Source organism: Sinohyriopsis cumingii, chromosome 9 (assembly GCF_028554795.1).
Source record: "Sinohyriopsis cumingii isolate HCF-2022 chromosome 9, ASM2855479v2, whole genome shotgun sequence".
Lineage (NCBI taxonomy): Eukaryota > Metazoa > Mollusca > Bivalvia > Unionida > Unionidae > Sinohyriopsis > Sinohyriopsis cumingii.
The window spans coordinates 44,632,453-44,755,582 of NC_142969.1; the positions used below are offsets into that span (position 1 = coordinate 44,632,453).

At 35.9% G+C, this 123,130-nt stretch overlaps 30 non-coding genes across 30 annotated transcripts; all 30 read left to right on the forward strand.

The window, feature by feature from the left end:
* The first annotated feature begins 3,038 nt into the window (after positions 1–3,038).
* On the forward strand, positions 3,039–3,110 carry Trnag-ucc (transfer RNA glycine (anticodon UCC)). The gene has a single exon. It is a non-coding gene; the product is annotated as a tRNA-Gly (tRNA).
* A 7,940-nt stretch (positions 3,111–11,050) lies between these two features.
* Positions 11,051–11,122, forward strand: Trnag-ucc (transfer RNA glycine (anticodon UCC)). The gene has a single exon. It is a non-coding gene; the product is annotated as a tRNA-Gly (tRNA).
* Positions 11,123–21,279: 10,157 nt separating this feature from the next.
* Trnag-ucc (transfer RNA glycine (anticodon UCC)) lies at positions 21,280–21,351 on the forward strand. Its single transcript has one exon. It is a non-coding gene; the product is annotated as a tRNA-Gly (tRNA).
* Positions 21,352–22,499: 1,148 nt separating this feature from the next.
* Positions 22,500–22,571, forward strand: Trnag-ucc (transfer RNA glycine (anticodon UCC)). The gene has a single exon. It is a non-coding gene; the product is annotated as a tRNA-Gly (tRNA).
* Positions 22,572–25,849: 3,278 nt separating this feature from the next.
* On the forward strand, positions 25,850–25,921 carry Trnag-ucc (transfer RNA glycine (anticodon UCC)). The gene has a single exon. It is a non-coding gene; the product is annotated as a tRNA-Gly (tRNA).
* A 1,159-nt stretch (positions 25,922–27,080) lies between these two features.
* Positions 27,081–27,152, forward strand: Trnag-ucc (transfer RNA glycine (anticodon UCC)). Its single transcript has one exon. It is a non-coding gene; the product is annotated as a tRNA-Gly (tRNA).
* Positions 27,153–30,430: 3,278 nt separating this feature from the next.
* Trnag-ucc (transfer RNA glycine (anticodon UCC)) lies at positions 30,431–30,502 on the forward strand. The gene has a single exon. It is a non-coding gene; the product is annotated as a tRNA-Gly (tRNA).
* Positions 30,503–47,442: 16,940 nt separating this feature from the next.
* On the forward strand, positions 47,443–47,514 carry Trnag-ucc (transfer RNA glycine (anticodon UCC)). The gene has a single exon. It is a non-coding gene; the product is annotated as a tRNA-Gly (tRNA).
* A 10,146-nt stretch (positions 47,515–57,660) lies between these two features.
* Trnag-ucc (transfer RNA glycine (anticodon UCC)) lies at positions 57,661–57,732 on the forward strand. Its single transcript has one exon. It is a non-coding gene; the product is annotated as a tRNA-Gly (tRNA).
* A 1,155-nt stretch (positions 57,733–58,887) lies between these two features.
* Positions 58,888–58,959, forward strand: Trnag-ucc (transfer RNA glycine (anticodon UCC)). The gene has a single exon. It is a non-coding gene; the product is annotated as a tRNA-Gly (tRNA).
* Positions 58,960–62,240: 3,281 nt separating this feature from the next.
* Positions 62,241–62,312, forward strand: Trnag-ucc (transfer RNA glycine (anticodon UCC)). The gene has a single exon. It is a non-coding gene; the product is annotated as a tRNA-Gly (tRNA).
* Positions 62,313–63,467: 1,155 nt separating this feature from the next.
* On the forward strand, positions 63,468–63,539 carry Trnag-ucc (transfer RNA glycine (anticodon UCC)). Its single transcript has one exon. It is a non-coding gene; the product is annotated as a tRNA-Gly (tRNA).
* A 3,280-nt stretch (positions 63,540–66,819) lies between these two features.
* Positions 66,820–66,891, forward strand: Trnag-ucc (transfer RNA glycine (anticodon UCC)). The gene has a single exon. It is a non-coding gene; the product is annotated as a tRNA-Gly (tRNA).
* A 1,155-nt stretch (positions 66,892–68,046) lies between these two features.
* Positions 68,047–68,118, forward strand: Trnag-ucc (transfer RNA glycine (anticodon UCC)). Its single transcript has one exon. It is a non-coding gene; the product is annotated as a tRNA-Gly (tRNA).
* Positions 68,119–71,398: 3,280 nt separating this feature from the next.
* Trnag-ucc (transfer RNA glycine (anticodon UCC)) lies at positions 71,399–71,470 on the forward strand. Its single transcript has one exon. It is a non-coding gene; the product is annotated as a tRNA-Gly (tRNA).
* A 1,155-nt stretch (positions 71,471–72,625) lies between these two features.
* Trnag-ucc (transfer RNA glycine (anticodon UCC)) lies at positions 72,626–72,697 on the forward strand. Its single transcript has one exon. It is a non-coding gene; the product is annotated as a tRNA-Gly (tRNA).
* Positions 72,698–75,977: 3,280 nt separating this feature from the next.
* On the forward strand, positions 75,978–76,049 carry Trnag-ucc (transfer RNA glycine (anticodon UCC)). The gene has a single exon. It is a non-coding gene; the product is annotated as a tRNA-Gly (tRNA).
* A 1,155-nt stretch (positions 76,050–77,204) lies between these two features.
* Positions 77,205–77,276, forward strand: Trnag-ucc (transfer RNA glycine (anticodon UCC)). Its single transcript has one exon. It is a non-coding gene; the product is annotated as a tRNA-Gly (tRNA).
* Positions 77,277–80,556: 3,280 nt separating this feature from the next.
* Positions 80,557–80,628, forward strand: Trnag-ucc (transfer RNA glycine (anticodon UCC)). Its single transcript has one exon. It is a non-coding gene; the product is annotated as a tRNA-Gly (tRNA).
* Positions 80,629–81,783: 1,155 nt separating this feature from the next.
* Trnag-ucc (transfer RNA glycine (anticodon UCC)) lies at positions 81,784–81,855 on the forward strand. The gene has a single exon. It is a non-coding gene; the product is annotated as a tRNA-Gly (tRNA).
* A 3,281-nt stretch (positions 81,856–85,136) lies between these two features.
* Trnag-ucc (transfer RNA glycine (anticodon UCC)) lies at positions 85,137–85,208 on the forward strand. Its single transcript has one exon. It is a non-coding gene; the product is annotated as a tRNA-Gly (tRNA).
* Positions 85,209–86,363: 1,155 nt separating this feature from the next.
* Positions 86,364–86,435, forward strand: Trnag-ucc (transfer RNA glycine (anticodon UCC)). Its single transcript has one exon. It is a non-coding gene; the product is annotated as a tRNA-Gly (tRNA).
* A 3,281-nt stretch (positions 86,436–89,716) lies between these two features.
* Trnag-ucc (transfer RNA glycine (anticodon UCC)) lies at positions 89,717–89,788 on the forward strand. Its single transcript has one exon. It is a non-coding gene; the product is annotated as a tRNA-Gly (tRNA).
* A 1,155-nt stretch (positions 89,789–90,943) lies between these two features.
* Trnag-ucc (transfer RNA glycine (anticodon UCC)) lies at positions 90,944–91,015 on the forward strand. The gene has a single exon. It is a non-coding gene; the product is annotated as a tRNA-Gly (tRNA).
* Positions 91,016–94,295: 3,280 nt separating this feature from the next.
* Trnag-ucc (transfer RNA glycine (anticodon UCC)) lies at positions 94,296–94,367 on the forward strand. Its single transcript has one exon. It is a non-coding gene; the product is annotated as a tRNA-Gly (tRNA).
* Positions 94,368–95,509: 1,142 nt separating this feature from the next.
* On the forward strand, positions 95,510–95,581 carry Trnag-ucc (transfer RNA glycine (anticodon UCC)). Its single transcript has one exon. It is a non-coding gene; the product is annotated as a tRNA-Gly (tRNA).
* A 3,280-nt stretch (positions 95,582–98,861) lies between these two features.
* Trnag-ucc (transfer RNA glycine (anticodon UCC)) lies at positions 98,862–98,933 on the forward strand. The gene has a single exon. It is a non-coding gene; the product is annotated as a tRNA-Gly (tRNA).
* A 1,155-nt stretch (positions 98,934–100,088) lies between these two features.
* Positions 100,089–100,160, forward strand: Trnag-ucc (transfer RNA glycine (anticodon UCC)). The gene has a single exon. It is a non-coding gene; the product is annotated as a tRNA-Gly (tRNA).
* A 3,280-nt stretch (positions 100,161–103,440) lies between these two features.
* Positions 103,441–103,512, forward strand: Trnag-ucc (transfer RNA glycine (anticodon UCC)). Its single transcript has one exon. It is a non-coding gene; the product is annotated as a tRNA-Gly (tRNA).
* A 1,155-nt stretch (positions 103,513–104,667) lies between these two features.
* On the forward strand, positions 104,668–104,739 carry Trnag-ucc (transfer RNA glycine (anticodon UCC)). Its single transcript has one exon. It is a non-coding gene; the product is annotated as a tRNA-Gly (tRNA).
* Positions 104,740–123,130: the final 18,391 nt, after the last annotated feature.

Below are 123,130 nucleotides of genomic sequence, written 5' to 3' on the forward strand. Positions count from 1 at the left end.
GCCACCTTCGGGACGGCGGTCATGTAACCAACAACTGTCAGATGATGATCATATATTTTAACACTTGTTGCTTTATCTGCCTCAATTGCTTTCACTTTCACATCTCTTTTCGAAACACGTCTTTATATATTCTTTCTTTCTTCTGATTTCTATGTTCCTTCTTCATAATGTGTCTTAGTCCTTTACAGTAATTACCATATATTCGAGAATAATTTTCACATATTTTGACACATATGTGAAAAGCTTTCCTCATATTTCATGCACATACGCTTTGGTTTACTTTCTTTTCCTAAAGTAAATGCATCGATTCGTTCTCCTATTAATTAATGTTGTATTTTTTGTATTTCGTCTTTACATAACATTCACGAAACTGTCCGTAGTGAAGGGCCAAACACCACACCCTCCGAACTTCCCAGTGGTCTAAAGCGCTCACCGTTACGGATCACTGCCATCTCACCTCTGTCGGCATGGTTTCGAGTCTCGGGTTCGGCCAATGTTGGGATGAGAGGAAGCTTGCCGGTAGGTTCTCGTGGGTCGGTGGTTCTTTCCAGGGCTTTCCTGGATTCTTCCTCCACCATTTATACTGGCCGCCATGTATAGCCTATCTTGTGCTGAAAATGGCGTCAAAATTTGCAACAACAACGTCAGTAGTGAATACAACGAGACAGTCTATCTAACATGGATGTCTCTTACACATCACAGACAAGCATTATGCATGACATGTCCCCTAAGTGAAGGCAATTCCAAGCAGTCGATCCGGGTTCGATTCCTGGCTGAAACATCGCTTTTTGTCACTGCCCTACTTAAGGCGACCATATCTCCTGTTGGAGATTTTTGAGCAACCCTCGGTCACAAGATTCAATACTTTTCTTCGCTGTGCATCATTATTTTTTGCATATGTATGACGTTCATAAATCTTCCGCTAATTCCAAAGATGGCCGCGATGCTTAGTTGGAAGAGCTTCTGATTCGGTATCAAAAAGGGTACCGGGTTGGATGTTTACTCAGGCAAGCTCCGAACGGCGGCCTCTCTGGGAACTAATTACCTCGTGGTAAATCCAAACAACTTTCACTTTCCTCGCCATAGTAAAGACAATAATATTTTGAAAATGACATTACAGAAAATATTTCCTAACATAGATCAATGGGAACAAACCCAAGGAAAAACAGATACATGTGTTTCCGTCCGGCTGACCGTCCATGTTTTTCTTTGCCGATCAATGAACTTTTTCCCCTGGGTAAAATAAGAAAACTAATTTCGGAAACTGATTGACGCATCTATTTCAGCCGGTTTTGCCCAGTCCTTGAAGCGTTTATATACATAAATAGATAGTTCATTATAATATATGTCATATCAAAAGAAAACAATCTACCGACTCTACTTTTAAAATCAGTTGAATAGGAAATCTATACATTTTTATAGCTATATATTAAAAACTCAAGTTAATAACTAAACAAAATGTTTGCTTATATTTTTATTTGAATGTTGTCTTTGCTCTCATTTTGTATGAGAAACAAAACATTTCAAATCAAAATTATGCTTCGTCAAATTAGTCCAAAAGAAAGAACAATTGCAAACCGGCTAAATCACAATGAATTTCAACTTTTCAGTCTCGCACGTAAATCACACTGTCTAAATCCTGACAGCTCGCCGCAGGACTTACAAAATAACCACATCTCTTCATTGATAGGCATGCCTTTTTGAAAATAAAAAGCCTAATCCGATACATTGATCAGGAGTCTGCTAATCATAAAGCCATGTAATATCAAATCCAACAAATAATTTTTGCATCAACCAACCTATCCAACTTTAAATTAACTCAGTTAGTCAACTGTCAGTGCCATTTTTTTTAGAGAATCAATCACTTGACTAACCAGAGAACTTTTTTCATAAAGAGTCCACATATTTATTGGAACAAGCAAGAGAATCGATGCCGTTCTGCCACCTGTTGTCCTTTTTCAGCAACCATATATATGGTTTGTTGATGCTACGTTTGCAGATAGAAAAAAGAAAATAATACCCATATTCATGTCATTGAAGTATTTTACTCTGAATCCAGTACAGATATGCACAAGACGACTAAAATGTATTTTACATATCAATAGACCTATAGCGATGACTACACGATGTTTTTAAGACTGCTTGTAATGAGATGGAGTTATTTAATACAAATGGAGACGAAAAGAAATGGATGTATCTCATGTCTTCATTTCATTTCTCCGTATTAAAAGAGTCATTAATTTATTACTATGTTTAGACACGCATTATGAGAATAGCGACCATCATTTTAAGAGATATCTTGTTGGTCCAGGTAGATGGGCTACGCAACAAGCATTATCAAATGACACAACAACAAAAAAATTTGTTATCATGCGATGGAGATCAAGTATAATTTTTTGTCATAAGAATGTCAGTGTTAAATGGAATATTGACACAAACACCTACTTAAATATTCTCAGAAGCAGCCATATAATCCCACATGTATTCATCTATTTTCAAATAATTATCAAAAAGAATTATCAAAAGATTATACGAAATTGAAGATTTTGTCTCTTGAGCTGTCGATTTGATAATGAATTCTGGATGAATGGACCATAATCTTTCATTGAATTTACTAAACATTTAATACACACTGCACTGTCCAACTGCCATGAACCAACAACCGTATAGGATCCTAATTATACATGTTTACGTATCTTGCCTGAGGTCCCTCTGTTAATGGTAATGTCCTCGCTTTTCCATCTCTTTTCAAAGCGATGGTTTGTATCTTTCTTTTTTTCTATATTTTTTCTGTTTCAGTTCTCCCGATTGGTATTGTATACAATTTCTTCTAGCAAAACAAACAACACTATGAATAAAGGAATAAAATAATCCAGATGTGTCACACACTGAAGACATTCTAACATCTATAAATTCAAACTGAAACAAATAACACCAGATAATTTGCGAATATTGTTACTTCACTGATCTCTCACACAGGAATGATTAACGTTATGCATGACCTATTACCTAAGTGACGAGAATAGAGTATCATCAGCGCGTCGGTGGTGTAAAGGTTAGCATGGTTGCCTTCCAAGCAGCCGATCCGGGTTCGATTCCCGGCTGACGCATGTCATTTTGTCAATACCGAGTTTAAAAGCGAACTTTGTTTTTCTTCTCTTTCGGATATTTAGCAACCCTCAGTCACAAGTTTCAATACTTCTCTTCACTGTGCATGATTTTGTTTTCATATGTAGGACGTTCATAAACCTTCCACTAATTCCGAAGACAGCCACGATAACTTAGTTGATAGAGTTTCTGATTCGGTATCAAAGCGTGTTATTTAATACAAATGGAGATAAAAAGAAATGGATGTATCTCATCTCTTCATTTCCTTTCTCCGTATTAAAAGAATTATTATTTTAGTACTGTGATTAGACACGCATTACGACAATAGCGAGCATCATTTTAAGACATTTCGTGTTGATCCAGGTAGATGGGTCACGCAAAAAACATCATATCACACACAAAACCAAAATTTTGTTATAATGTTATGGAGTCTTGTATAATTTTTTTGGGCATTAGAATGTCAATGTTAAATGAAATATTGACGCAAATATCTACTTAAATATTATCAGGAGCAGCCATATAATCCCACATGTTTTCATCTACTTTCAAATAATTATCAAAATTAATTATCAAAAGATTTTACAAAATTTAAGATTTTGTCTCTTGAGCTGTCAAATTTGATAATGAATTATGGATGCCTGGACCATAACCTTTCAATGAATTTATTAAACATTTAATACAAAATGCACTGTCAACCTGCCATTAACCAATAACCTTATAGGATTCAAACGATACATGTTTATATTTCTTGCTTGAGGTTCTCCTGTTGCTAGTAATGTCCTCACTTTTCCATCTCTTTTCAAAGCGATTGTTTGTATCTTTCTTTTTCTCTATTTCTTCCTAGTTCAGATCTCCCGATTGGTATGGTATACAATTTCTTCTAGCAAACAAAACAGCACTATGAATAAAGAAATAAAATAATCCAGACGGATCACACAATGAAGACACTCTAACATCTATATATTAAAACTGACACAAATAACATCAAATATTTTTGCGAATATTTTTATTTGACTGTTCTCTTTGAGAATATTTTGCAAGGGAAAGATAAATGGATCACTCCAAACTATGCCACGTTGAATTAGTCACGGTAATGATAAACGTTATGCATGACCTATTACCTAAGTGACGAGAATAGAGTATCATCAGCGCGTCGGTGGTGTAAAGGTTAGCATGGTTGCCCAGACTTCCGGTTATGACATCAGAAGGAAAACACGTTTGATGATCGCTCCGTGAATTTTCAAGTTTTTTTCCTTTAATAGACATTTTTGCTGTTTTAATTTGTTACAGGTACGTTGATAAGATTTGTTTGATCGCATTCATATATAAGTGAGATATATTTTGAGTGTGTGGATAACTTTATCCACCACACAAAATATTATTTTCTGTGACAATGAATACAAAGTCTGGTCGTGCTGCACGTGCAGCACAAGGAGCTGACTCACACTCTAATGACACCAGTGGAATAGCTAACAATAAGAATGGCATGTCGAGTAACATCAATAGACAGACAGGAGCTTCTCGTCGTTTTGGGAAAGAATGTACCGTGGTGATTGATGTAAAGGATGTGAAGAAAATAAAGGCAAGTGATATTGTTAGAAGTGTAGAAGAATTAACCGGAGATATGTCGGTCTATGCAGTTGTGCCCAAAGGTGCAAATTTGTATGAGGTCACACTACCGAGTAAGGAAGTAGCATATAATACCTTGTGTGGAATTGATATTGGAAGTGAACACTTTGATTGTACTCTTTTATATTCAGACACTATTATTGTGTCAATTCTTCATTTACCAGCATACATCACAGATGATGATATAAGTATGAAGCTCGGTAAATACGGAGTAGAACTTCTTTCTCCCATTCAACGCAGATATTATCCTGGAACTAGTGTGGCTGATGGGACTCGTTATGTCAAATGTAAATTTCCACAGCAGGTAAGATCCTTGCCTTACAGTCTGAAATTTCAGACTGTCAATGGTCAACAATACTTTAGAGTATTACACAATAATCAAGTTAAGGTATGTTCTAGATGTCTTGATCCGGGACATGTTATAAAAGACTGCCCTGATTTTGTATGCTACAAGTGTGGGGAGCAAGGCCATGTAGCAAAAAATTGCACAAGGCAAAGATGTGAAAGTTGTGGAAGTTTTCCTCTTATGTGTACATGCAGGATATGCGACAAATGCCACAAAGAGGCGCAAACATGTATGTGTTACAGAGAGGCCATTGCAGGCATTCATTCGCAAGTTGATGATGATATGAGGGAAGACATATTGGAGTTACCGAGTGACGAAGATGATAAAGAAGAAATTGAGAATGAAAAAAAAGATAATGAGAGTGGAGAAAGTGGGGAAGAAAAAGAAAGAATTGGAGTTGATATGACCAATGTAGAAATAGAATCTGAGGAGGAAGTAAACAACAATCATACAATTGGAGATGGATCGGGGACAGATTCAGATGATGACAGGAAGATGGCTGCAGACGTTGTTGAAAGATCAAACGAATCACGTACATGTCAAGAAAACGGTACTAATATCGAAAATTTCAAAGTAGTACAAAGGAGAAGGAGAAGGTTTAATCCAGTACCTAATATGAAGATGAATAGCATGCGACGAACACCTATGAAGAAATGATCAAACACTCAACATTTTTTAATACTTTCAATACACTCATCATAATCATGGCTTTAAATATTGTATCTCTAAATGTAAATGGCTTGCGTAATTTGAATAAACTAAAGTCTGTTTTAGAAATATTTAAAGAGAAAAGAGGCCATATTTTATTATTGCAAGAAACCTTTTGGGATGATGAGTTTGTTGAAAGTATTAGAGAAAATGAGATTTGGAATGGTGACATATTTTATAGTAATGCAGACAATAGGAGGGCAGGTGTTGCTGTTTTAGTAGTGAGAGAATTGAGAAATCAGGTGACACAAGAAATGATTGAAAAGGGTAGGATTTTACATCTTAAAATAGCTATTGATGATAAAGTGATTGATTTAATCAATATTTATGCTCCAAATGTTGTGAAGGAAAGGTTTAACTTTTTCATGAAGCTAAATACATATTTACATAACAGTACTAGTGATAGCACTATCCTGGCTGGTGATTTTAATACAACTTTAGCAGGTATTGATCGACATAACAAAGCCTTACATATTGATGATGTAGCAGTGCGTGAACTTTATAAAATTATTCATGATAGGAATATTACCGATTTATGGAGATCACGAAATCCTAGTACTCGTAGTTTCTCCAGAAAACAAGTTGTACTAGGCGAAATGAAGCAGAGTAGAATAGATTATTTTTTGATTTCCTCAAAATTGCACTCCAATATGCAAAATATTTATTATGCAGATACATCCTTTAGTGATCATTCTTTTGTATACCTTAAACTAAATACCTGCAAAGTGGAAACAGGGCCCGGATTATGGATATTAAATAACAATGTTCTTTTTGAGGAAAAATATGTACAAAGAGTGAAATCAATTCTTACCGAGGGAAAAACTGACTAAATGTATTTCAGTGAACCACTCATTTGGTGGGATAATGTAAAATACAAAATTAAAAAATTTTCCCAAGTATACTGTACAAGAAGAAATAAGGAAAGATTACAAGAATACTTTACATTGCAAAATAAATTAAAATCATTTTCAGAAAAAGTCGCAAATAAAGAACCATATGACATTAACAAATATGAAGAACTAAAACATCAGCTAAGTGACTATGAAACTGATTTTTGTCGGGGTGCTATATTGAGATCTAAGGCCAAATGGGCAATTGAAAGCGATAGAAATACTAAATATTTTCTAAATCTTGAGAAATATCGACACAACAAAAATGTAACCAATGAATTGATTGATGATGATGGTGTAATTATTTCAAATACAAGCGGAATCTTAGATGAAATACATCAGTTTTATAGTCATTTATATTCTTCGGTAACTGTTGATGATAATTGTACTGATTCACTTTTAAATTTTGTAAACTGTTCTGTATCTGATGAGGATAAAGATATGTGTGATGCCATAATAACAGTTTATGAAATACATACAGCTATAAAAGGGATGGCTAAAAATAAAAGCCCCGGCCCGGACGGATTGACAGTAGAGTGGTATTGTAAATGTTATGATTGTATATATGATATTCTGTTGCACATCTTTCAGAGTGTTAAGAATGACAATATTATGTCGAGATCAATGAGATTTGGGGTTATATCACTTATTTATAAAAATAAGGGGGATAATAGAAGATTGCAAAATTGGCGTCCTATCAGTTTACTTAATGTAGATTATAAAATTTTGGCAAAGATTTTGTCTACACGTTTAAAAATGGTATTACCCAAAATTATTTCTCAAACTCAGACATGTTGTATAGTTGGGAGAGATATTGCTGATACTATAGTCACTGTAAGAGATATTATAGATATGGTTGAGAGAGACAATCTTGAGGGATATATCTTAAAAATTGATCAAGAAAAAGCGTTTGACAGAGTTTGCCACTCATATTTAATTTCTGTTTTACGAAAGTTCGGTTTTGGTGACAATTTTATTCAGTGGATAAAGATATTTTATAATGAAATTAAAAGTAGTGTTAAATGCAATGGTCATCTAACGAAACCCTTTTTAATTAAAAATTCAGTCAGACAAGGTTGTCCTATATCAGCAATGTTATATGTATTAGCAGCAGAACCCTTAGGACTCGCTATCAAAGCAAATCCCACTATCAAAGGTATTCCACTCCCACTGTCTAGTAATACAAGTAAAGTTTTTCAACATGCAGATGATACAACCTTGACATTAGCGGACACACAATCCATTAATCAATCTTTTAATGTACTTGACTTGTATTGTAAAGGATCTGGTGCAAAGGTGAACAAGGAAAAGACAGAACTTCTGTGTATTGGATCTGGTAAACTTACTGATGATTATTGCAAACAATTACAAATTCAAATGTGTGATCAAGTCATCTTAATTTTGGGAGCTTATGTTGGAAAATGTGCAAAGTTATGTGAGCAACTGAACTGGAATGATAGATTGTCTAAAATTAAAAACTTATTGCAACTGTGGTCACAGAGATATTTGACAATACAAGGAAAAGTAACAGTTGTTAATAACTTATTAGTTTCTAGAGTATTGTACATAGTGTCAGTTCAGCCTCTTCCTGATATGATTGCTGATGAATTGAAGCAATTATTTCTCAGATTTATCTGGTCAGGAAAGTCCCATTTGGTTCACTATTATACAATAATTGGTGATAAGCGAAATGGCGGACTACAGTTAACTGATATAAAGATGAAAATGTATGCATTCAGACTAAAATTTTTAAAAAGATACTTTGATGTGAATTGCCATGCTATGTGGAAAAATACCTTTGATCACTTTTTATCTACTGTCCTGAACATGAGGTTGACCAAAGAGTTGTTTCTCATGTCTTTAAATAAGCAACAATTGAATACCCTACCTATATTTTACAGAGAAATGTTTCATGCATGGGAAAAACTTAGAAATAATATCGATACAAATATTGATGTGAGGAATGTTTTTGAACAACCTCTCTTTTTAAATCCTAATATTACATGTGCTGGTAAAACGTTGTTTTTCGCAGAATTTATAGAAGCAGGAATTGTTCGTGTTCAGGATATTACATATGAATTTGTACCTGGAATACTACCTTATAGAGCTATTCAAGAAATGATATACAAATCAAATTCTGAGATCAAAACAGATAAGATAAAAAAAGACTATAATTGCATAATAGAAAGTATACCATTAGGCTGGAGAAATATTGTTGCAACAGAGTCAAAACCCACTGTAACCAATGGGAGAAATAATATGTTTATCAGAGTTGATACAAAATTATATGACCTCTGTTTATGTACAACACAACTATTTTACAAGCTTTTATGTACGTTGATTTTTCAAGAACCAGCTTCTGTTTCCTTTTGGAGTAAGATATTTAGTTTGGAAAAGCATAAATACTGGAAATTGATACACCTACCTTTCAAGACCCCAGATTGTATAGATTTGGATTACAGAATAATGCACAATCGAATATTTACAAAAGAGAGACTAAAATACTATGGCAAAATTGATAATGACTTATGTCCAGTGTGCCAGTTGGAAACAGAGGATTTATTTCACATGTTTTTGAAATGTCCTGAATTAAGCTCTTTTAAGAATTATATTGTATATATAGTTGAGATTCTTTTTAAAAATTGTAGAGTTGGTGTTCTCAATAGCACTTCTTTTGAACAAATGCTCATGATAGGATATAACAAAGAAACAAAATCAGTAAATAGTAATTTTTTGAACTACATTCTGAGCATTGCTCGATTGTGCATTTACAAAAGAAGAAACATTATGTCTTTATTAGGGAAACAAATAGACATCGAAAGATTGTTCCAATATTTGACTAGAAAATATATATTCTATGCGTATCAACATTACAAAGACAAAAATCAGACTTTGATTACGAAGTATTTTGTAAAAGATAATCCTTTAATGAGAATAGAAGAGGATAAAGTGTTTATTACATTGTAGAATCATTGTTTTGTACTATAGCATTACAAAAAAAATTTTAGAATCATTGTTCTGTAATATAGCTTAACAAAATACTATTGTAGAATCATTGTTTTGTAATATAGCATTACAAACTACTATGTACATACTGACTGTATATTTTTAACTTATATACTGTACAAAGCTTTTTTTAAATAAAGAAAGAAAAAAAAAAAAGCATGGTTGCCTTCGAAGTAGCCGATCCGGGTTCGATTCCCGGCTGACGCATGTCATTTTGTCAATACCGAGTTTAAAAGCGAACATATCAGCGTCTTTGTTTTTCTTCTCTTTCGGATATTTAGCAACCCTCAGTCACAAGTTTCAATACTTCTCTTCACTGTGCATGATTTTGTTTTCGTATGTAGGACGTTCATAAACATTCCACTAATTCCGAAGACAGCCACGATAACTTAGTTGATAGAGTTTCTGATTCGGTATCAAAGCGTGTTATTTAATACAAATGGAGATAAAAAGAAATGGATGTATCTCATCTCTTCATTTCCTTTCTCCGTATTAAAAGAATTATTATTTTAGTACTGTGATTAGACACGCATTACGACAATAGCGAGCATCATTTTAAGATATTTCGTGTTGATCCAGGTAGATGGGCTACGCAACAAACATCATATCACACACAAAACCAAAATTTTGTTATAATGTTATGGAGTCTAGTATAATTTTTTTGGCATTAGAATGTCAACGTTAAATGAAATATTGACGCAAATATCTACTTAAATATTATCAGAAGCAGCCATATAATCCCACATGTATTCATCTACTTTCAAATAATAATCAAAACTAATTATCAAAAGATTTTACAAAATTTAAGATTTTGTCTCTTGAGCTATAAATTTGATAATGAATTATGGATGCCTGGACCATAACCTTTCAATGAATTTATTAAACATTTAATACAAAATGCACTGTCAACCTGCCATTAACCAACAGCCTTATAGGATCCAAACGATACATGTTTATGTTTCTTGCTTGACGTTCTCCTGTTGCTAGTAATGTCCTCACTTTTCCATCTCTTTTCAAAGCGATTGTTTGTATCTTTCTTTTTCTCTATTTCTTCCTAGTTCAGATCTCCCGATTGGTATGGTATACAATTTCTTCTACCAAACAAAACAGCACTATGAATAAAGAAATAAAATACTCCAGACGGATCACACAATGAAGACACTCTAACATCTATATATTAAAACTGACACAAATGACATCAAATATTTTTGCAAATATTTTTATTTGACTGTTCTCTTTGAGAATATTTGCAAGGGAAAGATAAATGGATCAATCCAAACTATGCCACGTTGAATTAGTCACTGTAATGACAAACATTATATATGACCTGTCACCTAAGTGACGAGAATAGAGTATAACCAGCGCGTCGGTGGTGTAAAGGTTAGCATGGTTGCCTTCCAAGCAGCCGATCCGGGTTCGATTCCCGGCTGACGCATGTCATTTTGTCAATACCGAGTTTAAAAGCGAACATATCAGCGTCTTTGTTTTTCTTCTCTTTCGGATATTTAGCAACCCTCAGTCACAAGTTTCAATACTTCTCTTCACTGTGCATGATTTTGTTTTCGTATGTAGGACGTTCATAAACATTCCACTAATTCCGAAGTCAGCCACGATAACTTAGTTGATAGAGTTTCTGATTCGGTATCAAAGCGTGTTATTTAATACAAATGGAGATAAAAAGAAATGGATGTATCTCATCTCTTCATTTCCTTTCTCCGTATTAAAAGAATTATTATTTTAGTACTGTGATTAGACACGCATTACGACAATAGCGAGCATCATTTTAAGACATTTCGTGTTGATCCAGGTAGATGGGCTACGCAAAAAACATCATATCACACACAAAAAGCAAAATTTTGTTATAATGTTATGGAGTCTAGTATAATTTTTTGGGGCATTAGAATGTCAATGTTAAATGAAATATTGACGCAAATATCTACTTTAATATTATCAGAAGCAGCCATATAATCCCACATGTTTTCATCTACTTTCAAATAATTATCAAAAATAATTATCAAAAGATTTTACAAAATTTAAGATTTTGTCTCTTGAGCTGTCAAATTTTATAATGAATTATGGATGCCTGGACCATAACCTTTCAATGAATTTATTAAACATTTAATACAAAATGCACTGTCAACCTGCCATTAACCATTAACCTTATAGGATCCAAACGATACATGTTTATATTTCTTGCTTGAGGTTCTCCTGTTGCTAGTAATGTCCTCACTTTTCCATCTCTTTTCAAAGCGATTGTTTGTATCTTTCTTTTTCTCTATGTCTTCCTAGTTCAGATCTCCCGATTGGTATGGTATACAATTTCTTCTAGCAAACAAAACAGCACTATGAATAAAGAAATAAAATAATCCAGACGGATCACACAATGAAGACACTCTAACATCTATATATTAAAACTGACACAAATAACATCAAATATTTTTGCGAATATTTTTATTTGACTGTTCTCTTTGAGAATATTTTGCAAGGGAAAGATAAATGGATCAATCCAAACTATGCCACGTTGAATTAGTCACGGTAATGACAAACATTATACATGACCTGTCACCTAAGTGACGAGAATAGAGTATAACCAGCGCGTCGGTGGTGTAAAGGTTAGCATGGTTGCCTTCCAAGCAACCGATCCAGACCGAAGTTAAGCAACGTCGGGCCCAGGACTTCCGGTTATGACATCAGATGGAAAACACGTTTGATGATCGTTCCGTGAATTTTCAAGTTTTATTCCTTTAATAGACATTTTTTCTGTTTTAAGTTGTTACAGGTACGTTTATTAGATTCGTGTGATCGCATTCATATAGAAGTTAGATATATTTTGTGTGTGTGGATAACTTTATCCACCACACAAAATACTATTTTCTCTGACAATGAATTCAAAGCCTGGTCGTGCTGCACGTGCAGCACAGGGAGCGGACTCAAATTCTAATGACACCAGTGGAATAGCTAACAATAAGAATGGCATGTCGAGTAACATCGATAGACAGACAGGAGCTTCTCGTCGTTTTGGGAAAGAATGTACCGTGGTGATTGATGTAAAGGATGTGAAGAAAATAAAGGCAAGTGATATTGTTAGAAGTGTAGAAGAATTAACCGGAGATATGTCGGTCTATGCAGTTGTGCCCAAAGGTGCAAATTTGTATGAGGTCACACTACCGAGCAAGGAAGTAGCATATAATACCTTGTGTGGAATTGATATTGGAAGTGAACACTTTGATTGTACTCTCTTATATTCAGACACTATTATTGTGTCAATTCTTCATTTACCAGCATACATCACCGATGATGATATAAGTATGAAGCTCGGTGAATACGGAGTAGAACTTCTTTCTCCCATTCAAAGCAGATATTATCCTGGGACTAGTGTGGCTGATGGGACTCGTTATGTCAAATGTAAATTTCCACAGCAGGTAAAATCCTTGCCTTACAGTCTGAAATTTCAGACTGTCAATGGTCAGCAATACTTTAGAGTATTACACGATAACCAAGTTAAGGTATGTTCTAGATGTCTAGATCCGGGACATGTTATAAAAGACTGCCCTGATTTTGTATGCTACAAGTGTGGGGAGCAAGGTCATGTAGCAAAAAATTGCACAAGGCAAAGATGTGACAGTTGTGGAAGTTTTCCTCTTATGTGTACATGCAGGATATGCGACAAATGCCACAAAGACGCGCAAACATGTATGTGTTACAGAGAGGCCATTGCAGGGATTCATTCGCAAGTTGATGATGATAAGAGGGAAGACATATTGGAGTTACCGAGTGACGAAGATGATAAAGAAGAAATTGAGAATGCAAAACAAGATAACGAGAGTGGAGAAAGTGGGGAAGAAAAAGAAAGAAGTGGAGTTGATATGACCAATGTAGAAATAGAATCTGAGGAGGAAGTAAACAACAATCATACAATTGGAGATGGATCGGGGACAGATTCAGATGATGACAGGAAGATGGCTGCAGATGTTGTTGAAAGATCAAACGAATCACGTACATGTCAAGAAAACGGTACTAATATCGAAAATTTCAAGGTAGTACAAAGGAGAAGGAGAAGGTTTAATCCAGTACCTAACCTGAAAATGAATAGCATGCGACGAACACCTATTAAGAAATGATCAAACACTCAACATTTTTTAATACTTTCAATACACTCATCATAATCATGGCTTTAAATATTGTATCTCTAAATGTAAATGGCTTGCGTAATTTGAATAAACTAAAGTCTGTTTTAGAAATATTTAAAGAGAAAAGAGGACATATTTTATTATTGCAAGAAACCTTTTGGGATGATGAGTTTGCTGAAAGTATTAGAGAAAATGAGATTTGGAATGGTGACATATTTTATAGTAATGCAGACAATAGGAGGGCAGGTGTTGCTGTTTTAGTAGTGAGAGAATTGAGAAATCAGGTGACACAAGAAATGATTGAAAAGGGTAGGATTTTACATCTTAAAATAGCTATTGATGATAAAGTGATTGATTTAATCAATATTTATGCTCCAAATGTTGTGAAGGAAAGGTTTAACTTTTTCATGAAGCTAAATACATATTTACATAACAGTACTAGTGATAGCACTATCCTGGCTGGTGATTTTAATACAACTTTAGCAGGTATTGATCGACATAACAAAGCCTTACATATTGATGATGTAGCAGTGCGTGAACTTTATAAAATTATTCATGATAGGAATATTACCGATTTATGGAGATCACGAAATCCTAGTACTCGTAGTTTCTCCAGAAAACAAGTTGTACTAGGCGAAATGAAGCAGAGTAGAATAGATTATTTTTTGATTTCCTCAAAATTGCATTCCAATGTGCAAAATATTTATTATGCAGATACATCTTTTAGTGATCATTCTTTTGTATACCTTAAACTAAATACCTGCAAAGTGGAAACAGGGCCCGGATTATGGATACTAAATAACAATGTTCTTTTTGAGGAAAAATATGTACAAAGAGTGAAATCAATTCTTACCGAGGGAAAAACTGACGAAATGTATTTTAGTGAACCACTCATTTGGTGGGATAATGTAAAATACAAAATTAAAAAATTTTCCCAAGTCTACTGTACAAGAACAAATAAGGAAAGATTACAAGAATACTTTACATTGCAAAATAAATTAAAATCATTTTCAGAAAAAGTCGCAAATAAAGAATCATATGACATTAACAAATATGAAGAACTAAAACATCAGGTAAGTGACTATGAAACCGATTTTTGTCGGGGTGCTGTATTGAGATCTAAGGCGAAATGGGCAATTGAAAGCGATAGAAATACTAAATACTTTCTAAATCTTGAGAAATATCGACACAACAAAAATGTAATCAATGAATTGATTGATGATGATGGTGTAATTATTTCAAATACAAGCGGAATCTTAGATGAAATACATCAGTTTTATAGTCATTTATATTCTTCGGTAACTGTTGATGATAATTGTACTGATTCACTTTTAAATTTTGTAAATTGTTCTGTATCTGATGAGGATAAAGATATGTGTGATGCCATAATAACAGTTGATGAAATACATACAGCTATAAAAGGGATGGCTAAAAATAAAAGCCCCGGCCCGGACGGATTGACAGTAGAGTGGTATTGTAAATTTTATGATTGTATATATGATATTCTGTTGCACATCTTTCAGAGTGTTAAGAATGACAATATTATGTCGAGATCAATGAGATTTGGGGTTATATCACTTATTTATAAAAATAAGGGGGATAATAGAAGATTGCAAAATTGGCGTCCTATCAGTTTACTTAATGTAGATTATAAAATTTTGGCAAGAATTTTGTCTACACGTTTAAAAATGGTATTACCCAAAATTATTTCTCAAACTCAGACATGTTGTATAGTTGGGAGAGATATTGCTGATACTATAGTCACTGTAAGAGATATTATAGATATGGTTGAGAGAGACAATCTTGAGGGATATATCTTAAAAATTGATCAAGAAAAAGCGTTTGACAGAGGTTGCCACTCATATTTGATTTCTGTTTTACGAAAGTTCGGTTTTGGTGACAATTTTATTCAGTGGATAAAGATATTTTATAATGAAATTAAAAGTAGTGTTAAATGCAATGGTCATCTAACGAAACCCTTTTTAATTAAAAATTCAGTCAGACAAGGTTGTCCTATATCAGCAATGTTATATGTATTAGCAGCAGAACCCTTAGGACTCGCTATCAAAGCAAATCCCACTATCAAAGGTATTCCACTCCCACTGTCTAGTAATACAAGTAAAGTTTTTCAACATGCAGATGATACAACCTTGACATTAGCGGACACACAATCCATTAATCAATCTTTTAATGTACTTGACTTGTATTGTAAAGGATCTGGTGCAAAGGTGAACAAGGAAAAGACAGAACTTCTGTGTATTGGATCTGGTAAACTTACTGATGATTATTGCAAACAATTACAAATTCAAATGTGTGATCAAGTCATCTTAATTTTGGGAGCTTATGTTGGAAAATGTGCAAAGTTATGTGAGCAACTGAACTGGAATGATAGATTGTCTAAAATTAAAAACTTATTGCAACTGTGGTCACAGAGATATTTGACAATACAAGGAAAAGTAACAGTTGTTAATAACTTATTAGTTTCTAGAGTATTGTACATAGTGTCAGTTCAGCCTCTTCCTGATATGATTGCTGATGAATTGAAGCAATTATTTCTCAGATTTATCTGGTCAGGAAAGTCCCATTTGGTTCACTATTATACAATAATTGGTGATAAGCGAAATGGCGGACTACAGTTAACTGATATAAAGATGAAAATGTATGCATTCAGACTAAAATTTTTAAAAAGATACTTTGATGTGAATTGCCATGCTATGTGGAAAAATATCTTTGATCACTTTTTATCTACTGTCCTGAACATGAGGTTGACCAAAGAGTTGTTTCTCATGTCTTTAAATAAGCAACAATTGAATACCCTACCTATATTTTACAGAGAAATGTTTCATGCATGGGAAAAACTTAGAAATAATATCGATACAAATATTGATGTGAGGAATGTTTTTGAACAACCTCTCTTTTTAAATCCTAATATTACATGTGCTGGTAAAACGTTGTTTTTCGCAGAATTTATAGAAGCAGGAATTGTTCGTGTTCAGGATATTACATATGAATTTGTACCTGGAATACTACCTTATAGAGCTATTCAAGAAATGATATACAAATCAAATTCTGAGATCAAAACAGATAAGATAAAAAAAAGATTATAATTGCATAATAGAAAGTATACCATAAGGCTGGAGAAATATTGTTGCAACAGAGTCAAAACCCACTGTAACCAATGGGAGAAATAATATGTTTCTCAGAGTTGATACAAAATTATATGACCTCTGTTTATGTACAACACAACTATTTTACAAGTTTTTATGTACGTTGATTTTTCAAGAACCAGCTTCTGTTTCCTTTTGGAGTAAGATATTTAGTTTGGAAAAGCATAAATACTGGAAATTGATACATCTACCTTTCAAGACCCCAGATTGTATAGATTTGGATTACAGAATAATGCACAATCGAATATTTACAAAGAGAGACTAAAATACTATGGCAAAATTGATAATGACTTATGTCCAGTGTGCCAGTTGGAAACAGAGGATTTATTTCACATGTTTTTGAAATGTCCTGAATTAAGCTCTTTTAAGAATTATATTGTATATATAGTTGAGATTCTTTTTAAAGACTGTAGAGTTGGTGTTCTCAATAGCACTTCTTTTGAACAAATGCTCATGATAGGATATAACAAAGAAACAAAATCAGTAAATAGTTATTTTTTGAACTACATTCTGAGCATTGCTCGATTGTGCATTTACAAAAGAAGAAACATTATGTCGTTATTAGGGAAACAAATAGACATCGAAAGATTGTTCCAATATTTGACTAGAAAATATATATTCTATGCGTATCAACATTACAAAGACAAAAATCAGACTTTGATAACGAAATATTTTGTTAAAGATAATCCTTTAATGAGAATGGAAGAGGATAAACTGTTTATTACATTGTAGAATCATTGTTTTGTACTATAGCATTACAAAATATAATTTTAGAATCATTGTTCTGTAATATAGCTTAACAAAATACTTTTGTAGAATCATTGTTTTGTAATATAGCATTACAAAATACTATTGTAGAACCATTATTTTGTAATATAGAATTACAAACTCCTACGTAAATACTGACTGTATACTTTTAACTTATATACTGTACAAAACGTTTTTAAATAAAGAAAGAAAAAAAAAGCATGGTTGCCTTCCAAGCAGCCGATCCTAGTTCGATTCCCGGCTGACGCATGTCATTTTTTAATAACGAGCATAAAAGAGAACATATCAGCGTCTTTGTTTTATTTCTCTTTCGGATATTTAGCAACCCTCAGTCACAAGTTTCAATACTTCTCTTCACTGTGCATGATTTTGATTTCATATGTAGGACGGCCATAAGCATTGCACTAATTCCGAAGACAGGCACGATAGCTTAGTTGGTAGAGTATCCGATTCGTTATCCAAGGGTGACCGGTTCGATATTCACTCAGGCCACCTTCGGGACGGCGGTCATGTAACCAACAACTGTCAGATGATGATCATATATTTTAACACTTGTTGCTTTATCTGCCTCAATTGCTTTCACTTTTACATCTCTTTTCGAAACACGTCTTTATATATTCTTTCTTTCTTCTGATTTCTATGTTCCTTCTTCATAATGTGTCTTAGTCCTTTACAGTAATTACCATATATTCGAGAATAATTTTCACATATTTTGACACATATGTGAAAAGCTTTCCTCATATTTCATGCACATACGCTTTGGTTTACTTTCTTTTCCTAAAGTAAATGCATCGATTCGTTCTCCTATTAATTAATGTTGTATTTTTTGTATTTCGTCTTTACATAACATTCACGAAACTGTCTTTAGTGAAGGGCCAAACACCACACCCTCCGAACTTCCCAGTGGTCTAAAGCGCTCACCGTTACGGATCACTGCCATCTCACCTCTGTCGGCATGGTTTCGAGTCTCGGGTTCGGCCAATGTTGGGATGAGAGGAAGCTTGCCGGTAGGTTCTCGTGGGTCGGTGGTTCTTTCCAGGGCTTTCCTGGATTCTTCCTCCACCATTTATACTGGCCGCCATGTATAGCCTATCTTGTGCTGAAAATGGCGTCAAACTTTGCAACAACAACGTCAGTAGTGAATACAACGAGATAGTCTATCTAACATGGATGTCTCTTACACATCACAGACAAGCATTATGCATGACATGTCCCCTAAGTGAAGGCAATTCCAAGCAGTCGATCCGGGTTCGATTCCTGGCTGAAACATCGCTTTTTGTCACTGCCCTACTTAAAAGCGAACATATCTCCTGTTGGAGATTTTTGAGCAACCCTCAGTCACAAGATTCAATACTTTTCTTCGCTGTGCATCATTATTTTTTGGATATGTATGACGTTCATAAATCTTCCGCTAATTCCAAAGATAGCCGCGATGCTTAGTTGGAAGAGCTTCTGATTCGGTATCAAAAAGGGTACCGGGTTGGATGTTTACTCAGGCAAGCTCCGAACGGCGGCCTCTCTGGGAACTAATTACCTCGTGGTAAATCCAAACAACTTTCACTTTCCTCGCCATAGTAAAGACAATAATATTTTGAAAATGACATTACGGAAAATATTTCCTAACATAGATCAATGGGAACAAACCCAAGGAAAAACAGATACATGTGTTTCCGTCCGGCTGACCGTCCATGTTTTTCTTTGCCGATCAATGAACTTTTTCCCCTGGGTAAAATAAGAAAACTAATTTCGGAAACTGATTGACGCATCTATTTCAGCCGGTTTTGCCCAGTCCTTGAAGCGTTTATATACATAAATAGATAGTTCATTATAATATATGTCATATCAAAAGAAAACAATCTACCGACTCTACTTTTAAAATCAGTTGAATAGGAAATCTATACATTTTTATAGCTATATATTAAAAACTCAAGTTAATAACTAAACAAAATGTTTGCTTATATTTTTATTTGAATGTTGTCTTTGCTCTCATTTTGTATGAGAAACAAAACATTTCAAATCAAAATTATGCTTCGTCAAATTAGTCCAAAAGAAAGAACAATTGCAAACCGGCTAAATCACAATGAATTTCAACTTTTCAGTCTCGCACGTAAATCACACTGTCTAAATCCTGACAGCTCGCCGCAGGACTTACAAAATAACCACATCTCTTCATTGATAGGCATGCCTTTTTGAAAATAAAAAGCCTAATGCGATACATTGATCAGGAGTCTGCTAATCATAAAGCCATGTAATATCAAATCCAACAAATAATTTTTGCATCAACCAACCTATCCAACTTTAAATTAATTCAGTTAGTCAACTGTCAGTGCCATTTTTTTTAGAGAATCAATCACTTGACTAACCAGAGAACTTTTTTCATAAAGAGTCCACATATTTATTGGAACAAGCAAGAGAATCGATGCCGTTCTGCCACCTGTTGTCCTTTTTCAGCAACAATATATATGGTTTGTTGATGCTACGTTTGCAGATAGAAAAAAGAAAATAATACCCATATTCATGTCATTGAAGTATTTTACTCTGAATCCAGTACAGATATGCACAAGACGACTAAAATGTATTTTACATATCAATAGACCTATAGCGATGACTACACGATGTTTTTAAGACTGCTTGTAATGAGATGGAGTTATTTAATACAAATGGAGACGAAAAGAAATGGATGTATCTCATGTCTTCATTTCGTTTCTCCGTATTAAAAGAGTCATTAATTTATTACTATGTTTAGACACGCATTATGAGAATAGCGACCATCATTTTAAGAGATATCTTGTTGGTCCAGGTAGATGGGCTACGCAACAAGCATTATCAAATGACACAACAACAAAAAAATTTGTTATCATGCGATGGAGATCAAGTATAATTTTTTGTCATAAGAATGTCAGTGTTAAATGGAATATTGACACAAACACCTACTTAAATATTCTCAGAAGCAGCCATATAATCCCACATCTATTCATCTATTTTCAAATAATTATCAAAAAGAATTATCAAAAGATTATACGAAATTGAAGATTTTGTCTCTTGAGCTGTCGATTTGATAATGAATTCTGGATGAATGGACCATAATCTTTCATTGAATTTACTAAACATTTAATACACACTGCACTGTCCAACTGCCATGAACCAACAACCGTATAGGATCCTAATTATACATGTTTACGTATCTTGCCTGAGGTCCCTCTGTTAATGGTAATGTCCTCGCTTTTCCATCTCTTTTCAAAGCGATGGTTTGTATCTTTCTTTTTTTCTATATTTTTTCTGTTTCAGTTCTCCCGATTGGTATTGTATACAATTTCTTCTAGCAAAACAAACAACACTATGAATAAAGGAATAAAATAATCCAGATGTGTCACACACTGAAGACATTCTAACATCTATAAATTCAAACTGAAACAAATAACACCAGATAATTTGCGAATATTGTTACTTCACTGATCTCTCACACAGGAATGATTAACGTTATGCATGACCTATTACCTAAGTGACGAGAATAGAGTATCATCAGCGCGTCGGTGGTGTAAAGGTTAGCATGGTTGCCTTCCAAGCAGCCGATCCGGGTTCGATTCCCGGCTGACGCATGTCATTTTGTCAATACCGAGTTTAAAAGCGAACTTTGTTTTTCTTCTCTTTCGGATATTTAGCAACCCTCAGTCACAAGTTTCAATACTTCTCTTCACTGTGCATGATTTTGTTTTCGTATGTAGGACGTTCATAAACATTCCACTAATTCCGAAGACAGCCACGATAACTTAGTTGATAGAGTTTCTGATTCGGTATCAAAGCGTGTTATTTAATACAAATGGAGATAAAAAGAAATGGATGTATCTCATCTCTTCATTTCCTTTCTCCGTATTAAAAGAATTATTATTTTAGTACTGTGATTAGACACGCATTACGACAATAGCGAGCATCATTTTAAGACATTTCGTGTTGATCCAGGTAGATGGGCTACGCAAAAAACATCATATCACACACAAAACCAAAATTTTGTTATAATGTTATGGAGTCTAGTATAATTTTTTGGGGCATTAGAATGTCAATGTTAAATGAAATATTGACGCAAATATCTACTTAAATATTATCAGAAGCAGCCATATAATCCCACATGTTTTCATCTACTTTCAAATAATTATCAAAAATAATTATCAAAAGATTTTACAAAATTTAAGATTTTGTCTCTTGAGCTGTCAAATTTTATAATGAATTATGGATGCCTGGACCATAACCTTTCAATGAATTTATTAAACATTTAATACAAAATGCACTGTCAACCTGCCATTAACCATTAACCTTATAGGATCCAAACGATACATGTTTATATTTCTTGCTTGAGGTTCTCCTGTTGCTAGTAATGTCCTCACTTTTCCATCTCTTTTCAAAGCGATTGTTTGTATCTTTCTTTTTCTCTATGTCTTCCTAGTTCAGATCTCCCGATTGGTATGGTATACAATTTCTTCTAGCAAACAAAACAGCACTATGAATAAAGAAATAAAATAATCCAGACGGATCACACAATGAAGACACTCTAACATCTATATATTAAAACTGACACAAATAACATCAAATATTTTTGCGAATATTTTTATTTGACTGTTCTCTTTGAGAATATTTTGCAAGGGAAAGATAAATGGATCAATCCAAACTATGCCACGTTGAATTAGTCACGGTAATGACAAACATTATACATGACCTGTCACCTAAGTGACGAGAATAGAGTATAACCAGCGCGTCGGTGGTGTAAAGGTTAGCATGGTTGCCTTCCAAGCAGCCGATCCGGGTTCGATTCCCGGCTGACGCATGTCATTTTGTTAATAACGAGCATAAAAGAGAACATATCAGCGTCTTTGTTTTATTTCTCTTTCGGATATTTAGCAACCCTCGGTCACAAGTTTCAATACTTCTCTTCACTGTGCATGATTTTGATTTCATATGTAGGACGGCCATAAGCATTGCACTAATTCCGAAGACAGGCACGATAGCTTAGTTGGTAGAGTATCCGATTCGTTATCCAAGGGTGACCGGTTCGATATTCACTCAGGCCACCTTCGGGACGGCGGTCATGTAACCAACAACTGTCAGATGATGATCATATATTTTAACACTTGTTGCTTTATCTGCCTCAATTGCTTTCACTTTCACATCTCTTTTCGAAACACGTCTTTATATATTCTTTCTTTCTTCTGATTTCTATGTTCCTTCTTCATAATGTGTCTTAGTCCTTTACAGTAATTACCATATATTCGAGAATAATTTTCACATATTTTGACACATATGTGAAAAGCTTTCCTCATATTTCATGCACATACGCTTTGGTTTACTTTCTTTTCCTAAAGTAAATGCATCGATTCGTTCTCCTATTAATTAATGTTGTATTTTTTGTATTTCGTCTTTACATAACATTCACGAAACTGTCCGTAGTGAAGGGCCAAACACCACACCCTCCGAACTTCCCAGTGGTCTAAAGCGCTCACCGTTACGGATCACTGCCATCTCACCTCTGTCGGCATGGTTTCGAGTCTCGGGTTCGGCCAATGTTGGGATGAGAGGAAGCTTGCCGGTAGGTTCTCGTGGGTCGGTGGTTCTTTCCAGGGCTTTCCTGGATTCTTCCTCCACCATTTATACTGGCCGCCATGTATAGCCTATCTTGTGCTGAAAATGGCGTCAAAATTTGCAACAACAACGTCAGTAGTGAATACAACGAGACAGTCTATCTAACATGGATGTCTCTTACACATCACAGACAAGCATTATGCATGACATGTCCCCTAAGTGAAGGCAATTCCAAGCAGTCGATCCGGGTTCGATTCCTGGCTGAAACATCGCTTTTTGTCACTGCCCTACTTAAGGCGACCATATCTCCTGTTGGAGATTTTTGAGCAACCCTCGGTCACAAGATTCAATACTTTTCTTCGCTGTGCATCATTATTTTTTGCATATGTATGACGTTCATAAATCTTCCGCTAATTCCAAAGATGGCCGCGATGCTTAGTTGGAAGAGCTTCTGATTCGGTATCAAAAAGGGTACCGGGTTGGATGTTTACTCAGGCAAGCTCCGAACGGCGGCCTCTCTGGGAACTAATTACCTCGTGGTAAATCCAAACAACTTTCACTTTCCTCGCCATAGTAAAGACAATAATATTTTGAAAATGACATTACGGAAAATATTTCCTAACATAGGTCAATGGGAACAAACCCAAGGAAAAACAGATACATGTGTTTCCGTCCGGCTGACCGTCCATGTTTTTCTTTGCCGATCAATGAACTTTTTCCCCTGGATAAAATAAGAAAACTAATTTCGGAAACTGATTGACGCATCTATTTCAGCCGGTTTTGCCCAGTCCTTGAAGCGTTTATATACATAAATAGATAGTTCATTATAATATATGTCATATCAAAAGAAAACAATCTACCGACTCTACTTTTAAAATCAGTTGAATAGGAAATCTATACATTTTTATAGCTATATATTAAAAACTCAAGTTAATAACTAAACAAAATGTTTGCTTATATTTTTATTTGAATGTTGTCTTTGCTCTCATTTTGTATGAGAAACAAAACATTTCAAATCAAAATTATGCTTCGTCAAATTAGTCCAAAAGAAAGAACAATTGCAAACCGGCTAAATCACAATGAATTTCAACTTTTCAGTCTCGCACGTAAATCACACTGTCTAAATCCTGACAGCTCGCCGCAGGACTTACAAAATAACCACATCTCTTCATTGATAGGCATGCCTTTTTGAAAATAAAAAGCCTAATCCGATACATTGATCAGGAGTCTGCTAATCATAAAGCCATGTAATATCAAATCCAACAAATAATTTTTGCATCAACCAACCTATCCAACTTTAAATTAACTCAGTTAGTCAACTGTCAGTGCCATTTTTTTTAGAGAATCAATCACTTGACTAACCAGAGAACTTTTTTCATAAAGAGTCCACATATTTATTGGAACAAGCAAGAGAATCGATGCCGTTCTGCCACCTGTTGTCCTTTTTCAGCAACCATATATATGGTTTGTTGATGCTACGTTTGCAGATAGAAAAAAGAAAATAATACCCATATTCATGTCATTGAAGTATTTTACTCTGAATCCAGTACAGATATGCACAAGACGACTAAAATGTATTTTACATATCAATAGACCTATAGCGATGACTACACGATGTTTTTAAGACTGCTTGTAATGAGATGGAGTTATTTAATACAAATGGAGACGAAAAGAAATGGATGTATCTCATGTCTTCATTTCATTTCTCCGTATTAAAAGAGTCATTAATTTATTACTATGTTTAGACACGCATTATGAGAATAGCGACCATCATTTTAAGAGATATCTTGTTGGTCCAGGTAGATGGGCTACGCAACAAGCATTATCAAATGACACAACAACAAAAAAATTTGTTATCATGCGATGGAGATCAAGTATAATTTTTTGTCATAAGAATGTCAGTGTTAAATGGAATATTGACACAAACACCTACTTAAATATTCTCAGAAGCAGCCATATAATCCCACATGTATTCATCTATTTTCAAATAATTATCAAAAAGAATTATCAAAAGATTATACGAAATTGAAGATTTTGTCTCTTGAGCTGTCGATTTGATAATGAATTCTGGATGAATGGACCATAATCTTTCATTGAATTTACTAAACATTTAATACACACTGCACTGTCCAACTGCCATGAACCAACAACCGTATAGGATCCTAATTATACATGTTTACGTATCTTGCCTGAGGTCCCTCTGTTAATGGTAATGTCCTCGCTTTTCCATCTCTTTTCAAAGCGATGGTTTGTATCTTTCTTTTTTTCTATATTTTTTCTGTTTCAGTTCTCCCGATTGGTATTGTATACAATTTCTTCTAGCAAAACAAACAACACTATGAATAAAGGAATAAAATAATCCAGATGTGTCACACACTGAAGACATTCTAACATCTATAAATTCAAACTGAAACAAATAACACCAGATAATTTGCGAATATTGTTACTTCACTGATCTCTCACACAGGAATGATTAACGTTATGCATGACCTATTACCTAAGTGACGAGAATAGAGTATCATCAGCGCGTCGGTGGTGTAAAGGTTAGCATGGTTGCCTTCCAAGCAGCCGATCCGGGTTCGATTCCCGGCTGACGCATGTCATTTTGTCAATACCGAGTTTAAAAGCGAACATATCAGCGTCTTTGTTTTTCTTCTCTTTCGGATATTTAGCAACCCTCAGTCACAAGTTTCAATACTTCTCTTCACTGTGCATGATTTTGTTTTCATATGTAGGACGTTCATAAACATTCCACTAATTCCGAAGACAGCCACGATAACTTAGTTGATAGAGTTTCTGATTCGGTATCAAAGCGTGTTATTTAATACAAATGGAGATAAAAAGAAATGGATGTATCTCATCTCTTCATTTCCTTTCTCCGTATTAAAAGAATTATTATTTTAGTACTGTGATTAGACACGCATTACGACAATAGCGAGCATCATTTTAAGACATTTCGTGTTGATCCAGGTAGATGGGCTACGCAAAAAACATCATATCACACACAAAACCAAAATTTTGTTATAATGTTATGGAGTCTAGTATAATTTTTTGGGGCATTAGAATGTCAATGTTAAATGAAATATTGACGCAAATATCTACTTAAATATTATCAGAAGCAGCCATATAATCCCACATGTTTTCATCTACTTTCAAATAATTATCAAAAATAATTATCAAAAGATTTTACAAAATTTAAGATTTTGTCTCTTGAGCTGTCAAATTTTATAATGAATTATGGATGCCTGGACCATAACCTTTCAATGAATTTATTAAACATTTAATACAAAATGCACTGTCAACCTGCCATTAACCATTAACCTTATAGGATCCAAACGATACATGTTTATATTTCTTGCTTGAGGTTCTCCTGTTGCTAGTAATGTCCTCACTTTTCCATCTCTTTTCAAAGCGATTGTTTGTATCTTTCTTTTTCTCTATGTCTTCCTAGTTCAGATCTCCCGATTGGTATGGTATACAATTTCTTCTAGCAAACAAAACAGCACTATGAATAAAGAAATAAAATAATCCAGACGGATCACACAATGAAGACACTCTAACATCTATATATTAAAACTGACACAAATAACATCAAATATTTTTGCGAATATTTTTATTTGACTGTTCTCTTTGAGAATATTTTGCAAGGGAAAGATAAATGGATCAATCCAAACTATGCCACGTTGAATTAGTCACGGTAATGACAAACATTATACATGACCTGTCACCTAAGTGACGAGAATAGAGTATAACCAGCGCGTCGGTGGTGTAAAGGTTAGCATGGTTGCCTTCCAAGCAGCCGATCCGGGTTCGATTCCCGGCTGACGCATGTCATTTTGTTAATAACGAGCATAAAAGAGAACATATCAGCGTCTTTGTTTTATTTCTCTTTCGGATATTTAGCAACCCTCGGTCACAAGTTTCAATACTTCTCTTCACTGTGCATGATTTTGATTTCATATGTAGGACGGCCATAAGCATTGCACTAATTCCGAAGACAGGCACGATAGCTTAGTTGGTAGAGTATCCGATTCGTTATCCAAGGGTGACCGGTTCGATATTCACTCAGGCCACCTTCGGGACGGCGGTCATGTAACCAACAACTGTCAGATGATGATCATATATTTTAACACTTGTTGCTTTATCTGCCTCAATTGCTTTCACTTTCACATCTCTTTTCGAAACACGTCTTTATATATTCTTTCTTTCTTCTGATTTCTATGTTCCTTCTTCATAATGTGTCTTAGTCCTTTACAGTAATTACCATATATTCGAGAATAATTTTCACATATTTTGACACATATGTGAAAAGCTTTCCTCATATTTCATGCACATACGCTTTGGTTTACTTTCTTTTCCTAAAGTAAATGCATCGATTCGTTCTCCTATTAATTAATGTTGTATTTTTTGTATTTCGTCTTTACATAACATTCACGAAACTGTCCGTAGTGAAGGGCCAAACACCACACCCTCCGAACTTCCCAGTGGTCTAAAGCGCTCACCGTTACGGATCACTGCCATCTCACCTCTGTCGGCATGGTTTCGAGTCTCGGGTTCGGCCAATGTTGGGATGAGAGGAAGCTTGCCGGTAGGTTCTCGTGGGTCGGTGGTTCTTTCCAGGGCTTTCCTGGATTCTTCCTCCACCATTTATACTGGCCGCCATGTATAGCCTATCTTGTGCTGAAAATGGCGTCAAAATTTGCAACAACAACGTCAGTAGTGAATACAACGAGACAGTCTATCTAACATGGATGTCTCTTACACATCACAGACAAGCATTATGCATGACATGTCCCCTAAGTGAAGGCAATTCCAAGCAGTCGATCTGGGTTCGATTCCTGGCTGAAACATCGCTTTTTGTCACTGCCCTACTTAAGGCGACCATATCTCCTGTTGGAGATTTTTGAGCAACCCTCGGTCACAAGATTCAATACTTTTCTTCGCTGTGCATCATTATTTTTTGCATATGTATGACGTTCATAAATCTTCCGCTAATTCCAAAGATGGCCGCGATGCTTAGTTGGAAGAGCTTCTGATTCGGTATCAAAAAGGGTACCGGGTTGGATGTTTACTCAGGCAAGCTCCGAACGGCGGCCTCTCTGGGAACTAATTACCTCGTGGTAAATCCAAACAACTTTCACTTTCCTCGCCATAGTAAAGACAATAATATTTTGAAAATGACATTACGGAAAATATTTCCTAACATAGATCAATGGGAACAAACCCAAGGAAAAACAGATACATGTGTTTCCGTCCGGCTGACCGTCCATGTTTTTCTTTGCCGATCAATGAACTTTTTCCCCTGGGTAAAATAAGAAAACTAATTTCGGAAACTGATTGACGCATCTATTTCAGCCGGTTTTGCCCAGTCCTTGAAGCGTTTATATACATAAATAGATAGTTCATTATAATATATGTCATATCAAAAGAAAACAATCTACCGATTCTACTTTTAAAATCAGTTGAATAGGAAATCTATACATTTTTATAGCTATATATTAAAAACTCAAGTTAATAACTAAACAAAATGTTTGCTTATATTTTTATTTGAATGTTGTCTTTGCTCTCATTTTGTATGAGAAACAAAACATTTCAAATCAAAATTATGCTTCGTCAAATTAGTCCAAAAGAAAGAACAATTGCAAACCGGCTAAATCACAATGAATTTCAACTTTTCAGTCTCGCACGTAAATCACACTGTCTAAATCCTGACAGCTCGCCGCAGGACTTACAAAATAACCACATCTCTTCATTGATAGGCATGCCTTTTTGAAAATAAAAAGCCTAATCCGATACATTGATCAGGAGTCTGCTAATCATAAAGCCATGTAATATCAAATCCAACAAATAATTTTTGCATCAACCAACCTATCCAACTTTAAATTAACTCAGTTAGTCAACTGTCAGTGCCATTTTTTTTAGAGAATCAATCACTTGACTAACCAGAGAACTTTTTTCATAAAGAGTCCACATATTTATTGGAACAAGCAAGAGAATCGATGCCGTTCTGCCACCTGTTGTCTTTTTTCAGCAACCATATATATGGTTTGTTGATGCTACGTTTGCAGATAGAAAAAAGAAAATAATACCCATATTCATGTCATTGAAGTATTTTACTCTGAATCCAGTACAGATATGCACAAGACGACTAAAATGTATTTTACATATCAATAGACCTATAGCGATGACTACACGATGTTTTTAAGACTGCTTGTAATGAGATGGAGTTATTTAATACAAATGGAGACGAAAAGAAATGGATGTATCTCATGTCTTCATTTCATTTCTCCGTATTAAAAGAGTCATTAATTTATTACTATGTTTAGACACGCATTATGAGAATAGCGACCATCATTTTAAGAGATATCTTGTTGGTCCAGGTAGATGGGCTACGCAACAAGCATTATCAAATGACACAACAACAAAAAAATTTGTTATCATGCGATGGAGATCAAGTATAATTTTTTGTCATAAGAATGTCAGTGTTAAATGGAATATTGACACAAACACCTACTTAAATATTCTCAGAAGCAGCCATATAATCCCACATGTATTCATCTATTTTCAAATAATTATCAAAAAGAATTATCAAAAGATTATACGAAATTGAAGATTTTGTCTCTTGAGCTGTCGATTTGATAATGAATTCTGGATGAATGGACCATAATCTTTCATTGAATTTACTAAACATTTAATACACACTGCACTGTCCAACTGCCATGAACCAACAACCGTATAGGATCCTAATTATACATGTTTACGTATCTTGCCTGAGGTCCCTCTGTTAATGGTAATGTCCTCGCTTTTCCATCTCTTTTCAAAGCGATGGTTTGTATCTTTCTTTTTTTCTATATTTTTTCTGTTTCAGTTCTCCCGATTGGTATTGTATACAATTTCTTCTAGCAAAACAAACAACACTATGAATAAAGGAATAAAATAATCCAGATGTGTCACACACTGAAGACATTCTAACATCTATAAATTCAAACTGAAACAAATAACACCAGATAATTTGCGAATATTGTTACTTCACTGATCTCTCACACAGGAATGATTAACGTTATGCATGACCTATTACCTAAGTGACGAGAATAGAGTATCATCAGCGCGTCGGTGGTGTAAAGGTTAGCATGGTTGCCTTCCAAGCAGCCGATCCGGGTTCGATTCCCGGCTGACGCATGTCATTTTGTCAATACCGAGTTTAAAAGCGAACTTTGTTTTTCTTCTCTTTCGGATATTTAGCAACCCTCAGTCACAAGTTTCAATACTTCTCTTCACTGTGCATGATTTTGTTTTCATATGTAGGACGTTCATAAACCTTCCACTAATTCCGAAGACAGCCACGATAACTTAGTTGATAGAGTTTCTGATTCGGTATCAAAGCGTGTTATTTAATACAAATGGAGATAAAAAGAAATGGATGTATCTCATCTCTTCATTTCCTTTCTCCGTATTAAAAGAATTATTATTTTAGTACTGTGATTAGACACGCATTACGACAATAGCGAGCATCATTTTAAGACATTTCGTGTTGATCCAGGTAGATGGGTTACGCAAAAAACATCATATCACACACAAAACCAAAATTTTGTTATAATGTTATGGAGTCTTGTATAATTTTTTTGGGCATTAGAATGTCAATGTTAAATGAAATATTGACGCAAATATCTACTTAAATATTATCAGGAGCAGCCATATAATCCCACATGTTTTCATCTACTTTCAAATAATTATCAAAATTAATTATCAAAAGATTTTACAAAATTTAAGATTTTGTCTCTTGAGCTGTCAAATTTGATAATGAATTATGGATGCCTGGACCATAACCTTTCAATGAATTTATTAAACATTTAATACAAAATGCACTGTCAACCTGCCATTAACCAATAACCTTATAGGATTCAAACGATACATGTTTATATTTCTTGCTTGAGGTTCTCCTGTTGCTAGTAATGTCCTCACTTTTCCATCTCTTTTCAAAGCGATTGTTTGTATCTTTCTTTTTCTCTATTTCTTCCTAGTTCAGATCTCCCGATTGGTATGGTATACAATTTCTTCTAGCAAACAAAACAGCACTATGAATAAAGAAATAAAATAATCCAGACGGATCACACAATGAAGACACTCTAACATCTATATATTAAAACTGACACAAATAACATCAAATATTTTTGCGAATATTTTTATTTGACTGTTCTCTTTGAGAATATTTTGCAAGGGAAAGATAAATGGATCAATCCAAACTATGCCACGTTGAATTAGTCACGGTAATGATAAACGTTATGCATGACCTATTACCTAAGTGACGAGAATAGAGTATCATCAGCGCGTCGGTGGTGTAAAGGTTAGCATGGTTGCCCAGACTTCCGGTTATGACATCAGAAGGAAAACACGTTTGATGATCGCTCCGTGAATTTTCAAGTTTTTTTCCTTTAATAGACATTTTTGCTGTTTTAATTTGTTACAGGTACGTTGATAAGATTTGTTTGATCGCATTCATATATAAGTGAGATATATTTTGAGTGTGTGGATAACTTTATCCACCACACAAAATATTATTTTCTGTGACAATGAATACAAAGTCTGGTCGTGCTGCACGTGCAGCACAAGGAGCTGACTCACACTCTAATGACACCAGTGGAATAGCTAACAATAAGAATGGCATGTCGAGTAACATCAATAGACAGACAGGAGCTTCTCGTCGTTTTGGGAAAGAATGTACCGTGGTGATTGATGTAAAGGATGTGAAGAAAATAAAGGCAAGTGATATTGTTAGAAGTGTAGAAGAATTAACCGGAGATATGTCGGTCTATGCAGTTGTGCCCAAAGGTGCAAATTTGTATGAGGTCACACTACCGAGTAAGGAAGTAGCATATAATACCTTGTGTGGAATTGATATTGGAAGTGAACACTTTGATTGTACTCTTTTATATTCAGACACTATTATTGTGTCAATTCTTCATTTACCAGCATACATCACAGATGATGATATAAGTATGAAGCTCGGTAAATACGGAGTAGAACTTCTTTCTCCCATTCAACGCAGATATTATCCTGGAACTAGTGTGGCTGATGGGACTCGTTATGTCAAATGTAAATTTCCACAGCAGGTAAGATCCTTGCCTTACAGTCTGAAATTTCAGACTGTCAATGGTCAACAATACTTTAGAGTATTACACAATAATCAAGTTAAGGTATGTTCTAGATGTCTTGATCCGGGACATGTTATAAAAGACTGCCCTGATTTTGTATGCTACAAGTGTGGGGAGCAAGGCCATGTAGCAAAAAATTGCACAAGGCAAAGATGTGAAAGTTGTGGAAGTTTTCCTCTTATGTGTACATGCAGGATATGCGACAAATGCCACAAAGAGGCGCAAACATGTATGTGTTACAGAGAGGCCATTGCAGGCATTCATTCGCAAGTTGATGATGATATGAGGGAAGACATATTGGAGTTACCGAGTGACGAAGATGATAAAGAAGAAATTGAGAATGAAAAAAAAGATAATGAGAGTGGAGAAAGTGGGGAAGAAAAAGAAAGAATTGGAGTTGATATGACCAATGTAGAAATAGAATCTGAGGAGGAAGTAAACAACAATCATACAATTGGAGATGGATCGGGGACAGATTCAGATGATGACAGGAAGATGGCTGCAGACGTTGTTGAAAGATCAAACGAATCACGTACATGTCAAGAAAACGGTACTAATATCGAAAATTTCAAAGTAGTACAAAGGAGAAGGAGAAGGTTTAATCCAGTACCTAATATGAAAATGAATAGCATGCGACGAACACCTATGAAGAAATGATCAAACACTCAACATTTTTTAATACTTTCAATACACTCATCATAATCATGGCTTTAAATATTGTATCTCTAAATGTAAATGGCTTGCGTAATTTGAATAAACTAAAGTCTGTTTTAGAAATATTTAAAGAGAAAAGAGGCCATATTTTATTATTGCAAGAAACCTTTTGGGATGATGAGTTTGTTGAAAGTATTAGAGAAAATGAGATTTGGAATGGTGACATATTTTATAGTAATGCAGACAATAGGAGGGCAGGTGTTGCTGTTTTAGTAGTGAGAGAATTGAGAAATCAGGTGACACAAGAAATGATTGAAAAGGGTAGGATTTTACATCTTAAAATAGCTATTGATGATAAAGTGATTGATTTAATCAATATTTATGCTCCAAATGTTGTGAAGGAAAGGTTTAACATTTTCATGAAGCTAAATACATATTTACATAACAGTACTAGTGATAGCACTATCCTGGCTGGTGATTTTAATACAACTTTAGCAGGTATTGATCGACATAACAAAGCCTTACATATTGATGATGTAGCAGTGCGTGAACTTTATAAAATTATTCATGATAGGAATATTACCGATTTATGGAGATCACGAAATCCTAGTACTCGTAGTTTCTCCAGAAAACAAGTTGTACTAGGCGAAATGAAGCAGAGTAGAATAGATTATTTTTTGATTTCCTCAAAATTGCACTCCAATATGCAAAATATTTATTATGCAGATACATCCTTTAGTGATCATTCTTTTGTATACCTTAAACTAAATACCTGCAAAGTGGAAACAGGGCCCGGATTATGGATATTAAATAACAATGTTCTTTTTGAGGAAAAATATGTACAAAGAGTGAAATCAATTCTTACCGAGGGAAAAACTGACGAAATGTATTTCAGTGAACCACTCATTTGGTGGGATAATGTAAAATACAAAATTAAAAAATTTTCCCAAGTATACTGTACAAGAAGAAATAAGGAAAGATTACAAGAATACTTTACATTGCAAAATAAATTAAAATCATTTTCAGAAAAAGTCGCAAATAAAGAACCATATGACATTAACAAATATGAAGAACTAAAACATCAGCTAAGTGACTATGAAACTGATTTTTGTCGGGGTGCTATATTGAGATCTAAGGCCAAATGGGCAATTGAAAGCGATAGAAATACTAAATATTTTCTAAATCTTGAGAAATATCGACACAACAAAAATGTAACCAATGAATTGATTGATGATGATGGTGTAATTATTTCAAATACAAGCGGAATCTTAGATGAAATACATCAGTTTTATAGTCATTTATATTCTTCGGTAACTGTTGATGATAATTGTACTGATTCACTTTTAAATTTTGTAAACTGTTCTGTATCTGATGAGGATAAAGATATGTGTGATGCCATAATAACAGTTTATGAAATACATACAGCTATAAAAGGGATGGCTAAAAATAAAAGCCCCGGCCCGGACGGATTGACAGTAGAGTGGTATTGTAAATGTTATGATTGTATATATGATATTCTGTTGTACATCTTTCAGAGTGTTAAGAATGACAATATTATGTCGAGATCAATGAGATTTGGGGTTATATCACTTATTTATAAAAATAAGGGGGATAATAGAAGATTGCAAAATTGGCGTCCTATCAGTTTACTTAATGTAGATTATAAAATTTTGGCAAAGATTTTGTCTACACGTTTAAAAATGGTATTACCCAAAATTATTTCTCAAACTCAGACATGTTGTATAGTTGGGAGAGATATTGCTGATACTATAGTCACTGTAAGAGATATTATAGATATGGTTGAGAGAGACAATCTTGAGGGATATATCTTAAAAATTGATCAAGAAAAAGCGTTTGACAGAGTTTGCCACTCATATTTAATTTCTGTTTTACGAAAGTTCGGTTTTGGTGACAATTTTATTCAGTGGATAAAGATATTTTATAATGAAATTAAAAGTAGTGTTAAATGCAATGGTCATCTAACGAAACCCTTTTTAATTAAAAATTCAGTCAGACAAGGTTGTCCTATATCAGCAATGTTATATGTATTAGCAGCAGAACCCTTAGGACTCGCTATCAAAGCAAATCCCACTATCAAAGGTATTCCACTCCCACTGTCTAGTAATACAAGTAAAGTTTTTCAACATGCAGATGATACAACCTTGACATTAGCGGACACACAATCCATTAATCAATCTTTTAATGTACTTGACTTGTATTGTAAAGGATCTGGTGCAAAGGTGAACAAGGAAAAGACAGAACTTCTGTGTATTGGATCTGGTAAACTTACTGATGATTATTGCAAACAATTACAAATTCAAATGTGTGATCAAGTCATCTTAATTTTGGGAGCTTATGTTGGAAAATGTGCAAAGTTATGTGAGCAACTGAACTGGAATGATAGATTGTCTAAAATTAAAAACTTAATGCAACTGTGGTCACAGAGATATTTGACAATACAAGGAAAAGTAACAGTTGTTAATAACTTATTAGTTTCTAGAGTATTGTACATAGTGTCAGTTCAGCCTCTTCCTGATATGATTGCTGATGAATTGAAGCAATTATTTCTCAGATTTATCTGGTCAGGAAAGTCCCATTTGGTTCACTATTATACAATAATTGGTGATAAGCGAAATGGCGGACTACAGTTAACTGATATAAAGATGAAAATGTATGCATTCAGACTAAAATTTTTAAAAAGATACTTTGATGTGAATTGCCATGCTATGTGGAAAAATACCTTTGATCACTTTTTATCTACTGTCCTGAACATGAGGTTGACCAAAGAGTTGTTTCTCATGTCTTTAAATAAGCAACAATTGAATACCCTACCTATATTTTACAGAGAAATGTTTCATGCATGGGAAAAACTTAGAAATAATATCGATACAAATATTGATGTGAGGAATGTTTTTGAACAACCTCTCTTTTTAAATCCTAATATTACATGTGCTGGTAAAACGTTGTTTTTCGCAGAATTTATAGAAGCAGGAATTGTTCGTGTTCAGGATATTACATATGAATTTGTACCTGGAATACTACCTTATAGAGCTATTCAAGAAATGATATACAAATCAAATTCTGAGATCAAAACAGATAAGATAAAAAAAGACTATAATTGCATAATAGAAAGTATACCATTAGGCTGGAGAAATATTGTTGCAACAGAGTCAAAACCCACTGTAACCAATGGGAGAAATAATATGTTTATCAGAGTTGATACAAAATTATATGACCTCTGTTTATGTACAACACAACTATTTTACAAGCTTTTATGTACGTTGATTTTTCAAGAACCAGCTTCTGTTTCCTTTTGGAGTAAGATATTTAGTTTGGAAAAGCATAAATACTGGAAATTGATACACCTACCTTTCAAGACCCCAGATTGTATAGATTTGGATTACAGAATAATGCACAATCGAATATTTACAAAAGAGAGACTAAAATACTATGGCAAAATTGATAATGACTTATGTCCAGTGTGCCAGTTGGAAACAGAGGATTTATTTCACATGTTTTTGAAATGTCCTGAATTAAGCTCTTTTAAGAATTATATTGTATATATAGTTGAGATTCTTTTTAAAAATTGTAGAGTTGGTGTTCTCAATAGCACTTCTTTTGAACAAATGCTCATGATAGGATATAACAAAGAAACAAAATCAGTAAATAGTAATTTTTTGAACTACATTCTGAGCATTGCTCGATTGTGCATTTACAAAAGAAGAAACATTATGTCTTTATTAGGGAAACAAATAGACATCGAAAGATTGTTCCAATATTTGACTAGAAAATATATATTCTATGCGTATCAACATTACAAAGACAAAAATCAGACTTTGATTACGAAGTATTTTGTAAAAGATAATCCTTTAATGAGAATAGAAGAGGATAAAGTGTTTATTACATTGTAGAATCATTGTTTTGTACTATAGCATTACAAAAAAAATTTTAGAATCATTGTTCTGTAATATAGCTTAACAAAATACTATTGTAGAATCATTGTTTTGTAATATAGCATTACAAACTACTATGTACATACTGACTGTATATTTTTAACTTATATACTGTACAAAGCTTTTTTTAAATAAAGAAAGAAAAAAAAAAAAGCATGGTTGCCTTCGAAGTAGCCGATCCGGGTTCGATTCCCGGCTGACGCATGTCATTTTGTCAATACCGAGTTTAAAAGCGAACATATCAGCGTCTTTGTTTTTCTTCTCTTTCGGATATTTAGCAACCCTCAGTCACAAGTTTCAATACTTCTCTTCACTGTGCATGATTTTGTTTTCGTATGTAGGACGTTCATAAACATTCCACTAATTCCGAAGACAGCCACGATAACTTAGTTGATAGAGTTTCTGATTCGGTATCAAAGCGTGTTATTTAATACAAATGGAGATAAAAAGAAATGGATGTATCTCATGTCTTCATTTCCTTTCTCCGTATTAAAAGAATTATTATTTTAGTACTGTGATTAGACACGCATTATGACAATAGCGAGCATCATTTTAAGATATTTCGTGTTGATCCAGGTAGATGGGCTACGCAAAAAACATCATATCACACACAAAACCAAAATTTTGTTATAATGTTATGGAGTCTAGTATAATTTTTTGGGGCATTAGAATGTCAATGTTAAATGAAATATTGACGCAAATATCTACTTTAATATTATCAGAAGCAGCCATATAATCCCACATGTTTTCATCTACTTTCAAATAATTATCAAAAATAATTATCAAAAGATTTTACAAAATTTAAGATTTTGTCTCTTGAGCTGTCAAATTTTATAATGAATTATGGATGCCTGGACCATAACCTTTCAATGAATTTATTAAACATTTAATACAAAATGCACTGTCAACCTGCCATTAACCATTAACCTTATAGGATCCAAACGATACATGTTTATATTTCTTGCTTGAGGTTCTCCTGTTGCTAGTAATGTCCTCACTTTTCCATCTCTTTTCAAAGCGATTGTTTGTATCTTTCTTTTTCTCTATGTCTTCCTAGTTCAGATCTCCCGATTGGTATGGTATACAATTTCTTCTAGCAAACAAAACAGCACTATGAATAAAGAAATAAAATAATCCAGACGGATCACACAATGAAGACACTCTAACATCTATATATTAAAACTGACACAAATAACATCAAATATTTTTGCGAATATTTTTATTTGACTGTTCTCATTGAGAATATTTTGCAAGGGAAAGATAAATGGATCAATCCAAACTATGCCACGTTGAATTAGTCACGGTAATGACAAACATTATACATGACCTGTCACCTAAGTGACGAGAATAGAGTATAACCAGCGCGTCGGTGGTGTAAAGGTTAGCATGGTTGCCTTCCAAGCAACCGATCCAGACCGAAGTTAAGCAACGTCGGGCCCAGGACTTCCGGTTATGACATCAGATGGAAAACACGTTTGATGATCGTTCCGTGAATTTTCAAGTTTTATTCCTTTAATAGACATTTTTTCTGTTTTAAGTTGTTACAGGTACGTTTATTAGATTCGTGTGATCGCATTCATATAGAAGTTAGATATATTTTGTGTGTGTGGATAACTTTATCCACCACACAAAATACTATTTTCTGTGACAATGAATTCAAAGCCTGGTCGTGCTGCACGTGCAGCACAGGGAGCGGACTCAAATTCTAATGACACCAGTGGAATAGCTAACAATAAGAATGGCATGTCGAGTAACATCGATAGACAGACAGGAGCTTCTCGTCGTTTTGGGAAAGAATGTACCGTGGTGATTGATGTAAAGGATGTGAAGAAAATAAAGGCAAGTGATATTGTTAGAAGTGTAGAAGAATTAACCGGAGATATGTTGGTCTATGCAGTTGTGCCCAAAGGTGCAAATTTGTATGAGGTCACACTACCGAGCAAGGAAGTAGCATATAATACCTTGTGTGGAATTGATATTGGAAGTGAACACTTTGATTGTACTCTCTTATATTCAGACACTATTATTGTGTCAATTCTTCATTTACCAGCATACATCACCGATGATGATATAAGTATGAAGCTCGGTGAATACGGAGTAGAACTTCTTTCTCCCATTCAAAGCAGATATTATCCTGGGACTAGTGTGGCTGATGGGACTCGTTATGTCAAATGTAAATTTCCACAGCAGGTAAAATCCTTGCCTTACAGTCTGAAATTTCAGACTGTCAATGGTCAGCAATACTTTAGAGTATTACACGATAACCAAGTTAAGGTATGTTCTAGATGTCTAGATCCGGGACATGTTATAAAAGACTGCCCTGATTTTGTATGCTACAAGTGTGGGGAGCAAGGTCATGTAGCAAAAAATTGCACAAGGCAAAGATGTGACAGTTGTGGAAGTTTTCCTCTTATGTGTACATGCAGGATATGCGACAAATGCCACAAAGACGCGCAAACATGTATGTGTTACAGAGAGGCCATTGCAGGGATTCATTCGCAAGTTGATGATGATACGAGGGAAGACATATTGGAGTTACCGAGTGACGAAGATGATAAAGAAGAAATTGAGAATGCAAAACAAGATAACGAGAGTGGAGAAAGTGGGGAAGAAAAAGAAAGAAGTGGAGTTGATATGACCAATGTAGAAATAGAATCTGAGGAGGAAGTAAACAACAATCATACAATTGGAGATGGATCGGGGACAGATTCAGATGATGACAGGAAGATGGCTGCAGACGTTGTTGAAAGATCAAACGAATCACGTACATGTCAAGAAAACGGTACTAATATCGAAAATTTCAAGGTAGTACAAAGGAGAAGGAGAAGGTTTAATCCAGTACCTAACCTGAAAATGAATAGCATGCGACGAACACCTATTAAGAAATGATCAAACACTCAACATTTTTTAATACTTTCAATACACTCATCATAATCATGGCTTTAAATATTGTATCTCTAAATGTAAATGGCTTGCGTAATTTGAATAAACTAAAGTCTGTTTTAGAAATATTTAAAGAGAAAAGAGGACATATTTTATTATTGCAAGAAACCTTTTGGGATGATGAGTTTGCTGAAAGTATTAGAGAAAATGAGATTTGGAATGGTGACATATTTTATAGTAATGCAGACAATAGGAGGGCAGGTGTTGCTGTTTTAGTAGTGAGAGAATTGAGAAATCAGGTGACACAAGAAATGATTGAAAAGGGTAGGATTTTACATCTTAAAATAGCTATTGATGATAAAGTGATTGATTTAATCAATATTTATGCTCCAAATGTTGTGAAGGAAAGGTTTAACTTTTTCATGAAGCTAAATACATATTTACATAACAGTACTAGTGATAGCACTATCCTGGCTGGTGATTTTAATACAACTTTAGCAGGTATTGATCGACATAACAAAGCCTTACATATTGATGATGTAGCAGTGCGTGAACTTTATAAAATTATTCATGATAGGAATATTACCGATTTATGGAGATCACGAAATCCTAGTACTCGTAGTTTCTCCAGAAAACAAGTTGTACTAGGCGAAATGAAGCAGAGTAGAATAGATTATTTTTTGATTTCCTCAAAATTGCATTCCAATGTGCAAAATATTTATTATGCAGATACATCTTTTAGTGATCATTCTTTTGTATACCTTAAACTAAATACCTGCAAAGTGGAAACAGGGCCCGGATTATGGATACTAAATAACAATGTTCTTTTTGAGGAAAAATATGTACAAAGAGTGAAATCAATTCTTACCGAGGGAAAAACTGACGAAATGTATTTTAGTGAACCACTCATTTGGTGGGATAATGTAAAATACAAAATTAAAAAATTTTCCCAAGTCTACTGTACAAGAACAAATAAGGAAAGATTACAAGAATACTTTACATTGCAAAATAAATTAAAATCATTTTCAGAAAAAGTCGCAAATAAAGAATCATATGACATTAACAAATATGAATAACTAAAACATCAGGTAAGTGACTATGAAACCGATTTTTGTCGGGGTGCTGTATTGAGATCTAAGGCGAAATGGGCAATTGAAAGCGATAGAAATACTAAATACTTTCTAAATCTTGAGAAATATCGACACAACAAAAATGTAATCAATGAATTGATTGATGATGATGGTGTAATTATTTCAAATACAAGCGGAATCTTAGATGAAATACATCAGTTTTATAGTCATTTATATTCTTCGGTAACTGTTGATGATAATTGTACTGATTCACTTTTAAATTTTGTAAATTGTTCTGTATCTGATGAGGATAAAGATATGTGTGATGCCATAATAACAGTTGATGATATACATACAGCTATAAAAGGGATGGCTAAAAATAAAAGCCCCGGCCCGGACGGATTGACAGTAGAGTGGTATTGTAAATTTTATGATTGTATATATGATATTCTGTTGCACATCTTTCAGAGTGTTAAGAATGACAATATTATGTCGAGATCAATGAGATTTGGGGTTATATCACTTATTTATAAAAATAAGGGGGATAATAGAAGATTGCAAAATTGGCGTCCTATCAGTTTACTTAATGTAGATTATAAAATTTTGGCAAGAATTTTGTCTACACGTTTAAAAATGGTATTACCCAAAATTATTTCTCAAACTCAGACATGTTGTATAGTTGGGAGAGATATTGCTGATACTATAGTCACTGTAAGAGATATTATAGATATGGTTGAGAGAGACAATCTTGAGGGATATATCTTAAAAATTGATCAAGAAAAAGCGTTTGACAGAGGTTGCCACTCACATTTGATTTCTGTTTTACGAAAGTTCGGTTTTGGTGACAATTTTATTCAGTGGATAAAGATATTTTATAATGAAATTAAAAGTAGTGTTAAATGCAATGGTCATCTAACGAAACCCTTTTTAATTAAAAATTCAGTCAGACAAGGTTGTCCTATATCAGCAATGTTATATGTATTAGCAGCAGAACCCTTAGGACTCGCTATCAAAGCAAATCCCACTATCAAAGGTATTCCACTCCCACTGTCTAGTAATACAAGTAAAGTTTTTCAACATGCAGATGATACAACCTTGACATTAGCGGACACACAATCCATTAATCAATCTTTTAATGTACTTGACTTGTATTGTAAAGGATCTGGTGCAAAGGTGAACAAGGAAAAGACAGAACTTCTGTGTATTGGATCTGGTAAACTTACTGATGATTATTGCAAACAATTACAAATTCAAATGTGTGATCAAGTCATCTTAATTTTGGGAGCTTATGTTGGAAAATGTGCAAAGTTATGTGAGCAACTGAACTGGAATGATAGATTGTCTAAAATTAAAAACTTATTGCAACTGTGGTCACAGAGATATTTGACAATACAAGGAAAAGTAACAGTTGTTAATAACTTATTAGTTTCTAGAGTATTGTACATAGTGTCAGTTCAGCCTCTTCCTGATATGATTGCTGATGAATTGAAGCAATTATTTCTCAGATTTATCTGGTCAGGAAAGTCCCATTTGGTTCACTATTATACAATAATTGGTGATAAGCGAAATGGCGGACTACAGTTAACTGATATAAAGATGAAAATGTATGCATTCAGACTAAAATTTTTAAAAAGATACTTTGATGTGAATTGCCATGCTATGTGGAAAAATATCTTTGATCACTTTTTATCTACTGTCCTGAACATGAGGTTGACCAAAGAGTTGTTTCTCATGTCTTTAAATAAGCAACAATTGAATACCCTACCTATATTTTACAGAGAAATGTTTCATGCATGGGAAAAACTTAGAAATAATATCGATACAAATATTGATGTGAGGAATGTTTTTGAACAACCTCTCTTTTTAAATCCTAATATTACATGTGCTGGTAAAACGTTGTTTTTCGCAGAATTTATAGAAGCAGGAATTGTTCGTGTTCAGGATATTACATATGAATTTGTACCTGGAATACTACCTTATAGAGCTATTCAAGAAATGATATACAAATCAAATTCTGAGATCAAAACAGATAAGATAAAAAAAAGATTATAATTGCATAATAGAAAGTATACCATAAGGCTGGAGAAATATTGTTGCAACAGAGTCAAAACCCACTGTAACCAATGGGAGAAATAATATGTTTCTCAGAGTTGATACAAAATTATATGACCTCTGTTTATGTACAACACAACTATTTTACAAGTTTTTATGTACGTTGATTTTTAAAGAACCAGCTTCTGTTTCCTTTTGGAGTAAGATATTTAGTTTGGAAAAGCATAAATACTGGAAATTGATACATCTACCTTTCAAGACCCCAGATTGTATAGATTTGGATTACAGAATAATGCACAATCGAATATTTACAAAGAGAGACTAAAATACTATGGCAAAATTGATAATGACTTATGTCCAGTGTGCCAGTTGGAAACAGAGGATTTATTTCACATGTTTTTGAAATGTCCTGAATTAAGCTCTTTTAAGAATTATATTGTATATATAGTTGAGATTCTTTTTAAAGACTGTAGAGTTGGTGTTCTCAATAGCACTTCTTTTGAACAAATGCTCATGATAGGATATAACAAAGAAACAAAATCAGTAAATAGTTATTTTTTGAACTACATTCTGAGCATTGCTCGATTGTGCATTTACAAAAGAAGAAACATTATGTCGTTATTAGGGAAACAAATAGACATCGAAAGATTGTTCCAATATTTGACTAGAAAATATATATTCTATGCGTATCAACATTACAAAGACAAAAATCAGACTTTGATAACGAAATATTTTGTTAAAGATAATCCTTTAATGAGAATGGAAGAGGATAAACTGTTTATTACATTGTAGAATCATTGTTTTGTACTATAGCATTACAAAATATAATTTTAGAATCATTGTTCTGTAATATAGCTTAACAAAATACTTTTGTAGAATCATTGTTTTGTAATATAGCATTACAAAATACTATTGTAGAACCATTATTTTGTAATATAGAATTACAAACTCCTACGTAAATACTGACTGTATACTTTTAACTTATATACTGTACAAAACGTTTTTAAATAAAGAAAGAAAAAAAAAGCATGGTTGCCTTCCAAGCAGCCGATCCTAGTTCGATTCCCGGCTGACGCATGTCATTTTTTAATAACGAGCATAAAAGAGAACATATCAGCGTCTTTGTTTTATTTCTCTTTCGGATATTTAGCAACCCTCAGTCACAAGTTTCAATACTTCTCTTCACTGTGCATGATTTTGATTTCATATGTAGGACGGCCATAAGCATTGCACTAATTCCGAAGACAGGCACGATAGCTTAGTTGGTAGAGTATCCGATTCGTTATCCAAGGGTGACCGGTTCGATATTCACTCAGGCCACCTTCGGGACGGCGGTCATGTAACCAACAACTGTCAGATGATGATCATATATTTTAACACTTGTTGCTTTATCTGCCTCAATTGCTTTCACTTTTACATCTCTTTTCGAAACACGTCTTTATATATTCTTTCTTTCTTCTGATTTCTATGTTCCTTCTTCATAATGTGTCTTAGTCCTTTACAGTAATTACCATATATTCGAGAATAATTTTCACATATTTTGACACATATGTGAAAAGCTTTCCTCATATTTCATGCACATACGCTTTGGTTTACTTTCTTTTCCTAAAGTAAATGCATCGATTCGTTCTCCTATTAATTAATGTTGTATTTTTTGTATTTCGTCTTTACATAACATTCACGAAACTGTCTTTAGTGAAGGGCCAAACACCACACCCTCCGAACTTCCCAGTGGTCTAAAGCGCTCACCGTTACGGATCACTGCCATCTCACCTCTGTCGGCATGGTTTCGAGTCTCGGGTTCGGCCAATGTTGGGATGAGAGGAAGCTTGCCGGTAGGTTCTCGTGGGTCGGTGGTTCTTTCCAGGGCTTTCCTGGATTCTTCCTCCACCATTTATACTGGCCGCCATGTATAGCCTATCTTGTGCTGAAAATGGCGTCAAACTTTGCAACAACAACGTCAGTAGTGAATACAACGAGATAGTCTATCTAACATGGATGTCTCTTACACATCACAGACAAGCATTATGCATGACATGTCCCCTAAGTGAAGGCAATTCCAAGCAGTCGATCCGGGTTCGATTCCTGGCTGAAACATCGCTTTTTGTCACTGCCCTACTTAAAAGCGAACATATCTCCTGTTGGAGATTTTTGAGCAACCCTCAGTCACAAGATTCAATACTTTTCTTCGCTGTGCATCATTATTTTTTGGATATGTATGACGTTCATAAATCTTCCGCTAATTCCAAAGATAGCCGCGATGCTTAGTTGGAAGAGCTTCTGATTCGGTATCAAAAAGGGTACCGGGTTGGATATTTACTCAGGCAAGCTCCTAACGGCGGCCTCTCTGGGAACTAATTACCTCGTGCTAAATCCAAACAACTTTCACTTTCCTCGCCATAGTAAAGACAATAATATTTTGAAAATGACATTACAGAAAATATTTCCTAACATAGATAAATGGGAACAAACCCAAGGAAAAACAGATACATGTGTTTCCGTCCGGATGACCTTCCATGTTTTTCTTTGCCGATCAATGAACATTTTCCCCTGGGTAAAATAAGAAAACTAATTTCGGAAACTGATTGACGCATCTATTTCAGCCGGTTTTGCCCAGTCCTTGAACCGTTTATATACATAAATAGATAGTTCATTATAATATATGTCATATCAAAAGAAAACAATCTACCGACTCTACTTTTAAAATCAGTTGAATAGGAAATCTATACATTTTTATAGCTATATATTAAAAACTCAAGTTAATAACTAAACAAAATGTTTGCTTATATTTTTATTTGAATGTTGTCTTTGCTCTCATTTTGTATGAGAAACAAAACATTTCAAATCAAAATTATGCTTCGTCAAATTAGTCCAAAAGAAAGAACAATTGCAAACCGGCTAAATCACAACGAATTTCAACTTTTCAGTCTCGCACGTAAATCACACTGTCTAAATCCTGACAGCTCGCCGCAGGACTTACAAAATAACCACATCTCTTCATTGATAGGCATGCCTTTTTGAAAATAAAAAGCCTAATGCGATACATTGATCAGGAGTCTGCTAATCATAAAGCCATGTAATATCAAATCCAACAAATAATTCTTGCATCAACCAACCTATCCAACTTTAAATTAATTCAGTTAGTCAACTGTCAGTGCCATTTTTATTAGAGAATCAATCACTTGACTAACCAGAGAACTTTTTTCATAAAGAGTCCACATATTTATTGGAACAAGCAAGAGAATCGATGCCGTTCTGCCACCTGTTGTCCTTTTTCAGCAACCATGTATATGGTTTGTTGATGCTACGTTTGCAGATAGAAAAAAGAAAATAATACCCATATTCATGTCATTGAAGTATTTTACTCTGAATCCAGTACAGATATGCACAAGACAACTAAAATGTATTTTACATATCAATAGACCTATAGCGATGACTACACGATGTTTTTAAGACTGCTTGTAATGAGATGGAGTTATTTAATACAAATGGAGACGAAAAGAAATGGATGTATCTCATGTCTTCATTTCATTTCTCCGTATTAAAAGAGTCATTAATTTATTACTATGTTTAGACACGCATTATGAGAATAGCGACCATCATTTTAAGAGATATCTTGTTGGTCCAGGTAGATGGGCTACGCAACAAGCATTATCAAATGACACAACAACAAAAAAATTTGTTATCATGCGATGGAGATCAAGTATAATTTTTTGTCATAAGAATGTCAGTGTTAAATGGAATATTGACACAAACACCTACTTAAATATTCTCAGACGCAGCCATATAATCCCACATGTATTCATCTATTTTCAAATAATTATCAAAAAGAATTATCAAAAGATTATACGAAATTGAAGATTTTGTCTCTTGAGCTGTCGATTTGATAATGAATTCTGGATGAATGGACCATAATCTTTCATTGAATTTACTAAACATTTAATACACACTGCACTGTCCAACTGCCATGAACCAACAACCGTATAGGATCCTAATTATACATGTTTACGTATCTTGCCTGAGGTCCCTCTGTTAATGGTAATGTCCTCGCTTTTCCATCTCTTTTCAAAGCGATGGTTTGTATCTTTCTTTTTTTCTATATTTTTTCTGTTTCAGCTCTCCCGATTGGTATTGTATACAATTTCTTCTAGCAAAACAAACAACACTATGAATAAAGGAATAAAATAATCCAGATGTGTCACACACTGAAGACATTCTAACATCTATAAATTCAAACTGAAACAAATAACACCAGATAATTTGCGAATATTGTTACTTCACTGATCTCTCACACAGGAATGATTAACGTTATGCATGACCTATTACCTAAGTGACGAGAATAGAGTATCATCAGCGCGTCGGTGGTGTAAAGGTTAGCATGGTTGCCTTCCAAGCAGCCGATCCGGGTTCGATTCCCGGCTGACGCATGTCATTTTGTCAATACCGAGTTTAAAAGCGAACTTTGTTTTTCTTCTCTTTCGGATATTTAGCAACCCTCAGTCACAAGTTTCAATACTTCTCTTCACTGTGCATGATTTTGTTTTCATATGTAGGACGTTCATAAACCTTCCACTAATTCCGAAGACAGCCACGATAACTTAGTTGATAGAGTTTCTGATTCGGTATCAAAGCGTGTTATTTAATACAAATGGAGATAAAAAGAAATGGATGTATCTCATCTCTTCATTTCCTTTCTCCGTATTAAAAGAATTATTATTTTCGTACTGTGATTAGACACGCATTACGACAATAGCGAGCATCATTTTAAGACATTTCGTGTTGATCCAGGTAGATGGGCTACGCAAAAACATCATATCACACACAAAACCAAAATTTTGTTATAATGTTATGGAGTCTAGTATAATTTTTTTGGGCATTAGAATGTCAATGTTAAATGAAATATTGACGCAAATATCTACTTAAATATTATCAGAAGCAGCCATATAATCCCACATGTTTTCATCTACTTTCAAATAATTATCAAAAATAATTATCAAAAGATTTTACAAAATTTAAGATTTTGTCTCTTGAGCTGTCAAATTTTATAATGAATTATGGATGCCTGGACCATAACCTTTCAATGAATTTATTAAACATTTAATACAAAATGCACTGTCAACCTGCCATTAACCATTAACCTTATAGGATCCAAACGATACATGTTTATATTTCTTGCTTGAGGTTCTCCTGTTGCTAGTAATGTCCTCACTTTTCCATCTCTTTTCAAAGCGATTGTTTGTATCTTTCTTTTTCTCTATTTCTTCCTAGTTCAGATCTCCCGATTGGTATGGTATACAATTTCTTCTAGCAAACAAAACAGCACTATGAATAAAGAAATAAAATAATCCAGACGGATCACACAATGAAGACACTCTAACATCTATATATTAAAACTGACACAAATAACATCAAATATTTTTGCGAATATTTTTATTTGACTGTTCTCTTTGAGAATATTTTGCAAGGGAAAGATAAATGGATCAATCCAAACTATGCCACGTTGAATTAGTCACGGTAATAACAAACATTATACATGACCTGTCACCTAAGTGACGAGAATAGAGTATAACCAGCGCGTCGGTGGTGTAAAGGTTAGCATGGTTGCCTTCCAAGCAACCGATCCAGACCGAAGTTAAGCAACGTCGGGCCCAGGACTTCCGGTTATGACATCAGATGGAAAACACGTTTGATGATCGTTCCGTGAATTTTCAAGTTTTATTCCTTTAATAGACATTTTTTCTGTTTTAAGTTGTTACAGGTACGTTTATTAGATTCGTGTGATCGCATTCATATAGAAGTTAGATATATTTTGTGTGTGTGGATAACTTTATCCACCACACAAAATACTATTTTCTGTGACAATGAATTCAAAGCCTGGTCGTGCTGCACGTGCAGCACAGGGAGCGGACTCAAATTCTAATGACACCAGTGGAATAGCTAACAATAAGAATGGCATGTCGAGTAACATCGATAGACAGACAGGAGCTTCTCGTCGTTTTGGGAAAGAATGTACCGTGGTGATTGATGTAAAGGATGTGAAGAAAATAAAGGCAAGTGATATTGTTAGAAGTGTAGAAGAATTAACCGGAGATATGTCGGTCTATGCAGTTGTGCCCAAAGGTGCAAATTTGTATGAGGTCACACTACCGAGCAAGGAAGTAACATATAATACCTTGTGTGGAATTGATATTGGAAGTGAACACTTTGATTGTACTCTCTTATATTCAGACACTATTATTGTGTCAATTCTTCATTTACCAGCATACATCACCGATGATGATATAAGTATGAAGCTCGGTGAATACGGAGTAGAACTTCTTTCTCCCATTCAACGCAGATATTATCCTGGGACTAGTGTGGCTGATGGGACTCGTTATGTCAAATGTAAATTTCCACAGCAGGTAAAATCCTTGCCTTACAGTCTGAAATTTCAGACTGTCAATGGTCAGCAATACTTTAGAGTATTACACGATAACCAAGTTAAGGTATGTTCTAGATGTCTAGATCCGGGACATGTTATAAAAGACTGCCCTGATTTTGTATGCTACAAGTGTGGGGAGCAAGGTCATGTAGCAAAAAATTGCACAAGGCAAAGATGTGACAGTTGTGGAAGTTTTCCTCTTATGTGTACATGCAGGATATGCGACAAATGCCACAAAGACGCGCAAACATGTATGTGTTACAGAGAGGCCATTGCAGGGATTCATTCGCAAGTTGATGATGATACGAGGGAAGACATATTGGAGTTACCGAGTGACGAAGATGATAAAGAAGAAATTGAGAATGCAAAACAAGATAACGAGAGTGGAGAAAGTGGGGAAGAAAAAGAAAGAAGTGGAGTTGATATGACCAATGTAGAAATAGAATCTGAGGAGGAAGTAAACAACAATCATACAATTGGAGATGGATCGGGGACAGATTCAGATGATGACAGGAAGATGGCTGCAGACGTTGTTGAAAGATCAAACGAATCACGTACATGTCAAGAAAACGGTACTAATATCGAAAATTTCAAGGTAGTACAAAGGAGAAGGAGAAGGTTTAATCCAGTACCTAACCTGAAAATGAAAAGCATGCGACGAACACCTATTAAGAAATGATCAAACACTCAACATTTTTTAATACTTTCAATACACTCATCATAATCATGGCTTTAAATATTGTATCTCTAAATGTAAATGGCTTGCGTAATTTGAATAAACTAAAGTCTGTTTTAGAAATATTTAAAGAGAAAAGAGGACATATTTTATTATTGCAAGAAACCTTTTGGGATGATGAGTTTGCTGAAAGTATTAGAGAAAATGAGATTTGGAATGGTGACATATTTTATAGTAATGCAGACAATAGGAGGGCAGGTGTTGCTGTTTTAGTAGTGAGAGAATTGAGAAATCAGGTGACACAAGAAATGATTGAAAAGGGTAGGATTTTACATCTTAAAATAGCTATTGATGATAAAGTGATTGATTTAATCAATATTTATGCTCCAAATGTTGTGAAGGAAAGGTTTAACTTTTTCATGAAGCTAAATACATATTTACATAACAGTACTAGTGATAGCACTATCCTGGCTGGTGATTTTAATACAACTTTAGCAGGTATTGATCGACATAACAAAGCCTTACATATTGATGATGTAGCAGTGCGTGAACTTTATAAAATTATTCATGATAGGAATATTACCGATTTATGGAGATCACGAAATCCTAGTACTCGTAGTTTCTCCAGAAAACAAGTTGTACTAGGCGAAATGAAGCAGAGTAGAATAGATTATTTTTTGATTTCCTCAAAATTGCACTCCAATGTGCAAAATATTTATTATGCAGATACATCTTTTAGTGATCATTCTTTTGTATACCTTAAACTAAATACCTGCAAAGTGGAAACAGGGCCCGGATTATGGATACTAAATAACAATGTTCTTTTTGAGGAAAAATATGTACAAAGAGTGAAATCAATTCTTACCGAGGGAAAAACTGACGAAATGTATTTCAGTGAACCACTCATTTGGTGGGATAATGTAAAATACAAAATTAAAAAATTTTCCCAAGTATACTGTACAAGAAGAAATAAGGAAAGATTACAAGAATACTTTACATTGCAAAATAAATTAAAATCATTTTCAGAAAAAGTCGCAAATAAAGAATCATATGACATTAACAAATATGAAGAACTAAAACATCAGCTAAGTGACTATGAAACTGATTTTTGTCGGGGTGCTATATTGAGATCTAAGGCGAAATGGGCAATTGAAAGCGATAGAAATACTAAATACTTTCTGAATCTTGAGAAATATCGACACAACAAAAATGTAATCAATGAATTGATTGATGATGATGGTGTAATTATTTCAAATACAAGCGGAATCTTAGATGAAATACATCAGTTTTATAGTCATTTATATTCTTCGGTAACTGTTGATGATAATTGTACTGATTCACTTTTAAATTTTGTAAATTGTTCTGTATCTGATGAGGATAAAGATATGTGTGATGCCATAATAACAGTTGATGAAATACATACAGCTATAAAAGGGATGGCTAAAAATAAAAGCCCCGGCCCGGACGGATTGACAGTAGGGTGGTATTGTAAATTTTATAATTGTATATATGATATTCTGTTGCACATCTTTCAGAGTGTTAAGAATGACAATATTATGTCGAGATCAATGAGATTTGGGGTTATATCACTTATTTATAAAAATAAGGGGGATAATAGAAGATTGCAAAATTGGCGTCCTATCAGTTTACTTAATGTAGATTATAAAATTTTGGCAAGAATTTTGTCTACACGTTTAAAAATGGTATTACCCAAAATTATTTCTCAAACTCAGACATGTTGTATAGTTGGGAGAGATATTGCTGATACTATAGTCACTGTAAGAGATATTATAGATATGGTTGAGAGAGACAATCTTGAGGGATATATCTTAAAAATTGATCAAGAAAAAGCGTTTGACAGAGTTTGCCACTCATATTTGATTTCTGTTTTACGAAAGTTCGGTTTTGGTGACAATTTTATTCAGTGGATAAAGATATTTTATAATGAAATTAAAAGTAGTGTTAAATGCAATGGTCATCTAACGAAACCCTTTTTAATTAAAAATTCAGTCAGACAAGGTTGTCCTATATCAGCAATGTTATATGTATTAGCAGCAGAACCCTTAGGACTCGCTATCAAAGCAAATCCCACTATCAAAGGTATTCCACTCCCACTGTCTAGTAATACAAGTAAAGTTTTTCAACATGCAGATGATACAACCTTGACATTAGCGGACACACAATCCATTAATCAATCTTTTAATGTACTTGACTTGTATTGTAAAGGATCTGGTGCAAAGGTGAACAAGGAAAAGACAGAACTTCTGTGTATTGGATCTGGTAAACTTACTGATGATTATTGCAAACAATTACAAATTCAAATGTGTGATCAAGTCATCTTAATTTTGGGAGCTTATGTTGGAAAATGTGCAAAGTTATGTGAGCAACTGAACTGGAATGATAGATTGTCTAAAATTAAAAACTTATTGCAACTGTGGTCACAGAGATATTTGACAATACAAGGAAAAGTAACAGTTGTTAATAACTTATTAGTTTCTAGAGTATTGTACATAGTGTCAGTTCAGCCTCTTCCTGATATGATTGCTGATGAATTGAAGCAATTATTTCTCAGATTTATCTGGTCAGGAAAGTCCCATTTGGTTCACTATTATACAATAATTGGTGATAAGCGAAATGGCGGACTACAGTTAACTGATATAAAGATGAAAATGTATGCATTCAGACTAAAATTTTTAAAAAGATACTTTGATGTGAATTGCCATGCTATGTGGAAAAATATCTTTGATCACTTTTTATCTACTGTCCTGAACATGAGGTTGACCAAAGAGTTGTTTCTCATGTCTTTAAATAAGCAACAGTTGAATACCCTACCTATATTTTACAGAGAAATGTTTCATGCATGGGAAAAACTTAGAAATAATATCGATACAAATATTGATGTGAGGAATGTTTTTGAACAACCTCTCTTTTTAAATCCTAATATTACATGTGCTGGTAAAACGTTGTTTTTCGCAGAATTTATAGAAGCAGGAATTGTTCGTGTTCAGGATATTACATATGAATTTGTACCTGGAATACTACCTTATAGAGCTATTCAAGAAATGATATACAAATCAAATTCTGAGATCAAAACAGATAAGATAAAAAAGATTATAATTGCATAATAGAAAGTATACCATTAGGCTGGAGAAATATTGTTGCAACAGAGTCAAAACCCACTGTAACCAATGGGAGAAATAATATGTTTCTCAGAGTTGATACAAAATTATATGACCTCTGTTTATGTACAACACAACTATTTTACAAGCTTTTATGTACGTTGATTTTTAAAGAACCAGCTTCTGTTTCCTTTTGGAGTAAGATATTTAGTTTGGAAAAGCATAAATACTGGAAATTGATACATCTACCTTTCAAGACCACAGATTGTATAGATTTGGATTACAGAATAATGCACAATCGAATATTTACAAAAGAGAGACTAAAATACTATGGCAAAATTGATAATGACTTATGTCCAGTGTGCCAGTTGGAAACAGAGGATTTATTTCACATGTTTTTGAAATGTCCTGAATTAAGCTCTTTTAAGAATTATATTGTATATATAGTTGAGATTCTTTTTAAAGACTGTAGAGTTGGTGTTCTCAATAGCACTTCTTTTGAACAAATGCTCATGATAGGATATAACAAAGAAACAAAATCAGTAAATAGTTATTTTTTGAACTACATTCTGAGCATTGCTCGATTGTGCATTTACAAAAGAAGAAACATTATGTCGTTATTAGGGAAACAAATAGACATCGAAAGATTGTTCCAATATTTGACTAGAAAATATATATTCTATGCGTATCAACATTACAAAGACAAAAATCAGACTTTGATAACGAAATATTTTGTTAAAGATAATCCTTTAATGATAATGGAAGAGGATAAACTGTTTATTACATTGTAGAATCATTGTTTTGTACTATAGCATTACAAAATATAATTTCAGAATCATTGTTCTGTAATATAGCTTAACAAAATACTTTTGTAGAATCATTGTTTTGTAATATAGCATTACAAAATACTATTGTAGAACCATTATTTTGTAATATAGAATTACAAACTCCTATGTAAATACTGACTGTATACTTTTAACATATATACTGTACAAAACGTTTTTTAAATAAAGAAAGAAAAAAAAAAGCATGGTTGCCTTCCAAGCAGCCGATCCGGGTTCGATTCCCGGCTGACGCATGTCATTTTTTAATAACGAGCATAAAAGAGAACATATCAGCGTCTTTGTTTTATTTCTCTTTTGGATATCTAGCAACCCTCAGTCACAAGTTTCAATACTTCTCTTCACTGTGCATGATTTTGATTTCATATGTAGGACGGCCATAAGCATTGCACTAATTCCGAAGACAGGCACGATAGCTTAGTTGGTAGAGTATCCGATTCGTTATCCAAGGGTGACCGGTTCGATATTCACTCAGGCCACCTTCGGGACGGCGGTCATGTAACCAACAACTGTCAGATGATGATCATATATTTTAACACTTGTTGCTTTATCTGCCTCAATTGCTTTCACTTTTACATCTCTTTTCGAAACACGTCTTTATATATTCTTTCTTTCTTCTGATTTCTATGTTCCTTCTTCATAATGTGTCTTAGTCCTTTACAGTAATTACCATATATTCGAGAATAATTTTCACATATTTTGACACATATGTGAAAAGCTTTCCTCATATTTCATGCACATACGCTTTGGTTTACTTTCTTTTCCTAAAGTAAATGCATCGATTCGTTCTCCTATTAATTAATGTTGTATTTTTTGTATTTCGTCTTTACATAACATTCACGAAACTGTCCGTAGTGAAGGGCCAAACACCACACCCTCCGAACTTCCCAGTGGTCTAAAGCGCTCACCGTTACGGATCACTGCCATCTCACCTCTGTCGGCATGCTTTCGAGTCTCGGGTTCGGCCAATGTTGGGATGAGAGGAAGCTTGCCGGTAGGTTCTCGTGGGTCGGTGGTTCTTTCCAGGGCTTTCCTGGATTCTTCCTCCACCATTTATACTGGCCGCCATGTATAGCCTATCTTGTGCTGAAAATGGCGTCAAACTTTGCAACAACAACGTCAGTAGTGAATACAACGAGACAGTCTATCTAACATGGATGTCTCTTACACATCATAGACAAGCATTATGCATGACATGTCCCCTAAGTGATGGCAATTCCAAGCAGTCGATCCGGGTTCGATTCCTGGCTGAAACATCGCTTTTTGTCACTGCCCTACTTAAAGCGACCATATCTCCTGCTGGAGATTTTTGAGCAACCCTCGGTCACAAGATTCAATACTTTTCTTCGCTGTGCATCATTATTTTTTGCATATGTATGACGTTCATAAATCTTCCGCTAATTGCAAAGATGGCCGCGATGCTTAGTTGGAAGAGCTTCTGATTCGGTATCAAAAAGGGTACCGGGTTGGATGTTTACTCAGGCAAGCTCCGAACGGCGGCCTCTCTGGAAACTAATTACCTCGTGTTATATCCAAACAACTTTCACTTTCTTCGCCATAGTAAAGACAATAATATTTTGAAAATGACATTACAGAAAATATTTCCTAACATAGGTCAATGGGAACAAACCCAAGGAAAAACAAATACATGTGTTTCCGTCCGGCTGACCGTCCATGTTTTTCTTTGCCGATCAATGAACTTTTTCCCCTGGGCAAAATAAGAAAACTAATTTTGGAAACTGATTGACGCATCTATTTCAGCCGGTTTTGCCCAGTCCTTGAAGCGTTTATATACATAAATAGATAGTTCATTATAATATATGTCATGTCAAAAGAAAACAATCTACCGACTCTACTTTTAAAATCAGTTGAATAGGAAATCTATACATTTTTATAGCTATATATTAAAAACTCAAGTTAATAACTAAACAAAATGTTTGCTTATATTTTTATTTGAATGTTGTCTTTGCTCTCATTTTGTATGAGAAACAAAACATTCCAAATCAAAATTATGCTTCGTCAAATTAGTCCAAAAGAAAGAACAATTGCAAACCGGCTAAATCACAATGAATTTCAACTTTTCAGTCTCGCACGTAAATCACACTGTCTAAATCCTGACAGCTCGCCGCAGGACTTACAAAATAACCACATCTCTTCATTGATAGGCATGCCTTTTTGAAAAATTAAAAGCCTAATGCGATACATTGATCAGGAGTCTGCTAATCATAAAGCCATGTAATATCAAATCCAACAAATAATTTTTGCATCAACCAACCTACCCAACTTTAAATTAATTCAGTTAGTCAACTGTCAGTGCCATTTTTTTTAGAGAATCAATCACTTGACTAACCAGAGAACTTTTTTCATAAAGAGTCCACATATTTATTGGAACAAGCAAGAGAATCGATGCCGTTCTGCCACCTGTTGTCCTTTTTCAGCAACCATGTATATGGTTTGTTGATGCTACGTTTGCAGATAGAAAAAAGAAAATAATACCCATGTTCATGTCATTGAAGTATTTTACTCTGAATCCAGTACAGATATTCACAAGACAACTAAAATGTGTTTTACATATCAATAGACCTATAACGATGACTACACGATGTTTTTAAGACTGCTTGTAATGAGATGGAGTTATTTAATACAAATGGAGACGAAAAGAAATGGATGTATCTCATGTCTTCATTTCATTTCTCCGTATTAAAAGAGTCATTAATTTATTACTATGTTTAGACACGCATTATGAGAATAGCGACCATCATTTTAAGAGATATCTTGTTGGTCCAGGTAGATGGGCTACGCAACAAGCATTATCAAATGACACAACAACAACAAAAATTTGTTATCATGCGATGGAGATCAAGTACAATTTTTTGTCATAAGAATGTCAGTGTTAAATGGAATATTGACACAAACACCTACTTAAATATTCTCAGAAGCAGCCATATAATCCCACATGTATTCATCTATTTTCAAATAATTATCAAAAAGAATTATCAAAAGATTATACGAAATTGAAGATTTTGTCTCTTGAGCTGTCGATTTGATAATGAATTCTTGATGAATGGACCATAATCTTTCATTGAATTTACTAAACATTTAATACACACTGCACTGTCCAACTGCCATGAACCAAAAACCGTATAGGATCCTAATTATACATGTTTACGTATCTTGCCTGAGGTCCCTCTGTTAATGGTAATGTCCTCGCTTTTCCATCTCTTTTCAAAGCGATGGTTTGTATCTTTCTTTTTTTCTATTTTTTTTCTGTTTCAGTTCTCCCGATTGGTATTGTATACAATTTCTTCTAGCAAAACAAACAACACTATGAATAAAGGAATAAAATAATCCAGATGTGTCACACACTGAAGACATTCTAACATCTATAAATTCAAACTGAAACAAATAACACCAGATAATTTGCGAATATTGTTACTTCACTGATCTCTCACACAGGAATGATTAACGTTATGCATGACCTATTACCTAAGTGACGAGAATAGAGTATCATCAGCGCGTCGGTGGTGTAAAGGTTAGCATGGTTGCCTTCCAAGCAGCCGATCCGGGTTCGATTCCCGGCTGACGCATGTCATTTTGTCAATACCGAGTTTAAAAGCGAACATATCAGCGTCTTTGTTTTTCTTCTCTTTCGGATATTTAGCAACCCTCAGTCACAAGTTTCAATACTTCTCTTCACTGTGCATGATTTTGTTTTCATATGTAGGACGTTCATAAACCTTCCACTAATTCCGAAGACAGCCTCGATAACTTAGTTGATAGAGTTTCTGATTCGGTATCAAAGCGTGTTATTTAATACAAATGGAGATAAAAAGAAATGGATGTATCTCATCTCTTCATTTCCTTTCTCCGTATTAAAAGAATTATTATTTCAGTACTGTTAGACACGCATTACGAAAATAGCGAGCATCATTTTAAGACATTTCGTGTTGATCCAGGTAGATGGGCTACGCAAAAAGCATCATATCACACACAAAACCAAAATTTTGTTATAATGTTATGGAGTCTAGTATAATCTTTTTGGGCATTAGAATGTCAATGTTAAATGAAATATTGACGCAAATATCTACTTAAATATTATCAGAAGCAGCCATATAATCCCACATGTTTTCATCTACTTTCAAATAATTATCAAAAATAATTGTCAAAAGATTTTACAAAATTTAAGATTTTGTCTCTTGAGCTGTCAAATTTTATAATGAATTATGGATGCCTGGACCATAACCTTTCAATGAATTTATTAAACATTTAATACAAAATGCACTGTCAACCTGCCATTAACCATTAACCTTATAGGATCCAAACGATACATGTTTATATTTCTTGCTTGAGGTTCTCCTGTTGCTAGTAATGTCCTCACTTTTCCATCTCTTTTCAAAGCGATTGTTTGTATCTTTCTTTTTCTCTATGTCTTCCTAGTTCAGATCTCCCGATTGGTATGGTATACAATTTCTTCTAGCAAACAAAACAGCACTATGAATAAAGAAATAAAATAATCCAGACGGATCACACAATGAAGACACTCTAACATCTATATATTAAAACTGACACAAATAACATCAAATATTTTTGCGAATATTTTTATTTGACTGTTCTCTTTGAGAATATTTGCAAGGGAAAGATAAATGGATCAATCCAAACTATGCCACGTTGAATTAGTCACGGTAATGACAAACATTATACATGACCTGTCACCTAAGTGACGAGAATAGAGTATAACCAGCGCGTCGGTGGTGTAAAGGTTAGCATGGTTGCCTTCCAAGCAGCCGATCCGGGTTCGATTCCCGGCTGACGCATGTCATTTTGTTAATAACGAGCATAAAAGAGAACATATCAGCGTCTTTGTTTTATTTCTCTTTTGGATATCTAGCAACCCTCAATCACAAGTTTCAATACTTCTCTTCACTGTGCATGATTTTGATTTAATATGTAGGACGGCCATAAGCATTGCACTAATTCCGAAGACAGGCACGATAGCTTAGTTGGTAGAGTATCCGATTCGTTATCCAAGGGTGACCGGTTCGATATTCACTCAGGCCACCTTCGGGACGGCGGTCATGTAACCAACAACTGTCAGATGATGATCATATATTTTAACACTTGTTGCTTTATCTGCCTCAATTGCTTTCACTTTTACATCTCTTTTCGAAACACGTCTTTATATATTCTTTCTTTCTTCTGATTTCTATGTTCCTTCTTCATAATGTGTCTTAGTCCTTTACAGTAATTACCATATATTCGAGAATAATTTTCACATATTTTGACACATATGTGAAAAGCTTTCCTCATATTTCATGCACATACGCTTTGGTTTACTTTCTTTTCCTAAAGTAAATGCATCGATTCGTTCTCCTATTAATTAATGTTGTATTTTTTGTATTTCGTCTTTACATAACATTCACGAAACTGTCCGTAGTGAAGGGCCAAACACCACACCCTCCGAACTTCCCAGTGGTCTAAAGCGCTCACCGTTACGGATCACTGCCATCTCACCTCTGTCGGCATGCTTTCGAGTCTCGGGTTCGGCCAATGTTGGGATGAGAGGAAGCTTGCCGGTAGGTTCTCGTGGGTCGGTGGTTCTTTCCAGGGCTTTCCTGGATTCTTCCTCCACCATTTATACTGGCCGCCATGTATAGCCTATCTTGTGCTGAAAATGGCGTCAAAATTTGCAACAACAACGTCAGTAGTGAATACAACGAGACAGTCTATCTAACATGGATGTCTCTTACACATCACAGACAAGCATTATGCATGACATGTCCCCTAAGTGATGGCAATTCCAAGCAGTCGATCCGGGTTCGATTCCTGGCTGAAACATCGCTTTTTGTCACTGCCCTACTTAAAGCGACCATATCTCCTGCTGGAGATTTTTGAGCAACCCTCGGTCACAAGATTCAATACTTTTCTTCGCTGTGCATCATTATTTTTTGCATATGTATGACGTTCATAAATCTTCCGCTAATTGCAAAGATGGCCGCGATGCTTAGTTGGAAGAGCTTCTGATTCGGTATCAAAAAGGGTACCGGGTTGGATGTTTACTCAGGCAAGCTCCGAACGGCGGCCTCTCTGGAAACTAATTACCTCGTGTTATATCCAAACAACTTTCACTTTCTTCGCCATAGTAAAGACAATAATATTTTGAAAATGACATTACAGAAAATATTTCCTAACATAGGTCAATGGGAACAAACCCAAGGAAAAACAAATACATGTGTTTCCGTCCGGCTGACCGTCCATGTTTTTCTTTGCCGATCAATGAACTTTTTCCCCTGGGCAAAATAAGAAAACTAATTTTGGAAACTGATTGACGCATCTATTTCAGCCGGTTTTGCCCAGTCCTTGAAGCGTTTATATACATAAATAGATAGTTCATTATAATATATGTCATGTCAAAAGAAAACAATCTACCGACTCTACTTTTAAAATCAGTTGAATAGGAAATCTATACATTTTTATAGCTATATATTAAAAACTCAAGTTAATAACTAAACAAAATGTTTGCTTATATTTTTATTTGAATGTTGTCTTTGCTCTCATTTTGTATGAGAAACAAAACATTCCAAATCAAAATTATGCTTCGTCAAATTAGTCCAAAAGAAAGAACAATTGCAAACCGGCTAAATCACAATGAATTTCAACTTTTCAGTCTCGCACGTAAATCACACTGTCTAAATCCTGACAGCTCGCCGCAGGACTTACAAAATAACCACATCTCTTCATTGATAGGCATGCCTTTTTGAAAAATTAAAAGCCTAATGCGATACATTGATCAGGAGTCTGCTAATCATAAAGCCATGTAATATCAAATCCAACAAATAATTTTTGCATCAACCAACCTATCCAACTTTAAATTAATTCAGTTAGTCAACTGTCAGTGCCATTTTTTTTAGAGAATCAATCACTTGACTAACCAGAGAACTTTTTTCATAAAGAGTCCACATATTTATTGGAACAAGCAAGAGAATCGATGCCGTTCTGCCACCTGTTGTCCTTTTTCAGCAACCATGTATATGGTTTGTTGATGCTACGTTTGCAGATAGAAAAAAGAAAATAATACCCATGTTCATGTCATTGAAGTATTTTACTCTGAATCCAGTACAGATATTCACAAGACAACTAAAATGTGTTTTACATATCAATAGACCTATAACGATGACTACACGATGTTTTTAAGACTGCTTGTAATGAGATGGAGTTATTTAATACAAATGGAGACGAAAAGAAATGGATGTATCTCATGTCTTCATTTCATTTCTCCGTATTAAAAGAGTCATTAATTTATTACTATGTTTAGACACGCATTATGAGAATAGCGACAATCATTTTAAGAGATATCTTGTTGGTCCAGGTAGATGGGCTACGCAACAAGCATTATCAAATGACACAACAACAACAAAAAATTTGTTATCATGCGATGGAGATCAAGTACAATTTTTTGTCATAAGAATGTCAGTGTTAAATGGAATATTGACACAAACACCTACTTAAATATTCTCAGAAGCAGCCATATAATCCCACATGTATTCATCTATTTTCAAATAATTATCAAAAAGAATTATCAAAAGATTATACGAAATTGAAGATTTTGTCTCTTGAGCTGTCGATTTGATAATGAATTCTTGATGAATGGACCATAATCTTTCATTGAATTTACTAAACATTTAATACACACTGCACTGTCCAACTGCCATGAACCAAAAACCGTATAGGATCCTAATTATACATGTTTACGTATCTTGCCTGAGGTCCCTCTGTTAATGGTAATGTCCTCGCTTTTCCATCTCTTTTCAAAGCGATGGTTTGTATCTTTCTTTTTTTCTATTTTTTTTCTGTTTCAGTTCTCCCGATTGGTATTGTATACAATTTCTTCTAGCAAAACAAACAACACTATGAATAAAGGAATAAAATAATCCAGATGTGTCACACACTGAAGACATTCTAACATCTATAAATTCAAACTGAAACAAATAACACCAGGTAATTTGCGAATATTGTTACTTCACTGATCTCTCACACAGGAATGATTAACGTTATGCATGACCTATTACCTAAGTGACGAGAATAGAGTATCATCAGCGCGTCGGTGGTGTAAAGGTTAGCATGGTTGCCTTCCAAGCAGCCGATCCGGGTTCGATTCCCGGCTGACGCATGTCATTTTGTCAATACCGAGTTTAAAAGCGAACATATCAGCGTCTTTGTTTTTCTTCTCTTTCGGATATTTAGCAACCCTCAGTCACAAGTTTCAATACTTCTCTTCACTGTGCATGATTTTGTTTTCATATGTAGGACGTTCATAAACCTTCCACTAATTCCGAAGACAGCCTCGATAACTTAGTTGATAGAGTTTCTGATTCGGTATCAAAGCGTGTTATTTAATACAAATGGAGATAAAAAGAAATGGATGTATCTCATCTCTTCATTTCCTTTCTCCGTATTAAAAGAATTATTATTTCAGTACTGTTAGACACGCATTACGAAAATAGCGAGCATCATTTTAAGACATTTCGTGTTGATCCAGGTAGATGGGCTACGCAAAAAGCATCATATCACACACAAAACCAAAATTTTGTTATAATGTTATGGAGTCTAGTATAATCTTTTTGGGCATTAGAATGTCAATGTTAAATGAAATATTGACGCAAATATCTACTTAAATATTATCAGAAGCAGCCATATAATCCCACATGTTTTCATCTACTTTCAAATAATTATCAAAAATAATTGTCAAAAGATTTTACAAAATTTAAGATTTTGTCTCTTGAGCTGTCAAATTTTATAATGAATTATGGATGCCTGGACCATAACCTTTCAATGAATTTATTAAACATTTAATACAAAATGCACTGTCAACCTGCCATTAACCATTAACCTTATAGGATCCAAACGATACATGTTTATATTTCTTGCTTGAGGTTCTCCTGTTGCTAGTAATGTCCTCACTTTTCCATCTCTTTTCAAAGCGATTGTTTGTATCTTTCTTTTTCTCTATGTCTTCCTAGTTCAGATCTCCCGATTGGTATGGTATACAATTTCTTCTAGCAAACAAAACAGCACTATGAATAAAGAAATAAAATAATCCAGACGGATCACACAATGAAGACACTCTAACATCTATATATTAAAACTGACACAAATAACATCAAATATTTTTGCGAATATTTTTATTTGACTGTTCTCTTTGAGAATATTTGCAAGGGAAAGATAAATGGATCAATCCAAACTATGCCACGTTGAATTAGTCACGGTAATGACAAACATTATACATGACCTGTCACCTAAGTGACGAGAATAGAGTATAACCAGCGCGTCGGTGGTGTAAAGGTTAGCATGGTTGCCTTCCAAGCAGCCGATCCGGGTTCGATTCCCGGCTGACGCATGTCATTTTGTTAATAACGAGCATAAAAGAGAACATATCAGCGTCTTTGTTTTATTTCTCTTTTGGATATCTAGCAACCCTCAATCACAAGTTTCAATACTTCTCTTCACTGTGCATGATTTTGATTTAATATGTAGGACGGCCATAAGCATTGCACTAATTCCGAAGACAGGCACGAAAGCTTAGTTGGTAGAGTATCCGATTCGTTATCCAAGGGTGACCGGTTCGATATTCACTCAGGCCACCTTCGGGACGGCGGTCATGTAACCAACAACTGTCAGATGATGATCATATATTTTAACACTTGTTGCTTTATCTGCCTCAATTGCTTTCACTTTTACATCTCTTTTCGAAACACGTCTTTATATATTCTTTCTTTCTTCTGATTTCTATGTTCCTTCTTCATAATGTGTCTTAGTCCTTTACAGTAATTACCATATATTCGAGAATAATTTTCACATATTTTGACACATATGTGAAAAGCTTTCCTCATATTTCATGCACATACGCTTTGGTTTACTTTCTTTTCCTAAAGTAAATGCATCGATTCGTTCTCCTATTAATTAATGTTGTATTTTTTGTATTTCGTCTTTACATAACATTCACGAAACTGTCCGTAGTGAAGGGCCAAACACCACACCCTCCGAACTTCCCAGTGGTCTAAAGCGCTCACCGTTACGGATCACTGCCATCTCACCTCTGTCGGCATGGTTTCGAGTCTCGGGTTCGGCCAATGTTGGGATGAGGGGAAGCTTGCCGGTAGGTTCTCGTGGGTCGGTGGTTCTTTCCAGGGCTTTCCTGGATTCTTCCTCCACCATTTATACTGGCCGCCATGTATAGCCTATCTTGTGCTGAAAATGGCGTCAAAATTTGCAACAACAACGTCAGTAGTGAATACAACGAGACAGTCTATCTAACATGGATGTCTCTTACACATCACAGACAAGCATTATGCATGACATGTCCCCTAAGTGATGGCAATTCCAAGCAGTCGATCCGGGTTCGATTCCTGGCTGAAACATCGCTTTTTGTCACTGCCCTACTTAAAGCGACCATATCTCCTGCTGGAGATTTTTGAGCAACCCTCGGTCACAAGATTCAATACTTTTCTTCGCTGTGCATCATTATTTTTTGCATATGTATGACGTTCATAAATCTTCCGCTAATTCCAAAGATGGCCGCGATGCTTAGTTGGAAGAGCTTCTGATTCGGTATCAAAAAGGGTACCGGGTTGGATGTTTACTCAGGCAAGCTCCGAACGGCGGCCTCTCTGGAAACTAATTACCTCGTGTTATATCCAAACAACTTTCACTTTCTTCGCCATAGTAAAGACAATAATATTTTGAAAATGACATTACAGAAAATATTTCCTAACATAGGTCAATGGGAACAAACCCAAGGAAAAACAAATACATGTGTTTCCGTCCGGCTGACCGTCCATGTTTTTCTTTGCCGATCAATGAACTTTTTCCCCTGGGCAAAATAAGAAAACTAATTTTGGAAACTGATTGACGCATCTATTTCAGCCGGTTTTGCCCAGTCCTTGAAGCGTTTATATACATAAATAGATAGTTCATTATAATATATGTCATGTCAAAAGAAAACAATCTACCGACTCTACTTTTAAAATCAGTTGAATAGGAAATCTATACATTTTTATAGCTATATATTAAAAACTCAAGTTAATAACTAAACAAAATGTTTGCTTATATTTTTATTTGAATGTTGTCTTTGCTCTCATTTTGTATGAGAAACAAAACATTCCAAATCAAAATTATGCTTCGTCAAATTAGTCCAAAAGAAAGAACAATTGCAAACCGGCTAAATCACAATGAATTTCAACTTTTCAGTCTCGCACGTAAATCACACTGTCTAAATCCTGACAGCTCGCCGCAGGACTTACAAAATAACCACATCTCTTCATTGATAGGCATGCCTTTTTGAAAAATTAAAAGCCTAATGCGATACATTGATCAGGAGTCTGCTAATCATAAAGCCATGTAATATCAAATCCAACAAATAATTTTTGCATCAACCAACCTACCCAACTTTAAATTAATTCAGTTAGTCAACTGTCAGTGCCATTTTTTTTAGAGAATCAATCACTTGACTAACCAGAGAACTTTTTTCATAAAGAGTCCACATATTTATTGGAACAAGCAAGAGAATCGATGCCGTTCTGCCACCTGTTGTCCTTTTTCAGCAACCATGTATATGGTTTGTTGATGCTACGTTTGCAGATAGAAAAAAGAAAATAATACCCATGTTCATGTCATTGAAGTATTTTACTCTGAATCCAGTACAGATATTCACAAGACAACTAAAATGTGTTTTACATATCAATAGACCTATAACGATGACTACACGATGTTTTTAAGACTGCTTGTAATGAGATGGAGTTATTTAATACAAATGGAGACGAAAAGAAATGGATGTATCTCATGTCTTCATTTCATTTCTCCGTATTAAAAGAGTCATTAATTTATTACTATGTTTAGACACGCATTATGAGAATAGCGACCATCATTTTAAGAGATATCTTGTTGGTCCAGGTAGATGGGCTACGCAACAAGCATTATCAAATGACACAACAACAACAAAAATTTGTTATCATGCGATGGAGATCAAGTACAATTTTTTGTCATAAGAATGTCAGTGTTAAATGGAATATTGACACAAACACCTACTTAAATATTCTCAGAAGCAGCCATATAATCCCACATGTATTCATCTATTTTCAAATAATTATCAAAAAGAATTATCAAAAGATTATACGAAATTGAAGATTTTGTCTCTTGAGCTGTCGATTTGATAATGAATTCTTGATGAATGGACCATAATCTTTCATTGAATTTACTAAACATTTAATACACACTGCACTGTCCAACTGCCATGAACCAAAAACCGTATAGGATCCTAATTATACATGTTTACGTATCTTGCCTGAGGTCCCTCTGTTAATGGTAATGTCCTCGCTTTTCCATCTCTTTTCAAAGCGATGGTTTGTATCTTTCTTTTTTTCTATTTTTTTTCTGTTTCAGTTCTCCCGATTGGTATTGTATACAATTTCTTCTAGCAAAACAAACAACACTATGAATAAAGGAATAAAATAATCCAGATGTGTCACACACTGAAGACATTCTAACATCTATAAATTCAAACTGAAACAAATAACACCAGATAATTTGCGAATATTGTTACTTCACTGATCTCTCACACAGGAATGATTAACGTTATGCATGACCTATTACCTAAGTGACGAGAATAGAGTATCATCAGCGCGTCGGTGGTGTAAAGGTTAGCATGGTTGCCTTCCAAGCAGCCGATCCGGGTTCGATTCCCGGCTGACGCATGTCATTTTGTCAATACCGAGTTTAAAAGCGAACATATCAGCGTCTTTGTTTTTCTTCTCTTTCGGATATTTAGCAACCCTCAGTCACAAGTTTCAATACTTCTCTTCACTGTGCATGATTTTGTTTTCATATGTAGGACGTTCATAAACCTTCCACTAATTCCGAAGACAGCCTCGATAACTTAGTTGATAGAGTTTCTGATTCGGTATCAAAGCGTGTTATTTAATACAAATGGAGATAAAAAGAAATGGATGTATCTCATGTCTTCATTTCCTTTCTCCGTATTAAAAGAATTATTATTTCAGTACTGTTAGACACGCATTACGAAAATAGCGAGCATCATTTTAAGACATTTCGTGTTGATCCAGGTAGATGGGCTACGCAAAAAGCATCATATCACACACAAAACCAAAATTTTGTTATAATGTTATGGAGTCTAGTATAATCTTTTTGGGCATTAGAATGTCAATGTTAAATGAAATATTGACGCAAATATCTACTTAAATATTATCAGAAGCAGCCATATAATCCCACATGTTTTCATCTACTTTCAAATAATTATCAAAAATAATTATCAAAAGATTTTACAAAATTTAAGATTTTGTCTCTTGAGCTGTCAAATTTTATAATGAATTATGGATGCCTGGACCATAACCTTTCAATGAATTTATTAAACATTTAATACAAAATGCACTGTCAACCTGCCATTAACCATTAACCTTATAGGATCCAAACGATACATGTTTATATTTCTTGCTTGAGGTTCTCCTGTTGCTAGTAATGTCCTCACTTTTCCATCTCTTTTCAAAGCGATTGTTTGTATCTTTCTTTTTCTCTATGTCTTCCTAGTTCAGATCTCCCGATTGGTATGGTATACAATTTCTTCTAGCAAACAAAACAGCACTATGAATAAAGAAATAAAATAATCCAGACGGATCACACAATGAAGACACTCTAACATCTATATATTAAAACTGACACAAATAACATCAAATATTTTTGCGAATATTTTTATTTGACTGTTCTCTTTGAGAATATTTGCAAGGGAAAGATAAATGGATCAATCCAAACTATGCCACGTTGAATTAGTCACGGTAATGACAAACATTATACATGACCTGTCACCTAAGTGACGAGAATAGAGTATAACCAGCGCGTCGGTGGTGTAAAGGTTAGCATGGTTGCCTTCCAAGCAGCCGATCCGGGTTCGATTCCCGGCTGACGCATGTCATTTTGTTAATAACGAGCATAAAAGAGAACATATCAGCGTCTTTGTTTTATTTCTCTTTTGGATATCTAGCAACCCTCAATCACAAGTTTCAATACTTCTCTTCACTGTGCATGATTTTGATTTAATATGTAGGACGGCCATAAGCATTGCACTAATTCCGAAGACAGGCACGATAGCTTAGTTGGTAGAGTATCCGATTCGTTATCCAAGGGTGACCGGTTCGATATTCACTCAGGCCACCTTCGGGACGGCGGTCATGTAACCAACAACTGTCAGATGATGATCATATATTTTAACACTTGTTGCTTTATCTGCCTCAATTGCTTTCACTTTTACATCTCTTTTCGAAACACGTCTTTATATATTCTTTCTTTCTTCTGATTTCTATGTTCCTTCTTCATAATGTGTCTTAGTCCTTTACAGTAATTACCATATATTCGAGAATAATTTTCACATATTTTGACACATATGTGAAAAGCTTTCCTCATATTTCATGCACATACGCTTTGGTTTACTTTCTTTTCCTAAAGTAAATGCATCGATTCGTTCTCCTATTAATTAATGTTGTATTTTTTGTATTTCGTCTTTACATAACATTCACGAAACTGTCCGTAGTGAAGGGCCAAACACCACACCCTCCGAACTTCCCAGTGGTCTAAAGCGCTCACCGTTACGGATCACTGCCATCTCACCTCTGTCGGCATGGTTTCGAGTCTCGGGTTCGGCCAATGTTGGGATGAGGGGAAGCTTGCCGGTAGGTTCTCGTGGGTCGGTGGTTCTTTCCAGGGCTTTCCTGGATTCTTCCTCCACCATTTATACTGGCCGCCATGTATAGCCTATCTTGTGCTGAAAATGGCGTCAAAATTTGCAACAACAACGTCAGTAGTGAATACAACGAGACAGTCTATCTAACATGGATGTCTCTTACACATCACAGACAAGCATTATGCATGACATGTCCCCTAAGTGATGGCAATTCCAAGCAGTCGATCCGGGTTCGATTCCTGGCTGAAACATCGCTTTTTGTCACTGCCCTACTTAAAGCGACCATATCTCCTGCTGGAGATTTTTGAGCAACCCTCGGTCACAAGATTCAATACTTTTCTTCGCTGTGCATCATTATTTTTTGCATATGTATGACGTTCATAAATCTTCCGCTAATTCCAAAGATGGCCGCGATGCTTAGTTGGAAGAGCTTCTGATTCGGTATCAAAAAGGGTACCGGGTTGGATGTTTACTCAGGCAAGCTCCGAACGGCGGCCTCTCTGGAAACTAATTACCTCGTGTTATATCCAAACAACTTTCACTTTCTTCGCCATAGTAAAGACAATAATATTTTGAAAATGACATTACAGAAAATATTTCCTAACATAGGTCAATGGGAACAAACCCAAGGAAAAACAAATACATGTGTTTCCGTCCGGCTGACCGTCCATGTTTTTCTTTGCCGATCAATGAACTTTTTCCCCTGGGCAAAATAAGAAAACTAATTTTGGAAACTGATTGACGCATCTATTTCAGCCGGTTTTGCCCAGTCCTTGAAGCGTTTATATACATAAATAGATAGTTCATTATAATATATGTCATGTCAAAAGAAAACAATCTACCGACTCTACTTTTAAAATCAGTTGAATAGGAAATCTATACATTTTTATAGCTATATATTAAAAACTCAAGTTAATAACTAAACAAAATGTTTGCTTATATTTTTATTTGAATGTTGTCTTTGCTCTCATTTTGTATGAGAAACAAAACATTCCAAATCAAAATTATGCTTCGTCAAATTAGTCCAAAAGAAAGAACAATTGCAAACCGGCTAAATCACAATGAATTTCAACTTTTCAGTCTCGCACGTAAATCACACTGTCTAAATCCTGACAGCTCGCCGCAGGACTTACAAAATAACCACATCTCTTCATTGATAGGCATGCCTTTTTGAAAAATTAAAAGCCTAATGCGATACATTGATCAGGAGTCTGCTAATCATAAAGCCATGTAATATCAAATCCAACAAATAATTTTTGCATCAACCAACCTACCCAACTTTAAATTAATTCAGTTAGTCCACTGTCAGTGCCATTTTTTTTAGAGAATCAATCACTTGACTAACCAGAGAACTTTTTTCATAAAGAGTCCACATATTTATTGGAACAAGCAAGAGAATCGATGCCGTTCTGCCACCTGTTGTCCTTTTTCAGCAACCATGTATATGGTTTGTTGATGCTACGTTTGCAGATAGAAAAAAGAAAATAATACCCATGTTCATGTCATTGAAGTATTTTACTCTGAATCCAGTACAGATATTCACAAGACAACTAAAATGTGTTTTACATATCAATAGACCTATAACGATGACTACACGATGTTTTTAAGACTGCTTGTAATGAGATGGAGTTATTTAATACAAATGGAGACGAAAAGAAATGGATGTATCTCATGTCTTCATTTCATTTCTCCGTATTAAAAGAGTCATTAATTTATTACTATGTTTAGACACGCATTATGAGAATAGCGACCATCATTTTAAGAGATATCTTGTTGGTCCAGGTAGATGGGCTACGCAACAAGCATTATCAAATGACACAACAACAACAAAAATTTGTTATCATGCGATGGAGATCAAGTACAATTTTTTGTCATAAGAATGTCAGTGTTAAATGGAATATTGACACAAACACCTACTTAAATATTCTCAGAAGCAGCCATATAATCCCACATGTATTCATCTATTTTCAAATAATTATCAAAAAGAATTATCAAAAGATTATACGAAATTGAAGATTTTGTCTCTTGAGCTGTCGATTTGATAATGAATTCTTGATGAATGGACCATAATCTTTCATTGAATTTACTAAACATTTAATACACACTGCACTGTCCAACTGCCATGAACCAAAAACCGTATAGGATCCTAATTATACATGTTTACGTATCTTGCCTGAGGTCCCTCTGTTAATGGTAATGTCCTCGCTTTTCCATCTCTTTTCAAAGCGATGGTTTGTATCTTTCTTTTTTTCTATTTTTTTTCTGTTTCAGTTCTCCCGATTGGTATTGTATACAATTTCTTCTAGCAAAACAAACAACACTATGAATAAAGGAATAAAATAATCCAGATGTGTCACACACTGAAGACATTCTAACATCTATAAATTCAAACTGAAACAAATAACACCAGATAATTTGCGAATATTGTTACTTCACTGATCTCTCACACAGGAATGATTAACGTTATGCATGACCTATTACCTAAGTGACGAGAATAGAGTATCATCAGCGCGTCGGTGGTGTAAAGGTTAGCATGGTTGCCTTCCAAGCAGCCGATCCGGGTTCGATTCCCGGCTGACGCATGTCATTTTGTCAATACCGAGTTTAAAAGCGAACATATCAGCGTCTTTGTTTTTCTTCTCTTTCGGATATTTAGCAACCCTCAGTCACAAGTTTCAATACTTCTCTTCACTGTGCATGATTTTGTTTTCATATGTAGGACGTTCATAAACCTTCCACTAATTCCGAAGACAGCCTCGATAACTTAGTTGATAGAGTTTCTGATTCGGTATCAAAGCGTGTTATTTAATACAAATGGAGATAAAAAGAAATGGATGTATCTCATGTCTTCATTTCCTTTCTCCGTATTAAAAGAATTATTATTTCAGTACTGTTAGACACGCATTACGAAAATAGCGAGCATCATTTTAAGACATTTCGTGTTGATCCAGGTAGATGGGCTACGCAAAAAGCATCATATCACACACAAAACCAAAATTTTGTTATAATGTTATGGAGTCTAGTATAATCTTTTTGGGCATTAGAATGTCAATGTTAAATGAAATATTGACGCAAATATCTACTTAAATATTATCAGAAGCAGCCATATAATCCCACATGTTTTCATCTACTTTCAAATAATTATCAAAAATAATTATCAAAAGATTTTACAAAATTTAAGATTTTGTCTCTTGAGCTGTCAAATTTTATAATGAATTATGGATGCCTGGACCATAACCTTTCAATGAATTTATTAAACATTTAATACAAAATGCACTGTCAACCTGCCATTAACCATTAACCTTATAGGATCCAAACGATACATGTTTATATTTCTTGCTTGAGGTTCTCCTGTTGCTAGTAATGTCCTCACTTTTCCATCTCTTTTCAAAGCGATTGTTTGTATCTTTCTTTTTCTCTATGTCTTCCTAGTTCAGATCTCCCGATTGGTATGGTATACAATTTCTTCTAGCAAACAAAACAGCACTATGAATAAAGAAATAAAATAATCCAGACGGATCACACAATGAAGACACTCTAACATCTATATATTAAAACTGACACAAATAACATCAAATATTTTTGCGAATATTTTTATTTGACTGTTCTCTTTGAGAATATTTGCAAGGGAAAGATAAATGGATCAATCCAAACTATGCCACGTTGAATTAGTCACGGTAATGACAAACATTATACATGACCTGTCACCTAAGTGACGAGAATAGAGTATAACCAGCGCGTCGGTGGTGTAAAGGTTAGCATGGTTGCCTTCCAAGCAGCCGATCCGGGTTCGATTCCCGGCTGACGCATGTCATTTTGTTAATAACGAGCATAAAAGAGAACATATCAGCGTCTTTGTTTTATTTCTCTTTTGGATATCTAGCAACCCTCAATCACAAGTTTCAATACTTCTCTTCACTGTGCATGATTTTGATTTAATATGTAGGACGGCCATAAGCATTGCACTAATTCCGAAGACAGGCACGATAGCTTAGTTGGTAGAGTATCCGATTCGTTATCCAAGGGTGACCGGTTCGATATTCACTCAGGCCACCTTCGGGACGGCGGTCATGTAACCAACAACTGTCAGATGATGATCATATATTTTAACACTTGTTGCTTTATCTGCCTCAATTGCTTTCACTTTTACATCTCTTTTCGAAACACGTCTTTATATATTCTTTCTTTCTTCTGATTTCTATGTTCCTTCTTCATAATGTGTCTTAGTCCTTTACAGTAATTACCATATATTCGAGAATAATTTTCACATATTTTGACACATATGTGAAAAGCTTTCCTCATATTTCATGCACATACGCTTTGGTTTACTTTCTTTTCCTAAAGTAAATGCATCGATTCGTTCTCCTATTAATTAATGTTGTATTTTTTGTATTTCGTCTTTACATAACATTCACGAAACTGTCCGTAGTGAAGGGCCAAACACCACACCCTCCGAACTTCCCAGTGGTCTAAAGCGCTCACCGTTACGGATCACTGCCATCTCACCTCTGTCGGCATGCTTTCGAGTCTCGGGTTCGGCCAATGTTGGGATGAGAGGAAGCTTGCCGGTAGGTTCTCGTGGGTCGGTGGTTCTTTCCAGGGCTTTCCTGGATTCTTCCTCCACCATTTATACTGGCCGCCATGTATAGCCTATCTTGTGCTGAAAATGGCGTCAAAATTTGCAACAACAACGTCAGTAGTGAATACAACGAGACAGTCTATCTAACATGGATGTCTCTTACACATCACAGACAAGCATTATGCATGACATGTCCCCTAAGTGATGGCAATTCCAAGCAGTCGATCCGGGTTCGATTCCTGGCTGAAACATCGCTTTTTGTCACTGCCCTACTTAAAGCGACCATATCTCCTGCTGGAGATTTTTGAGCAACCCTCGGTCACAAGATTCAATACTTTTCTTCGCTGTGCATCATTATTTTTTGCATATGTATGACGTTCATAAATCTTCCGCTAATTCCAAAGATGGCCGCGATGCTTAGTTGGAAGAGCTTCTGATTCGGTATCAAAAAGGGTACCGGGTTGGATGTTTACTCAGGCAAGCTCCGAACGGCGGCCTCTCTGGAAACTAATTACCTCGTGTTATATCCAAACAACTTTCACTTTCTTCGCCATAGTAAAGACAATAATATTTTGAAAATGACATTACAGAAAATATTTCCTAACATAGGTCAATGGGAACAAACCCAAGGAAAAACAAATACATGTGTTTCCGTCCGGCTGACCGTCCATGTTTTTCTTTGCCGATCAATGAACTTTTTCCCCTGGGCAAAATAAGAAAACTAATTTTGGAAACTGATTGACGCATCTATTTCAGCCGGTTTTGCCCAGTCCTTGAAGCGTTTATATACATAAATAGATAGTTCATTATAATATATGTCATGTCAAAAGAAAACAATCTACCGACTCTACTTTTAAAATCAGTTGAATAGGAAATCTATACATTTTTATAGCTATATATTAAAAACTCAAGTTAATAACTAAACAAAATGTTTGCTTATATTTTTATTTGAATGTTGTCTTTGCTCTCATTTTGTATGAGAAACAAAACATTCCAAATCAAAATTATGCTTCGTCAAATTAGTCCAAAAGAAAGAACAATTGCAAACCGGCTAAATCACAATGAATTTCAACTTTTCAGTCTCGCACGTAAATCACACTGTCTAAATCCTGACAGCTCGCCGCAGGACTTACAAAATAACCACATCTCTTCATTGATAGGCATGCCTTTTTGAAAAATTAAAAGCCTAATGCGATACATTGATCAGGAGTCTGCTAATCATAAAGCCATGTAATATCAAATCCAACAAATAATTTTTGCATCAACCAACCTACCCAACTTTAAATTAATTCAGTTAGTCAACTGTCAGTGCCATTTTTTTTAGAGAATCAATCACTTGACTAACCAGAGAACTTTTTTCATAAAGAGTCCACATATTTATTGGAACAAGCAAGAGAATCGATGCCGTTCTGCCACCTGTTGTCCTTTTTCAGCAACCATGTATATGGTTTGTTGATGCTACGTTTGCAGATAGAAAAAAGAAAATAATACCCATGTTCATGTCATTGAAGTATTTTACTCTGAATCCAGTACAGATATTCACAAGACAACTAAAATGTGTTTTACATATCAATAGACCTATAACGATGACTACACGATGTTTTTAAGACTGCTTGTAATGAGATGGAGTTATTTAATACAAATGGAGACGAAAAGAAATGGATGTATCTCATGTCTTCATTTCATTTCTCCGTATTAAAAGAGTCATTAATTTATTACTATGTTTAGACACGCATTATGAGAATAGCGACCATCATTTTAAGAGATATCTTGTTGGTCCAGGTAGATGGGCTACGCAACAAGCATTATCAAATGACACAACAACAACAAAAATTTGTTATCATGCGATGGAGATCAAGTACAATTTTTTGTCATAAGAATGTCAGTGTTAAATGGAATATTGACACAAACACCTACTTAAATATTCTCAGAAGCAGCCATATAATCCCACATGTATTCATCTATTTTCAAATAATTATCAAAAAGAATTATCAAAAGATTATACGAAATTGAAGATTTTGTCTCTTGAGCTGTCGATTTGATAATGAATTCTTGATGAATGGACCATAATCTTTCATTGAATTTACTAAACATTTAATACACACTGCACTGTCCAACTGCCATGAACCAAAAACCGTATAGGATCCTAATTATACATGTTTACGTATCTTGCCTGAGGTCCCTCTGTTAATGGTAATGTCCTCGCTTTTCCATCTCTTTTCAAAGCGATGGTTTGTATCTTTCTTTTTTTCTATTTTTTTTCTGTTTCAGTTCTCCCGATTGGTATTGTATACAATTTCTTCTAGCAAAACAAACAACACTATGAATAAAGGAATAAAATAATCCAGATGTGTCACACACTGAAGACATTCTAACATCTATAAATTCAAACTGAAACAAATAACACCAGATAATTTGCGAATATTGTTACTTCACTGATCTCTCACACAGGAATGATTAACGTTATGCATGACCTATTACCTAAGTGACGAGAATAGAGTATCATCAGCGCGTCGGTGGTGTAAAGGTTAGCATGGTTGCCTTCCAAGCAGCCGATCCGGGTTCGATTCCCGGCTGACGCATGTCATTTTGTCAATACCGAGTTTAAAAGCGAACATATCAGCGTCTTTGTTTTTCTTCTCTTTCGGATATTTAGCAACCCTCAGTCACAAGTTTCAATACTTCTCTTCACTGTGCATGATTTTGTTTTCATATGTAGGACGTTCATAAACCTTCCACTAATTCCGAAGACAGCCTCGATAACTTAGTTGATAGAGTTTCTGATTCGGTATCAAAGCGTGTTATTTAATACAAATGGAGATAAAAAGAAATGGATGTATCTCATGTCTTCATTTCCTTTCTCCGTATTAAAAGAATTATTATTTCAGTACTGTTAGACACGCATTACGAAAATAGCGAGCATCATTTTAAGACATTTCGTGTTGATCCAGGTAGATGGGCTACGCAAAAAGCATCATATCACACACAAAACCAAAATTTTGTTATAATGTTATGGAGTCTAGTATAATCTTTTTGGGCATTAGAATGTCAATGTTAAATGAAATATTGACGCAAATATCTACTTAAATATTATCAGAAGCAGCCATATAATCCCACATGTTTTCATCTACTTTCAAATAATTATCAAAAATAATTATCAAAAGATTTTACAAAATTTAAGATTTTGTCTCTTGAGCTGTCAAATTTTATAATGAATTATGGATGCCTGGACCATAACCTTTCAATGAATTTATTAAACATTTAATACAAAATGCACTGTCAACCTGCCATTAACCATTAACCTTATAGGATCCAAACGATACATGTTTATATTTCTTGCTTGAGGTTCTCCTGTTGCTAGTAATGTCCTCACTTTTCCATCTCTTTTCAAAGCGATTGTTTGTATCTTTCTTTTTCTCTATGTCTTCCTAGTTCAGATCTCCCGATTGGTATGGTATACAATTTCTTCTAGCAAACAAAACAGCACTATGAATAAAGAAATAAAATAATCCAGACGGATCACACAATGAAGACACTCTAACATCTATATATTAAAACTGACACAAATAACATCAAATATTTTTGCGAATATTTTTATTTGACTGTTCTCTTTGAGAATATTTGCAAGGGAAAGATAAATGGATCAATCCAAACTATGCCACGTTGAATTAGTCACGGTAATGACAAACATTATACATGACCTGTCACCTAAGTGACGAGAATAGAGTATAACCAGCGCGTCGGTGGTGTAAAGGTTAGCATGGTTGCCTTCCAAGCAGCCGATCCGGGTTCGATTCCCGGCTGACGCATGTCATTTTGTTAATAACGAGCATAAAAGAGAACATATCAGCGTCTTTGTTTTATTTCTCTTTTGGATATCTAGCAACCCTCAATCACAAGTTTCAATACTTCTCTTCACTGTGCATGATTTTGATTTAATATGTAGGACGGCCATAAGCATTGCACTAATTCCGAAGACAGGCACGATAGCTTAGTTGGTAGAGTATCCGATTCGTTATCCAAGGGTGACCGGTTCGATATTCACTCAGGCCACCTTCGGGACGGCGGTCATGTAACCAACAACTGTCAGATGATGATCATATATTTTAACACTTGTTGCTTTATCTGCCTCAATTGCTTTCACTTTTACATCTCTTTTCGAAACACGTCTTTATATATTCTTTCTTTCTTCTGATTTCTATGTTCCTTCTTCATAATGTGTCTTAGTCCTTTACAGTAATTACCATATATTCGAGAATAATTTTCACATATTTTGACACATATGTGAAAAGCTTTCCTCATATTTCATGCACATACGCTTTGGTTTACTTTCTTTTCCTAAAGTAAATGCATCGATTCGTTCTCCTATTAATTAATGTTGTATTTTTTGTATTTCGTCTTTACATAACATTCACGAAACTGTCCGTAGTGAAGGGCCAAACACCACACCCTCCGAACTTCCCAGTGGTCTAAAGCGCTCACCGTTACGGATCACTGCCATCTCACCTCTGTCGGCATGCTTTCGAGTCTCGGGTTCGGCCAATGTTGGGATGAGAGGAAGCTTGCCGGTAGGTTCTCGTGGGTCGGTGGTTCTTTCCAGGGCTTTCCTGGATTCTTCCTCCACCATTTATACTGGCCGCCATGTATAGCCTATCTTGTGCTGAAAATGGCGTCAAAATTTGCAACAACAACGTCAGTAGTGAATACAACGAGACAGTCTATCTAACATGGATGTCTCTTACACATCACAGACAAGCATTATGCATGACATGTCCCCTAAGTGATGGCAATTCCAAGCAGTCGATCCGGGTTCGATTCCTGGCTGAAACATCGCTTTTTGTCACTGCCCTACTTAAAGCGACCATATCTCCTGCTGGAGATTTTTGAGCAACCCTCGGTCACAAGATTCAATACTTTTCTTCGCTGTGCATCATTATTTTTTGCATATGTATGACGTTCATAAATCTTCCGCTAATTGCAAAGATGGCCGCGATGCTTAGTTGGAAGAGCTTCTGATTCGGTATCAAAAAGGGTACCGGGTTGGATGTTTACTCAGGCAAGCTCCGAACGGCGGCCTCTCTGGAAACTAATTACCTCGTGTTATATCCAAACAACTTTCACTTTCTTCGCCATAGTAAAGACAATAATATTTTGAAAATGACATTACAGAAAATATTTCCTAACATAGGTCAATGGGAACAAACCCAAGGAAAAACAAATACATGTGTTTCCGTCCGGCTGACCGTCCATGTTTTTCTTTGCCGATCAATGAACTTTTTCCCCTGGGCAAAATAAGAAAACTAATTTTGGAAACTGATTGACGCATCTATTTCAGCCGGTTTTGCCCAGTCCTTGAAGCGTTTATATACATAAATAGATAGTTCATTATAATATATGTCATGTCAAAAGAAAACAATCTACCGACTCTACTTTTAAAATCAGTTGAATAGGAAATCTATACATTTTTATAGCTATATATTAAAAACTCAAGTTAATAACTAAACAAAATGTTTGCTTATATTTTTATTTGAATGTTGTCTTTGCTCTCATTTTGTATGAGAAACAAAACATTCCAAATCAAAATTATGCTTCGTCAAATTAGTCCAAAAGAAAGAACAATTGCAAACCGGCTAAATCACAATGAATTTCAACTTTTCAGTCTCGCACGTAAATCACACTGTCTAAATCCTGACAGCTCGCCGCAGGACTTACAAAATAACCACATCTCTTCATTGATAGGCATGCCTTTTTGAAAAATTAAAAGCCTAATGCGATACATTGATCAGGAGTCTGCTAATCATAAAGCCATGTAATATCAAATCCAACAAATAATTTTTGCATCAACCAACCTACCCAACTTTAAATTAATTCAGTTAGTCAACTGTCAGTGCCATTTTTTTTAGAGAATCAATCACTTGACTAACCAGAGAACTTTTTTCATAAAGAGTCCACATATTTATTGGAACAAGCAAGAGAATCGATGCCGTTCTGCCACCTGTTGTCCTTTTTCAGCAACCATGTATATGGTTTGTTGATGCTACGTTTGCAGATAGAAAAAAGAAAATAATACCCATGTTCATGTCATTGAAGTATTTTACTCTGAATCCAGTACAGATATTCACAAGACAACTAAAATGTGTTTTACATATCAATAGACCTATAACGATGACTACACGATGTTTTTAAGACTGCTTGTAATGAGATGGAGTTATTTAATACAAATGGAGACGAAAAGAAATGGATGTATCTCATGTCTTCATTTCATTTCTCCGTATTAAAAGAGTCATTAATTTATTACTATGTTTAGACACGCATTATGAGAATAGCGACCATCATTTTAAGAGATATCTTGTTGGTCCAGGTAGATGGGCTACGCAACAAGCATTATCAAATGACACAACAACAACAAAAATTTGTTATCATGCGATGGAGATCAAGTACAATTTTTTGTCATAAGAATGTCAGTGTTAAATGGAATATTGACACAAACACCTACTTAAATATTCTCAGAAGCAGCCATATAATCCCACATGTATTCATCTATTTTCAAATAATTATCAAAAAGAATTATCAAAAGATTATACGAAATTGAAGATTTTGTCTCTTGAGCTGTCGATTTGATAATGAATTCTTGATGAATGGACCATAATCTTTCATTGAATTTACTAAACATTTAATACACACTGCACTGTCCAACTGCCATGAACCAAAAACCGTATAGGATCCTAATTATACATGTTTACGTATCTTGCCTGAGGTCCCTCTGTTAATGGTAATGTCCTCGCTTTTCCATCTCTTTTCAAAGCGATGGTTTGTATCTTTCTTTTTTTCTATTTTTTTTCTGTTTCAGTTCTCCCGATTGGTATTGTATACAATTTCTTCTAGCAAAACAAACAACACTATGAATAAAGGAATAAAATAATCCAGATGTGTCACACACTGAAGACATTCTAACATCTATAAATTCAAACTGAAACAAATAACACCAGATAATTTGCGAATATTGTTACTTCACTGATCTCTCACACAGGAATGATTAACGTTATGCATGACCTATTACCTAAGTGACGAGAATAGAGTATCATCAGCGCGTCGGTGGTGTAAAGGTTAGCATGGTTGCCTTCCAAGCAGCCGATCCGGGTTCGATTCCCGGCTGACGCATGTCATTTTGTCAATACCGAGTTTAAAAGCGAACATATCAGCGTCTTTGTTTTTCTTCTCTTTCGGATATTTAGCAACCCTCAGTCACAAGTTTCAATACTTCTCTTCACTGTGCATGATTTTGTTTTCATATGTAGGACGTTCATAAACCTTCCACTAATTCCGAAGACAGCCTCGATAACTTAGTTGATAGAGTTTCTGATTCGGTATCAAAGCGTGTTATTTAATACAAATGGAGATAAAAAGAAATGGATGTATCTCATGTCTTCATTTCCTTTCTCCGTATTAAAAGAATTATTATTTCAGTACTGTTAGACACGCATTACGAAAATAGCGAGCATCATTTTAAGACATTTCGTGTTGATCCAGGTAGATGGGCTACGCAAAAAGCATCATATCACACACAAAACCAAAATTTTGTTATAATGTTATGGAGTCTAGTATAATCTTTTTGGGCATTAGAATGTCAATGTTAAATGAAATATTGACGCAAATATCTACTTAAATATTATCAGAAGCAGCCATATAATCCCACATGTTTTCATCTACTTTCAAATAATTATCAAAAATAATTATCAAAAGATTTTACAAAATTTAAGATTTTGTCTCTTGAGCTGTCAAATTTTATAATGAATTATGGATGCCTGGACCATAACCTTTCAATGAATTTATTAAACATTTAATACAAAATGCACTGTCAACCTGCCATTAACCATTAACCTTATAGGATCCAAACGATACATGTTTATATTTCTTGCTTGAGGTTCTCCTGTTGCTAGTAATGTCCTCACTTTTCCATCTCTTTTCAAAGCGATTGTTTGTATCTTTCTTTTTCTCTATGTCTTCCTAGTTCAGATCTCCCGATTGGTATGGTATACAATTTCTTCTAGCAAACAAAACAGCACTATGAATAAAGAAATAAAATAATCCAGACGGATCACACAATGAAGACACTCTAACATCTATATATTAAAACTGACACAAATAACATCAAATATTTTTGCGAATATTTTTATTTGACTGTTCTCTTTGAGAATATTTGCAAGGGAAAGATAAATGGATCAATCCAAACTATGCCACGTTGAATTAGTCACGGTAATGACAAACATTATACATGACCTGTCACCTAAGTGACGAGAATAGAGTATAACCAGCGCGTCGGTGGTGTAAAGGTTAGCATGGTTGCCTTCCAAGCAGCCGATCCGGGTTCGATTCCCGGCTGACGCATGTCATTTTGTTAATAACGAGCATAAAAGAGAACATATCAGCTTCTTTGTTTTATTTCTCTTTTGGATATCTAGCAACCCTCAATCACAAGTTTCAATACTTCTCTTCACTGTGCATGATTTTGATTTAATATGTAGGACGGCCATAAGCATTGCACTAATTCCGAAGACAGGCACGATAGCTTAGTTGGTAGAGTATCCGATTCGTTATCCAAGGGTGACCGGTTCGATATTCACTCAGGCCACCTTCGGGACGGCGGTCATGTAACCAACAACTGTCAGATGATGATCATATATTTTAACACTTGTTGCTTTATCTGCCTCAATTGCTTTCACTTTTACATCTCTTTTCGAAACACGTCTTTATATATTCTTTCTTTCTTCTGATTTCTATGTTCCTTCTTCATAATGTGTCTTAGTCCTTTACAGTAATTACCATATATTCGAGAATAATTTTCACATATTTTGACACATATGTGAAAAGCTTTCCTCATATTTCATGCACATACGCTTTGGTTTACTTTCTTTTCCTAAAGTAAATGCATCGATTCGTTCTCCTATTAATTAATGTTGTATTTTTTGTATTTCGTCTTTACATAACATTCACGAAACTGTCCGTAGTGAAGGGCCAAACACCACACCCTCCGAACTTCCCAGTGGTCTAAAGCGCTCACCGTTACGGATCACTGCCATCTCACCTCTGTCGGCATGCTTTCGAGTCTCGGGTTCGGCCAATGTTGGGATGAGAGGAAGCTTGCCGGTAGGTTCTCGTGGGTCGGTGGTTCTTTCCAGGGCTTTCCTGGATTCTTCCTCCACCATTTATACTGGCCGCCATGTATAGCCTATCTTGTGCTGAAAATGGCGTCAAAATTTGCAACAACAACGTCAGTAGTGAATACAACGAGACAGTCTATCTAACATGGATGTCTCTTACACATCACAGACAAGCATTATGCATGACATGTCCCCTAAGTGATGGCAATTCCAAGCAGTCGATCCGGGTTCGATTCCTGGCTGAAACATCGCTTTTTGTCACTGCCCTACTTAAAGCGACCATATCTCCTGCTGGAGATTTTTGAGCAACCCTCGGTCACAAGATTCAATACTTTTCTTCGCTGTGCATCATTATTTTTTGCATATGTATGACGTTCATAAATCTTCCGCTAATTCCAAAGATGGCCGCGATGCTTAGTTGGAAGAGCTTCTGATTCGGTATCAAAAAGGGTACCGGGTTGGATGTTTACTCAGGCAAGCTCCGAACGGCGGCCTCTCTGGAAACTAATTACCTCGTGTTATATCCAAACAACTTTCACTTTCTTCGCCATAGTAAAGACAATAATATTTTGAAAATGACATTACAGAAAATATTTCCTAACATAGGTCAATGGGAACAAACCCAAGGAAAAACAAATACATGTGTTTCCGTCCGGCTGACCGTCCATGTTTTTCTTTGCCGATCAATGAACTTTTTCCCCTGGGCAAAATAAGAAAACTAATTTTGGAAACTGATTGACGCATCTATTTCAGCCGGTTTTGCCCAGTCCTTGAAGCGTTTATATACATAAATAGATAGTTCATTATAATATATGTCATGTCAAAAGAAAACAATCTACCGACTCTACTTTTAAAATCAGTTGAATAGGAAATCTATACATTTTTATAGCTATATATTAAAAACTCAAGTTAATAACTAAACAAAATGTTTGCTTATATTTTTATTTGAATGTTGTCTTTGCTCTCATTTTGTATGAGAAACAAAACATTCCAAATCAAAATTATGCTTCGTCAAATTAGTCCAAAAGAAAGAACAATTGCAAACCGGCTAAATCACAATGAATTTCAACTTTTCAGTCTCGCACGTAAATCACACTGTCTAAATCCTGACAGCTCGCCGCAGGACTTACAAAATAACCACATCTCTTCATTGATAGGCATGCCTTTTTGAAAAATTAAAAGCCTAATGCGATACATTGATCAGGAGTCTGCTAATCATAAAGCCATGTAATATCAAATCCAACAAATAATTTTTGCATCAACCAACCTATCCAACTTTAAATTAATTCAGTTAGTCAACTGTCAGTGCCATTTTTTTTAGAGAATCAATCACTTGACTAACCAGAGAACTTTTTTCATAAAGAGTCCACATATTTATTGGAACAAGCAAGAGAATCGATGCCGTTCTGCCACCTGTTGTCCTTTTTCAGCAACCATGTATATGGTTTGTTGATGCTACGTTTGCAGATAGAAAAAAGAAAATAATACCCATGTTCATGTCATTGAAGTATTTTACTCTGAATCCAGTACAGATATTCACAAGACAACTAAAATGTGTTTTACATATCAATAGACCTATAACGATGACTACACGATGTTTTTAAGACTGCTTGTAATGAGATGGAGTTATTTAATACAAATGGAGACGAAAAGAAATGGATGTATCTCATGTCTTCATTTCATTTCTCCGTATTAAAAGAGTCATTAATTTATTACTATGTTTAGACACGCATTATGAGAATAGCGACAATCATTTTAAGAGATATCTTGTTGGTCCAGGTAGATGGGCTACGCAACAAGCATTATCAAATGACACAACAACAACAAAAAATTTGTTATCATGCGATGGAGATCAAGTACAATTTTTTGTCATAAGAATGTCAGTGTTAAATGGAATATTGACACAAACACCTACTTAAATATTCTCAGAAGCAGCCATATAATCCCACATGTATTCATCTATTTTCAAATAATTATCAAAAAGAATTATCAAAAGATTATACGAAATTGAAGATTTTGTCTCTTGAGCTGTCGATTTGATAATGAATTCTTGATGAATGGACCATAATCTTTCATTGAATTTACTAAACATTTAATACACACTGCACTGTCCAACTGCCATGAACCAAAAACCGTATAGGATCCTAATTATACATGTTTACGTATCTTGCCTGAGGTCCCTCTGTTAATGGTAATGTCCTCGCTTTTCCATCTCTTTTCAAAGCGATGGTTTGTATCTTTCTTTTTTTCTATTTTTTTTCTGTTTCAGTTCTCCCGATTGGTATTGTATACAATTTCTTCTAGCAAAACAAACAACACTATGAATAAAGGAATAAAATAATCCAGATGTGTCACACACTGAAGACATTCTAACATCTATAAATTCAAACTGAAACAAATAACACCAGATAATTTGCGAATATTGTTACTTCACTGATCTCTCACACAGGAATGATTAACGTTATGCATGACCTATTACCTAAGTGACGAGAATAGAGTATCATCAGCGCGTCGGTGGTGTAAAGGTTAGCATGGTTGCCTTCCAAGCAGCCGATCCGGGTTCGATTCCCGGCTGACGCATGTCATTTTGTCAATACCGAGTTTAAAAGCGAACATATCAGCGTCTTTGTTTTTCTTCTCTTTCGGATATTTAGCAACCCTCAGTCACAAGTTTCAATACTTCTCTTCACTGTGCATGATTTTGTTTTCATATGTAGGACGTTCATAAACCTTCCACTAATTCCGAAGACAGCCTCGATAACTTAGTTGATAGAGTTTCTGATTCGGTATCAAAGCGTGTTATTTAATACAAATGGAGATAAAAAGAAATGGATGTATCTCATGTCTTCATTTCCTTTCTCCGTATTAAAAGAATTATTATTTCAGTACTGTTAGACACGCATTACGAAAATAGCGAGCATCATTTTAAGACATTTCGTGTTGATCCAGGTAGATGGGCTACGCAAAAAGCATCATATCACACACAAAACCAAAATTTTGTTATAATGTTATGGAGTCTAGTATAATCTTTTTGGGCATTAGAATGTCAATGTTAAATGAAATATTGACGCAAATATCTACTTAAATATTATCAGAAGCAGCCATATAATCCCACATGTTTTCATCTACTTTCAAATAATTATCAAAAATAATTATCAAAAGATTTTACAAAATTTAAGATTTTGTCTCTTGAGCTGTCAAATTTTATAATGAATTATGGATGCCTGGACCATAACCTTTCAATGAATTTATTAAACATTTAATACAAAATGCACTGTCAACCTGCCATTAACCATTAACCTTATAGGATCCAAACGATACATGTTTATATTTCTTGCTTGAGGTTCTCCTGTTGCTAGTAATGTCCTCACTTTTCCATCTCTTTTCAAAGCGATTGTTTGTATCTTTCTTTTTCTCTATGTCTTCCTAGTTCAGATCTCCCGATTGGTATGGTATACAATTTCTTCTAGCAAACAAAACAGCACTATGAATAAAGAAATAAAATAATCCAGACGGATCACACAATGAAGACACTCTAACATCTATATATTAAAACTGACACAAATAACATCAAATATTTTTGCGAATATTTTTATTTGACTGTTCTCTTTGAGAATATTTGCAAGGGAAAGATAAATGGATCAATCCAAACTATGCCACGTTGAATTAGTCACGGTAATGACAAACATTATACATGACCTGTCACCTAAGTGACGAGAATAGAGTATAACCAGCGCGTCGGTGGTGTAAAGGTTAGCATGGTTGCCTTCCAAGCAGCCGATCCGGGTTCGATTCCCGGCTGACGCATGTCATTTTGTTAATAACGAGCATAAAAGAGAACATATCAGCTTCTTTGTTTTATTTCTCTTTTGGATATCTAGCAACCCTCAATCACAAGTTTCAATACTTCTCTTCACTGTGCATGATTTTGATTTAATATGTAGGACGGCCATAAGCATTGCACTAATTCCGAAGACAGGCACGATAGCTTAGTTGGTAGAGTATCCGATTCGTTATCCAAGGGTGACCGGTTCGATATTCACTCAGGCCACCTTCGGGACGGCGGTCATGTAACCAACAACTGTCAGATGATGATCATATATTTTAACACTTGTTGCTTTATCTGCCTCAATTGCTTTCACTTTTACATCTCTTTTCGAAACACGTCTTTATATATTCTTTCTTTCTTCTGATTTCTATGTTCCTTCTTCATAATGTGTCTTAGTCCTTTACAGTAATTACCATATATTCGAGAATAATTTTCACATATTTTGACACATATGTGAAAAGCTTTCCTCATATTTCATGCACATACGCTTTGGTTTACTTTCTTTTCCTAAAGTAAATGCATCGATTCGTTCTCCTATTAATTAATGTTGTATTTTTTGTATTTCGTCTTTACATAACATTCACGAAACTGTCCGTAGTGAAGGGCCAAACACCACACCCTCCGAACTTCCCAGTGGTCTAAAGCGCTCACCGTTACGGATCACTGCCATCTCACCTCTGTCGGCATGCTTTCGAGTCTCGGGTTCGGCCAATGTTGGGATGAGAGGAAGCTTGCCGGTAGGTTCTCGTGGGTCGGTGGTTCTTTCCAGGGCTTTCCTGGATTCTTCCTCCACCATTTATACTGGCCGCCATGTATAGCCTATCTTGTGCTGAAAATGGCGTCAAAATTTGCAACAACAACGTCAGTAGTGAATACAACGAGACAGTCTATCTAACATGGATGTCTCTTACACATCACAGACAAGCATTATGCATGACATGTCCCCTAAGTGATGGCAATTCCAAGCAGTCGATCCGGGTTCGATTCCTGGCTGAAACATCGCTTTTTGTCACTGCCCTACTTAAAGCGACCATATCTCCTGCTGGAGATTTTTGAGCAACCCTCGGTCACAAGATTCAATACTTTTCTTCGCTGTGCATCATTATTTTTTGCATATGTATGACGTTCATAAATCTTCCGCTAATTCCAAAGATGGCCGCGATGCTTAGTTGGAAGAGCTTCTGATTCGGTATCAAAAAGGGTACCGGGTTGGATGTTTACTCAGGCAAGCTCCGAACGGCGGCCTCTCTGGAAACTAATTACCTCGTGTTATATCCAAACAACTTTCACTTTCTTCGCCATAGTAAAGACAATAATATTTTGAAAATGACATTACAGAAAATATTTCCTAACATAGGTCAATGGGAACAAACCCAAGGAAAAACAAATACATGTGTTTCCGTCCGGCTGACCGTCCATGTTTTTCTTTGCCGATCAATGAACTTTTTCCCCTGGGCAAAATAAGAAAACTAATTTTGGAAACTGATTGACGCATCTATTTCAGCCGGTTTTGCCCAGTCCTTGAAGCGTTTATATACATAAATAGATAGTTCATTATAATATATGTCATGTCAAAAGAAAACAATCTACCGACTCTACTTTTAAAATCAGTTGAATAGGAAATCTATACATTTTTATAGCTATATATTAAAAACTCAAGTTAATAACTAAACAAAATGTTTGCTTATATTTTTATTTGAATGTTGTCTTTGCTCTCATTTTGTATGAGAAACAAAACATTCCAAATCAAAATTATGCTTCGTCAAATTAGTCCAAAAGAAAGAACAATTGCAAACCGGCTAAATCACAATGAATTTCAACTTTTCAGTCTCGCACGTAAATCACACTGTCTAAATCCTGACAGCTCGCCGCAGGACTTACAAAATAACCACATCTCTTCATTGATAGGCATGCCTTTTTGAAAAATTAAAAGCCTAATGCGATACATTGATCAGGAGTCTGCTAATCATAAAGCCATGTAATATCAAATCCAACAAATAATTTTTGCATCAACCAACCTATCCAACTTTAAATTAATTCAGTTAGTCAACTGTCAGTGCCATTTTTTTTAGAGAATCAATCACTTGACTAACCAGAGAACTTTTTTCATAAAGAGTCCACATATTTATTGGAACAAGCAAGAGAATCGATGCCGTTCTGCCACCTGTTGTCCTTTTTCAGCAACCATGTATATGGTTTGTTGATGCTACGTTTGCAGATAGAAAAAAGAAAATAATACCCATGTTCATGTCATTGAAGTATTTTACTCTGAATCCAGTACAGATATTCACAAGACAACTAAAATGTGTTTTACATATCAATAGACCTATAACGATGACTACACGATGTTTTTAAGACTGCTTGTAATGAGATGGAGTTATTTAATACAAATGGAGACGAAAAGAAATGGATGTATCTCATGTCTTCATTTCATTTCTCCGTATTAAAAGAGTCATTAATTTATTACTATGTTTAGACACGCATTATGAGAATAGCGACAATCATTTTAAGAGATATCTTGTTGGTCCAGGTAGATGGGCTACGCAACAAGCATTATCAAATGACACAACAACAACAAAAAATTTGTTATCATGCGATGGAGATCAAGTACAATTTTTTGTCATAAGAATGTCAGTGTTAAATGGAATATTGACACAAACACCTACTTAAATATTCTCAGAAGCAGCCATATAATCCCACATGTATTCATCTATTTTCAAATAATTATCAAAAAGAATTATCAAAAGATTATACGAAATTGAAGATTTTGTCTCTTGAGCTGTCGATTTGATAATGAATTCTTGATGAATGGACCATAATCTTTCATTGAATTTACTAAACATTTAATACACACTGCACTGTCCAACTGCCATGAACCAAAAACCGTATAGGATCCTAATTATACATGTTTACGTATCTTGCCTGAGGTCCCTCTGTTAATGGTAATGTCCTCGCTTTTCCATCTCTTTTCAAAGCGATGGTTTGTATCTTTCTTTTTTTCTATTTTTTTTCTGTTTCAGTTCTCCCGATTGGTATTGTATACAATTTCTTCTAGCAAAACAAACAACACTATGAATAAAGGAATAAAATAATCCAGATGTGTCACACACTGAAGACATTCTAACATCTATAAATTCAAACTGAAACAAATAACACCAGATAATTTGCGAATATTGTTACTTCACTGATCTCTCACACAGGAATGATTAACGTTATGCATGACCTATTACCTAAGTGACGAGAATAGAGTATCATCAGCGCGTCGGTGGTGTAAAGGTTAGCATGGTTGCCTTCCAAGCAGCCGATCCGGGTTCGATTCCCGGCTGACGCATGTCATTTTGTCAATACCGAGTTTAAAAGCGAACATATCAGCGTCTTTGTTTTTCTTCTCTTTCGGATATTTAGCAACCCTCAGTCACAAGTTTCAATACTTCTCTTCACTGTGCATGATTTTGTTTTCATATGTAGGACGTTCATAAACCTTCCACTAATTCCGAAGACAGCCTCGATAACTTAGTTGATAGAGTTTCTGATTCGGTATCAAAGCGTGTTATTTAATACAAATGGAGATAAAAAGAAATGGATGTATCTCATGTCTTCATTTCCTTTCTCCGTATTAAAAGAATTATTATTTCAGTACTGTTAGACACGCATTACGAAAATAGCGAGCATCATTTTAAGACATTTCGTGTTGATCCAGGTAGATGGGCTACGCAAAAAGCATCATATCACACACAAAACCAAAATTTTGTTATAATGTTATGGAGTCTAGTATAATCTTTTTGGGCATTAGAATGTCAATGTTAAATGAAATATTGACGCAAATATCTACTTAAATATTATCAGAAGCAGCCATATAATCCCACATGTTTTCATCTACTTTCAAATAATTATCAAAAATAATTATCAAAAGATTTTACAAAATTTAAGATTTTGTCTCTTGAGCTGTCAAATTTTATAATGAATTATGGATGCCTGGACCATAACCTTTCAATGAATTTATTAAACATTTAATACAAAATGCACTGTCAACCTGCCATTAACCATTAACCTTATAGGATCCAAACGATACATGTTTATATTTCTTGCTTGAGGTTCTCCTGTTGCTAGTAATGTCCTCACTTTTCCATCTCTTTTCAAAGCGATTGTTTGTATCTTTCTTTTTCTCTATGTCTTCCTAGTTCAGATCTCCCGATTGGTATGGTATACAATTTCTTCTAGCAAACAAAACAGCACTATGAATAAAGAAATAAAATAATCCAGACGGATCACACAATGAAGACACTCTAACATCTATATATTAAAACTGACACAAATAACATCAAATATTTTTGCGAATATTTTTATTTGACTGTTCTCTTTGAGAATATTTGCAAGGGAAAGATAAATGGATCAATCCAAACTATGCCACGTTGAATTAGTCACGGTAATGACAAACATTATACATGACCTGTCACCTAAGTGACGAGAATAGAGTATAACCAGCGCGTCGGTGGTGTAAAGGTTAGCATGGTTGCCTTCCAAGCAGCCGATCCGGGTTCGATTCCCGGCTGACGCATGTCATTTTGTTAATAACGAGCATAAAAGAGAACATATCAGCTTCTTTGTTTTATTTCTCTTTTGGATATCTAGCAACCCTCAATCACAAGTTTCAATACTTCTCTTCACTGTGCATGATTTTGATTTAATATGTAGGACGGCCATAAGCATTGCACTAATTCCGAAGACAGGCACGATAGCTTAGTTGGTAGAGTATCCGATTCGTTATCCAAGGGTGACCGGTTCGATATTCACTCAGGCCACCTTCGGGACGGCGGTCATGTAACCAACAACTGTCAGATGATGATCATATATTTTAACACTTGTTGCTTTATCTGCCTCAATTGCTTTCACTTTTACATCTCTTTTCGAAACACGTCTTTATATATTCTTTCTTTCTTCTGATTTCTATGTTCCTTCTTCATAATGTGTCTTAGTCCTTTACAGTAATTACCATATATTCGAGAATAATTTTCACATATTTTGACACATATGTGAAAAGCTTTCCTCATATTTCATGCACATACGCTTTGGTTTACTTTCTTTTCCTAAAGTAAATGCATCGATTCGTTCTCCTATTAATTAATGTTGTATTTTTTGTATTTCGTCTTTACATAACATTCACGAAACTGTCCGTAGTGAAGGGCCAAACACCACACCCTCCGAACTTCCCAGTGGTCTAAAGCGCTCACCGTTACGGATCACTGCCATCTCACCTCTGTCGGCATGCTTTCGAGTCTCGGGTTCGGCCAATGTTGGGATGAGAGGAAGCTTGCCGGTAGGTTCTCGTGGGTCGGTGGTTCTTTCCAGGGCTTTCCTGGATTCTTCCTCCACCATTTATACTGGCCGCCATGTATAGCCTATCTTGTGCTGAAAATGGCGTCAAAATTTGCAACAACAACGTCAGTAGTGAATACAACGAGACAGTCTATCTAACATGGATGTCTCTTACACATCACAGACAAGCATTATGCATGACATGTCCCCTAAGTGATGGCAATTCCAAGCAGTCGATCCGGGTTCGATTCCTGGCTGAAACATCGCTTTTTGTCACTGCCCTACTTAAAGCGACCATATCTCCTGCTGGAGATTTTTGAGCAACCCTCGGTCACAAGATTCAATACTTTTCTTCGCTGTGCATCATTATTTTTTGCATATGTATGACGTTCATAAATCTTCCGCTAATTCCAAAGATGGCCGCGATGCTTAGTTGGAAGAGCTTCTGATTCGGTATCAAAAAGGGTACCGGGTTGGATGTTTACTCAGGCAAGCTCCGAACGGCGGCCTCTCTGGAAACTAATTACCTCGTGTTATATCCAAACAACTTTCACTTTCTTCGCCATAGTAAAGACAATAATATTTTGAAAATGACATTACAGAAAATATTTCCTAACATAGGTCAATGGGAACAAACCCAAGGAAAAACAAATACATGTGTTTCCGTCCGGCTGACCGTCCATGTTTTTCTTTGCCGATCAATGAACTTTTTCCCCTGGGCAAAATAAGAAAACTAATTTTGGAAACTGATTGACGCATCTATTTCAGCCGGTTTTGCCCAGTCCTTGAAGCGTTTATATACATAAATAGATAGTTCATTATAATATATGTCATGTCAAAAGAAAACAATCTACCGACTCTACTTTTAAAATCAGTTGAATAGGAAATCTATACATTTTTATAGCTATATATTAAAAACTCAAGTTAATAACTAAACAAAATGTTTGCTTATATTTTTATTTGAATGTTGTCTTTGCTCTCATTTTGTATGAGAAACAAAACATTCCAAATCAAAATTATGCTTCGTCAAATTAGTCCAAAAGAAAGAACAATTGCAAACCGGCTAAATCACAATGAATTTCAACTTTTCAGTCTCGCACGTAAATCACACTGTCTAAATCCTGACAGCTCGCCGCAGGACTTACAAAATAACCACATCTCTTCATTGATAGGCATGCCTTTTTGAAAAATTAAAAGCCTAATGCGATACATTGATCAGGAGTCTGCTAATCATAAAGCCATGTAATATCAAATCCAACAAATAATTTTTGCATCAACCAACCTATCCAACTTTAAATTAATTCAGTTAGTCAACTGTCAGTGCCATTTTTTTAGAGAATCAATCACTTGACTAACCAGAGAACTTTTTTCATAAAGAGTCCACATATTTATTGGAACAAGCAAGAGAATCGATGCCGTTCTGCCACCTGTTGTCCTTTTTCAGCAACCATGTATATGGTTTGTTGATGCTACGTTTGCAGATAGAAAAAAGAAAATAATACCCATGTTCATGTCATTGAAGTATTTTACTCTGAATCCAGTACAGATATTCACAAGACAACTAAAATGTGTTTTACATATCAATAGACCTATAACGATGACTACACGATGTTTTTAAGACTGCTTGTAATGAGATGGAGTTATTTAATACAAATGGAGACGAAAAGAAATGGATGTATCTCATGTCTTCATTTCATTTCTCCGTATTAAAAGAGTCATTAATTTATTACTATGTTTAGACACGCATTATGAGAATAGCGACAATCATTTTAAGAGATATCTTGTTGGTCCAGGTAGATGGGCTACGCAACAAGCATTATCAAATGACACAACAACAACAAAAAATTTGTTATCATGCGATGGAGATCAAGTACAATTTTTTGTCATAAGAATGTCAGTGTTAAATGGAATATTGACACAAACACCTACTTAAATATTCTCAGAAGCAGCCATATAATCCCACATGTATTCATCTATTTTCAAATAATTATCAAAAAGAATTATCAAAAGATTATACGAAATTGAAGATTTTGTCTCTTGAGCTGTCGATTTGATAATGAATTCTTGATGAATGGACCATAATCTTTCATTGAATTTACTAAACATTTAATACACACTGCACTGTCCAACTGCCATGAACCAAAAACCGTATAGGATCCTAATTATACATGTTTACGTATCTTGCCTGAGGTCCCTCTGTTAATGGTAATGTCCTCGCTTTTCCATCTCTTTTCAAAGCGATGGTTTGTATCTTTCTTTTTTTCTATTTTTTTTCTGTTTCAGTTCTCCCGATTGGTATTGTATACAATTTCTTCTAGCAAAACAAACAACACTATGAATAAAGGAATAAAATAATCCAGATGTGTCACACACTGAAGACATTCTAACATCTATAAATTCAAACTGAAACAAATAACACCAGATAATTTGCGAATATTGTTACTTCACTGATCTCTCACACAGGAATGATTAACGTTATGCATGACCTATTACCTAAGTGACGAGAATAGAGTATCATCAGCGCGTCGGTGGTGTAAAGGTTAGCATGGTTGCCTTCCAAGCAGCCGATCCGGGTTCGATTCCCGGCTGACGCATGTCATTTTGTCAATACCGAGTTTAAAAGCGAACATATCAGCGTCTTTGTTTTTCTTCTCTTTCGGATATTTAGCAACCCTCAGTCACAAGTTTCAATACTTCTCTTCACTGTGCATGATTTTGTTTTCATATGTAGGACGTTCATAAACCTTCCACTAATTCCGAAGACAGCCTCGATAACTTAGTTGATAGAGTTTCTGATTCGGTATCAAAGCGTGTTATTTAATACAAATGGAGATAAAAAGAAATGGATGTATCTCATGTCTTCATTTCCTTTCTCCGTATTAAAAGAATTATTATTTCAGTACTGTTAGACACGCATTACGAAAATAGCGAGCATCATTTTAAGACATTTCGTGTTGATCCAGGTAGATGGGCTACGCAAAAAGCATCATATCACACACAAAACCAAAATTTTGTTATAATGTTATGGAGTCTAGTATAATCTTTTTGGGCATTAGAATGTCAATGTTAAATGAAATATTGACGCAAATATCTACTTAAATATTATCAGAAGCAGCCATATAATCCCACATGTTTTCATCTACTTTCAAATAATTATCAAAAATAATTGTCAAAAGATTTTACAAAATTTAAGATTTTGTCTCTTGAGCTGTCAAATTTTATAATGAATTATGGATGCCTGGACCATAACCTTTCAATGAATTTATTAAACATTTAATACAAAATGCACTGTCAACCTGCCATTAACCATTAACCTTATAGGATCCAAACGATACATGTTTATATTTCTTGCTTGAGGTTCTCCTGTTGCTAGTAATGTCCTCACTTTTCCATCTCTTTTCAAAGCGATTGTTTGTATCTTTCTTTTTCTCTATGTCTTCCTAGTTCAGATCTCCCGATTGGTATGGTATACAATTTCTTCTAGCAAACAAAACAGCACTATGAATAAAGAAATAAAATAATCCAGACGGATCACACAATGAAGACACTCTAAAAACTGACACAAATAACATCAAATATTTTTGCGAATATTTTTATTTGACTGTTCTCTTTGAGAATATTTGCAAGGGAAAGATAAATGGATCAATCCAAACTATGCCACGTTGAATTAGTCACGGTAATGACAAACATTATACATGACCTGTCACCTAAGTGACGAGAATAGAGTATAACCAGCGCGTCGGTGGTGTAAAGGTTAGCATGGTTGCCTTCCAAGCAGCCGATCCGGGTTCGATTCCCGGCTGACGCATGTCATTTTGTTAATAACGAGCATAAAAGAGAACATATCAGCGTCTTTGTTTTATTTCTCTTTTGGATATCTAGCAACCCTCAATCACAAGTTTCAATACTTCTCTTCACTGTGCATGATTTTGATTTAATATGTAGGACGGCCATAAGCATTGCACTAATTCCGAAGACAGGCACGATAGCTTAGTTGGTAGAGTATCCGATTCGTTATCCAAGGGTGACCGGTTCGATATTCACTCAGGCCACCTTCGGGACGGCGGTCATGTAACCAACAACTGTCAGATGATGATCATATATTTTAACACTTGTTGCTTTATCTGCCTCAATTGCTTTCACTTTTACATCTCTTTTCGAAACACGTCTTTATATATTCTTTCTTTCTTCTGATTTCTATGTTCCTTCTTCATAATGTGTCTTAGTCCTTTACAGTAATTACCATATATTCGAGAATAATTTTCACATATTTTGACACATATGTGAAAAGCTTTCCTCATATTTCATGCACATACGCTTTGGTTTACTTTCTTTTCCTAAAGTAAATGCATCGATTCGTTCTCCTATTAATTAATGTTGTATTTTTTGTATTTCGTCTTTACATAACATTCACGAAACTGTCCGTAGTGAAGGGCCAAACACCACACCCTCCGAACTTCCCAGTGGTCTAAAGCGCTCACCGTTACGGATCACTGCCATCTCACCTCTGTCGGCATGCTTTCGAGTCTCGGGTTCGGCCAATGTTGGGATGAGAGGAAGCTTGCCGGTAGGTTCTCGTGGGTCGGTGGTTCTTTCCAGGGCTTTCCTGGATTCTTCCTCCACCATTTATACTGGCCGCCATGTATAGCCTATCTTGTGCTGAAAATGGCGTCAAAATTTGCAACAACAACGTCAGTAGTGAATACAACGAGACAGTCTATCTAACATGGATGTCTCTTACACATCACAGACAAGCATTATGCATGACATGTCCCCTAAGTGATGGCAATTCCAAGCAGTCGATCCGGGTTCGATTCCTGGCTGAAACATCGCTTTTTGTCACTGCCCTACTTAAAGCGACCATATCTCCTGCTGGAGATTTTTGAGCAACCCTCGGTCACAAGATTCAATACTTTTCTTCGCTGTGCATCATTATTTTTTGCATATGTATGACGTTCATAAATCTTCCGCTAATTCCAAAGATGGCCGCGATGCTTAGTTGGAAGAGCTTCTGATTCGGTATCAAAAAGGGTACCGGGTTGGATGTTTACTCAGGCAAGCTCCGAACGGCGGCCTCTCTGGAAACTAATTACCTCGTGTTATATCCAAACAACTTTCACTTTCTTCGCCATAGTAAAGACAATAATATTTTGAAAATGACATTACAGAAAATATTTCCTAACATAGGTCAATGGGAACAAACCCAAGGAAAAACAAATACATGTGTTTCCGTCCGGCTGACCGTCCATGTTTTTCTTTGCCGATCAATGAACTTTTTCCCCTGGGCAAAATAAGAAAACTAATTTTGGAAACTGATTGACGCATCTATTTCAGCCGGTTTTGCCCAGTCCTTGAAGCGTTTATATACATAAATAGATAGTTCATTATAATATATGTCATGTCAAAAGAAAACAATCTACCGACTCTACTTTTAAAATCAGTTGAATAGGAAATCTATACATTTTTATAGCTATATATTAAAAACTCAAGTTAATAACTAAACAAAATGTTTGCTTATATTTTTATTTGAATGTTGTCTTTGCTCTCATTTTGTATGAGAAACAAAACATTCCAAATCAAAATTATGCTTCGTCAAATTAGTCCAAAAGAAAGAACAATTGCAAACCGGCTAAATCACAATGAATTTCAACTTTTCAGTCTCGCACGTAAATCACACTGTCTAAATCCTGACAGCTCGCCGCAGGACTTACAAAATAACCACATCTCTTCATTGATAGGCATGCCTTTTTGAAAAATTAAAAGCCTAATGCGATACATTGATCAGGAGTCTGCTAATCATAAAGCCATGTAATATCAAATCCAACAAATAATTTTTGCATCAACCAACCTACCCAACTTTAAATTAATTCAGTTAGTCAACTGTCAGTGCCATTTTTTTTAGAGAATCAATCACTTGACTAACCAGAGAACTTTTTTCATAAAGAGTCCACATATTTATTGGAACAAGCAAGAGAATCGATGCCGTTCTGCCACCTGTTGTCCTTTTTCAGCAACCATGTATATGGTTTGTTGATGCTACGTTTGCAGATAGAAAAAAGAAAATAATACCCATGTTCATGTCATTGAAGTATTTTACTCTGAATCCAGTACAGATATTCACAAGACAACTAAAATGTGTTTTACATATCAATAGACCTATAACGATGACTACACGATGTTTTTAAGACTGCTTGTAATGAGATGGAGTTATTTAATACAAATGGAGACGAAAAGAAATGGATGTATCTCATGTCTTCATTTCATTTCTCCGTATTAAAAGAGTCATTAATTTATTACTATGTTTAGACACGCATTATGAGAATAGCGACCATCATTTTAAGAGATATCTTGTTGGTCCAGGTAGATGGGCTACGCAACAAGCATTATCAAATGACACAACAACAACAAAAATTTGTTATCATGCGATGGAGATCAAGTACAATTTTTTGTCATAAGAATGTCAGTGTTAAATGGAATATTGACACAAACACCTACTTAAATATTCTCAGAAGCAGCCATATAATCCCACATGTATTCATCTATTTTCAAATAATTATCAAAAAGAATTATCAAAAGATTATACGAAATTGAAGATTTTGTCTCTTGAGCTGTCGATTTGATAATGAATTCTTGATGAATGGACCATAATCTTTCATTGAATTTACTAAACATTTAATACACACTGCACTGTCCAACTGCCATGAACCAAAAACCGTATAGGATCCTAATTATACATGTTTACGTATCTTGCCTGAGGTCCCTCTGTTAATGGTAATGTCCTCGCTTTTCCATCTCTTTTCAAAGCGATGGTTTGTATCTTTCTTTTTTTCTATTTTTTTTCTGTTTCAGTTCTCCCGATTGGTATTGTATACAATTTCTTCTAGCAAAACAAACAACACTATGAATAAAGGAATAAAATAATCCAGATGTGTCACACACTGAAGACATTCTAACATCTATAAATTCAAACTGAAACAAATAACACCAGATAATTTGCGAATATTGTTACTTCACTGATCTCTCACACAGGAATGATTAACGTTATGCATGACCTATTACCTAAGTGACGAGAATAGAGTATCATCAGCGCGTCGGTGGTGTAAAGGTTAGCATGGTTGCCTTCCAAGCAGCCGATCCGGGTTCGATTCCCGGCTGACGCATGTCATTTTGTCAATACCGAGTTTAAAAGCGAACATATCAGCGTCTTTGTTTTTCTTCTCTTTCGGATATTTAGCAACCCTCAGTCACAAGTTTCAATACTTCTCTTCACTGTGCATGATTTTGTTTTCATATGTAGGACGTTCATAAACCTTCCACTAATTCCGAAGACAGCCTCGATAACTTAGTTGATAGAGTTTCTGATTCGGTATCAAAGCGTGTTATTTAATACAAATGGAGATAAAAAGAAATGGATGTATCTCATGTCTTCATTTCCTTTCTCCGTATTAAAAGAATTATTATTTCAGTACTGTTAGACACGCATTACGAAAATAGCGAGCATCATTTTAAGACATTTCGTGTTGATCCAGGTAGATGGGCTACGCAAAAAGCATCATATCACACACAAAACCAAAATTTTGTTATAATGTTATGGAGTCTAGTATAATCTTTTTGGGCATTAGAATGTCAATGTTAAATGAAATATTGACGCAAATATCTACTTAAATATTATCAGAAGCAGCCATATAATCCCACATGTTTTCATCTACTTTCAAATAATTATCAAAAATAATTATCAAAAGATTTTACAAAATTTAAGATTTTGTCTCTTGAGCTGTCAAATTTTATAATGAATTATGGATGCCTGGACCATAACCTTTCAATGAATTTATTAAACATTTAATACAAAATGCACTGTCAACCTGCCATTAACCATTAACCTTATAGGATCCAAACGATACATGTTTATATTTCTTGCTTGAGGTTCTCCTGTTGCTAGTAATGTCCTCACTTTTCCATCTCTTTTCAAAGCGATTGTTTGTATCTTTCTTTTTCTCTATGTCTTCCTAGTTCAGATCTCCCGATTGGTATGGTATACAATTTCTTCTAGCAAACAAAACAGCACTATGAATAAAGAAATAAAATAATCCAGACGGATCACACAATGAAGACACTCTAACATCTATATATTAAAACTGACACAAATAACATCAAATATTTTTGCGAATATTTTTATTTGACTGTTCTCTTTGAGAATATTTGCAAGGGAAAGATAAATGGATCAATCCAAACTATGCCACGTTGAATTAGTCACGGTAATGACAAACATTATACATGACCTGTCACCTAAGTGACGAGAATAGAGTATAACCAGCGCGTCGGTGGTGTAAAGGTTAGCATGGTTGCCTTCCAAGCAGCCGATCCGGGTTCGATTCCCGGCTGACGCATGTCATTTTGTTAATAACGAGCATAAAAGAGAACATATCAGCGTCTTTGTTTTATTTCTCTTTTGGATATCTAGCAACCCTCAATCACAAGTTTCAATACTTCTCTTCACTGTGCATGATTTTGATTTAATATGTAGGACGGCCATAAGCATTGCACTAATTCCGAAGACAGGCACGATAGCTTAGTTGGTAGAGTATCCGATTCGTTATCCAAGGGTGACCGGTTCGATATTCACTCAGGCCACCTTCGGGACGGCGGTCATGTAACCAACAACTGTCAGATGATGATCATATATTTTAACACTTGTTGCTTTATCTGCCTCAATTGCTTTCACTTTTACATCTCTTTTCGAAACACGTCTTTATATATTCTTTCTTTCTTCTGATTTCTATGTTCCTTCTTCATAATGTGTCTTAGTCCTTTACAGTAATTACCATATATTCGAGAATAATTTTCACATATTTTGACACATATGTGAAAAGCTTTCCTCATATTTCATGCACATACGCTTTGGTTTACTTTCTTTTCCTAAAGTAAATGCATCGATTCGTTCTCCTATTAATTAATGTTGTATTTTTTGTATTTCGTCTTTACATAACATTCACGAAACTGTCCGTAGTGAAGGGCCAAACACCACACCCTCCGAACTTCCCAGTGGTCTAAAGCGCTCACCGTTACGGATCACTGCCATCTCACCTCTGTCGGCATGGTTTCGAGTCTCGGGTTCGGCCAATGTTGGGATGAGAGGAAGCTTGCCGGTAGGTTCTCGTGGGTCGGTGGTTCTTTCCAGGGCTTTCCTGGATTCTTCCTCCACCATTTATACTGGCCGCCATGTATAGCCTATCTTGTGCTGAAAATGGCGTCAAAATTTGCAACAACAACGTCAGTAGTGAATACAACGAGACAGTCTATCTAACATGGATGTCTCTTACACATCACAGACAAGCATTATGCATGACATGTCCCCTAAGTGATGGCAATTCCAAGCAGTCGATCGGGGTTCGATTCCTGGCTGAAACATCGCTTTTTGTCACTGCCCTACTTAAAGCGACCATATCTCCTGCTGGAGATTTTTGAGCAACCCTCGGTCACAAGATTCAATACTTTTCTTCGCTGTGCATCATTATTTTTTGCATATGTATGACGTTCATAAATCTTCCGCTAATTCCAAAGATGGCCGCGATGCTTAGTTGGAAGAGCTTCTGATTCGGTATCAAAAAGGGTACCGGGTTGGATGTTTACTCAGGCAAGCTCCGAACGGCGGCCTCTCTGGAAACTAATTACCTCGTGTTATATCCAAACAACTTTCACTTTCTTCGCCATAGTAAAGACAATAATATTTTGAAAATGACATTACAGAAAATATTTCCTAACATAGGTCAATGGGAACAAACCCAAGGAAAAACAAATACATGTGTTTCCGTCCGGCTGACCGTCCATGTTTTTCTTTGCCGATCAATGAACTTTTTCCCCTGGGCAAAATAAGAAAACTAATTTCGGAAACTGATTGACGCATCTATTTCAGCCGGTTTTGCCCAGTCCTTGAAGCGTTTATATACATAAATAGATAGTTCATTATAATATATGTCATGTCAAAAGAAAACAATCTACCGACTCTACTTTTAAAATCAGTTGAATAGGAAATCTATACATTTTTATAGCTATATATTAAAAACTCAAGTTAATAACTAAACAAAATGTTTGCTTATATTTTTATTTGAATGTTGTCTTTGCTCTCATTTTGTATGAGAAACAAAACATTCCAAATCAAAATTATGCTTCGTCAAATTAGTCCAAAAGAAAGAACAATTGCAAACCGGCTAAATCACAATGAATTTCAACTTTTCAGTCTCGCACGTAAATCACACTGTCTAAATCCTGACAGCTCGCCGCAGGACTTACAAAATAACCACATCTCTTCATTGATAGGCATGCCTTTTTGAAAAATTAAAAGCCTAATGCGATACATTGATCAGGAGTCTGCTAATCATAAAGCCATGTAATATCAAATCCAACAAATAATTTTTGCATCAACCAACCTATCCAACTTTAAATTAATTCAGTTAGTCAACTGTCAGTGCCATTTTTTTTAGAGAATCAATCACTTGACTAACCAGAGAACTTTTTTCATAAAGAGTCCACATATTTATTGGAACAAGCAAGAGAATCGATGCCGTTCTGCCACCTGTTGTCCTTTTTCAGCAACCATGTATATGGTTTGTTGATGCTACGTTTGCAGATAGAAAAAAGAAAATAATACCCATGTTCATGTCATTGAAGTATTTTACTCTGAATCCAGTACAGATATTCACAAGACAGCTAAAATGTGTTTTACATATCAATAGACCTATAACGATGACTACACGATGTTTTTAAGACTGCTTGTAATGAGATGGAGTTATTTAATACAAATGGAGACGAAAAGAAATGGATGTATCTCATGTCTTCATTTCATTTCTCCGTATTAAAAGAGTCATTAATTTATTACTATGTTTAGACACGCATTATGAGAATAGCGACCATCATTTTAAGAGATATCTTGTTGGTCCAGGTAGATGGGCTACGCAACAAGCATTATCAAATGACACAACAACAACAAAAATTTGTTATCATGCGATGGAGATCAAGTACAATTTTTTGTCATAAGAATGTCAGTGTTAAATGGAATATTGACACAAACATCTACTTAAATATTCTCAGAAGCAGCCATATAATCCCACATGTATTCATCTATTTTCAAATAATTCTCAAAAAGAATTATCAAAAGATTATACGAAATTGAAGATTTTGTCTCTTGAGCTGTCGATTTGATAATGAATTCTTGATGAATGGACCATAATCTTTCATTGAATTTACTAAACATTTAATACACACTGCACTGTCCAACTGCCATGAACCAAAAACCGTATAGGATCCTAATTATACATGTTTACGTATCTTGCCTGAGGTCCCTCTGTTAATGGTAATGTCCTCGCTTTTCCATCTCTTTTCAAAGCGATGGTTTGTATCTTTCTTTTTTTCTATTTTTTTTCTGTTTCAGTTCTCCCGATTGGTATTGTATACAATTTCTTCTAGCAAAACAAACAACACTATGAATAAAGGAATAAAATAATCCAGATGTGTCACACACTGAAGACATTCTAACATCTATAAATTCAAACTGAAACAAATAACACCAGATAATTTGCGAATATTGTTACTTCACTGATCTCTCACACAGGAATGATTAACGTTATGCATGACCTATTACCTAAGTGACGAGAATAGAGTATCATCAGCGCGTCGGTGGTGTAAAGGTTAGCATGGTTGCCTTCCAAGCAGCCGATCCGGGTTCGATTCCCGGCTGACGCATGTCATTTTGTCAATACCGAGTTTAAAAGCGAACATATCAGCGTCTTTGTTTTTCTTCTCTTTCGGATATTTAGCAACCCTCAGTCACAAGTTTCAATACTTCTCTTCACTGTGCATGATTTTGTTTTCATATGTAGGACGTTCATAAACCTTCCACTAATTCCGAAGACAGCCTCGATAACTTAGTTGATAGAGTTTCTGATTCGGTATCAAAGCGTGTTATTTAATACAAATGGAGATAAAAAGAAATGGATGTATCTCATGTCTTCATTTCCTTTCTCCGTATTAAAAGAATTATTATTTCAGTACTGTTAGACACGCATTACGAAAATAGCGAGCATCATTTTAAGACATTTCGTGTTGATCCAGGTAGATGGGCTACGCAAAAAGCATCATATCACACACAAAACCAAAATTTTGTTATAATGTTATGGAGTCTAGTATAATCTTTTTGGGCATTAGAATGTCAATGTTAAATGAAATATTGACGCAAATATCTACTTAAATATTATCAGAAGCAGCCATATAATCCCACATGTTTTCATCTACTTTCAAATAATTATCAAAAATAATTATCAAAAGATTTTACAAAATTTAAGATTTTGTCTCTTGAGCTGTCAAATTTTATAATGAATTATGGATGCCTGGACCATAACCTTTCAATGAATTTATTAAACATTTAATACAAAATGCACTGTCAACCTGCCATTAACCATTAACCTTATAGGATCCAAACGATACATGTTTATATTTCTTGCTTGAGGTTCTCCTGTTGCTAGTAATGTCCTCACTTTTCCATCTCTTTTCAAAGCGATTGTTTGTATCTTTCTTTTTCTCTATGTCTTCCTAGTTCAGATCTCCCGATTGGTATGGTATACAATTTCTTCTAGCAAACAAAACAGCACTATGAATAAAGAAATAAAATAATCCAGACGGATCACACAATGAAGACACTCTAACATCTATATATTAAAACTGACACAAATAACATCAAATATTTTTGCGAATATTTTTATTTGACTGTTCTCTTTGAGAATATTTGCAAGGGAAAGATAAATGGATCAATCCAAACTATGCCACGTTGAATTAGTCACGGTAATGACAAACATTATACATGACCTGTCACCTAAGTGACGAGAATAGAGTATAACCAGCGCGTCGGTGGTGTAAAGGTTAGCATGGTTGCCTTCCAAGCAGCCGATCCGGGTTCGATTCCCGGCTGACGCATGTCATTTTGTTAATAACGAGCATAAAAGAGAACATATCAGCGTCTTTGTTTTATTTCTCTTTTGGATATCTAGCAACCCTCAATCACAAGTTTCAATACTTCTCTTCACTGTGCATGATTTTGATTTAATATGTAGGACGGCCATAAGCATTGCACTAATTCCGAAGACAGGCACGATAGCTTAGTTGGTAGAGTATCCGATTCGTTATCCAAGGGTGACCGGTTCGATATTCACTCAGGCCACCTTCGGGACGGCGGTCATGTAACCAACAACTGTCAGATGATGATCATATATTTTAACACTTGTTGCTTTATCTGCCTCAATTGCTTTCACTTTTACATCTCTTTTCGAAACACGTCTTTATATATTCTTTCTTTCTTCTGATTTCTATGTTCCTTCTTCATAATGTGTCTTAGTCCTTTACAGTAATTACCATATATTCGAGAATAATTTTCACATATTTTGACACATATGTGAAAAGCTTTCCTCATATTTCATGCACATACGCTTTGGTTTACTTTCTTTTCCTAAAGTAAATGCATCGATTCGTTCTCCTATTAATTAATGTTGTATTTTTTGTATTTCGTCTTTACATAACATTCACGAAACTGTCCGTAGTGAAGGGCCAAACACCACACCCTCCGAACTTCCCAGTGGTCTAAAGCGCTCACCGTTACGGATCACTGCCATCTCACCTCTGTCGGCATGGTTTCGAGTCTCGGGTTCGGCCAATGTTGGGATGAGAGGAAGCTTGCCGGTAGGTTCTCGTGGGTCGGTGGTTCTTTCCAGGGCTTTCCTGGATTCTTCCTCCACCATTTATACTGGCCGCCATGTATAGCCTATCTTGTGCTGAAAATGGCGTCAAAATTTGCAACAACAACGTCAGTAGTGAATACAACGAGACAGTCTATCTAACATGGATGTCTCTTACACATCACAGACAAGCATTATGCATGACATGTCCCCTAAGTGATGGCAATTCCAAGCAGTCGATCGGGGTTCGATTCCTGGCTGAAACATCGCTTTTTGTCACTGCCCTACTTAAAGCGACCATATCTTCTGCTGGAGATTTTTGAGCAACCCTCGGTCACAAGATTCAATACTTTTCTTCGCTGTGCATCATTATTTTTTGCATATGTATGACGTTCATAAATCTTCCGCTAATTCCAAAGATGGCCGCGATGCTTAGTTGGAAGAGCTTCTGATTCGGTATCAAAAAGGGTACCGGGTTGGATGTTTACTCAGGCAAGCTCCGAACGGCGGCCTCTCTGGAAACTAATTACCTCGTGTTATATCCAAACAACTTTCACTTTCTTCGCCATAGTAAAGACAATAATATTTTGAAAATGACATTACAGAAAATATTTCCTAACATAGGTCAATGGGAACAAACCCAAGGAAAAACAAATACATGTGTTTCCGTCCGGCTGACCGTCCATGTTTTTCTTTGCCGATCAATGAACTTTTTCCCCTGGGCAAAATAAGAAAACTAATTTCGGAAACTGATTGACGCATCTATTTCAGCCGGTTTTGCCCAGTCCTTGAAGCGTTTATATACATAAATAGATAGTTCATTATAATATATGTCATGTCAAAAGAAAACAATCTACCGACTCTACTTTTAAAATCAGTTGAATAGGAAATCTATACATTTTTATAGCTATATATTAAAAACTCAAGTTAATAACTAAACAAAATGTTTGCTTATATTTTTATTTGAATGTTGTCTTTGCTCTCATTTTGTATGAGAAACAAAACATTCCAAATCAAAATTATGCTTCGTCAAATTAGTCCAAAAGAAAGAACAATTGCAAACCGGCTAAATCACAATGAATTTCAACTTTTCAGTCTCGCACGTAAATCACACTGTCTAAATCCTGACAGCTCGCCGCAGGACTTACAAAATAACCACATCTCTTCATTGATAGGCATGCCTTTTTGAAAAATTAAAAGCCTAATGCGATACATTGATCAGGAGTCTGCTAATCATAAAGCCATGTAATATCAAATCCAACAAATAATTTTTGCATCAACCAACCTATCCAACTTTAAATTAATTCAGTTAGTCAACTGTCAGTGCCATTTTTTTTAGAGAATCAATCACTTGACTAACCAGAGAACTTTTTTCATAAAGAGTCCACATATTTATTGGAACAAGCAAGAGAATCGATGCCGTTCTGCCACCTGTTGTCCTTTTTCAGCAACCATGTATATGGTTTGTTGATGCTACGTTTGCAGATAGAAAAAAGAAAATAATACCCATGTTCATGTCATTGAAGTATTTTACTCTGAATCCAGTACAGATATTCACAAGACAGCTAAAATGTGTTTTACATATCAATAGACCTATAACGATGACTACACGATGTTTTTAAGACTGCTTGTAATGAGATGGAGTTATTTAATACAAATGGAGACGAAAAGAAATGGATGTATCTCATGTCTTCATTTCATTTCTCCGTATTAAAAGAGTCATTAATTTATTACTATGTTTAGACACGCATTATGAGAATAGCGACCATCATTTTAAGAGATATCTTGTTGGTCCAGGTAGATGGGCTACGCAACAAGCATTATCAAATGACACAACAACAAAAAAAATTTGTTATCATGCGATGGAGATCAAGTACAATTTTTTGTCATAAGAATGTCAGTGTTAAATGGAATATTGACACAAACATCTACTTAAATATTCTCAGAAGCAGCCATATAATCCCACATGTATTCATCTATTTTCAAATAATTATCAAAAAGAATTATCAAAAGATTATACGAAATTGAAGATTTTGTCTCTTGAGCTGTCGATTTGATAATGAATTCTTGATGAATGGACCATAATCTTTCATTGAATTTACTAAACATTTAATACACACTGCACTGTCCAACTGCCATGAACCAAAAACCGTATAGGATCCTAATTATACATGTTTACGTATCTTGCCTGAGGTCCCTCTGTTAATGGTAATGTCCTCGCTTTTCCATCTCTTTTCAAAGCGATGGTTTGTATCTTTCTTTTTTTCTATTTTTTTTCTGTTTCAGTTCTCCCGATTGGTATTGTATACAATTTCTTCTAGCAAAACAAACAACACTATGAATAAAGGAATAAAATAATCCAGATGTGTCACACACTGAAGACATTCTAACATCTATAAATTCAAACTGAAACAAATAACACCAGATAATTTGCGAATATTGTTACTTCACTGATCTCTCACACAGGAATGATTAACGTTATGCATGACCTATTACCTAAGTGACGAGAATAGAGTATCATCAGCGCGTCGGTGGTGTAAAGGACTTCCGGTTATGACATCAGAAGGAAAACACGTTTGATGATCGCTCCGTGAATTTTCAAGTTTTTTTCCTTTAATAGACATTTTTGCTGTTTTAATTTGTTACAGGTACGTTGTTAAGATTTGTTTGATCGCATTCATATATAAGTGAGATATATTTTGAGTGTGTGGATAACTTTATCCACCACACAAAATATTATTTTCTGTGACAATGAATACAAAGCCTGGTCGTGCTGCACGTGCAGCACAAGGAGCTGACTCACAATCTAATGACACCAGTGGAATAGCTAACAATAAGAATGGCATGTCGAGTAACATCGATAGACAGACAGGAGCTTCTCGTCGTTTTGGGAAAGAATGTACCGTGGTGATTGATGTAAAGGATGTGAAGAAAATAAAGGCAAGTGATATTGTTAGAAGTGTAGAAGAATTAACCGGAGATATGTCGGTCTATGCAGTTGTGCCCAAAGGTGCAAATTTGTATGAGGTCACACTACCGAGTAAGGAAGTAGCATATAATACCTTGTGTGGAATTGATATTGGAAGTGAACACTTTGATTGTACTCTTTTATATTCAGACACTATTATTGTGTCAATTCTTCATTTACCAGCATACATCACAGATGATGATATAAGTATGAAGCTCGGTGAATACTGAGTAGAACTTCTTTCTCCCATTCAACGCAGATATTATCCTGGAACTAGTGTAGCTGATGGGACTCATTATGTCAAATGTAAATTTCCACAGCAGGTAAAATCCTTGCCTTACAGTCTGAAATTTCAGACTGTCAATGGTCAACAATACTTTAGAGTATTACACAATAATCAAGTTAAGGTATGTTCTAGATGTCTTGATCCGGGACATGTTATAAAAGACTGCCCTGATTTTGTATGCTACAAGTGTGGGGAGCAAGGCCATGTAGCAAACAATTGCACAAGGCAAAGATGTGAAAGTTGTGGAAGTTTTCCTCTTATGTGTACATGCAGGATATGCGACAAATGCCACAAAGAGGCGCAAACATGTATGTGTTACAGAGAGGCCATTGCAGGCATTCATTCGCAAGTTGATGATGATATGAGGGAAGACATATTGGAGTTACCGAGTGACGAAGATGATAAAGAAGAAATTGAGAATGCAAAAAAAGATAATGAGAGTGGAGAAAGTGGGGAAGAAAAAGAAAGAATTGGAGTTGATATGACCAATGTAGAAAAAGAATCTGAGGAAGTAAACAACAATCATACAATTGGAGATGGATCGGGGACAGATTCAGATCATGACAGGAAGATGGCTGCAGACGTTGTTGAAAGATCAAACGAATCACGTACATGTCAAGAAAACGGTACTAATAGCAGCAGAGGGGGCGAATCGGACATTTTGTCCAATCGTTATTTTGCTTAATTATTACTTTCTGCACTCAACGATCTAGTGTCGTCAGCGCCTGGTAAAAAAAAAACGACGACGTCGTTGGGGGATCGTCGCGTCGTCATTTGGTTTAATTAACACCTTCTGCGCGCCGATTCCCAGCGTCGTCAGCGTCCGGTAAGCACGTCGACGACCGCGTCGATGTCATTGCCCCCTCTGCTGCTAAGAAGTTATTTACAATGATCTTACAAACAGAGTGATCACTAACTCCTCCTCCTGTAGATCAATTAGGTTATTTGACTGATCGGTGAGTTTAAAATTAATTCTCGTTAAAAACCGATCATGGCATCGCATATAGACCGGATTAATCGGATTCTCAACGATTAAAAATCCCGGAGGGGCTGTTGGTGAAAATGAATAAAGGATATATCCCTGTTGAGCTTGATTTGATTGATTGGTATCTACCTGGTAACTCCCTTCGATAACATCACACACTAGATTGATTGCTATCACCGATGCGATATTTACGTTGTATGGAGCAATATGCATACCATCATCCCCGTTATCGTGTCTGAGGATATAAGTTGATGGACTGAGAAAATCATTAAGAGACTTTCTTAGTTCAGGCGCGTTGTATCCTGGAAACTTGAAATCGGGTAAATCGGCTTCTGTGATATTATACCCGGTTAGGAATTTTTGTTTATTATCATCGCTGCTATCGGATATTGTCTTAACGATTCGCTCATTAATATATTCCATGTCTGATATAAGTTGATTTAACACCTCAACGTGTTTTCGTGCTTTTGTTTTCCGTAGCTGTTCTAGTTGTGATTGGTAATTACGATTAATCTCGGCAAACGCACCAGTGATATCATCTAAACGAACTGTGACCTTGGCTGACAATTCAGGAGTTTTCTTATACGGAAAAAACCATTGCATGGTATTCCTGTCTTGAAATATAAACTCGCTGGGTAATAACGTGTTTCTTATAATAGACAAATCATTCAGATAACTGGGATTAATCTCATGATACGATTGCACATTTGTGTGCAAATCCGCGGGTGGATTCTTAGGCCATCCTAGTATGGTTCTTATTGAACTGTTATAAATATCAACCATATACCCCGGTGTGCTTATTTCAATCGTCGATGATAACGTCGGTTCATGAACCGTAATAGCGATTTTTGATTCCTTTCCTGTGATCGATTTTATTCTGCGTTGAAATTCTTTATTGATTTGCTCTATTTGGTATGACCCAGTTGGTATTGTAACCTCCTCCCAGTCTGGGGTCCCATCGGGTTTATTTTTCCGTGCAAAAACCAGCGAGTTATTAGGTTGTTGTCCGTTAAATGCGTCCGCTCGAATATTAGGCCAACTGTGATATACTCGCAATTTTGCCAGCGCTATTTCCTTCACTGGAACCGGCGACGGGAAGTTCACACTGAATTCGGGTTTCGTTGACGTTATTGATATCATATTTGTTTGTACCGGAGTGGTGTTCTCCGCGATCCGCTGAAGTAATTGAAACCCTTCGGGGTTCAGCGACATTATTATTATTTGTTGTCTTTAGTGTCTAATTTCAACAACCAGGTGGTTTCGGCTTCCAGTTGAAAATCCTCGATTTTTGACATCGCGGAGCTATATAACTGGACCATCGTGGAGAATTCAACATCGGATACGAACAAATTATCAATCGATAACGAGATCAACCCGGATAATTTCGAGTATGCGTCGGATACTATTTGATGTTTTACTGTATACTCGTTGAGTTTTTTCTGAAAACACGATGATATCTTCCTAGTGATTGCGTTGGCGACTCCAGCAACTGTTGTCATCGCGGAGACAGCGATTGGAACAGCGATCGGGGCTATCGTGGTCACCGTGGATAAAATAACACCGGTACCGGCCACTATACCCGACACCGAGTACACGACCGCGTCGATGGCGGTTATTTTTCGGCGGTATTTTTTTATTTTTGCACGGTATTGTTCGGAAAGCGTTTTCAAGTTCGCGGAGAATTCTTTTGCGGTATCGAATCGATATTGATGTGACGTCGGTGATACCTCTGATTCAATTTCCTTGGTGGTCATTTTTATTTTAAAAGAACTAGTGTTTTTAATTACTTAGATTCGCTACAAATTCCACATACCATGTAATGTTTGCCCCGGCTAGATTTCTATCAACGGCTTTAATTATAAACCGTTCGATTGTATCCTTGTCGATGATTGTTGATATTGTATTGTTAAACCCGGATGAACTCGGCGATGATATACTGAACTGCATCGCCGAAATCAATGTCAATCGATAAATACCCTTAACAATTGCGGTGACATCTATTGCATTACGCGTAGGAGTCCAATCGAATGATCCGTATTGAACCGTGTATACGCCACTGCCGATGATCCCATGAGGTGTTTTCATTTTTTCGAGTTGCTCTGTCATTCTAGGTAGTCTGTCCTTAATCGCTTCAACATCAGTTTTGATTGTTTTTATTTCCCCTCCATACGCGTCTACATTTTTTTTGTTCGCTTCAATATTAGTTTCGAGTTGCTCTGTTATTCTCGGTAGTCCGTCTTTAATCGCTTCAACATCAGTTTTGATTATTTCTATTCTCCGCAAATTCGCGTCTATATTATTCTTGTTCGTTGCAACATTAGTTTTGATTGTTTCTATTTCCCGTGTATTCTCGGTCATACTTTTTTTGTTCGCTGCAACATCAAGTTTGATTGTTCCTATTTCATATGTATGCACGTCTATACCTTTTTTGTTCGCTGCAACATCAGTTTTGATTAATCCTATTCCCCGCCAATACGTGTCTACATTTTTTTTGTTCGCTTCAATATCGGTTTTGATTGTTCCTATTTCCTGTGTATGCGCGTCCACACCCTTTTTGTTCGCTTCAACATCAGTTTTGATTGTTCCTATTTCCTGTGTATGCGCGTCTACACTCTTTTTGTTCGCTTCAATATCAGTTTTGATTATTCCTATTTCTTGTGTATGCGTGTCCATATTATTTATGATCGTTGTAACATCAGTTTTGATTGTTTCTATTTTCCGTCCATGCGAGTCTACATTATTTATGATCCTTGCAACATTAGCGCCGATTATTTCTATTTCCCGCTCATGTACTACTACACCATTTCTGTTCTCTGCAACATCAAGTTTGATTGTTTTTATTTCCTGTCCATACGCAGTGATATCATTTATAGTTGTTGTAATCTCATCCGGTCTGGTATTTTTTTTACCAAAGAATTTATCAAAGTTGTCATCGATCCTGTTAACATTTTTCCGTAACGAGACAAATTGGCCCGACAGCGTTGCAAAATCCAAAATAGCACCCATTATTGCTGCAAGATTTGGTTCGGTTACCGCCGGGGTCCCGAAAAAACTAGCGGTAGTGAGTTGTATATCGGTGATAGATTTTTTCACCTCGGTGACAGATTTTTTCACCTGCGCGTCAAGTTCGGTCACCGATCTATCCAACCTTATAAAACCGTCTTTGACTAATGTTACCGCCGATATATGTTCACCCGGTTTGAGTCGTCCGTCGCCGGTATATAACGCGATAGTGTCCTCGGCGGCATCACGCTGTCGTGTTAAAACATCATTCAGTGACACATTACCGGATTTCAATTTACCCTGGCGGTCTTGAAATACAACTATTTCGCCTGGGTCAACACTGATTAAATTTAACATATCAGCGATTTCATCCTCAATTAGTTTTTTTATGTCGGCGGCGGCCGTTTCCGTGGATTCTTTCAGCGCCGAAACCGGTCGTCCCCAAATATCAATCATCGTTATTGTAGAAAAAAACGACGTTTCTAATTAACCCGCCGGGCCTCTACGACCCCACTAGTGTATTCGTTTACAACCACATGAGGTGGTTTTCGCGATGATGAAATCGCCGCGAGTACGTTCAATACCTCACGGCCGCATATCGGTGGGTCACTTAACTGCTGTGTTGGCAGCGTGGAATAAAAAACCCGGGCTGAACACGCCGGGGCTGAACACGCCCGGATATACCGCATAAACTCTTTCGGCGGGGCTAACCCGTATGAATCAAAATAGACGATCGCACGCGGATCAATCGCGTATGCAACCCAATGAGTTCCCGCTCCGGAGGACCCATCGAGGTTAATTATACCGGTTTCAGTATTCCTTGGGGCCGCCGGTAATTGATCCCTCATAAAAACACCTCTGAAGTTTTTTATCGCTAACGCGTTTGCGGCGTCTATTAAATCAAAATTAGACATGGGAGTCATTGACTCAGGAGTCATTGACTCCTGCGTTAATAAACGGTTCCCGGTAGTCTTAGACCCTTTCCCGAATACCATGAATACGGGGTTCCCGGTAGTCTTAGACCCTTTCCGGCTACGGGTCGTTTTTTTTTGTAGCCTTTCCCGGTTGCCTTCTTCAATGCCATCCCCGCCGCGGTACCAACGGCTCCTAACGCCGCCGCCTTAGCCACTGCTGGTGCGGCCGCGGCAATTAATGCCGGAATCGCAGCTAACAGCGGAAATATCCCACCGGTCTTTTCCATGTTTTTAATTGCTGCGGCCGAAAAATCTATTTGAACACCCTTTTTATTCTTCATCGCATCATTGAAATGTTTTATTTGACGCGCCGTCAACGATATCTTATGATTACCACCCGCCATCTGCGACGGCTTCAGCGTTATTGTGGTTCCGCATTGTTTAGCCGACTTTGATCGTAATTTCTTGACTTGACCATCAGTCAACTCTACACTGACGACACTATACGACATTTATTGTAAACGCGTTTTGTGCTTTCAATTACATGTTTTCCACTGGCGCATCAACGATTCTCATTCGTCCACCAACACCTTCTAGCAGCATTGATTTATCGCTGAGAATGACAGCAACCGCTCTATAATTAACACCACCCGGGGCTATACGAGCTCGGAAGTGTATATCAACGACGGATTGTCTCGTTAAATCAAGATGTTCCAGTGAAAAATAATAAATCGGATACAGGTTTTTAAAATCAAGTTGTGATATTTGCAAACCAGTGTCGACGTTTTGATCACGACCCATATACGACAGCAATCGATGGTACACACGTGCGATATGGTTGTCGCCGTAATTAAGCTGTATATCCTCGGATGGTTCCTGTTGTCCGTTTATTCTCAGCGAAACATCCCTGACTCCTAATTGATCAAATATCATATGGCTGCGTTCTTGACTGCCCAATCGTTCCCTATTCTGTAGCGCTATGAATATATGACGCGGGGCTGAAACACCCTGTTTTGATGCCAGGTGCCATGTAAACGTATCGGCGACGTTATCCTCTTTAGCATCAGTTGTTACCGCTAGCCAACTCAACAACGATTTCCCTCCCTGTTCCATAAATGCTAACAATCGTGCTTCCGTGGTAACTGATGGAGTCAGCACCGGCATCCACAATGCCATTTTAGTTAAAATGACTTTACCGGCAGCGACGCCAGCAGCACGCCATATTGCATTGTTATCATCGCCCCTTCGCGTCAGCGCGATTGTATGCTTAGCCCCATAGACAACTTTTCTGACATTTCTGCAGAATCCAAATATGTGATGGAGTGGAATCGCGCATGAAAACTGTCGGCGTGGTCCTTGCAACATTCCTACTCGTGCTGCGAATCCTAGATTGTAATCATTGTTGGTGCTTTTTATAATATTAAAATTAGCACCTGGTCTTGCTCTGCGGTCTGGATTGGCTGCTTCAGCCTGTGGGTCAGTTGCGGTATCTCTTTCCGCCAGCACGTTGATGTACTGAATATGGTCAGCGTTATTGGTGGTGTCCTTCGCAAACATCATAGATGGGCCCGCCGATCTTGTATAATCATCCGAGTATCTCGCCAACCCAATTATCGTCGTTGCAACATCAACCTCGCGTTCTATTGATTCAATTTCTCGCCCGTCAATAAGATATCTGGCGCTCTCAAATAACGCCATGATACCGTTGTTGACGAAGCCAACTCGAACACGATGGTCATCTGCGTATGGTGTATTATCGGCGGCATTTGTCACGAGTTCTCCCTCAATTTCGATAAACGCTTCACACGGCAGAAAGTATTTACTGGTATCTTGGACCTGAAGTTCAATTCGCGATCGTAGGTCGGGTTGCGCTGCATAATAAGAATAATATTGATAATCACGGACAGAATCATCCCTGCGCACTGGGGCATCCATATCAAACGCGGGATCAGCGGTACGCGCAAACATTCTATTATTTATCATGTTGATGTTTTCAATTGCGATTTTTTCGTCGTAAATTCTTTGAATTTAAACCACTCCCCGCTATCGCGTTCATGAGCGCGTTGGTTGCCGCATCGGCGGATGGCGAAGTCGCCAACGACGGAGTCGTCGCCAACGACTGAGTCGTCGCCAACGACTCTAATTTTTCTTCCACGGCGTTATTTATTACTTTACTGACATTTGCAGGCATCACTGTCGTTGATGGCATCACCGGTGGTTTCTGTTTTTTTCTCCTGGATTTCACCAACGACATTAGTTTGTCTCGCGCGGCAGAAAGCGCCTTTCCGGCAACATCTCCAATAGCACTAATACCCTTATCACGAATAACATCAATAGCCTTCATTCCTAATTGTTTGGCTAACGGCGCTACTTTTGGAGCCATTCTTGTAAATAACCCCGCAATGGTGCTACCGAGACCATCTCCATAGTACGCGCGGTAAACAGGCAATCGCGAGTTTACCACGTAGACGAGTACTGGTTTATCATGGTTGTAGTGTATGATCATCCTTATTAAAAACACCAGTTTTCCAATTAATCATCCACGAGCTCGTCTATGAGCGTTCGATATGCATTAATGTCCATAATACCGCCTGCAAATAAACGCTTGCAAATATCAGCGGCCTCATTGATTATTTCCGGAGAGTTATTTCCGGCTCGTTTTCCTCCGATTAGTACTTCCAGCCGTGATATATCACTGAGAACACTATTAGGGCAGGTAACGCCGTAGGATTCTTTACCAACAGGGTATCCTTTTCCTTTTTTTGGTGTTATACTCTTAACTTCCTTGTGGAATGCGTCGTAATCGGATTTACTACGATGTGGTAATGCATCTTTATGTTTACTTGCTAAATACACTATTCTTGCCCAGTCTTTTAACGACTTTATATTTTTCTCGTAACCGCTATTGATATGCTTCTTATCTCGTATGTTCTTAGCAAAATTGTTGGCAGTAAAATTAATTAATTCTTCCCTGTTGCTGAAGCCTCTAATTTGATCTATTGTGCTCTTCTTGAGTACAATACGGGGTATATTCCCCTCTTTTTCTTCCGGTATTTCTTCTTCTGGTGTTTCTTCGGGTATTTCTTCTTCTGGTTCTCTTGCGGTGGCGCCTGGTTCTTCTTCGTCGGCCATTGTAACATAAGGTTCTTGTGGTTCGGTTATAGCGAGTGGTGGTGGCCTCCGTGTTGTAGCAGCCGCTATTTTTGCAGGGAGTGTTTCTAAAGACCTTTTTGTTTGTTTTGTCTCTGCCGCTATCTTTTCAAGCGCACCAAGAACGGGTACAGTTGCCGCCGTAACATCCTTAGTCGCTTTAGTTACCGGGGCAAATAACTGTTCGCTTCCAACAGTAAAATCGGTTTGCATTTGTTGTCGCGTTTGAAGTTTCTCTCTCACTCTGTCTCGTAACGGTATAAACTTTTTAAGCGCTGCTAGCCGCTCTCTGGCTAGCCGAGTAGTAAGTGATTCACCTACCATTATTGTAAATTGATCCGCAATTTTCTAATTTTCCGCCGAGTGTACCATCGGGAGCTCCACGGAGTTTTCGTCTATAATCCTTCTAATGTTTTTGATCTTACTAGAAATCTCCCGGCGTCGTTCATAAACACGTCCGAGTTTTTTTCGTATTATTTCAACGGCAGTAAATAGTCCAATGAATGCATTTGCGTCATTGTGGTACAGGTTCTCATTAATCGTATGTTGTAATCGTTTTATAAAAAAATACTCGCGGGCCAGGGTAAAACGCCCCCGTTTCGACTGTTCGTTAATAATCTCATAATCGGATAATATTTTTTCACTGTCGAGACCATCAGATAATTCAATTCCTTGATTTTTTAATTTTGAAATCTCAGTTAATATATTATTGATGTCTTCGATATTCATTATTCTTATAAAACATCTTATTTCTAATATCAAAAATTTTAATAAAATTATTGGGGCCATTTTTGACCCCGTTTTTTGTATGGACAGTACAGTGCCGTAGATCTCCACTCGAGTGTTGTGGCAGATTGCAGGCATACATGGACAGTACAATGCCGTAGATCTCCACTCGAGTGTTGTGGCAGATTACAGGCATATACATATACTTAATTAAGGACATTCACATCTTGGAACCCCAAAGCATACATCTCCGGGAGGGAGGCCTAGGGTGACAAACGTCATCGTAGACCGCCCAGAAGATATGCTTGGGGGACATCACTACATGTACTTAATTAAGGATGAATATATTTACAATGAAATGATTGATGGATGATGGGACGGTACAAGACAGCACAAACATAAAACGGCGGGGCGGAACTCTACGGCCAATTCAACCAATCAAAAGCAACCCAATTAAATTAACCCGGTTGCATGATTGTGAACAAAAGACAACCACACGCCCGGGTCAAGAGCGTGGGTTAGTTTTGATTAGTTGAATTGGCTTTCGAAAGCCCCAGGCTTATAACGAGTCATCTTGTATATAAAGTGACTAATACAGCGGCGTCAGTCACAAGGTGTGTGTTAATTTGAATTCCCTTGAATCGTTTGAATCCTTAAATACTTATTAATGGTGTTTCACGGCATTTAAATGAAACCAAATACTCAAATAAAACATTAAAAAAAAGAATACAGCTGTTAGATAATAGCGTGTATTTCATTAGTTTTCATCGTAAAATGATTAATTAATCGCAACATTAATTGGACTTCAAGGGACGCAACATTAATTAGACTTCAAGGGACGTAACTCTTGTCATGCGACGCTATCACAAAACGAGTTATCTCCCTTTGATGTTATATATGAAAATCGAATTCTATGACCCGTCTTTTTTGAGATCGCTGTTTGATATATTCGTTCTGCAACAAATTGTATTGAGGCGATACAAATGTCAAAATATTTTCCTGCCTCATTCATCGACTGAAATATTTTTTCCTCGTGAGTTGTTGTATCAAATGACTTTACGGGTTTTGCTTTCTTTGAGTATTTACCAGTTTGGCCTTTTTTACTATTTTCACTCTGAGAGATGGCTTGCAGATTACACAGTCTATTATTTTGATAATTAGAATCAATGTGATCAATAACGAGAGTATCTTTGATCAATCCGTGGAAACATTCATAGATGATTCTGTGACAGAGATATTTTTTCCCTCCAGCAGTAAACATTAAATACCCGTGATTGTTTTTCCATCCAACCGGCTTCTTCAGTCTACGATTTCTAACAATACCGTCGCGAGATGCCTCGTAATTGACGAGCAGGGGATGCGGCTGAAATTCTTGGTCCATTTGTATAATAATACTACTTGTCTAATTTATTATTTGGTTTAATTATGAATCTTTCAACGTAGTCTTGGGGGGTTTTGATGACGAAGTCGGCGGTGGGGTTAATGACGGCGTTTTTAATTCGCTTGTCATAATAGCGTTTTAGTTCCCTGTATCGCTTTCCGCCACAATTGATACACAACTGTGATTTTCCTCTTACACCGACGTGGCAAACCAAGCACGGGAGGGGGCCAAGAGAACCATTACGAACGCTTTGTAAATGATACCCGCAGAATTCACCTCTACATGATTTATTGCACGGGGTTGTCGACCCAATCATCAACCATTTGCAGTGATTCATTATACTATATTCTTTCATTTAAATACTTGTTTTAATTATATGGATGAGTTCGAGAGATTGGCAGCAATTAAGCCCCGGAAAAATATTAGGTTTAATCTCGATAGAGTCCTCAAGGACACACCAAAAGCGTTAATAAACGATAAAACCCTGTTGAGTAAAATACGCGATTGTATCAATGAATTCAAGCGTGATGGCGCATCTCACAGTTGGTCAACATTTCGAATTGATGGCATTGTTGATGCTACCATGAACGACAACCGCGCAGCAATGATAATATCACAACTTGACGGTAAAAGGTATTTCTTCAGAGTAAAATTCATTGTCCGGGTGGAATCAGGCGATTGGATCATGCGTGATAAATTTGAACCAGTTCTCAGCGACAAGAAAACAGTTACTGTCAGCCGCGACTCCAAGCCGGGGTTGTTAACCGGAATTGACAAACCATACTATGAACGAGCGTATCCTGAAACAGCAGTTGTTTATGGAATATACCCGTTAAATAAGAAACCTGATATCGGAAAACTGAAACCGATGAAACAGTCAACTGGGATAAATTGTGTAGCAGAACGAATAATAGAGCATTTTACAAATGCATGTCGAGGAAACAAATTGACTGATTTACGACGTAGCAAAATCAACCAGTGGGAACTAACCGTAAAAGAGCGTGGAGCAACCATCAGCGACATAGCGAGATTAGAAACATCGCTGAGATTTCCAATAACCGTTACAACGATAACCGGTGAAGTATTATACGAATCGAAGTATAAATCGAAGGGAGCCCCAATCAAAATTATTGATCATAACGAACACGCATGGACGCCCGTGATCACAATATTTCCACGGGATAGAACAGTAAAGTATATCCCCGAAGAATTCCTGGGAGAACAATTCTCCAAGGACGGTTTTCTCGCGGAGAGGAAACTATTTGATGCTATTGCCTACTTGTGTAAAAACGACCCTGTATCAATGTGGTTACTTCGCAGCGCTGAAAACGATGCGGATACCTTTGATCAGTTTGTAAGACCAAACGGTGAATTATATCGCACTGAAGCATTTCACAACAGGATGAAAAAAACCGCCATAGAATTTGAGGAGCATGATGAACAACTGCTAACAAATTGTTTTACGATTCCATCGGTTGTAGCTCATGTTGCAGCAAGGAAAAATGCGTGGAGACCAACGCGCAGAGAATTTCTACCGGATGTACAATCCAGTTGTTTGGAATACTATCACGGTGGACTATGGAACACTGAATACAACCGCGACGCTATGATCTCGGTTGATATGGTTGCCTGTTATCCAGCGAGTTTTCTCGGGTATGGATCCGCCGCTGAGTACTTTAGACGATTTGGACACCCCAGTCATGAAATGATTCGTGTTGCTATTAATGGACCACTGCCTGATTTTGATTTAACCGGATTCGCTCGCATAGTATCATTTGAATTCGCGGCAGGACTCCATCGCTGTTGCTATATTTGGATCGGTAGACACATGGCTGAAAAGAGATGGCTGCCAATAGCGCTGCTACGGTATATGATTGATTGTAGCATGCTAGTTTCGTTGATTGTCAGTGACGCGATTATATCATACCGGGCACAGACTGAAGTCTGGTTACCAGAACCGGAGCGTCTAGATAGCATAATTGACGAGTCCAGAAAAAACATTGATGCCGACGAGGAATATATCATCGAATGGTCCAGGAGGATATTTAACCAACGAAACCGCGAGGCAAAAGATCTCGGTAGAAGAATAATTGGTAAGTTCACACAAGGTGGAAAAAACCACGACTACAAACGATATTGCTCACGGCTGATTATAGATGACGCAGAATATGATTTCGTAATCAAGGACACAGTGGCAAAAAATAGATACGTGAACTGCAAAACAGCTTTCTTGTCCAATGGAACGAGGTTGGGTACAGTTGTTACCTACAGCGATGGAGACAGCCCGGCGTATCCACATTTGAGGGCGTCTATGCTGGGATATGCCGCTATCAATTTATTCTCGATGATAAATAGATTCCCCGATACCGCGGTTAGAGTAGCCGTTGATTCGTTTTATGTTGACGTAGCGTATAAAGGAAACGTAGCCGAGTTTACTAGTCCGGACGAGAGTTGGGGTACATGGAGAATTAAAAATGAAATACGACGCGATTATTCCCCGTCAGCAGATGTCACCGTTGAGAACAACTACTTACGCGGTGATAAATTGTCAGAATGGTCTAATGCACCATCGTGTTCTGATCCAATTTGTAGACACAAGACGGTTTATTTAAGCGGCTGTGGCGGGTCAGGAAAGACGACTCGGGCAATTGAATTATTTCGAACGCGGGCAAGTATAATCGTGCTTACACCGACCCATAGACTAGCGCGAGAGATAAAACAACGAAATGTTGACGCCGTTACTTATCACAGCTTTTTTCGATACAGCGGCGGTGAGTGGACTCCTGATCGAATGGGTGAAAAATTTATTCCCGACATTATCATCTGGGATGAGATATGTACTGTTTCGTTAGATACTTTACAAATGTTTCTTGAGTGGTTGCTGCGCGCGAATACAGCGGTAATCATGTGTGGGGACCATGGCCAACCACCACCATTTGTCGGCGAGGGTCCACATGATTGGTTAAGGGGTTTTGTGGACTATTATGAAGAAACCGATACTGATTACCGAGCACTTGATGAACAACTGCGCGAGGTTAAGAAATTAATCAGATTACAGCCGGATAGAATTCAATGTGAAATAATTCGCGAGGTGATTCCGGAAACGCCGTTAAATGAATTCTGGGAAACATGGAGACCAAACGATTTGATTGTAGCGAGTAGAAAGATAGTCAGAGACACACTTCAGCGGAAGTTGTTTACGTTGCATAAGGAAAAGTTTCCAACGCGTCCAGTGCCGTTATGTTATAGACCCGCGGACACACGGCGGCAGAACATTGAAGTTGAAATTCCAGGTCGGACAGAAAAACAAATTCTCGTGCTGAATGATATCGTGCTCGTTGATATCAGCGTCGTCGAGGACGCGCTACGTGCTGATAAATCCCCGTGGACGCTAGGATACGCAACAACAATACATTCCTCGCAGGGACTAACCATCACGGACACAATTGTTTGGATAGTTGATAATCGCATCGAATGGTCGAATCTAGTCTATCTTGCAGTGTCCAGAGTACGAAGGATAAATCAGCTTCGAAGAATTGTTATTGACGAAGCCACCGACGAAGCCGGCGACAAAGTCACCATCGATGCAAGCGTCATTGATAGAAAACTCTCGGGTTACCGCCAACAGGATAAAAAAAAACAGCGGCGTTTTGATATTGATGCCGAATTAATAATCTCGCTACGACAACAACAGAATAATCACTGCGCGAGTTGCAATTGTATAATGAGTTGGCGTTATTCGGATAAAGACACTCGCCAATTTACCGTGGATAGGATCGATAACAGTCTCGGTCATGTCAAAAACAATGTGAGGTTGACCTGTCTTGAGTGTAATAGACGCAACGGCGCTAGTTAAGACCACGCGGGGGTAATTGAGTATCGTTAGGTATCACTTGTAGTTGCTCGCGTGTAAATCCGCGCTGAGGAGCAGTTGAATCCAGTCTATAGATCGGTGGTCTACCAATTGATCGTGTTATCGTTGATATGTTATGTGTGGTAACACTCCAAATAGGATCGGTAGCCCTTTTTTTACCGCCTTCAAGCTCTCCTGGTTCATATAGATATCTAACAGTGACATCGCCAAGAATCGGCTTAGAAACGCTATTTATTTTTAATTTTCCGGGTATATACTCGTATTTAATCGCGTCGCTGGGCTTCATGTTGATTACTCGGGTAATCTCGTTATTTAACGCTGCAATTACACCTGGCAACCTTTTAACCCA